Raw genomic sequence first — 144,179 nt, forward strand, 5'->3', positions numbered from 1 at the left:
AATGAGATGAGATTGGAGGTGTTCGTTACAGCTGCCCTGCCCTATAAAAAACACACACCAGTTCTTGGTTTGCTTTTCACAAGAAGCATTGCCTGATGTGAATGATGCCTCGCACAAAAGAGCTCTCAGAAGACCTACGATTAAGAATTGTTGACATGCATAAAGCTGGAAAGGGTTATAAAAGTATCTCCAAAAGCCTGGCTGTTCATCAGTCCACAGTAAGACAAATTGTCTATAAATGGAGAAAGTTCAGCACTGCTGCTACTCTCCCTAGGAGTGGCCGTCCTGTAAAGATGATTGCAAGAGCACAGTGCAGACTGCTCAATGAGGTGAAGAAGAATCCTAGAGTGTCAGCTAAAGACTTACAAAAGTCTCTGGCATATGCTAACATCCCTGTTAGCGAATCTACGATACGTAAAACACTAAACAAGAATGGATTTCATGGGAGGATACCACAGAGGAAGCCACTGCTGTCCAAAAAAAACATTGCTGCACGTTTACAGTTTGCACAAGAGCACCTGGATCTTCCACAGCAGTACTGGCAAAATATTCTGTGGACAGATGAAACCAAAGTTGAGTTGTTTGGAAGAAAAACACAACACTATGTGTGGAGAAAAAGAGGCACAGCACACCAACATCAAAACCTCATCCCAACTGTGAAGTATGGTGGTGGGGGCATCATGGTTTGGGGCTGCTTTGCTGCGTCAGGGCCTGGACGGATTGCTATCATCGAAGGAAAAATTAATTCCCAAGTTTATCAAGACATTTTGCAGGAGAACTTAAGGCTATCTGTCCACCAGCTAAAGCTCAACAAAAGATGGGTGTTGAAACAGGACAACGACCCAAAGCATAGAAGTAAATCAACAACATAATGGCTTAAACAGAAGAAAATACGCCTTCTGGAGTGGCCCAGTCAGAGTCCTGACCTCAACCCGATTGAGATGCTGTGGCATGACCTCAAGAATGCGATTCACACCAGACAGCCCAAGAATATTGCTGAACTGAAACAGTTCTGTAAAGAGGAATGGTCAAGAATTACTCCTGACCTTTGTGCACGTCTGATCTGCAACTACAGGAAACGTTTGGTTGAAGTTATTGCTGCCAAAGGAGGTTCAACCAGTTATTAAATCCAAGGGTTCACATACTTTTTCCACCTGCACTGTAAATGTTTACATAGGGTGTTCAATAAAAACATGGTAACATTTAATTCTGTGTGTGTTATTAGTTTAAGCAGACTGTGATTGTCTATTGTTGTGACTTTGATGAAGATCAAATCACATTTTATGACCAATTTGTGCAGAAGTCGATATCATTCCAAAGGGTTCACATACTTTTTCTTGCAACTGTATGTGTGTGTGGGTGTGGTTGCTATTTAGTCTCTGCTGGATGCTTGTAGCCCAGTGTTCCTCCAGCCTTAGTGTATGCTGGTGGTTCTCTGTTCCATCTGTCCAGTGAGAGCCACCCTTGTGGTCATCAATGTTATCACGGTGTCTCCTTCCCTTCCTGTCCCTTTGTGAATGGAGTGGGTTTTGATCAGGGTGTTGGTATGTCTATTTTTGGTGTTACATGTCTGGTAGTGTTTGGTGTCCACCATGTTTATTACACATTCCCCTGTTTCACATTTATTGCAGCTATGAGTGTCCTGGGTCCCTGTGTGGTTTTGTGGTTTGTGCTGTGTCCTTTGATGTTGGTGTGGACACTAGCACTTGTGCATGGGTTCCAGTCAGTGTGTCGCTGGTTTCACTTACCTGCCATCTCCATAGCTGTATGTGTTCCCCTCTGCTTGCAGCCTGGCCTTAGTTAGAGACTCCTCTTCCTCTGTGTTGAGGATGAACAGGTAGTCTCTCCCCTGCTCCTTGGTGAGGGATTACCAGGGCGACTTAGGGTCTTTAGGTATCCTGAATATGAGTTGTCCTACCATCGGGGTCCGCTCATATGGGGAGGAGTCAGGGAGAGGATTAGGGATGCAGTAGGAGGTGACCTGCTCCCTTATTACTCCTTTTGGCCAGGCTGATCCCCTTTACCCTTTGACACCGCACGGCGGGGGGGTTTCCCCCACTCCCCGTCGTGACACTGTGTCAGTACCGATGCTCAGTATGAGCATACTGAGCGGGAAAAATGCAGGGGGACACATCGGGGTGCAGGAGTGATATTTTAAAAAATCAGGCAGGGTGGCAGCATCAGGGGGGGGGGGGGCGGGGGTACCCTGCAAGTAAAGGAATTTATCTCAATTAAAACAAAACCATGAAAGGTCCTTTTTAAGAGTACTCATTTGGGTGGGGAGGCATGCCTTTTTACTATGGGTTTCTACATACAGTATGTGTATGTCTGGTTAAATTGCCCAGAAAACCAGTGCCTGACTATAAGAAATAAAAGCAATATTGGTATGACAAGGTTACATAATATAATAACATGATAATGTCCAAATGGTGTACTGTGTGTTCACCTATGACAGCAAATTCATGCTCTCATTACCAGCATGTGGCAAAGAGCACAGAATTACACACATGTCGGCATTTACCGACTGCTATGCAGAGGTAATTAGAGCATGAATATACTGAGTTACAACTGTATGATAGTATTCTGAGAACTCATACATAAGATGAGATGGTAGTTTTAGGCTGAATGCAGTACAGTCATATTGAACTCTTCCATTAGTCTTATTATACACCCATGCCTGTGCTGTAGATCTTCTAGAAATGTGCACATTAATGAAATGTTGGAAATATTGCACCCGTTTGATAACAGAATATTTAGAAAAATGGGCATCTGGTTACATATTATTTAAGTTTGACAATAATTACGGTACTTTAGTAGTAATAAATAATAAGCTCGCTTTCATGATGTGGCCTCATAACAAAGTGGGGAGGAGGGTCAGCAGCAGTGGCAGTAACAGTGAGATTAGTGGCCCCATGACAGAGTGGGGAGGGGGGAAGCAGCAGTGGCATACAGTACAAAATGGTGGCAGATCACAGTAGTGGTAGAACCCAATAACAGCAGTAGGCAGCAACCAACTGAAGTCGTGTGCCGTGCAGGGTGCATGGGTCAGCCCTCCCTGATGCAAAGCAAAAAAAGTTTCTTCCTCTTATCAGTAACCATGGTTCCTACCTCCAGTTGTTGGGGGAGACAGCCAGTGATCAAATTCTTTATTGGTGCGTCAAGTAGTTCCTCCCTGGTGTGGCTCAGTTCGCCAAGGCTGGCAAGATGCAGAACCACGTGATAACATCTAGCTTTGCATTGATGTTGGAGGACCACTGTGAGCACTGTCTAGAGGAGAGGATGAGAACAAGGTGGAGGGTGAGGAGACAGATGAGAACATTGACATCGAAATCACAGCATGAAAATGCGGAGGCAGCACTGCTATCACCTGACCAAGTTAGTTGGAATTATAGGCAACTTACCGTCTCTTAATATAGCTGTCGCTAGCTACGGATAGAGCGATTGGGTACCTACTATTATGACATCATTAAGTTAGTAATTAAAGGGTGGTTCACACCTCCTTAAACATATGCTGTCTACTCTCCTGAATACGCTGGTGCTCTGGCTAAACATGTCGGGAGGCAGAGTTTTAGCTTAGTATAGGAGTGCAGTATTGATGCATACTCTAAGCAAAGATAAGTTAGAAGAGCAACTGCGACTGTAGGGAAGCAGAGCGGGAGGGAGCACTTACCCCTGGCTGCATATACAGTGGATATAAAAAGTCTACACACCCCTGTTAAAATGTCAGGTTTCTGTGCTGTAAAAAAATAAGACAAAGATAAATCATTACAGAACTTTTTCCACCTTTAATGTGACGTATAAACTGTACAACTCAATTGAAAAATAAACTAAAATCTTTTAGGTGGAGGGAAGAAAACAAAAACAAAAAACTAAAATAATGTGGTTGCATAAGTGTGCACACCCTCTTATAACTGGGGATGTAGCTGTGTTCAGAATTAAGCAATCACATTCAAAATCATGTTAAATAGGAGTCAGCATACACCTGCCATCATTTAAAGTGCCTCTGATTAACCCCAAATAAAGTTCTGCTGCTCTAGTTGGTCTTTCCTGAAATGTTCTTAGACGCATCCCACAGCAAAAGCCATGGACCACAGAGAGCTTCCAAAGCATCAGAGGAATCTCATTGTTAACAGGTATCAGTCAGGAGAAGGGTACAAAAGAATTTCCAAGGCATTATATTATATATACCATGGAACACAGTGAAGACAGTCATCATCAAGTGGAGAAAATATGGCACAGTGACATTACCAAGAACTGGACGTCCCTCGAAAATTAATGAAAAGACGACAAAACTGGTCTGGGAGGCTACCAGGAGGCCTACAGCAACATTAATGGAGCTGCAGGAATACTGCATATGGCAAGTACTGGCTGTGTGGTACATGTGACAACAATCTCCCGTATTCTTCATATGTCTGGGCTATGGGGTAGAGTGGCAAGACAAAAGCCTTTTCTTACAAAATCCAAGCCCGGCTACCGTTTGCAAAAACACATCTGAAGTCTCTCAAAAGCATGTGGGAAAAGGTGTTATGGTCTGATGAAACCAAGGTTGAACTTTTTGGCCATAATTCCAATAGATATGTTTGGCCCAAAAACAACACTGCACATCACCAAAAGAACACTATACCCACAGTGAAGCATGGTGGTGGCAGCATCATGCTTTGGGGCTGTTTTTATTCAGCTGGAACTGGGGCCTTAGTTAGGCTAGAGGGAATTATGAACAGTTCCAAATACCAGTGATAAATGATTTATCTTTGATTTATTTTTTTACATCACTGAAACCTGACATTATAACAGGGGTGTGTAGACCTTTTATATCCATTGTATACTGTAGTGCTATCACATTAGTTTACCGCTGCAGAGATATAGCAGTGGAATTTACACTGAAACTACAGTCTATGCTAACCATTGATACTTTTAACTGCCTCACAGATAGTCTCCTGAGTAGCAAATGGTCTATCCCCAGTCCCCCCCACGTTTAGCTACAGATATCCCACTGCTTTCACCCTGCTGTCTCACAGGCACCCTTTCACGCTGCTTATTCACAGGCACGCTGCCACCCTTACCCCCTGATGATGATGGTGCTCTCTCTTCACCCGGCTCCTAAGTGCTATCAGTTAAATCATCATCTACAAATGTATGGTTGGCACTTGTGTCACCCTCACCTGTCTCTTGCATACATTTTTGACTTCTCGCAAAATGAGCTCCCACCTGTCTATCTTCTATAGCTGCACACCTGAAGGAGTCCACAGCGGACCTCTCCTCCAAGTCCAGGCTGGCCTGGAACTGCTGACTGTACTCACAAAGCTCATTATCGCTGAAAAGCGGAACAGAACCGGTGGCTACTACTATTTGGCTAACAGTTGGAGCAGCAAATGCAAGAGGCAGGTTCAGCACATGTAGGTATTTCCTGACCATGCCAACTAAGCGTGTTGCCAGAGGAACTCACCAATTCCTGGCTGTGTGTATCTGTTGTCACTTGAAATAATTGTGCAGAGCGAGTCAACCATTCCAGTACAGCTGGATTGTTGGTCCTGTTGGTGCAGCTGCTACCAATCCCCCTTCTTCTTCTGCTACTTCTGCCAGCCACAGCAACATTTTTGCCACTGCCCATTCTTTTGGAGGGCCCAGGCAACTGTCTGTTGGCCATAGTGTATAACAACTGTATCGCTAACAGAAGGGATTAGCTATGATAAATGTTATGTACAGGGCGATAAATTACACCTGACCATAATACAGACGTAACGGAATTCTACAACTAACATAATGGATTAGATATGATAAATTTCACTCCACCGCACAGTTATGTACAGGGTAATATATTACACCTGCCCGTAATACGGACACAAATTAATGCTACAGCTAACAGAAGGGATTCGCTATGATAAATTTTGCTCCACTGCACACTTATGTACAGGGTGAAAAATTACACCTGCCCAAAATTTGCATGTAATGTAATGCTACAGCTAATAGAATGGATTAGATATGAATGTTGGTGCACAGTGATGCACACACCTGCCTTTAATACTGAGGCACAGTAACTATATCACGAAAATAACAGATTAAGGCCTCATGCACACGACCGTTTTTTTTGCGGTCCGCAAAAACGGGTTCTGTTTTTCCATGATCTGTGACCGTTTTTTCGTCCGTGGGTCTTCCTTGATTTTTGGAGGATCCACGGACATGAAAAAAAAAGTCGTTTTGGTGTCCGCCTGGCCGTGCGGAGCCAAACGGATCCGTCTTGAATTACAATGCAAGTCAATGGGGACAGATCCGTTTGACGCTGACACAATATGGTGCAATTTCAAATGGATCCGTCCCCCATTGACTTTCAATGTAAAGTCAGGAGTTAATATACCATAGGATCGACGTTTTCTCCAATCCGATGGTATATTTTAACTTGAAGCGTCCCCATCACCATGGGAACTCCTCTATGTTAGAATATACCATCAGATTTGAGTTACATCGTGAAACTCAGATCCGACAGTATATTCTAACACAGAGGCGTTCCCATAGTGATGGGGACGCTTCTAGTTAGAATATACTAAGAACTGTGTACATGACTGCCCCCTGCTGCCTGGCAGCACCCGATCTTTTACAGGGATGTGATCAGCACAATTAACCCTTCAGGTGCCTCACCTGAAGGGGTTAATTGTGCGTATCATAGCCCCCTGTAAGAGATCAGGGGCTGCCAGGCAGCAGGGGGCAGACCCCCCTCCCTCCCCAGTTTGAATATCATTGATGGCCAGTGTGCGGCCCCCCCCGGCCGCCCCTCTATTGTAATATCATTGGTGGCCAGTGTGCGGCCTCCGTCGGCCCCCCTCCCCCCCTCTATTGTAATTTCATTGGTGGCCAGTGTGCGGCCTCCCCTCTCCCCCCCCCCGCCCGATCATTGGTGGCAGCGGAGATTCCGATCGGAGTCCCAGTTTAATCACTCTGGGGCTCCGATCGGTAACAATGGCAACCAGGATGCTACTGCATGCCTGGTTGCCATGGTTACTTTGCAATATTACAATATTAGAAGCATCATACTTACCTGCTGGCTGCTGCGCTGTCTGTGTCCGGCCGGGAGCTCCTCCTACTGGTAAGTGACAGATCATTAAGCAATGCGCCGCACAGACCTGTCACTTACCAGTAGGAGGAGCTCCCGGCTGGACACAGACAGCGCAGCAGCCAGCAGGTAAGTATGATTCTTCTAATATTGTAATATTGCCTGCAGTAGCGTCCTGGTTGCCATGGTTACCGATTGGAGCCCCAGAGCGATTAAACTGGGACTCCGATCGGAATCTCCGCTGCCACCAATAGAGGCGGGGCCGCACACTGATATTACAATAGAGGGAGGGGGGGTGGCCGGTGGAGGCCGCACACTGGCCACCAATGATATTACAATAGGGGGGGGCCGCACACTGGCCACCAATGATATTCAAACTGGGGAGGGAGGGGGGTCTTCCCCCTGCTGCCTGGCAGCCCCTGATCTCTTATAGGGGGCTATGATATGCACAATTAACCCCTCAGGTGCAGCACCTGAGGGGTTAATTGTGTGGATGACAGCCCCCTGTAAGAGATCGGGTGCTGCCAGGCAGCAGGGAGCAGTCATGTACACAGTTCGTAGTATATTCTAACTAGAAGCGTCCCCATCACTATGGGAACGCCTCTGTGTTAGAATATACTGTCGGATATGAGTTTTCTCAAACTCATCTCTGAAAAAGCTTTTATGCAGACGGATCTTCGGATCCGTCTGTATGAAAGTAACCTACGGCCACGGATCACGGACGCGGATGCCAATCTTGTGTGCATCCGTGTTCTTTCACGAACCCATTGACTTGAATGGGTCCGTGAACCGTTGTCCGTCAAAAAAATAGGACAGGTCATATTTTTTTGACGGACAGGAAACACGGATCACGGATGCGGCTGCAAAACGGTGCATTTTCCGATTTTTCCACTGACCCATTGAAAGTCAGAGGGTCCGCGAAAAAAAAATGGAAAAAGGCACAACGGCCACGGATGCACACAACGGTCGTGTGCATGAGGCCTAACTCTGAATGTTGAAGCACTAGAAGGTGATGCACATGGCTATATATTATACCTGCTTTTAATTCTGAGGCACAGTAACTGTATCACTAAAATAACAGATTAACTCTGAATGTCAGTGCACAAGACCGTGATGCACACAGCGATAGACTCTCCCTGCACTCTCCAATAATGTTCTTTCCAAATGTTTTCAGCAACAAAGGGCATAAGTGCTTGTGATGTCTCTCCCTATGCTTAGCTCACAGGACAATGGTGGGGACCGTGCAGGATGAGGCTTTTATAGGGCTTTGATATCACAGGGAATGGCTACCTGCGGATTGGCTGGTATTATGGGTGATCTCACGTTCCTGGGCTTTTAACTTTGGGACATGTTCACCTGCCATTTTTGGAAAAACTGATTTGCTACCACTAGTGTTGAGCGAATCGAAAACAAATTCACTTCGATCCGAATTTTAGGAAAATTTTGATTTGCTGCAAAGCCAAATTTCTTTGCACTTAGTAACATAGTACATAAGGCCGAAAAAAGACATTTGTCCATCCAGTTCGGCCTGTTATCCTGCAAGTTGATCCAGAGGAAAGCAAAAAAACCCTGTGAGGTAGAAGCAAATTTTCCTCACTTTAGGGGAATAAAAAATTCCTTCCCAACTCCAATCAGGCAATCAGAATAACTCCCTGGATCAACGACCCCTCTCTAGTAGCTAATATTATTACGCTCCAGAAACACATCCAGGCCCCTCTTGAATTCCTTTATTGTACTCACCATCACCACCTCCTCAGGCAGAGAGTTCCATAGTCTCACTGCTCTTACCGTAAAGAATCCTTTTCTATGTTTGTGTACAAACCTTCTTTCCTCCAAACGCAGAGGATGTCTCCTCGTCACAGTCACAGTCCTGGGGATAAATAGATGATGGGATAGATCTCTGTACTGACCCCTGATATATTTATACATAGTAATTAGATCTCCCCTCAGTCGTCTTTTTTCTAACGTGAATAACCCTAATTTTGATAATCTTTCAGGGTACTGTAGTTGCCCCATTCCAGTTATTACTTTAGTTGCCCTCCTCTGGACCCTCTCCAGCTCTGCTATGTCTGCCTTGTTCACTGGAGCCCAGAACTGTACACAGTACTCCATGTGTGGTCTGACTAATGATTTGTAAAGTAGTAGGAATATGTTCTCATCACGGGCATCTATGCCCCTTTTGATGCAACCCATTATCTTATTGGCCTTGGCAGCAGCTGCCTGACACTGTTTTTTGCAGCTTAGTTTGCTGTTTATTAAAATTCCTAGATCCTTTTCCTTGTCAGTGTTACCCAGTGTTTTACCATTTAGTATGTACGGGTGACTTGCATGATTCCTTCCCATGTGCATAACTTTACATTTGACAGTGTTAAACCTCATCTGCCACTTAACTGCCCAAGCCTCCAATCTATCCAGATCCCTCTGTAGCAGTATACTGTCCTCTTCAGTGTTAATTACTTTACACAGTTTAGTGTCATCTGCAAAAAATTATATTTTACTATGCAAGCCTTCTACAAGATCATTAATAAATATATTGAAGAGAATAGGGTCCAATACTGACACCTGAGGTACTCCACTAGTGACAGTGACCCAATCTGAGTATGTACCGTTAATAACCACCCTCTGTTTTTTATCATTGAGCCAGTTACTTACCCACTTACAGACGTTTTCTCCCAGTCCGAGCATTCTCATTTTATATACTAACCTTTGATGTGGTACAGTGTCAAATGCTTTGGAGAAGTCCAGATATACGACATCCATTGATTCGCCGCTGTCAAGTTTAGAACTTACCTCCTCATAGAAACTGATTAAATTAGTTTGACATGACCGATCCCTCACGAAGCCATGCTTATATGGCGTTATTTGCTTATTTCCGTTAAGATGTTCTAAGATAGCATCTCTCAGAAAACCTTCAAACAGTTTACCCACAACAGATGTTAAACTTACCGGCCTATAGTTTCCAGGCTCTGTTTTTGGACCCTTTTTGAATATTGGCACCACATTTGCCATGCGCCAATCCTGTGGGACATTCCTTGTCAGTATAGAGTCCGTAAATATCAGAAATAAGGGTCTGGCTATGACATTACATAATTCCCTTAGGATACGGGGGTGTATGCCACCCGGTCCTGGCGATTTGTCTATTTTGATCTTTTTAAGTCGCTGTTGTACTTCTTCCTGGGTCAGACAGGACACTTTTAATGGCAAATTTATTTCAACATTCAGCATTTCATCTGACAGTTTATTTCCCTCAGTGAATACATTGGAGAAAAAAATATTTAACAACTTTGCTTTCTCCTCGTCGCTCTCTGCGACTCCCCCCTCATTACTCTTTAAAGGGCCGACACCTTCAGATTTATACTTTTTAACATTTATATAATTGAAGAACATTTTAGGGTTAGTTTTACTTTCTTTGGCAATTAATCTCTCGGTCTCTAGTTTGGCCGCTTTTATTTGTTTTTTACATGTTCTGTTTTTTTCCTTATAGTTTTTCAGTGCTTCCGTGCTACCCTCCTGTTTTAGTGTTTTATTCTTTCTTTTTGTCATTTATTGCTTTCTTTACAGTTCTGTTTATCCACATTGGTTTCTTTTTGTTCCTTAACCTTTTATTCCCATACGGTATGTACCTCTCACAATGAGATTTTAGGATGTTTTTAAAGATATCCCATTTTGTGGCTGTATTTTTATTTTTGAGGACTTTGTCCCAGTTAGTTAGGCCTATGGCCTCTCTTAGTTGGCTTAATTTAGCTTTTTTGAAGTTTGGTATTTTTGTTCCTCCCTGTAGAAACGCTCTTTTGAATGATAATTGGAAGGTTATTACTTTATGGTCACTATTTCCCAGGTGTCCCCCAACCTGCACATCTGTTGTTCTGTCAGGTCTATTGGTAAATACTAAGTCCAGTATGGCCGTCCCTCTAGTCGGGTCCTGAACCAGTTGGGAGAGATAATTGTCTTTGGTTATTGCCAAGAATCTGTTTCCTTTATGAGATATACAAGTTTCAGTTTCCCAGTGTATATCTGGGTAGTTGAAGTCCCCCATAATAACCACCTCATTATGATTTGCCGCCTTGTCTATCTCGTTTAGTAGTAGATTTTCTGTGGACTCTGGTATATTAGGTGGTTTATAGTAAACTCCTATTAGTAATTTATTATTGTTTTTAGCTCCATGTATCTCTACCCACAGTGACTCCACATGTTCATGTCCCTCACTTATATCTTCACGGAGTGTGGGCTTTAGACAGGACTTTACATAAAGGCAGACCCCTCCCCCTCTCCGGTTTTGACGATCCTTTCTAAACAGACTGTAACCTTGTACATTAACTGCCCAGTCATAGCTATCATCCAGCCATGTCTCAGTTATTCCCACTATGTCATAGTCCTCCTCACACATCACTAATTCCAGCTCACCAGTTTTATTAGTCAGGATTCTGGCATTAGTATACATACATTTGAGAGGTTTATGTATATTTTTTACCCTACACCTTTCCTTCTGAACTGTTCTAGTCCTTCCTTCCATATCTCCCCCAGTCCCACTACCTTGCCCCCGGTCTCTATCTGCACTATCTTCCCCTTCTATAATTACCCTCCCCCCCAGTCCCTAGTTTAAACACTCCTCCAACCTTCTAGCCATCTTCTTCCCCAACACAGCTGCCCCTTCCCCATTGAGGTGCAGCCCGTCCCTACGATAGAGCCTGTAGTCGACAGAGAAGTCGGCCCAGTTCTCCAGGAACCCAAACCCCACTTAGTGGTAACAAATATATTTTTCCTGAAATGGCGGTAAAAAATAAATAAAAAAATACATACCTCATCCTCATCTTGCACACGGTCACATATAATGTCATCACGCTGGCGCGCTGGCCAAGTGAGTCACTGCGCGAGTTTTTGCACGGTGTCTTCAACCAAAATGGCTGAGAGGGCCTCTATATGAGCAAATGGATAAGGTGAGTATTTTTTTGTTTTTTCTTACCCTGATTAACCTGTGAAATTCCCAAATGGAAATTCCTCAGAGCAGAATGTATGCTATTGATGCTGGAGGTGCTGACAATAAGCCTATGAACTGTAAAACATCTGGTTTAAAAGCTGTATGAAAAACAACACATGATTTTAAGTCACCAGTTTCTCACTCTCTAAGTATCTATGTCAGGGGTAGGCAACCTTCGGCACTCCAGCTGTTGTGAAACTACAACTCCCAGCATGCATACTTGCTCTGCTCTTCTCAGAACTCTCAAAGAAATGAATGGAGTATGCTGGGAATTGTAGTTTCACAACAGCTGGAGTGCCGAAGGTTGCTGATACCTGCTCTATGTGTTCCCTGATAAAATCCTAAATATAACTAATTATATTACTGTGCTCAGTTTTCCTTTACTCTCCCTATCACACTTACAGTCAGGTCCATAAATATTGGGACATGGACACAATTCTAACATTTTTGGCTCTATATACCACCACATTGGATTTGAAATGAAACTAACAAGATGTGCTTTACCTGCCGACTGTCAGCTTTAATTTGAGGGTATTTACATCCAAATCAGGTGAACGGTCCAGGAATTATAGCAGTTTGCATATGTGCCTCTCAATTGTTAAGGGACCAAAAGTAATGGGACAATTGTCTTCTCAGCTGTTCCATGGCCAGGGGTGTGTTATTCCCTCATTATCCCAATTACAATGAGCAGATAAAAGGTCCAGAGTTCATTTCCAGTGTGCTATTTGCATTTGGAATCTGTTGCTGTCAACTCTCAAGATGAGATCCAAACAGCTGTCACTATCAGTGAAGCAAGCCATCATTAGGCTGAAAAAACACAACAAACCCATCAGAGAGATAGCAAAAACATTAGGCCTGGCCAAAACAACTGTTTGGAACATTCTTAAAAAGAAGGAACGCACCGGTGAGCTCGGCAACACCAAAAGATCCAGAAGACCACGGAAAACAACTGTGGTGGATGAGCGAAGAATTCTTTCCCTGGTGAAGAAAACACCCTTCACAACAGTTGGCCAGATCAAGAACACTCTCTAGGAGGTAGGTGTATATGTGTCAAAGTCAACAATCAGGAGAAGACTTCACCAGAGTGAATACAGAGGGTTCACCACAAGATGAAAACCATTGGTGAGCCTCAAAAACAGGAAGGCCAGATTAGAGTTTGCCAAACGACATCTAAAAAAGCCTTCACAGTTCTGGAACAACATCCTATGGACAGATGAGACCAAGATCAACTTGTACCAGAGTGATGGGAAGAGAAGAGTATGGAGAAGGAAATGAACTGCTCATGATCCTAAGCATACCACCTCATCAGTGAAGCATGGTGGTGGTAGTGTCATGGCGTGGGCATGTATGGCTGCCAATGGAACTGCTTCACTTGTATTTATTGATGATGTAACTGCTGACAAAAGCAGCAGGATGAATTCTGAAGTGTTTCGGGCAATATTATCTGCTCATATTCAGCCAAATGCTTCAGAACTCATTGGACGACTCTTCACAGTGCAGATGGACAATGACCCAAAGCATACTGCAAAAGCAACCAAAGAGTTTTTTTAAGAGAAAGAAGTAGAATGTTATGCAATGGCCAAGTCAGTCACCTGACCTGAATCTGATTGAGCATGCATTTCACTTGCTGAAGACAAAACTGAAGGGAATATGCCCCAAGAACAAGTAGGAACTGAAGACAGTTGCAGTAGAGGCCTGGCAGAGCATCAACAGGGATGAAACCCAGCGTCTGATGATGTCTATGTGTTCCAGACTTCAGGCTGTAATTGACTGCAAAGGATTTGCAACCAAGTTTTAAAAAGTGAAAGTTTGATTTATGATTACTATTCTGTCCCATTACTTTTGGTTCCTTAACAAGTAGGAGGCACGTATGCAAACTGTTCTAATTCCTGCACCGTTCGCCTGATTTGGATGTAAATACCCTCAAATTAAAGCTGACAGTCTGCAGTTAAAGCACATCTTGTTCGTTTCATTTCAAATCCATTGTGGTGGTGTATAGAGCCAAAAATGTTAGAATTGTGTCCATCAGGGCCGGCTCCAGGTTCATGTGGGCCCTTGGGCGATAAATCCCAGTGGGCCCCCATGAGGCATTTTTTTACATTGACATGTCCCCCTGTGGCTCCTACACGGTATAATAACCCCAGTGGCCCCTATACAGTATAATGACTACTAGTGGCCCTTCACACAGTATAATGAACCCCCAATTCCCCCCCCCCCCACTGTATAATGACCACCTGTGGCCCTGCATTCAGAATAATAACCCCCAGTCGCCCCCATTTAGAATATTGACCCCCAGTAGCCCCCACACTGGGGGAATACTGTATGGAGGGGGCTCTGGGGGTATTTATACTGAATGGAGGGTCATTGGTGATCATTACTAAATGGGGGACACTGGGGGTCATTATACTATGTAAAGGGCCCTCACAGTATAATGACCCCACAGTGGCCCTCCATTCAGAATAATGACCCCCAGTCGCCCCCACACTGGGGGTTATACTGTATGGAGGGGGCACGAGGGGTTATTATATTTAATGGGGGATCTGGTGGTCATTATGCTAAATGGAGGGTCAATGGGGATCATTATACTAAATGGGGGGCACTGGGAGTCATTATACTGTGTAAGGGACCCTCACAGTGTGATGAATGACCCCCCAGTGGCCCCCTCACATACCTATCATTGCAGGGGAGCTGGTGGTCCTGTCATTCACTAACCGCAGCTCCCAGCTCCCCACATGAACCTGGAGCCGGCCCTGAATGACCCCCAGTAGCCCCCACACGGGGGGAATACTGTATGGAGGGGGCTCTGGGGGTCATTATACTGAATGGAGGGTCATTGGTGATCATTATACTAAATGGGGGACACTGGGGGTCATTATACTATGTAAAGGGCCCTCACAGTATAATGACCCCACAGTGACCCTCCATTCAGAATAATGACCCCCAGTCGCCCCCACACTGGGGGTTATACTGTATGGAGGGGGCACGAGGGGTTATTATATTTAATGGGGGATCTGGTGGTCATTATGCAAAATGGAGGGTCAATGGGGATCATTATACTAAATGGGGGGCACTGGGAGTCATTATACTGTGTAAGGGACCCTCACAGTGTGATGAATGACCCCTCAGTGGCCCCCTCACATACCTATCATTGCAGGGGAGCTGGTGGTCCTGTCATTCACTAACCGCAGCTCCCTGCGCTCCTTTTCTACGGCGGCCCGCTGCAGCAGTGAGCCAGGCCTGGAGGAGAGAAGGAGATGTGCAGTGATGGAGCTAGAACTGACTGGGCCCCACAGCGAAATTTAGTACGCCCCCCTCCCCCCCAATGTGTGTTCACATTACGTTTTTCCTATCGGTTTGATGTATACACATGTGCAGCACTCCACGTTTTTGTATTCTGCAGAGTCAAGTAAAAAATGCATACGTTAACGTATATGTTTTTTTACCATGGAACTGTATGGTGAACGGACGCCACTGTACGGCATCAGTCTGAGGCATCTGTCAATGCATACATTTTCAGTATGCATTAAATGGATGGCAAAAATGTGATGTGAACCCAGCCCTAGTGTCAGAATAAGCCCCAGTACACATCGGAGCAGTGTGGCGGAGAGGGGAGGCCATGTACTGACAGAGCGCTACCTGGTCCTGGTGGTCAGGGATGAGGACTGTGCTTCCCAAGGATCATTTTCTACGGGAAAATACAGGGCACAGTATAATACACTAGAATCTATATAATATAAAGATATTAGCCCCACCCCCCGAATAATCATACGATTAGGGGGTCATTTATTATATAGAAATACGTCTATATTAGGCGTATTTCTGACACAGATGTGGCGCAAAGGTCCTTAACACCGCAATCTGTATCTTTTCCCGCTCATGCCAGGTCTAAAAAAAGTGGTGTGGGCAGAAAGGGATACAGTTATGGCCATCCAGTTATTGGATACCACCGCCATATAGTGATAACACCGCCATATAGTGATAACACCGCCATATAGTGATAACACCGCCATACAAGGATAAAACCACCATACAGTGACCGGATAAAAGGGTATAAGAGGGCATAGTACAGGGAATGACTATGGGTACTGCACAGAGTGTGGTAAGAGGGCACAATGCAGGGTATAAAGGGGCACAGTACGGGGTGGGGGGCACAGTCACATGACCCTGTGATGTTAGAAGGTCCTTATGGTGAATGCGGTTCAGATGCCACCATAATGAGAGGCAGAGGAGTGAGACAGGGGCCCGGGGCCCTGGATGGACAGGAGGGGTGGACACAGCAAGTAGGTTGAAGGGGCTCTGAGGGGGATTCATACAAGTAGTGGCAGGAGGTCTGTGCAGGGCAGCAATAGGAGATAGGATGGTGGGACAGGAGCCCTGGATACATGAGGGAGGAAAGGAGACAGCAGGGGCTCCATAAGGGTGATATAGGACAGGATATGGGGGGGGGGGGGGGGGGCAGGTGTCATGGAGACAATCAGCTTAATAAAACAGTAAGGCTAGTTTCACACTTGCGGCAGGACGGATCCGACATGCTGTTTAGCATGTCGGATCCGTCCTGTGGCTGTTCGCCGTGCCCCCGCTCCGTCCCCATTGACTATAATGGGGATGGGGGCGGAGCTCCGGCGCAGCACGGCAGTGCACGGAGAAAGCCGCCGGACTAAAAAACCTGACATGCAGTAATTTTAGTCCGGCGGCCTTAAGCCGTGCACCGCCGTGCTGCGCCGGAGCTCCGCCCCCATCCCCATTATAGTCAATGGGGACGGAGCGGCGGCCCGAGGGCACGGCGAAACAGCCGCAGGACGGATCCGACATGGTGAACAGCCTGTCGGATCCGTCCTGCCGCAAGTGTGAAAATACCCTAACACAACTAAATAGAATGAAGCAGCAGTGTCCCCCCCCCCTTTCCTTCTGTCCCACAGAGAAGAGACAGTCACAGTGCAGACTCACAGACTGTCTCCACACTTCTCTGCTCCAGCTCCAGCCGTGCGGTCTCTCTCCAGTCTCCTCAGGCAGCGTGTGTCCTGTGTAGAGGGGGCGTGTCCTGAGTCTCTGCAGCTCAGAGGGCCCACCAGAGGGGTACTGCGTATGTGAAAGGACAGCAGTGAGAGCTCCCATCTGTATTGATGGAAGTGCTCATAGCAGCTCAGTGGGCCCCCCCAGGAGCATTGGGCCCCGGCACTTGCCCGGGGATGCCGGGTTATGACGCCGGCCCTGGTGTCCATGTTCCAATATTTATGGACCTGACTGTATATTGCTAGCTTGTGTCTGCAATTGTGTTTTGGCAGACATAACCCAAAACGTGCTTTCAAATAGCTAGCTGCTAGTGTTTAGTGAATCGAGTTTCGGATCATAGATCCACAGTCATTTTGTTCTAACACTTCATTTTAATGCTGTACGGAGCCTCCATGGAGGCAAAATTTGTTTCACCCAAAGTCGCACGAGACTTTGGTGAATTAATTCAGTATTGAGTTCTACATCTTTAAAAACATTTCCAGAATCCAGAGTTGGGATTGGTAGGTACGAGGTTTAAATTGGCTCAAAACTACAACAGTAGCTGCACACAGAATGCTGTTTCTTCCTTCTGAGCAAAAGAACCTACCAGAATCCTGCCCCCTGATTGGCTTATCAGGCTGTCTGTCAACCTTTGAGCCATTCAGGGCAAGCCCCCCTCCCTCCCAGTGTCATTAGATCCTTCATCTTCAGCCTCCCTCCTGCTTCAGATGGATTGTGCAAAATGGTGCCATGCCATTTTACTGTGAAAATTAGCAGGAAAAAGGCAAGGAGGATGTAGATAGATGATCACATTTGCCTGGCAGAGGGGCTTGCACTGATTGCGTGTTTGGCTCAGAGGCTGACAGACAGACTATGCGCCAACCAGGGGACAGGATTTTGGCAAGTCGTTATGTCTCTGGGTTTGCTCAGAAGTCACAGACTCCATTCTTAGTGCAGCCTGTGATGTGAGAGGATGTGTGTTGGATGTGTCTGGCAAAAAGAAATTACAGACATAGGCCAGCAAAGTTAGGACATTGTAGGGACAGTTTAGGGACATAGTTAAGACAATAAACACGTCCAGCACTTTTGAGTTAGAAAATTTTTCTTTGGTTTCTTTATTGAATACGGTACAAAAAATTTGTTTGTGCAGCAAGAGATTCCCAACCTCCTAACGTGGGTCTGCAGAGGATCCTCTACGCGTTTCGAGCACACCTGCTCTTAATCATGACTCCATGTTGGACCCTGAGTCTCTCAGTTTTAAATGCTCTCAGAGTTCGGACTCCACCCTCAAAGTAGTTTACCATTGTTAACTGTTCAGAAAAATTTAACCCCAAAAATTAATTTTCATAAGTGGGTGTCAATTCAATGTTTTTCAATTCCTCCCCGACCTCAAAAAAATGTTTTTTAACTGTAATATCTCTAACAAATTTGTTAATATCAATTAAGGTCGAGAAGAGGTTGAAATCATTGGAGGGCGCAAAATTTAAACCCAGTTTTAACACCTCTATTTGATGGTCCGTAAGAATTACGGTAGACAAGTTTATCACGTCATTAATATTTTTAGGGTTCATTTGTGATGGTGGGTCGTCATTGGTTGCTGTTTTCCTGTGTTTCCGACCTCCGCTTGCGCAGTTTTTTGTTTTATTTGTGACACCCATTAATTTCTTAGGTTTTTTATAATAGGAAATTTTTCCTGGTGCTGGGTTTGGTTCTTCCTCAGAAGACGATTTGGTCTGAACAATGTCCTGTGATTCTATAGAGGTTTGAAGACAATCCCAGCTGAGTGAATCAAAAGGAATTAAATTTTGCGCCCTCCAATGATTTCAGCCTCTTCTCGACCTTAATTGATATTAACAAATTTGTTAGAGATATTACAGTTAAAAAACATTTTTTTGAGGTCGGGGAGGAATTGAAAAACATTGAATTGACACCTACTTATGAAAATGAATATTTGGGGTTTACTTTTTCTGAACAGTTAACAATGGTAAACTTACTTGATTTGCAGGCGGAGTCATCGGGTCGGACTGTCGTTTCCGATGCGAACAAGTTCACAGTTTAGAACCCACAGTTCTATCCGATCAAGTCCCGTATGGCAGGTATGGACACATTTCAGGAGATTGTGGAGAGGCAACTGTTAGAGTCACAAAATCCCATAAAATGGCAATTGATTCTCTGAACAATAGGGAGGACATAGTCGTCAAAATGGCGGATTAGGGGGGCACAGTGGTGGTGATGGACTCGGCAGTGTATAAAGAACAGGTGCTGGATATGGTCACTGACAGGTCCACCTATGTTAAATTAGACAAAAATCCTTTGGAAGGCTATCAAGAACAGTATTCACTAATTGTTAACAGAGGCAGAGATCTAGGTGTATTCAGCCAAGAATGGGTTTACTTGTCGATCAGCAATCCAGTCACCCCAATAATGCAAGCACTGCCGAAAGTCCATAAAGGCTGGAGCCACCACCACTGCGCCCCATAGTCTCCGGAATAGGGTCACTACTGGAAAGATTGGGGAGTGGCTGGACTCGGTTTTACAACCTTTGGTAGTTAGAATACCAGGATAAAAGGCAAATTGGAAGAGCGAGCACTCACACTATGGCATCTGCTAATATTTATTAGAATAAAATAGGATAAAAATAGTTCTGTCTATTGGCTAAAATAGACTAGCACATGAAAACATATAATATCATAGAATAAAATGTATAAGATTTGATCAAATCAAGGCTAAAATACAAGCAATAATAATATACAATAGACCGCAACAATATAAGCAATAGGAGTATGCAATGGACCGCAACAAATTAGCAGCAAGTAGCAACAAAATAACTTCTGATGAATGGAAACAATTGATGGTATAATAGTAACCAGTGGTGTGCGCCACCAATAGAGACTGTATCTATTATGGTGCAATGTGCTGTTGAATAAAGATATAAATATAAAGATAAAAATATAAAGTGCCCAAAGTGTAAAAATAATGATGGTGTCACTCGGTCCTGGAATCCAAATCAGATGAAAGTGTCTCGATAATAATAAAGAAATAATGAAAAAAGTTTTTTTCTGTGAAACTTTGTGTCACTGTGATTTAACCAGTGATAAAAACCACATAAATAAGTGTAAAAACAGCCTCTTTTGCGGCTATAAAGGATTATCACACCACTTGAATTGTCCCGTTTTATCAACTCATCCACACAGGATGATGAATAAGCGCTGCTTAAAGGACTCGTGGTTTTTTTAGACAAGATCCCAATCAGCAGTCCATATCGGACAGTCGAGCTGAATACGTGGATTATATAGAGTCCTTGAATAGGAGAAAATTCTTACCTCCTTCCACGTTTGGTTCAGGGTAAAGCTTCTGGCTATATGCCGATAGTACTCTGGAGACGCCAATACGGCCTCGTTGTTCGTGTTGTACACTGCTCTCACCTGGATCTCGCGGTGATACAAGCAGGATTTCCGTCCGGTAAGCCGAATCACTTGGCTCAATTTAATCAGTTGATTATATCCAGAATGTTCCGATTTAGTATATCCCAAATGTGGAGTCTAGCATGGCCATGCAAAAACTGGTTGTAGTGGAGGTTTTACCAGAGAGTCCAATGTCCCAGACGCGTTTCGGGATGATTCCACATCCCTTCCTCAGTGGAATCATCCCGAAACGCGTCTGGGACATTTGAATCTCTGGTAAAACCTCCACTACAACCAGTTTTTGCATGGCCATGCTAGACTCCACATTTGGGATATACTAAATCGGAACATTCTGGATATAATCAACTGATTAAATTGAGCCAAGTGATTCGGCTTACCGGACGGAAATCCTGCTTGTATCACCGCGAGATCCAGGTGAGAGCAGTGTACAACACGAACAACGAGGCCGTATTGGCGTCTCCAGAGTACTATCGGCATATAGCCAGAAGCTTTACCCTGAACCAAACGTGGAAGGAGGTAAGAATTTTCTCCTATTCAAGGACTCTATATAATCCACGTATTCAGCTCGACTGTCCGATATGGACTGCTGATTGGGATCTTGTCTAAAAAAACCACGAGTCCTTTAAGCAGCGCTTATTCATCATCCTGTGTGGATGAGTTGATAAAACGGGACAATTCAAGTGGTGTGATAATCCTTTATAGCCGCAAAAGAGGCTGTTTTTACACTTATTTATGTGGTTTTTATCACTGGTTAAATCACAGTGACACAAAGTTTCACAGAAAAAAACTTTTTTCATTATTTCTTTATTATTATCGAGACACTTTCATCTGATTTGGATTCCAGGACCGAGTGACACCATCATTATTTTTACACTTTGGGCACTTTATATTTTTATCTTTATATTTATATCTTTATTCAACAGCACATTGCACCATAATAGATACAGTCTCTATTGGTGGCGCACACCACTGGTTACTATTATACCATCAATTGTTTCCATTCATCAGAAGTTATTTTGTTGCTACTTGCTGCTAATTTGTTGCGGTCCATTGCATACTCCTATTGCTTATATTGTTGCGGTCTATTGTATATTATTATTGCTTGTATTTTAGCCTTGATTTGATCAAATCTTATACATTTTATTCTATGATATTATATGTTTTCATGTGCTAGTCTATTTTAGCCAATAGACAGAACTATTTTTATCCTATTTTATTCTAATAAATATTAGCAGATGCCATAGTGTGAGTGCTCGCTCTTCCAATTTGCCTTTTATTTAACTTCATTAATTGAGGTTGGGTGTCCTCAATCTGAGTTTGCAGCACCTTACCACCCACAATCAGCAGTGAGCCACTCCATTCTATTGATTAGAATACCAGGATATTTGCAGGACACCAATGCAGAATTAAAAAGTTTTTTCCAGAGAAAATGGCAACCGGGTTTTGTCTGGGTTTCCACAGATGTCATCTCTCTTTACCCCTCGATCCCGCATACGGTGACGCTGCTTTCATTAGAATATCATTTACATGAATATAGCAAGCATAAGGGGGAGGAGATTGAATTCATCTTGGAGGTCACGCAATACCTACTGTCACATAATTATTTTTCCTTTGATGGTAGTTATTATTTGCAGGTGCAAGGGGTGTCAATGGGGGAGAAATTCTCCCCCTCCTTGGCCAATTTAGTCATGGCATACTGGGAGGAACATTTTATTTTCGCCCCCTCGAACCCATTTGCTGCACAGATTGAGTGGTATGGCAGGTACATCGATGATCTGCTCTTTATTTGGAGCGGCGATGTGCCTGCCATACCCTCTTTCATGGACAGTAATCCATATAATTTGAAATGTACCTATTACTCAGACCCCAGTACTGTTAATTTCTTGGATCTAACCCTAACGGGAATTGCATGTCAAGTTATTGAGACATCCACCTACCGTAAACCCATCACAGGTAACACGATCTTAAGGGTGAATAGTCATCACCCAGCCCATGTAAATAAATCAATTCCAGTTGGAGAATTCATCAGGGCAAGAAGGAACTGTAGTTCTGAAAGTACCTTTGCCCAAGAATGTGATATTATTTCCTCTAGATTATGGGATCGGAGTTACCCTAGGTGGATGATCTCACGCGGCAAAAATATAGCTACTAGAAAAAATCGCAAAGATTTGCTCTGGAAAAAGAAAGAGTCCAATAAGGTTGAAAACATTCCCACCATGGTTTTGACGTACAGCCGGCAATATGATAGAATTAAACATATTATAATGCAGAGTATTCCTACCTTATATGAAAATGAACAGATGTATAAGATATTGAAAGGAGGTATAAGAATAGTTCCAAGGAAAGCGTCTACGTTGTCGTCTATTATGTCCCCCTCCCTGTTTAGTTTAAAACCAGCGAACAATAGCAGCACATGGTTAAACCATGTGGGCTTTGTCCACTGTGGAGGACATCCATGCAAGACATGCAGGTATGTCACTCCCACTAAGGTTTTTCAGGACACTGACCATAGTTCTAGTTATGCTGTCAAATCTTATATTAATTGCAATAGCACAAATGTGTGTCACGGAACCATGAACCAGACGTACAACAAGAGATAAGTGAAAATAAGAAGGCTTTATTGAAAATAAAGCTGTAAAGCAAAAGTCCAAACGAATGGTGAAACCGAAGCAGAGTCTTTGAGAGGCCAGAGATCAGGAACCAGAAGGGTAGTCAGACGAAGCCAGGATCAGGAACCAGCAGGGTAGTCAGATGAAGCCAGGATCAGGAACCAGCAGGGTAGTCAGACGAAGCCAGGATCAGGAACCAGAAGCAGCAGCAGTCTTAGAAGCATGTGAACACAGGAGGACCAAGCAAGGAACTGAAGCCACAGACCTCCTATATATATGAGCAGGCATCCAGCTCCTCCCAGTGGGAAGGAGGAGCCGCAGGGTGGAAGGCTACAAGAAACCCAGAAACCAAGATGGCCGCCAGCACATGTCAAACGAAGAAGAACAGCAAGAAGGTAAGACCATGACAGTACCTCCCCCTCAAAGGCCCCTCCTCCGCGGAGCAAAAAACGGTTTCTATAGGGAAGCGTGCGTGGAAGGCTCGGAGCAAGGCAGGAGCATGGACATCTGCGGAGGAAACCCAGGAACGCTCCTCTGGACCATAACCACGCCAATGGACCAAAAACTGCACCCGACCGCGGACCAGGCGTGAGTCCAGGATATTGCTCACCTCATACTCCTCATGATTGCCCACTCGGACCGGACGAGGCCGAGGAACCGAGGAAGTGAAACGATTACACACCAGTGGCTTCAACAGGGAGACATGAAACACGTTAGAGATCCGCATGCCAGGAGGAAGCGCAAGGGCATAGGCTACCGGGTTTACCCTGCGAAGCACTCGGAAGGGACCAACAAAGCGAGGTGCCAGCTTGGGAGTGGGCACTCGAAGGTTGAGGTTGTGGGTGGACAACCATACACGGTCTCCGACCTGGTAGGAAGGAGCAGGCGCTCGTCTGCGATCAGCCTGGAGTCTCTGGCGCTGCGCAGAGGCCTCAAGGGACTTCTGGATCTGTACCCAAGAAGCACGTAGGACGGAAAGGTGATCCTCCACAGCCGGAATATCCTGGGGAGAGAATACCTCCGGTAACACGGCAGGTTGGAACCCATAATTGGCCATGAAGGGAGACGTCCCAGAGGAAGAGTTCACCGCCGTGTTCCTGGCAAACTCAGCCCAAGGCAGAAGGTCAACCCAATTGTCTTGGTGATCGGAGACATAGCAACGAAGGAATTGCTCCAAGGCCTGATTGGATCGTTCTGCGGCCCCATTGGACTGAGGGTGGTAGGCCGAGGAGAAGGAGAGATGAATCCCCAACTGGGAGCAAAAGGCGCGCCAGAACCTGGACACAAACTGACTCCCCCGATCCGACACAATCTCCTTGGGCAAACCGTGCAACCGGAAGACCTCCCTGGCAAAAATCGTGGCCAACTCTTGTGCAGAGGGTAACTTCTTGAGAGGAACACAGTGGCACATTTTGGAAAACCGATCCACAATCATGAGAATGACCGTATGGCCTCGGGATGCAGGGAGGTCCACAATGAAATCCATCCCCAGGTGTGACCATGGGCGCTCCCCGGTGGCTATGGGTTGCAGAAGGCCCAACGGAAGGTGCCGAGGGGACTTACTCTAGGCACAAACGGAGCATGCCGCTACATATGCGGCGATGTCGGAACGTAGGGAAGGCCACCAGAACAGACGTGAAACAGCCCAGGACAGCTGATTCTTTCCAGGATGCCCCGCGGTCTTGGAGTTATGGTAGGTTCGCAACAACCTAGTGCGCAACTCCTCAGGCACAAAACATCTGCCGTTGGGTCTCCCAGAGGGAGCACCAGATTGAGCCGCCAAAATCAGCTCACCCAGGGGAGAGGTCAGGCTGGTGCGAATGGCGGCCAGGATCTGATTCGGAGGTATGACCGAAGTCGGAATCGACTCCTCCCTGGACAGCTCGGAGTACTGCCGTGATAGGGCATCCGCCCTGATGTTCTTGGAACCGGGTAGGTAGGAGACCACGTAATTAAAACGTGACAAGAACAGAGCCCATCTGGCCTGACGTGGTGTCAATCTCTTGGCCTCAGAAAGGTAGGTCAGATTCTTATGGTCCGTCAGGATGAGAACCGGAACCACCGAACCCTCGAGCAAGTGCCTCCATTCTTTAAGGGCCTGCACGATGGCCAATAACTCCCTGTCACCAATCTGATAGTTGCACTCCGCGGAAGACAGTTTCCGGGAGTAAAACCCACAAGGAAGCAGAGGACCCTCTGGTGTTCTACGCTGAGACAGAAGGGCGCCTACTCCCGTCTCAGACGCGTCCACCTCGAGGACAAAGGGCAACCCAGGGTTGGGATGCGACAGAATCGGAGCCGACACAAAAGCGGACTTTAGGGCCTCAAAAGCTCGGATGGCCTCGAGCGGCCAGACCTGGGAATTACTGCCCTTCCTGGTCAGATCCGTGAGAGGCTTGGCCAGCATGGAAAAGTCCCTGATGAACTTCCGATAATAATTGGCGAAGCCCAAAAAACGCTGTAGGGAACGAAGACCACTGGGCTGGGGCCACTGTAAGACAGCCGAAACCTTCTCAGGATCCATGGAGAACCCCTCAGCGGAAATGATGTAACCTAAGAAGGTTACCTGGGATCGGTGAAATTCGCATTTCTCAAGCTTACCGAACAGCTTGTTCTCTCGTAACCGTTGCAACACTCGTCTGACATCCAGAATGTGGGCCTCCATGGATTCAGAATATACCAAGATGTCATCCAAATAGACCACCACACACTGCTGCAACAGGTCACGGAAAACATCGTTGATGAATTCCTGAAAGACTGCGGGCGCATTGCACAACCCAAAGGGCATAACCAAGGATTCATAATGACCGGTCCTGGTGTTAAACGCGGTCTTCCACTCATCGCCCGCCTTGATCCTTACCAGGTTATATGCCGCCCTCAGGTCGAGTTTGGTAAAGACCGTGGCCCCTTTAAGGCGATCGAACAGCTCGGAAATCAAGGGTATCGGGTAAGCGTTCTTGATCGTGATGCGATTGAGACCCCTGTAATCGATGCAAGGCCTCAACTCACCGCCCTTCTTTTTCACAAAGAAAAATCCAGCCCCTGCCGGGGACGAGGATTTGCGAATGTGTCCGCGTGAAAGCGCCTCCCTCACGTACTCCTCCATGGCCTCATTCTCCGCTACCGACAGTGGATAGACTTTGCCACGAGGAGGAACGGCACCAGGTTGTAACTCTATGGCACAATCGTATGGGCGGTGCGGAGGTAGGGCAACCGCGCGCACCTTATCGAATACATCCTGGTACTCCTCGTATTCAGGAGGCAACAGAGAGTCCGAGGAAGTACACAGCAACTTGACAGACCCATGGATGCAACTAGCCCCACACTGCGGTGACCACGAGAGGATCTCGGCCGATCTCCAATCGAAAGTCGGATTATGCTTCTGGAGCCAGGGGTACCCCAAGACCACCGAGTAGTGTGGAGACGAAATAACCTGGAGGCAGACCGACTCTCTGTGAACGGCACCAATGGCTATCCCCACTGGAAGGGTCTCATGAGTCACGTGTGACGACAGAAGGGGTCTGCCGTCTATAGCCTCAAGAGCCAGTGGGGAACCTCGAGCCTGCAGAGGAATGGAATTGGCGGCAGCGAACACACTATCAATGAACAAACCACCAGCACCAGAGTCCACCAACGCCTGGGTCGTCACCGAGCCCCCGACCCAGGAGAGGACAACAGTGATCAGTGGTTTGTCAACACGGGAAACCGGGGACGAGGAGACTCCACCCAAGATCTGCCCCCGACAGGATCTCAGGTACGAGCGTTTCCCGGACGGTTCGGACATGCCAACCGAAAATGCCCACCGAGACCACAGTACATGCATCGGCCCTCGCGTCTCCGGAGTACCCTCTCCCCCTCGGACAGGCGAGCAAACCCCAGCTGCATGGGTTCACCCCCAGACAAGTCATCCCCAGGAGGCGTGGGAGGAGAGGGAGGCACGGGTGGGACAGCAAACGTAGGCGCCAATCTGTTAGAAGACCTCCGCAGGCTCTCCTTAAAGGAAGGTCTCTCCCTGAGTCTGGTGTCAATCAAAATCAGGAAAGAAATAAGAGACTCGAGCTCCACTGGTAGGTCCTTAGCTGCAACCTCATCCTTCAAGGCATCCGAGAGACCATGAGAGAAAGCAGCGACCAGAGCCTCATTATTCCAGCCCACCTCTGCTGCCAGGGTACGAAACTCAATGGCGTATTCAGCTACGGATCGTGAACCCTGTCTGATGGACATAAGGAGCTTCGCGGCAGAGGCAGCACGAGCCGGCACATCGAATACCTTCCGAAGAGAAGCAACAAAACCGGAAAACTCGGCAACCACCGGATTGTTGTTCTCCCATAAAGGGCTGGCCCAGGCCAAGGCCTTGTCCGAGAGCAGCGAGATCAAGAAGCCCACCTTTGATCTCTCAGTAGGAAAGGCATGTGGCAGCAACTCGAAATAAATGCCCACCTGGTTAAGGAAACCTCGGCACTGAGTTGGCTCTCCCCCAAAGCGCTGTGGAAGAGGGGCAGAACCGGTCATACCCCGAAACACCGCAGGCGCAACAACAGGTGTCGGGGTAGACTCTGGCGCAACAACCGGAGCGGCAGTAGGAGCGACAACCGACCCATCGGCAACGGGAGCGAAATGAGCCGTGCGTTCAAGCAGGGTTTGCAACGCCACAGCGAACCGACCCAACAGGTGATCCTGCTGATCAAGTCTGTCAACCAGCATGGGTAGCGAGGATGGCCCTGTACCGTCAGAACTCATGGCTTGGTCCTAATGTCACGGAACCATGAACCAGACGTACAACAAGAGATAAGTGAAAATAAGAAGGCTTTATTGAAAATAAAGCTGTAAAGCAAAAGTCCAAACGAATGGTGAAACCGAAGCAGAGTCTTTGAGAGGCCAGAGATCAGGAACCAGAAGGGTAGTCAGACGAAGCCAGGATCAGGAACCAGCAGGGTAGTCAGACGAAGCCAGGATCAGGAACCAGCAGGGTAGTCAGACGAAGCCAGGATCAGGAACCAGAAGCAGCAGCAGTCTTAGAAGCATGTGAACACAGGAGGACCAAGCAAGGAACTGAAGCCACAGACCTCCTATATATATGAGCAGGCATCCAGCTCCTCCCAGTGGGAAGGAGGAGCCGCAGGGTGGAAGGCTACAAGAAACCCAGAAACCAAGATGGCCGCCAGCACATGTCAAACGAAGGAGAACAGCAAGAAGGTAAGACCATGACAATGTGGTATATATTATTAAGTGCACACAATGTGATTTACTATACGTAGGAAGCACAACTAGAAAACTGAAAAATAGAATTTTAGAACATCTCAACTATGTCAGCAATGAATCCAGCAAAAACGTATCAGGAGCAGCTAAACATTTCATAGAAAAGCACAATAGGAATGTCAGTATGTTTCAAGCTTTTGGCATTGAAAGGGTAAAAACTCCACCCAGAGGGGGAGATACAGAACGCAAAGTCTGACAAAGGGAAGCGTATTGGACCTTTTGCCTAAAAACATGTTTCACAAAAGGGATGAATTACAAAAAAAGAGCTCATGTATTTTTATTAGCGGGATTCATGTCAACTGAAAATATAAAGCCGTGGTTTTTTTTTTTTCTCTGTAGGCCTCTCCACACTCTCCTGAAGTTAGTGCATTTGGCTATGTTTGGCATGGAAACAACACATTGTGTTTTTTTTCTTTTATTACTAGATATTTTGTATATGTCAAAAAAGTTACCAATAAGACGTTTGTTAGTCTATTGTATATATTTATACATGTATTTGTCACTTGGGTGGCGCACTATTCATTGAACACTGCAGATAATATGCTGGTCCCTGGCTGAGCCCAGTAGTACTAACTAATTATTCTACACCTAAGTTCTCTCTCATCCTTTGAGGGTGGAGTCCGAACTCTGGGAGCATTTAAAACTGAGCGAGTCAGGGTCCAACATGGAGTCATGATTAAGAGCAGGTGTGCTCGAGACGCGTAGACGATCCTCTGCAGACCCACATTAGAAGGTTGGGATTTTCTTGCTGCACAAACAAATTTTTTGTACCGTATTCAATAAAGGAACCAAAGAAAAATTTTCTAACTGAAAATTGCTGGACGTGTTTATTGTCTTGGATATGCCTGGGATCTCATCTCACCAGTGTGTGCACTGACCTTCATGGGATAATGCTATTTCACATGCGTACAAAGGTGAGCTGGATAATCTAATATTGCCACAAATGTAGGGACATAGTTATTTTTTAAGGGGGATCTCATGCATAGCTGTGTATGTGGTGATGGTAGAAGTAGTAGTGGCATATGTGGCCATCGTGGAGGCAATAGGGGCAGTGGTAGCTGTGGTGACAGCTGCAATTGAGGCAAATACAGAGGAGGGAATCAGGAGAGGGGCAAGGACCCACCGATGACATATCACATTTTGATAAAAGTGAGGTGGAGAACTATGATGATGATTGTGTGCTGGACAGAACTTGGGAGCCAAATTGGGGTGCTGAGGAAGAGGTAACATCAGAGGAGGAAGGTGGTGACCACAGCAGCAATGAAGAGCTAATGTAATGTATTGCCAACCTCCAAAACAACTGCCAGGGCCAGATTTGTTTCTATTGTAGTCAGCTTGGAAACTGGTGATGCTGATATACTGTGGAAGAGGGCTCAAAACATGCCAGACTTAGGCCTCATGCACACGAACGTTTTTTTTTCCGTTTTGCGGTTCGTTTTTCTTGTTCCGTATACGGTCCGTATACGGAACCATTCATTTCAATGGGCCCGCAAAAAAAACGGAATGTACTCCGTATGCATTCCGTTTCCGTATTTCCGTTTTTCCGTTCCGTTTTAACATAGAACATGTCCTATTATTGCCCGCAAATCACAGTCCGTGGCTCCATTCAAGTCAATGGGTCCGTTTAAAAACGGAACACATACGGAATGCATACGGAGCACATCCGTATGTCATCCGTTTTTTGCGGATCAATAGTTAGGAGATGCTAGGCCCTGCCCACTGTGGCCATGTGTTCTGTGTTTACAATCCAGGAAGTGAGCACATGTGCACTTAAATAACCCACCCCCACGCTGTCTGACTTGCCTGCAAAGCCAAAAGATGGATGTTGCCAAGCTCATCACCCTCATACAGGAGCGTCCCCAGCTGTGGGACAGCAGACAAGATCAGTACCATGATCGCATTGTGAAGGAGCGTGCCTGGGAGGAGATTACAAAGGAGATGCTGGCGAGAGAATGGGAGAAGGGCAATTCGTCGAAAAGGCGCAGATTAGGTAAGCCTACCCATGCGGGCATGTGTGCTTCTTTATCAAATGTTTATTGGAATTATGTCAAAACTGTGATGCACTGGTGGGTTTATATGTGAATACAGGAAAATAGGCCATGTTGTAATGAAGGTGCACTTTTGTAAAACTCTTTTTTTTTAAGTAACTATCCCCTTCCATAGCACTAGATAGTTTTGGATGTCAGCAACCTTGTCCGCCGGTGTCTCTCGTGCTTTTCTCAAAATACATATATGCTAAAGTGTTTAGGCCTCATGTATTGACATTTATATCATGTAAATATATGGCAATTGTGTTTACAGGCCCATTAAATGTATGTGGGCAAAAAACTGAATATAGAACCTGTCTATAGATGACCCAGATTTTTATGTCAATGCACGTAACTAGTTTAGAAACTACAATGTTATAGCATGTGGTAGAAAGCCTTGGTTAACATGTACATTGATAAGTTTGTATGGATATATTCTGATAGAATTTTTGTTCGGTTATTTTTCTACAGTACTACGTGTCAAAACCCGCTGGCAATCGTGCCGGGACCAATACCGGCGTGAACGTGTCCAGGGACTTGGGAAAAGTGGAGATGGTGGTCCCCGTAAAAAACCGTATCTGTATACGAAACAATTGCACTTTCTCAAACCCGTGTTGGATCTTAGGGCGTGAGTAACCACTGTAATTATTTTATCTCTTGTAATGTTTGGCCAAAATAAAATATTCGTACTGTTGTTTTTTTGTAATTATTTATACCAGCATAGAAGTAATGGTTTGTGCTATGCTATGCTGTAAACTTATTTTTGGTTTGCACCTGCATGGTACACTTAGTTCTCTGCGGGTAAAAATCTGCCCTTCTACACACCCTGCTAGAAGAATACTTCCATCTCTTTGTTTTTTCTCTTGACATTACCAGCACAAATCAGTGCTGGTCCTTTTTGGAAAAAAAGGTCGGCCATATTGCTATGCAGAAGTCAGGGTGTAGCATATAGTGTGGACAAGGACATTACATCACTGGCAGGAATGAAACAGACCTTGGCCTCTGCAATGCTTCACATGGCTCATGTCAACCATAGACGAAAAATACTATTTCAAATTGTTGGAATGTCTTTTTCCCATACTTGAAACATGAATATGAACAATGAGAAGATAAAGGCCAGCTTCAAAAAATTTTTAAGTGGTGTCTTTAATAATTTAGTGCAAACAAAAACAAAGGCAATCCAAGTCTACGCGTTTCGGATACTACAATATTGAGTATAAAAGAATCAATATTGTATGATCCGAAACGCGTAGACTTTGATTGGCTTAGGTTTTTATTGCAGTGAATTATTAAAGATACCACTTATTAATTTAGAAGCTGTCAACATTAATAATAATTATCATGGTAGACTCTGTTCCAGTGTGTATAGTAAATGTTTTATTTTCGGTCTATACCCTTCATATATACACTTTCCTTGATTGCAATTATCTCTCATTCCACAGGACCGTTGACAGCCTAGAGCAAGAGGGAGATCATAGCAGCACCAACAGTGATGAAGATGCTGGTGCGCAGCCCCTAGACTCCACACTTACTGCGGATGACGACCCCCAACCAGTGCTGCAGGAAGAGAGGGACGAGTCTTCAGCTTTGGAGGGTCCTTCGGCTGCAATTCAGTCAAGCCCTGAGACAAGAAGAAGGCAGCCACGGGGGAGAAGGGGGGCAACTAACACTGCCGTCTCTGCCTCAAATACTCAAGCCCTGGTTCAAAATCAGGTGCTTGACTATTTGAGGCAGAGACGGGCGGAAGGAAAGGAGGAGCGGATGCTCTGTGGTCTTGCTCCTCTTATTGAAGATCTGGATTCATACAAGCAAACCATATTTATTGACATCATGGGGTCAGTGGCGACAATTTTAAAAACGCCACTTGATCCCCATGAACTGGTGAGTTGGGTGGAAAACCTGAAGCAACGGGCATTTAGGTTAGCAAAAGAAACCCAACCTGGGCCCAGTATGATCCAACCACCTCCTAGGCCACCCTCCTATTCACAGCCTCTTTATTCCCAAGAGTCTCAGTTCATGCCACGGCCACAATATCCAGGGCCCACAATGAGTAACACCGGTGCAAGTAATGTTGCTGGCCCTCGTCAAACTGGTCCGGGGTTATATTTGCGGGAGCTAATGGATCTTTAATGTTATGTTAACGTTTGAGTAATAACTAATTTGGGCTGATTGTTAAGCCTTTTGTGTAAATTTAATTTATATTTTTATTTAATAATATACTTTATGAATCAAAAATCTATGTGTCGACTTTTATTTCATATTGCACATACATACCAATATTACAACATTACAAACTTTATTGACATATAAGAAGAATAGGAATAGAATACACAGATATAGTATTTATTTGGTACATTAAGGAGAAATAGGGAAGTATGTATACTTTTAGCCAGCTATGCTCAACCTGTCACACTACAGCTATTAAAAAACTAGAGCTCCCTGCATGTCTGAATAGCTGTGGTATGTCCACACATGCAGGAAAATAACTTTTTCCCCAGCTTGAGTGCTGCGGTGTGGACATTCCTGTAGTAAACCACAAACATATATATGCAAATTGTATTACAAAGGCAAATCTTCAAAGTGCTGGGATAACCTCCAATGGCAGGACAATGGACAGCGTCTTTAAAGCGCTCTGCAGGGATAAAGAATGTTAAAAAAATGTTAAATGTCGATAAAGACTAGGCAATCTCAACACACAATACATATGTAATAAATATATAAGGATAATGAGGTATTAGAGGGTTAATGTAGACCAAAAAAAAAACATTTTTACAAATAAAAATGTTCACAGCGAACATGATTTACTACATAGTGTTATTTTTTTTAGTGTCTACATTGGAACCCCAGCCCACAAGCCCACGTCAAGGGTCCTCTTGGTCTTGTGAGTCCTACACTATCTCCATAAACCCCCCCCCCCCACCCACACAAGAAATTACACTGGAAAATAATAAATACTAAGATGCCCAGAGTCCAGACAATTCATTATCTGCCATGCACTACGTCCATCTGCCACGGCAATGCTCCCTCAGGACTTGAAAAATATTGCTCATAGAGAGCCCGAACTGCAATCCCTGCAGTTCCAGGTCGTCCATGAAGGGTTTGGTCCAATCCTCCGGATGAAGAAGACGTACCAGGTTCCAATTCATCAACTTCTGAGTGACCATCATGAATCCTTACAAAGTTATGCAGGATCACACACGCTTGAATAACCTTGGTGGCATTCTCCGGTGCCATCTGTAAGGATGACAGTAATACTCTCCACTTCTGTGAGAGTATTCCAAACGCACACTCTACATACCGACGGGCTCGAGTCAGCCGATAGTTAAATATACGTCTGCTGTCATCCAGGTTGCGTCTGGGGAAGGGCCGCATGACATGGGGTGTCAAAGCAAACCCTTCATCAGCCACAATAACAAATGGAGCCGGTGGTCCCGCAGAACCTGGCAGCTGTCTGGGCTCTGGGAGTGAAAGCTGGTTGGCTTGAAGCCGATCACCCATTCTAGAAGAACTGAAAATGCGCGCATCTGCAGTGCTCTCATAGGCCCCAATATCCACAATTAAAAACTTGTAATTACTGTCAGCCAAGGCCATTAGCACAACAGAAAAATACTGTTTATAATTGTAGTACCGGGACCCTGAGTGAGGCGGCTTCTTAACACGTATGTGTTTGCCATCCAGTGCCCCAATGCAGTTCGGAAACTGCGCATCAACATAAAAACCCTCAGCAATTCGTATCCAATCCTCAGCCTTGGGCACTGGCATCACCACTCCCCGGAGTTGCTGCCAAATCAAATCACTGGTTTGACGAACTATCCGAGAAATAGTTGAGACTCCCAGCAGGAACTCAAAATGCAGAGATACAAATGAATTCCCAGTAGCCAAAAATCTGGAAGACACAAACATAAAAACAGTCATGCAACACATACAGTATATACTATAACAGCCATGCTCAACCTACGGCCCTCCAGCTGTTGTAAAACTACAACTCCCACCATACCCTACTGTAGGCTGATAGCTGTAGGCTGTTCGGCCATGCTGGGAGTTGTCGTTTTGCCACAGCTGGAGGGCTGCAGGTTGAGCATGGCTGGTCTTTAACAACCACAATTTTAGACTAATATATATACTCATAATCACATTGCATCTAAACTATGACACAAACATATAAATCATATGAAATATCCATACCTCAACGTGACGATGAGCCGTTCCTCAGGAGAAATGCAGCGCCTCATATTAGTGTCCTGGTAAGTGAGGCCAGGACGCAGAGACGCCAACAACAAATCAAAGCTGCTCACAGACATACGACAATACCCATGAAATTTCTCAGGATGCTGTCGCAGATCCATGTACAGCGTGTGGAAATGACCCTTCCTGCGCCGCTGACAGAGAATTGGGTGAACCCAATGCCTCCTCCTCCTCGGTTCCACGTTCAGCATAGTTGGCTGCTGTTCCTGTTCCCGAGAAATCAGCCAGCACAAGAGAACCAGTTCCTCCTCAGCCATGATACAACAGAAAATTGTAGCCACAATCCAATGTCTGCCAAACACAGGATTCCAAGTACGCTCTCAATGCTGCAACAAGCTGATAAAATTGGAGTAACAAGTTGCACATGACCAAGTTAAATAGGGGGAGTGAAAAAGGGGATGTGTTCAAGAAAGATGTTCACACCTTTTTTTTGTTCCGTTTGCGATCCGCAAAAAACGGATCGTGTACTGAAACCATACGGATATTGTTTTTTAAAATAAGGAACGGAAACGGAACGGAAACGGAACGGAAACGGAAGCAAAACGGAAACAAAAAACGGAACAACGGATCCGTTTAAAACGGACCCCAAAAACATACGGTCGTGTGCAATAAGCCTTAGGCTGAGCTCGGCTGCCACTAGCTCTGTGTCTCTCATATGGCAGTTTTTCTCCACAAAACCAGCACACAAAACCACAGTCAAGTGCAAGATATGCAGGATTAAAAGCCATGGTTGCTCAAAAACAAACATAGGTACCAGACTGCAGCACATGATGCAGCATGCAGCATCACCGGCTCCAATGGGAAAACAGAACTGGCCAGCATTTGGAAGAAGTCTGTCTTCCTTCTCCCAATCTTGTTTTTGTCAGCCAGTACAATGTTCTTGTCATCATAAACACCTGCTTCTCCTCTGGCTAAGACTCCTCTTCCTTGTTCTCTGCTTCATCATGAGACATCCATAATGCAATGTCTGGCCATGAGAAAACTATTCGTAAACAGCAATTATCTTGTGCAAGCTTAACTCCCACCTGGCCAAGCTTCTGGTGGTGCAGTTGCTGTCATATCACATAGTTTTGGTAAATATGGAGCAGTTCTGTGCCTTCACCAAAAGTTAATTCAGCAGGCAGGCATTATTACTTTTTGCCAGCTGTCCTTAAAACATGTCTTCATTCTCCAAATGTGGTGCAGTTCTGTGCCTTCGCCAAAATTTTATTCTTCACTATGCCACTCATACTTTTGGCCAACTGCAGCTGTCCATAAAACATGTCCTTTTCCAAATGTGGTGCAGTTCCCCCTTGACCAAAATTTAAGTCACCACTCTCCCACTGTCTCTGCAGCAGCCATTTCAGTTTGCTGCATGATGGAACCGTTTTTTCCACTGCCACGCCAACCTGACACACATCAGCAAATGGACATGCACCACCTAAACCCTGACCCCATGGACTTCTTAGCAGGCAGATTGGAACAGTGGTCAGAACTGACTCATTTTGCTCTCTCTGTACTGTCATTTCAGAGAGGGTTTTCAGTGCAGCAGGTAGTGTCATCACACCCAAACACACAAATTTGTCCTTCGCAAGTGTGCAAAACAGCACATTTGTGAAAATGAAGAATAGTGGGAGTAGTGGGAGTATGCGTGGTGGTCAGGGAAAGGAAAGCCCAAAGCGTATCGCCAGGCTCTGCTGGCTTCCTCAGGGCTGCCTGTTTCGGTGTCGCATATGAGCTCGTATATATATACATAGTAATGAAGTAATGCTGATCATCACCTGTTGTATGGGCGTACATGTGGTGTATTAGAGGAATCACCGCCCCCCACACTCGGGGGGAGGGGAGGAGGTACTGGTCTTCAATATAGATTCAGCGCAGAGGCAGATGCGCACCAAGGCAAACGGCGGGCGGAAATGCCGCCAGCGCATGCGTGCAGTTGAACCAGCGTGCGCTGCGTTCCAAGAGGCTGAAGCAGCAAGTCACGCTGGATCAAGGAGCACACGCTGCGTACCATGAACCGGAGGTAGCGTCACATAATGAAGGCGCAGCCTGCACGCATAAAGAACCATGTGGGCGAGAGGACAAAACTGGAGAGGAAACAAGCAAAAAAAGAATAGGACATAAATGTTAACATAAATAGATATCTTATAGCAGGGCAAGTGATAAGCATGAACCCATATACAGGTGCATATTAAGTTGTGCTCGTGAAACATCAAAAATGAAAAGAAAAACTAAAGATTAAAAGTGCATACAAAATCCACATAATATGTAATATATAACACAGTGACCATAATTAGTGTATATTATTAGTGACCATGATTAGTGTGTATGAAGAGAAAAAACCCTTATATTAACCCATCACTTTAGATTCACTATTAATTGTGTCCATTATTTAATATTACTCGTATTAACTAATCTATACAATATTTAATAAGCTACATAATTTATAATTTTTATTTCTTGTGTTAAATTGATTATATTCCCTTAGTTTTCTATTTATTTTTTATTTTTTCTATTTATTTATTATTTTATTAAAAAGGGGGAAAAGGGAGAAAAGATTCCTGGAATGAAAATGTTTTGTCCTGTCGCCCAAAGAGTAAAAGTTCTCAGCTGAGAACCAAAGAAGGATACTTCACATAATAAGGCATAAAAGAGACAAGTCCTTCATCAAAATAATACAGTCCAAGAGATGTATATAGAACGAACAAGGGATGTTCTCCACTATCTATCCAAGCAGAGGGTCGGTGGACGATCCAGAAAGTAGTCGATACGGAGATGTTTCAGGGAAGGAAAGGAGAAAATATTCTAAGGACACCAAGTGAGACTATCCAATCAATTCACGTGAAAGAAGGAATCATCTCCATGGTGGTCCAGAAAATGTGTAGCCACAGAAGTAAGTGGTTTCTCCTTTTCAACCCTGTCCCGAGCAGCCAAAGCAATATTTGACATATGTTGTTGGATCCGTTTCCGCAATTCCTGTGAAGTCTGTCGCACATACAATTTCTTGCATGGGCAAATGATTGCATAGACAACATTTCTGGTACGGCAGTTGACATATTGTTTGAGGTGTATACACTCCTTATCATTTTAAAAATTGTCCTTGCCCAGCATAAATGGACAAACATTACATTGGCCACACGGATGTGTGCCCTTTAGTTTAACGCCTCTATTCAACCCCCGTGAAGGGTGCTGGAAATGACTCCATACAAGTTGATCCTTAAGGGAAGGTGCCTTGCGTGCAATAATCTTCGGTTTATTATCCACATAAGGTGTCAATTTTTGATCAGACGTGAGCAAGAACCAATGATTCTCCAAAATCCTGTAAAGTGCTGTCCACTGATTATTGTAGCGGGTGATAAGATGTATCTTACCATCCCTAATTTTGTGCTTGGGGATAAACAACTTTGTTCGATCCAAGCCCTTAGCCTCCTGGTAGGCACGGGATATGAGCTTCTTGGGGTAACCCCTGTTCCAAAACCGTGATGACAAATCTGCTGAAGCTGACCCGAAATCGGTCACCTGGGTACAATTACATCGTAATCTAAGAAATTGACCTTTTAGTATTCCATTTTTCATATGTGCCGGATGAAAACTCCGGTAATGCAGCAGACTGTTGGTAGCGGTGCTCTTTCGAAATAAAGAAGTGACAATCCGTTCACCCTCTTTGCATAATTTTTAATCAAAAAATCCACTGCATCCTCCGACATAGTATATGTTAAACCAGTGGTGGGCAACCTTTTTTGTCAACTGAGCCAAATATCGCCAAAACCACGATTGGAATTTCTTTCGAGAGCCACATTTTTAAAACCTAAAATATTGCATCAACAGAACCAGTGAGGACTATTAGGCTTATGCACACGACCGTGTGCCCGCAAAAAAGTAGCGCATGCTGAAGTGAATGGGTCCATGATGCGTGCTGCACACGGCCATGTGCAGCCCGCATCATGGACCCATTCACTTCAATGGGTCCAGGATCCCGGCGCATGCACTACTTTTTCGCGGAGCAGAGGCACAGCCAGAAGCACCATGGAAGCACACTGTAGCACTCATATCCCGGATACTGGACCCATTGAAGTGAATGGGTCCATGATGCGGGCTGCACACGGCCGTGTGCAGCACGCATCATGGACCCATTCACTTCAGCATGCGCTATTTTTTTGCGGTGCGGGCAGTCGGATGCGGATCGCGAACCCCATTCAAGTGAATGGGTCCGCGATCCTCATGCAGCTGCCCCATGGTCTGTGTTCGTGCATTGCGGACCGCTATTTGCAGTCCGCAGCACAGGCACGGCGCCCTTACATTCGTGGGCATGAGCCCAGAGTGTGTTTTTGAATACTTTTATATGTACTTTTTTTTATTTGGATCTTGATTATTATTTCATTTTATCTTTATCATTTTTTACTTTTCTTAAACTTGTCTGCAGATGTGGATGTAATGTGGATGACGCACTTATGGGGGATATCTGTGGATGACGCACTTATGGGGGATATCTGTGGATGACGCACTTATGGGGGATATCTGTGGATGACGCACTTATGGGGAATATCTGTGGATGACGCACTTATGGGGGATATCTGTGGATGACGCACTTATGGGGGATATTTGTGGATGACGCACTTATGGGGGATATGTGTCCTCCACAGATATCCCCCATAAGTGAGCCCTCCACAGATATCCCCCATAAGTGAGCCCTCCACAGATATCCCCCATAAGTGAGCCTTCCACAGATATCCCCCATAAGTGAGCCCTCCACAGATATCCCCCATAAGTGAGCCCTCCACAGATATCCCCCATAAGTGAGCCCTCCAGTAAGTAATGTATTAGTGGGGGGAAGGAAGGGGGCAGGGACACTTGCGGTGGGGCCGGTGCACACACCGGGGGCAGCTCCTACCTTTCTGCTGCAGGACATTTCGTTCCTCCTGAGCGGCGGCCTCTTCACCACTCCACCCCTACTCATAGTGGGCAGCCGAACTAGAGCCGCGCTGCCCGCCCTTCTGCTGCTGTGCGCAGCGTGACATCTCCCTCCGTCATGCGCCTCCTGCCCCGCCTGCCTGCTTCATTCATAAAGTGGAAGGAGCAGACAGATGGGGCAGGAGGCGCATAACGGACAATTTGCAAGCAGCTTGAGCGGCGCGATATGGCTGCGCGGCTGCCCACCCGCCAGCCCGCACCAAAGAGCCGCAGTGAAGGATCAAAAGAGCCGCATGTGGCTCGCGAGCCGCGGCTTGCCGACCACTGTGTTAAACGGATATTTAGATTGTTCTCATTTAATGCATCAATAAATTGTACACAGGCATCCTTGGAACCCAAGAATGCGTGGTGGGCTGGCTCCCCATTTCTCCAAGAAATAGGTAGTAGCTCTAATGCCATCTTTGTGCGCGATGCTGGTATACACTTCGTGCAGAATTATTAGGCAAATGAGTATTTTGACCACATCATCCTCTTTATGCATGTTGTCTTACTCCAAGCTGTATAGGCTCGAAAGCCTACTACCAATTAAGCATATTAGGTGATGTGCATCTCTGTAATGAGAAGGGGTGTGGTCTAATGACATCAACACCCTATATCAGGTGTGCATAATTATTAGGCAACTTCCTTTCCTTTGGCAAAATGGGTCAAAAGAAGGACTTGACAGGCTCAGAAAAGTCAAAAATAGTGAGATATCTTGCAGAGGGATGCAGCACTCTTAAAATTGCAAAGCTTCTGAAGCGTGATCATCGAACAATCAAGCGTTTCATTCAAAATAGTCAACAGGGTCGCAAGAAGCGTGTGGAAAAACCAAGGCGCAAAATAACTGCCCATGAACTGAGAAAAGTCAAGCGTGCAGCTGCCAAGATGCCACTTGCCACCAGTTTGGCCATATTTCAGAGCTGCAACATCACTGGAGTGCCCAAAAGCACAAGGTGTGCAATACTCAGAGACATGGCCAAGGTAAGAAAGGCTGAAAGACGACCACCACTGAACAAGACACACAAGCTGAAACGTCAAGACTGGGCCAAGAAATATCTCAAGACTGATTTTTCTAAGGTTTTATGGACTGATGAAATGAGAGTGAGTCTTGATGGGCCAGATGGATGGGCCCGTGGCTGGATTGGTAAAGGGCAGAGATCTCAAGTCCGACTCAGACGCCAGCAAGGTGGAGGTGGAGTACTGGTTTGGGCTGGTATCATCAAAGATGAGCTTGTGGGGCCTTTTCGGGTTGAGGATGGAGTCAAGCTCAACTCCCAGTCCTACTGCCAGTTTCTGGAAGACACCTTCTTCAAGCAGTGGTACAGGAAGAAGTCTGCATCCTTCAAGAAAAACATGATTTTCATGCAGGACAATGCTCCATCACACGCGTCCAAGTACTCCACAGCGTGGCTGGCAAGAAAGGGTATAAAAGAAGAAAATCTAATGACATGGCCTCCTTGTTCACCTGATCTGAACCCCATTGAGAACCTGTGGTCCATCATCAAATGTAAGATTTACAAGGAGGGAAAACAGTACACCTCTCTGAACAGTGTCTGGGAGGCTGTGGTTGCTGCTGCACGCAATGTTGATGGTGAACAGATCAAAACACTGACAGAATCCATGGATGGCAGGCTTTTGAGTGTCCTTGCAAAGAAAGGTGGCTATATTGGTCACTGATTTGTTTTTGTTTTGTTTTTGAATGTCAGAAATGTATATTTGTGAATGTTGAGATGTTATATTGGTTTCACTCGTAAAAATAAATAATTGAAATGGGTATATATTTGTTTTTTGTTAAGTTGCCTAATAATTATGCACAGTAATAGTCACCTGCACACACAGATATCCCCCTAAAATAGCTAAAACTAAAAACAAACTAAAAACTACTTCCAAAAATATTCAGCTTTGATATTAATGAGTTTTTTGGGTTCATTGAGAACATGGTTGTTGTTCAATAATAAAATTAATCCTCAAAAATACAACTTGACTAATAATTCTGCACTCCCTGTATAAAGATTCGATGTCACAGGTCACTAATAATACGTCAGGTGTAATTACAATATGTTCCAGCATCTCAATCAGAGGAAGAGAATCCCGTACATAGGATGATAATCCTCTAAAAATTGATGTTCCTTTTTGGTAATAATAAACATCTCCCGAGCTGTCTTCAATAACTGATCCAATTTCTTTTTAAAGACCAAAGTAGAGTCAGAGGGCAGAGATTAAGTTGTCGATTAGCTTCCTGTATGTATAAGTTCATATCCCATAGGACCACGTTCCCACCTTTGTCGGATTCTTTGATAACAAAGGTGGGATTCACCTGTAATTTTCGTATGGTATCGGATTCCATCTTGTCCAAGTTTCTGTTTCTGAATCATTTTCCCGTGGAATATCCATTAGATCCATAAATACACTGCATTCATCCACAGCCAGATTATGTAGTATCGACGGTTGATTGTATAGAAGTTTGAAGCACAGTTGTCATTTAATATTGTTGTAGTCGTCTCTTCTGAAAGAGTGGATAATTGTTGCTCCTGCGATGTTGGGGTCCTCTTTTTCTTGGATTTGCGTAGTCCCCTCCTTGTCCTCCATCGTCGCTGGCCTCTGATAAAAAAATCGCCCTCACTCAGGCTCTGATCAATTGGCTCAGAGTGACCCCCCACATTCTTTGTTGATGGATTTATAGCATTGTCCCTACTCTGACTCCACATATTACCTTCATGTTTCCACTTGAAAGCCTGTTTATTCTCAAATTCAGTTTTATCACGTTGGAATTTAGATTTCTTCCCCAACATAATTTCTTTGTCATACTTATCCAGTATCTCCCTTAATTTGGTGTAATAGTTCTCCACTTTCGTTTTGTCATGTAATGCCAATTTTGTCTCCAAACCAACTAGTCTCTGTTTTGTGTGACGTAACAAACAACTCCTTGTCATGCTCAATGAGCATTCCCATGAGGATTCTAGAACATTGGGATAATCCCTGTTCCCAAGTACTCTTAAATTCAGGGGAAACCTCCTAGGCTAGGGAACTTCTGCACCCTCAGGCCCCTAGGAATTATGGAACATCTTACATATTCCTCTAAACTCTTGATGTTCCACCAAACTCTAGAAAATAATTTGTGGGCATCAGTGAGTTCGCTGGTTAATGCCCTAAAATCACCACCATCCTCCAAATCACCACTCTCCTGGAAAACAGCAGATACCTGAGAGTTCCAGGTGGCCTCCCTCTCCTCTACATGTACCGCCATGATAATGATATACCACAAAAAATAAAAAAACCTATATGGGAGTGCCACACCCAAGAAAATAGTGTAAGAACACACTGCTAAATAACAAACAAGTAATCCAAATTACCTCCACACAGCCACACATCTACTGCCTTGCCAATTCTACTACAACTACTATTACTCCTACACAAACATCCATCTACTGCCTTGTTTGTTCCTTGTTGTGCTGCTTTTTTTTCCACTGACAATGTATGTGTTTAAACACCACGCAATGTGCTTTTAAACATGCTGTTTGTTAACACCGCCAAACATGCATTTACCCATAGCTATATATATATATCAGTGTCACTCTGAAATTATTAACTATTGCTCGGGAGGAAAGAAAGAGCAAAAATTTGAAAAATAGAGAGAAAGAAAATAAATAAAATATGAATCATATGAGACCTCAGAGTATCGGACCTGAAATAAATTTCAAAAATGTACTCATCTTATACATATACTTTCTGAGGCAGTTCTAAACTGTATAGTGATAATGCAATATACATAGGATAATCAATTTTTTACACATGCTTCAGCATTCAGTGGCCCTATTCTGTAAGGGTACGGCTACAAGGGTAAGGGTACGGCTTTTCTGAATGCAGTTTTGGAAGCCAAAACCAGGAGTGAATTCAACAAAGAGTGGAGGACATATTTGTGCTTTATACTTTCTAACCTCTTATGATCCACTTGTGATCTTAGCTTCCAAAATTGCATGCAGAATCCTGACCGTGTGACCCTACCCTAACTGTGTGGTCTATCACTTCATGGCTTAGCTGTAGGGATGAGCGAACCCGAACTGTATAGTTCGGGTTCGTACCGAATTTTGGAGTGTCCGTGACACGGACCCGAACCCGAACATTTTCGTAAAAGTCCGGGTTCGGTGTTCGGCGCTTTCTTGGCGCTTTTTGAAAGGCTGCAAAGCAGCCAATCAACAAGCATCATACTACTTGGCCCAAAGGGCCATCACAGCCATGCCTACTATTGGCATGGCTGTGATTGGCCAGTGCACCATGTGACCCAGCCTCTATTTAAGCTGGAGTCACGTAGCGCCGCACGTCACTCTGCTATGATCAGTATAGGGAGAGGTTGCAGCTGCGACGTTAGGGCGAGATTAGGCAGATTAACTCCTCCAAAAGACTTCATTCTGTGATCGATCTGCAGCTGTGGATCATTGAAGTGCTATTATTGACTTGCTCACTTTTTGAGGCTGCCCAGAGCGTTTTTAGATCACTTTTTTTCTGGGGTGATCGGCGGCCATTTTGTGACTTGTGGTGCGCCAGCACGAGCTATCACCAAGTGTATTTAACCATCGATAGTGTGGTTATTTTGTGCTATATACTACATCAGCTGCAGGCTGAGCCTGTGTCACCCAAGTGCATTTAACCATCAACAGTCTGATTATTTTTTGCCCATATACTACATCAGCTGCAGGCTGAGCCTGTGTCACCCAAGTGTATTTAACCATCGATAGTGTGTTTATTTTGTGCTATATCCTACATCAGCTGCAGGCTGATCCTGTGTCACCCAAGTGCATTTAACCATCAACAGTCTGATTATTTTTTGGCCATATACTACATCTGGTGCAGGCTGAGCCTGTGTCACCCAAGTGCATTTAACCATCAACAGTGTGGTTATTTTTTGGCCATATATTACATCAGGGGCAAGTTGAGCCTGTCACCCAGCGCCTAAAAAATAGACCTGACATTTCTATTCAACCAAATCTGTACTGTTTTAGCTGGTCAAGTTATTTGTATTGACCGTAAAAGCACACTTTTTTTCTGGGTTGAAAAAGCATTCCCAAATTTGCCATTCTCAAAATAACTAGTTTCTGGTATTTGAGGCCTACTTGAAATCTATCCCAAAAAGAAAATCTTACATTGAAGGTATTGATAGTGTCATTCAGAAAAACCTAAGACACACGCTAGCGTGCTGATATAAGTGTGATTCTGTGATTAAACCTATACCTGTCACACAGCGCAAAAAAAAACAGGTCTCACATCACTATTCAACCAAATCTGCAGTGTTTTAGCTGGTCAAGTTATTTGTAGTGACCGTAAAAGCAGACTTTTTGTTCTGGGTTGAAAAAGCATTCCCAAATTTGCCATTCTCAAAATAACTAGTTTCTGGTATTTGAGGCCTACTTGAAATCTATCTCAAAAAGAAAATCTTACATTGAAGGTATTGATAAGATCATTCAGAAAAACCTAAGACACACGCTAGCGTGCTGATAGAAGTGTGATTCTGTGATTAAACCTATACCTGTCACACAGCGCAAAAAAAAACAGGTCTCACATCTCTATTCAACCAAATCTGCAGTGTTTTATCTGGTCAAGTTATTTGTAGTGACCGTAAAAGCAGACTTTTTGTTCTGGGTTAAAAAACTATTCCCAAATTTGCCATTCTCAAAATAACTAGTTTCTGGTATTTGAGGCCTACTTGAAATCTATCCCAAAAAGAAAATCTTACATTGAAGGTATTGATAGTGTCATTCAGAAAAACCTAAGACACACGCTAGCGTGCTGATAGAAGTGTGATTCTGTGATTAAACCTATACATGTCACACAGCGCAAAAAAAAAAAACAGGTCTCACATCTCTATTCAACCAAATCTGCAGTGTTTTATCTGGTCAAGTTATTTGTAGTGACCGTAAAAGCAGACTTTTTGTTCTGGGTTGAAAAAGCATTCCCAAATTTGCCATTCTCAAAATAACTAGTTTCTGGTATTTGAGGCCTACTTGAAATCTATCCCAAAAAGAAAATCTTACATTGAAGGTATTGATAGTGTCATTCAGAAAAACCTAAGACACACGCTAGCGTGCTGATAGAAGTGTGATTCTGTGATTAAACCTATACCTGTCACACAGCGCAAAATAAAACAGGTCTCACATCTCTATTCAACCAAATCTGCAGTGTTTTATCTGGTCAAGTTATTTGTAGTGACCGTAAAAGCAGACTTTTTGTTCTGGGTTGAAAAAGCATTCCCAAATTTGCCATTCTCAAAATAACTAGTTTCTGGTATTTGAGGCCTACTTGAAATCTATCCCAAAAGAAAATCTTACATTGAAGGTATTGATAGTGTCATTCAGAAAAACCTAAGACACACGCTAGCGTGCTGATATAAGTGTGATTCTGTGATTAAACCTATACCTGTCACACAGCGCAAAAAAAAACAGGTCTCACATCTCTATTCAACCAAATCTGCAGTGTTTTATCTGGTCAAGTTATTTGTAGTGACCGTAAAAGCAGACTTTTTGTTCTGGGTTGAAAAAGCATTCCCAAATTTGCCATTCTCAAAATAACTAGTTTCTGGTATTTGAGGCCTACTTGAAATCTATCCCAAAAAGAAAATCTTACATTGAAGGTATTGATAGTGTCATTCAGAAAAACCTAAGACACACGCTAGCGTGCTGATAGAAGTGTGATTCTGTGATTAAACCTATACCTGTCACACAGCGCAAAAAAAAACAGGTCTCACATCTCTATTCAACCAAATCTGCAGTGTTTTAGCTGGTCAAGTTATTTGTAGTGACCGTAAAAGCAGACTTTTTGTTCTTGGTTGAAAAAGCATTCCCAAATTTGCCATTCTCAAAATAACTAGTTTCTGGTATTTGAGGCCTACTTGAAATCTATCCCAAAAAAGAAAATCTTACATTGAAGGTATTGATAGTGTCATTCAGAAAAACCTAAGACACACGCTAGCGTGCTGATATAAGTGTGATTCTGTGATTAAACCTATACCTGTCACACAGCGCAAAAAAAAACAGGTCTCACATCACTATTCAACCAAATCTGCAGTGTTTTAGCTGGTCAAGTTATTTGTAGTGACCGTAAAAGCAGACTTTTTGTTCTGGGTTGAAAAAGCATTCCCAAATTTGCCATTCTCAAAATAACTAGTTTCTGGTATTTGAGGCCTACTTGAAATCTATCTCAAAAAGAAAATCTTACATTGAAGGTATTGATAAGATCATTCAGAAAAACCTAAGACACACGCTAGCGTGCTGATAGAAGTGTGATTCTGTGATTAAACCTATACCTGTCACACAGCGCAAAAAAAAACAGGTCTCACATCTCTATTCAACCAAATCTGCAGTGTTTTATCTGGTCAAGTTATTTGTAGTGACCGTAAAAGCAGACTTTTTGTTCTGGGTTAAAAAACTATTCCCAAATTTGCCATTCTCAAAATAACTAGTTTCTGGTATTTGAGGCCTACTTGAAATCTATCCCAAAAAGAAAATCTTACATTGAAGGTATTGATAGTGTCATTCAGAAAAACCTAAGACACACGCTAGCGTGCTGATAGAAGTGTGATTCTGTGATTAAACCTATACCTGTCACACAGCGCAAAAAAAAAAACAGGTCTCACATCTCTATTCAACCAAATCTGCAGTGTTTTATCTGGTCAAGTTATTTGTAGTGACCGTAAAAGCAGACTTTTTGTTCTGGGTTGAAAAAGCATTCCCAAATTTGCCATTCTCAAAATAACTAGTTTCTGGTATTTGAGGCCTACTTGAAATCTATCCCAAAAAGAAAATCTTACATTGAAGGTATTGATAGTGTCATTCAGAAAAACCTAAGACACACGCTAGCGTGCTGATAGAAGTGTGATTCTGTGATTAAACCTATACCTGTCACACAGCGCAAAATAAAACAGGTCTCACATCTCTATTCAACCAAATCTGCAGTGTTTTATCTGGTCAAGTTATTTGTAGTGACCGTAAAAGCAGACTTTTTGTTCTGGGTTGAAAAAGCATTCCCAAATTTGCCATTCTCAAAATAACTAGTTTCTGGTATTTGAGGCCTACTTGAAATCTATCCCAAAAAGAAAATCTTACATTGAAGGTATTGATAGTGTCATTCAGAAAAACCTAAGACACACGCTAGCGTGCTGATATAAGTGTGATTCTGTGATTAAACCTATACCTGTCACACAGCGCAAAAAAAAACAGGTCTCACATCTCTATTCAACCAAATCTGCAGTGTTTTATCTGGTCAAGTTATTTGTAGTGACCGTAAAAGCAGACTTTTTGTTCTGGGTTGAAAAAGCATTCCCAAATTTGCCATTCTCAAAATAACTAGTTTCTGGTATTTGAGGCCTACTTGAAATCTATCCCAAAAAGAAAATCTTACATTGAAGGTATTGATAGTGTCATTCAGAAAAACCTAAGACACACGCTAGCGTGCTGATAGAAGTGTGATTCTGTGATTAAACCTATACCTGTCACACAGCGCAAAAAAAAACAGGTCTCACGTCTCTATTCAACCAAATCTGCAGTGTTTTAGCTGGTCAAGTTATTTGTAGTGACCGTAAAAGCAGACTTTTTGTTCTGGTTGAAAAAGCATTCCCAAATTTGCCATTCTCAAAATAACTAGTTTCTGGTATTTGAGGCCTACTTGAAATCTATCCCAAAAAAGAAAATCTTACATTGAAGGTATTGATAGTGTCATTCAGAAAAACCTAAGACACACGCTAGCGTGCGGATAAAAGTGTGAATCTGTGATTAAACCTATACCTGTCACACAGCGCAAAAAAAACAGGTCTCACATCTCTATTCAATCAAATCTGCACTGTTTTAGCTGGTCAAGTTATTTGTAGTGACCGTTAAAGCAGACTTTTTGTTCTGGGTTGAAAAAGCATTCCCAAATTTGCCATTCTCAAAATTGTGGTGAACGAGAACAATGAGGAAAACATCTAATAAGGGACGCGGACGTGGACATGGTCGTGGTGGTGTTAGTGGACCCTCTGGTGCTGGGAGAGGACGTGGCCGTTCTGCCACAGCCACACGTCCTAGTGAACCAACTACCTCAGGTCCCAGTAGCCAGCAGAATTTACAGCGATATTTGGTGGGGCCCAATGCCGTTCTAAGGATGGTAAGGCCTGAGCAGGTACAGGCATTAGTCAATTGGGTGGCCGACAGTGGATCCAGCACGTTCACATTATCTCCCACCCAGTCTTCTGCAGAAAGCGCACAGATGGCGCATGCAAACCAAGCCCATCGGTCTGTCACATCACCCCCATGCATATCAGGGAAACTGTCTGAGCCTCAAGTTATGCAGCAGTCTCTTATGCTGTTTGAAGACTCTGCTGCCAGGGTTTCCCAAGGGCATCCACCTAGCCCTTCCCCAGGGGTGGAAGAGATAGAATGCACTAACGCACAACCACTTATTTTTCCTGATGATGAGGACATGGGAATACCACCTCAGCACGTCTCTGATGATGACGAAACACAGGTGCCAACTGCTGCGTCTTTCTGCAGTGTGCAGACTGAACAGGAGGTCAGGGATCAAGACTGGGTGGAAGACGATGCAGGGGACGATGAGGTCCTAGACCCCACATGGAATGAAGGTCGTGCCACTGACTTTCACAGTTCGGAGGAAGAGGCAGTGGTGAGACCGAGCCAACAGCGTAGCAAAAGAGGGAGCAGTGGGCAAAATCAGAACACCCGCCGCCAAGAGACTCCGCCTGCTACTGACCGCCGCCATCTGGGACCGAGCACCCCAAAGGCAGCTTCAAGGAGTTCCCTGGCATGGCACCTTCTTCAAACAATGTGCTGACGACAAGACCCGAGTGGTTTGCACGCTGTGCCATCAGAGCCTGAAGCGAGGCATTAACGTTCTGAACCTTAGCACAACCTGCATGACCAGGCACCTGCATGCAAAACATGAACTGCAGTGGAGTAAACACCTTAAAAACAAGGAAGTCACTCAGGCTCCCCCTGCTACCTCTTCTGCTGCTGCCGCCTCGGCCTCTTCTGCTGCTGCCGCCTCGGCCTCTTCCTCCGCCTCTGGAGGAACGTTGGCACCTGCCGCCCAGCAAAAATGGGATGTACCACCAACACCACCACCTGCGTCACCAAGCATCTCAACCATGTCACAAGGCAGCGTTCAGCTCTCCATCTCACAAACATTTGAGAGAAAGCGTAAATTCCCACCTAGCCACCCTCGATCCCTGGCCCTGAATGCCAGCATTTCTAAACTACTATCCTATGAAATGCTGTCATTTAGGCTGGTGGACACACACAGCTTCAAACAGCTCATGTCACTTGCTGTCCCACAGTATGTTGTTCCCAGCCGCCACTACTTCTCCAAGAGAGCCGTGCCTTCCCTGCACAAACAAGTGTCCGATAAAATCAAGTGTGCACTGCGCAACGCCATCTGTGGCAAGGTCCACCTAACCACAGATACGTGGACCAGTAAGCACGGCCAGGGACGCTATATCTCCCTAACTGCACACTGGGTAAATGTAGTGGCGGCTGGGCCCCAGGCGGAGAGCCGTTTGGCGCACGTCCTTCCGCCGCCAAGGATCGCAGGGCAACATTCTTTGCCTCCTGTCTCCTCCTCCTCCTACTCAGCTTCCTCCTCCTCTTCTTCCACCTGCTCATCCAGTCAGCCACACACCTTCACCACCAACTTCAGCACAGCCCGGGGTAAACGTCAGCAGGCCATTCTGAAACTCATATGTTTGGGGGACAGGCCCCACACCGCACAGGAGTTGTGGCGGGGTATAGAACAACAGACCGACGAGTGGTTGCTGCCGGTGAGCCTCAAGCCCGGCCTGGTGGTGTGCGATAATGGGCGAAATCTCGTTGCAGCTCTAGGACTAGCCGGTTTGACGCACATCCCTTGCCTGGCGCATGTGCTGAATTTGGTGGTGCAGAAGTTCATTCGCAACTACCCCGACATGTCAGAGCTGCTGCATAAAGTGCGGGCCGTCTGTTCGAGCTTCTGGCGTTCACACCCTGCCGCTGCTCGCCTGTCTGCGCTACAGCGTAACTTCGGCCTTCCCGCTCACCGCCTCATATGCGACGTACCCACCAGGTGGAACTCCACCTTGCATATGCTGGACAGACTGTGCGAGCAGCAGCAGGTCATAGTGGAGTTTCAGCTGCAGCACGCACGGGTCAGTCGCACTGCGGATCAGACACACTTCACCACCAATGACTGGGCCTCCATGCGAGACCTGTGTGCCCTGTTGCGTTGTTTCGAGTACTCCACCAACATGGCCAGTGGCGATGACGCCGTTATCAGCGTTACAATACCACTTCTATGTCTCCTTGAGAAAACACTTAGGGCGATGATGGAAGAGGAGGTGGCCCAGGAGGAAGAGGAGGAAGAGGGGTCATTTTTAGCACTTTCAGGCCAGTCTCTTCGAAGTGACTCAGAGGGAGGTTTTTTGCAACATGAGCGACTACATGCTGCAGTGCCTGCGCAACGACAGCAGAGTTGCCCACATTTTAACGTGTGCGGACTACTGGGTTGCCACCCTGCTGGATCCCCGGTACAAAGACAATGTGCCCACCTTACTTCCTACACTGGAGCGTGATAGGAAGATGCGCGAGTACAAGCGCACGTTGGTAGACGCGCTACTGAGAGCATTCCCAAATGTCACAGGGGAACCAGTGGAAGCCCAAGGCGAAGGCAGAGGAGGAGCAAGAGGTCGCCAACGCAGCTGTGTCACGGCCAGCTCCTCTGAGGGCAGGGTTAGCATGGCAGAGATGTGGAAAAGTTTTGTCACCATGCCACAACTAACTGCACCACCACCTGATATGGAACGTGTTAGCAGGAGTCAACATTTCACTAACATGGTGGAACAGTACCTGTGCACACCCCTCCACGTACTGACTGATGGTTCAGCCCCATTCAACTTCTGGGTCTCCAAATTGTCCACGTGGCCAGAGCTAGCCTTTTATGCCTTGGAGGTGCTGGCCTGCCCGGCGGCCAGCGTTTTGTCTGAACGTGTATTCAGCACGGCAGGGGGCGTCATTACAGACAAACGCAGCCGCCTGTCTACAGCCAATGTGGACAAGCTGACGTTCATAAAAATGAACCAGGCATGGATCCCACAGGACCTGTCCATCCCTTGTGCAGATTATATATTAACTACCTCCCTTTAACAATATATTATTCTACTCCAGGGCACTTCCTCATTCAATATTAATTTTAATTTCATTTTACCATTATATTGCGGGGCAACCCAAAGTTGAATGAACCTCTCCTCTGTCTGGGTGCCGGGGCCTAAATGTGTGACAGTGGCCTGTTCCAGTGGTGGGTGACGTGAAGCCTGATTCTCTGCTATGACATGAAGACTTATTCTGTGCTGACATGAAGCCAGATTCTCTGTTACGCGACCTCTCTCCTCTGCCTGGGTGCCTGGGCCTAAATATGTGACAGTGGCCTGTTCCAGTGGTGGATGACGTGAAGACTGATTCTCTGCTATGACATGAAGACAGATTCTGCGCTGACATAAGGCCAGATTCTCTGTTACGGGACCTCTCTCCTCTGCCTGGGTGCCTGGATCTAAATATGTGACAGTGGCCTGTTCCAGTGGTGGGTGACGTGAAGCCTGATTCTCTGCTATGACATGAAGACTGATTCTGCGCTGACATAAGGCCAGATCTCTGTTATGGGACCTCTCTCCTCTGCCTGGGTGCCTGGGCCTAAATATGTGACAGTGGCCTGTTCCAGTGGTGGGTGACGTGAAGCCTGATTCTCTGCTATGACATGAAGACAGATTCTGCGCTGACATAAGGCCAGATTCTCTGTTACGGGACCTCTCTCCTCTGCCTGGGTGCCTGGGCCTAAATGTGTGACAGTGGCCCTGTTCCAGTGGTGGGTGACGTGAAGCCTGATTCTCTGCTATGACATGAAGACAGATTCTGCGCTGACATAAGGCCAGATTCTCTGTTACGGGACCTCTCTCCTCTGCCTGGGCCTAAATGTGTGACAGTGGCCTGTTCCAGTGGTGGGTGACGTGAAGCCTGATTCTCTGCTATGACATGAAGACAGATTCTGCGCTGACATAAGGCCAGATTCTCTGTTACGGGACCTCTCTCCTCTGCTGGGTACCTGGGCCTAAATATGTGACAGTGGCCTGTTCAGTGGTGGGTGACGTGAAGCCTGATTCTCTGCTATGACATGAAGACAGATTCTGCGCTGACATAAGGCCAGATTCTCTGTTACGGGACCTCTCTCCTCTGCCTGGGTGCCTGGGCCTAAATGTGTGACAGTGGCCTGTTCCAGTGGTGGGTGACGTGAAGCCTGATTCTCTGCTATGACATGAAGACAGATTCTGCGCTGACATAAGGCCAGATTCTCTGTTACGGGACCTCTCTCCTCTGCCTGGGCCTAAATGTGTGACAGTGGCCCTGTTCCAGTGGTGGGTGACGTGAAGCCTGATTCTCTGCTATGACATGAAGACAGATTCTGCGCTGACATAAGGCCAGATTCTCTGTTACAGGACCTCTCTCCTCTGCCTTGGTGCCTGGGCCTAAATATGTGACAGTGGCCTGTTCCAGTGGTGGGTGACGTGAAGCCTGATCTCTGCTATGACATGAAGACAGATTCTGCGCTGACATAAGGCCAGATTCTCTGTTACGGGACCGCTCTCCTCTGCCTGGGTGCCTGGGCCTAAATGTGTGACAGTGGCCTGTTCCAGTGGTGGGTGACGTGAAAGCCTGATTCTCTGCTATGACATGAAGACAGATTCTGCGCTGACATAAGGGCCAGATTCTCTGTTACGGGACCGCTCTCCTCTGTCTGGGTGCCGGGGCCTAAATATGTGACAGTGGCCTGTTCCAGTGGTGGGTAACGTGAAGCCTGATTCTCTGCTATGACATGAAGACTGATTCTGCGCTGACATAAGGCCAGATTCTCTGTTACGGGGACCGCTCTCTCTGTCTGGGTGCCGGGGGCCTAAATATGTGACAGTGGCCTGTTTCAGTGGTGGGTGACGTTCAAGCCTGATTCTCTGCTATGACATGAAGACAGATTCTGTGCTGACATAAGGCCAGATTCTCTGTTACGGGACCCTCTCTCCTCTGCCTGTGTGCCTGGGCCTAAATGTGTGACAGTGGCCTGTTCCAGTGGTGGGTGACGTGAAGCCTGATTCTCTGCTATGACATGAAGACAGATTCTGCGCTGACATAAGGCCAGATTCTCTGTTACGGGACCTCTCTCCTCTGGCCTGGGCCTTAATGTGTGACAGTGGCCTGTTCCAGTGGTGGGTGACGTGAAGCCTGATTCTCTGCTATGACATGAAGACAGATTCTGCGCTGACATAAGGCAAGATTCTCTGTTATGGAACCTCTCTCCTCTGCCTGGGTGCCTGGGCCTAAATATGTGACAGTGGCCTGTTCCAGTGGTGGGTGACGTGAAGCCTGATTCTCTGCTATGACATGAAGACAGATTCTGCGCTGACATAAGGCCAGATTCTCTGTTACGGGACCTCTCTCCTCTGCCTGGGCCTAAATGTTGTGAAAGTGGCCTGTTCCAGTGGTGGGTGACGTGAAGCCCTGATTCTCTGCTATGACATGAAGACAGATTCTGCGCTGACATAAGGCCAGATTCTCTGTTACGGGACCTCTCTCCTCTGCTGGGTGCCTGGCCTAAATGTGTGACAGTGGCCTGTTCCAGTGGTGGGGTGACGTGAAGCCTGATTCTCTGCTATGACATGAAGACAGATTCTGTGCTGACATAAGGCCAGATTCTCTGTTACGGGACCTCTCTCCTCTGCCTGGGTGCCTGGGCCTAAATGTGTGACAATGGCCTGTTCCAGTGGTGGGTGACGTGAAGCCTGATTCTCTGCTATGACATGAAGACAGATTCTGCGCTGACATAAGGCGAGATTCTCTGTTACGGGGACCGCTCTCCTCTGTCTGGGTGCGGGGCCTAAATATGTGACAGTGGCCTGTTCCAGTGGTGGGTGACGTTGAAGCCTGATTCTCTGCTATGACATGAAGACTGATTCTGCGCTGACATAAGGCCAGATTCTCTGTTACGGGACCGCTCTCCTCTGTCTGGGTGCCGGGGCCTAAATATGTGACAGTGGCCTCTTCCAGTGGTGTGGTGACATGAAGCCAGATTCTCTGCTATGGCATGAAGAGACTGATTCTCTGCTGACATGAAGCCAGATTCTTTGCTATGGCATGAAGAGACTGATTCTCTGTTGACGTGAAGCCAGATTCTCTGCTATGGGACCTCTCTCCAATTGATATTGGGTCATTTTTATTTTTTTTTATTTAATTTTAATTCATTTGCAGGGGATTTGCCCTACACGTTGCTGCCTTTTGCAGCCTCTAGCTCTTTCCTGGGCTGTTTTACAGCCTTTTTAGGTGCCCAAAAGTTCGGGTCCCCATTGACTTTAATGGGGTTCGGGTTCGGGACGAAGTTCGGTTCGGGTTCGGATCCCGAACCCGAACATTTCCGGGAAGTTCGGCGAACTTCTCGAACCCGAACATCCAGGTGTTCGCTCAACTCTACTTAGCTGTTATTACTCCTAGACATTTGACTGTAAGTGGCACTGATAGTTGACTGCAATAGACTTAGGAAGTCAGTAATTTCTCTAACTGACTTGTGACAAAGGTGGCATCCTACGACAGTGTCACATTTAAAGTCAATTGACCACTTTCATTATGACTAGGGATGAATGAACCCGAACTGCAAAATTCAGGTTCGTACCGAACTTTGTGAGTTCAGGTACCCGGACGTGAACCCTGATTTTTCCCCGGGTTTGGGTTCGGTGTTCGAGTGATTTTATTATTTTCCATTATAACATGGTTATATCAGAAAAATAATAGCATTCTTAAGACAGAATGCAAAACAATATAGCCATTTAGGGGTTAAAAAAAAACCTCACCTCGTCCACTTGATCGCGCTGCAGCAGCTTCTTCCATCATTACTGAACAGGACATGCGTGATATGCTTGATGACGTCCCGCACTCTCCCACGTGGTGACGTAATCGTGCACATCGCAGGTCCTTTGGTCCCTAATGGCTATTTTGTTTTGAATCCTGTCTTAAGAATGCTATTATTTTCCCGATTAACCATGTTATAATGGAAAATAATAAAGTCAATATCTGGTCCCTATTGACTGGTTCGGTTTCGAGGTCAAAATTGGGTCCAAAACCTGAACTTTAAACCTGAAGTTCGGCCGAACCCCACGAACCCAAACTTCCCACGGGGTTCACTCCATCCTTAATTATAACCAATACTACTACCAATGTTTGTCTGTAAAATAGTGTATGGTTGTGTGCTTAGTAAACATAGTAACATAGTACATAAGGCCGAAAAAAAAACATTTGTCCATCCAGTTCCACCTGTCCATACTGCAAGTTGATCCATAGGAAGGCAAAAAAAAACCCTGTGAGGTAGAAAGCCAATTTTCCCTCACTTTAGGGGAATAAAAAATTCCTTCCGACTCCAATCAGGCAATCCGAATAACTCCTGGATCAACGACCCCTCTCTAGTAGCTATAGCCTCGTAATATTTATAAACCAGTGTGCAATGGATATTTAACTTATTATCCACCAAATTCAAAATACTTTTGCCTCACATACTGCATATACTCTACATATTTGACACATTTCTTTATCTAGCCCTTCTCCCAAATAAATTTTTAGCTATAAAATAAGTTTAAGTAAAATATGTAAAAATTCCAGTACAACTAGCAATTAATTTGTAGCACATGTTACGTTCCGGGAAAGCATTTTGCATTTTAAATATTGACCACCCACTAACAAAGGCAAATAAAGATATCTGATTGCCTGATTTGCATTCCTTGGATTTGAAAAATGAAGATGACAAGTCGGAGAAGACGTTTGGTAAGAGTTATGATCCCCTTATGTCCTGGCTAGGTTTAAATTGTAGTTCAATTGAATGTTTCCCTAGCTTCTGAATGTCAGCAAATGCTACTCTAAATTGTAATAAATCTACAGGTGCTTGCTGGGAAAGCATTGTCAACCTTATTAAACTTGGTAATCACTGACCCGGACAGTTAAGAAAAGATTGGTTAATCAATCTCGTATCCGGGGCTATTAAGGTAGCATGCCTGTTACATAGTTGGTTATTTATTGTTCAGTGCTTGCTGGCCTACCATTAATAATCATTTCCTATTTTATAATGCATAGATTTATGAAGCATATTATTTACAGTGTGGCATACAGACAAACATTTGTAAAGTGCCATGGTCTAGTGGGAACACCTTTCTCTCTGCTTAGAAAAAGAGGACTTGGGCACCTTCAGATGTCATTCATTTATCAGCAGTCATCTACTTATATCATCAGGAAATGTCAGGGAAAGTTGCTTCTATGCCCTTGACCCCCATGGACACGAGCGTACATGACCAAATTGCTGATCCGCAAAAACACGGGATTACCACCCATCTGCATTCCACATTTTGCGGATTGGTATGTCCTGCCTATTTTAGAAATGCCTATTCTTGTCCGCAACACAGACAAGATTAGGACATGTTAAATTTTTGGAATGGAAATACAAAATGCGGGACAGCACATGGTGTGCGCATCTTTTGCAGCCTCATAGAAATGAATGGCACTGCATCCAATCCGCAAAAAATGTGGAATGGATGCAGATCAAAACTACAATCATGTGCATGAGGCCTTTGTGCTGATATTGATCCTTCTTTTGATTGATAGGCTTTAGTTTAATTTTTGCTTCGATTCCCAAACATAAGAAAAACTGCATACCTGACTTGATTCTTGGAGGTCTGGGTCTTGTAAATGCAGTATGGATATAAAAATTTGGCCAAATTATGGCAGTTAGGCCTCTTGCACACTACTGTATGTATTTTGCCGTCCGTATTTTGCGGAATGGAACAGCTGGCCCCTAATAGAACAGTACTATCCTTGTCTGAAAAGCAGAAAATAATAGGACATGTTCTATATTTTTGCGGAACGGAAATACGGAAATACAGAAACGGAATGCACACAGAGTATCTTCCGTTTTTTTTGCGGACCCATTGAAATGAATGGTTCCGTATATGGTCCACAAAACAAAAACGGAACGGAAATGGAATGAAAATACGTTCATGTGCAAGAGGCCTTATACAGTAATATTATATGACTTAACAGCCAGTAGCTGCTGAGGGACACTACAAGTGTCCACCCTTTCCTTTTGGCAAATTAATTAACGGGTGTCACTTCCCAAAAATCAGATTTCAAATCCCCTGAAGTTCCCTGAAAATAAGCATACCTTTCTTTTGAAAAGCACCCCTCCTTAAATCCTGAGAAAATACTTCCTTTTACTTTAATTCAAATAAAGTTTTCTGGATTGCACCAACTGGGCAGGACGGCTTTCTTTGGTTTGCTCTTCCAATAACGCCACCAGAACCCCTTTAGTTTTATTTGACAGACCCTTGAGAGCCATAGAGATGACACAGAATACAACCAGCAGCACTGAATGGGACTGTCCCTTCTCACAGTGCACTGAAAGCCTTACTTGTATAAAATAAAAGGTTAATTTCTCAGAATAGAGGACTGGGGCATGTACCTTACATAGCGGTATACTGACTTTGAAAATGATTTTGGTGGTGACAGACTTCACTAATCATAGCAACTGGGTGCTTCAACCAGACAATATACCATAAATTCCAACAAAGTATTGTAAATCATGCTTTTGGTAAGCGCCCCCCGACAGGATTGGGAGGGTGTTTAGGGACTGGTGGGTTCCCCCTTCCCTTTCCTGAGCATGGTTCATTATTCTGATATGGCCCCAAATGGTATTTGGATGCAGCATTTTGGGCACTGTTGGGGTTAATTATGGCAGCATCGTTCGGCCCAGCCTAATGGGGGTGGCTTAATAAATCCTCCTATCTAGAGAGCATATATACCCCTTCCTCTCTGCTGGACTTCCTCTGTCCGTGGAAGCTGATTTGGTATGTTGCTTGTTAGCTCTGTCCACTCCCAGGATGTCCGCAGGAGATGCATCTTGAGGGATTCACACCTGGCGAGCTTTAATGAGGAAGGTGAGGGATGGCTGCAGGCTTTTTTGTAAAGCCTCAGCTCCTCTCCTTTATCTTCCTGTCCTGCTGCTGCTGGCGCTATGGGGCCACCCGTCCGGAGCTGGCTCAGTCAGTGGACAGCTCTGGTCTCCCTGCATGGGGGCCGGCGGTCCGCGCGTTGCACCCGCCCCCTGTTCGCCTGGGTCATAGCCCCCCTTCTGTGCGCCCCTCAGGCCTCCCAAAGATCCAGTTCTTACCTGGTTTCCCCTGGGGTGTACCAATCTGAGCTTCCTTGCCGGCCTGCTCGGGGTGTCCCAAGATGGTGCCGTGGCTCCGCCCCTTCCGCCTGTGTCACTTCCGGTTTCAGCTGCTCCGTTCGGCGCCTGGCAGGCAGTTAGTTAGTGCCAGTATGGGAGCGCAGGAGAGCGCTGCTCTTAGGGACCCCCCGCTTACTCCCCCTCCGTCTCAGCTCCTAGATAGCGATGTGGTGGCCCCAGTGTTGGCTGACCACCCTCCTTCCCCCGCAGTAATGTTGGCCCATTCCGGAGCGCCCCCCCCCCCCTGCTTTTTTTCCCCCCCAGTGGCATCAGGTTCCTTCCCTGCACCTGCTGCTCATTATCCTGTATTGCTGCCTGCTCCCTCCTCTGTACCTATTGCCTATTGGGACAGGCTGACTTAGTCAATTCACATGCGGTTCCTCCCAGTAGGGCTCCATTGCTGTCTTCTCCTCCACTAGTGGCCTATCGTAGCCATTCCAGGGCTTCGGGGAGCAGCAGGCGATCCAGGTCCTCTAGATGGCGCTCTTCGTCTTCTGATGGATCGACGAGCGGGTCAGGGTCCCAGCATAAAAGGCAGGTGCCTTCTCGTCCTTCCAGGGCTCCTAGTGTGGTTGCCGCTGCGGTACAGCATGAGATCGTCCCGGTACCCGGTCCTTCTCTGTAAGCTGAGCCATCAGCAATTGGTGAGTACCAATATACTGGGGCTTAGGGAGCGGGAGGGTTGGGGTCAAACGTAGAGTCGTTATTGAAAGCGCTGTTAGAGAAGATGCCCCATCTTATCAGCCTCCTCCCCCTCCTTCACAGAAGCTCGCGCCTGTTTTAGCGGGGGTACATAAGGATTCCTTTTTCTGTGGCGTCAGTCCCCTAGTATGTCATGTAGAAGAATCAATTAGGGACAAGATTTGGGGTAACCAGTATATTGATATTTGATCCTTGGTATCCGTGGACCAGCATACCATTGATAGGGAGCGGCGGGTATCTGAAAAGCCCTTTGAGCATAGGCCAAAGGTGGCTAAGACCATGAATAATTGGTTACAAGCCTTTTCGGTTTTGGGATGTATCATAGGTCAGAAGCACCCTAAGCGTTCTTCTGAGCTTTTCGTCTACCAGGATACGATTTACAGCGTCTATAAGGCCCATGGCAGTAGCGCATGGTGGCGGTATGAAGAAGAATTCCGCAGACGCTTGGCGTTGCACCCGGAAATTGGTTGGGGGAGCTACTAAACTAGTACATGGATTGCAGGATAAAACTTACCAGGAAAGGTTAAAGGACCTTAATATGTATAGCTTGGAAGAAAGAAGAGACAGAGGGGATATGCTAGAAACTTTTAAATACATAAAGGGAATCAACTCGGTAAAGGAAGAGAGCATATTTAAAAGAAGAAAAACTACCACAAGAGGACACAGTTTTAAATTAGAGGGGCAAAGGTTTAAAAGTAATATAAGGAAGTATTACTTTTCTGAGAGAGTAGTGGATGCATGGAATAGCCTTCCTGCAGAAGTGGTAGCTGCAAATACAGTGAAGGGGTTTAAGCATGCATGGGATAGGCATAAGGCCATCCTTCGTATAAGATAGGGCCGGGGGCTATCCATAGTATTCAGTATATTGGGCAGACTAGATGGGCCAAATGGTTCTTATCTGCCGACACATTCTATGTTTCTATGTTAAGGCTACTGATGTTTGGCTTCGCCTCATGATGTCTCAGCGACAGCCTCCCTTTCCCGGAGCGGCCACTAGTGCCGGAGAAATCCCCCAAGGACCAATGGCCATTCGCCGACCTGGAGCGTATTGGTTATTCAACGAAGGGCATCGCAAATATGCCGGTTTATGTAAATACAAGCACGAATGCTCGGCTTGCGGTGGCTCCCATGCGGCGAACCGATGTCCCCGACCCCCCGTTAAATTCACCAAGGACTCCAGTGGGCATAGCCCCAATAAAATGGCGGCTGCCCAGCTTCGCTCTGGTTTTACTGAGGGTTTTTTTATTCCGTTTGTGCTGTATAGGTTTCCTATTTTTTCCTTGAATCTACGGTCTGCTAGAGACCTCCCGGGGGTCCCTAGGGAGAAATTGGATAAAGAGGTGTCCTTGGGCAGAATTAAGGGTCCGTTTCCATCCATCCCCTTTTCCAATCTTAGGGTGTCTCCCTTGGGGGTGGTTCCCAAGAAGGAGCCTGGTAAATTTTGCCTTATTCATCATCTATCTCACCCTAAAGGGGCATCGGTCAATGATGCCATCCTTCCTGCTAATGCTTCCGTGTCCTATGTCTCCTTTAACAGGACGGTCGCATTGGTCAGGGAGGCTGGTAGGGGTGCACTCCTTGCGAAATCTGACATTGAGTCTGCCTTTAGGCTCTCCCTGTTCATCCTGACTGTTTTCACTTGTTGGGTTGCTCCGTTGAAAGTAAATTTTACTACGACACGTGCTTCATTTCTTGTCATTATTTTGAGATGTTTGGTTGTTTTCTGGAATGGGTCGTGCGGTATGAGTCGTCTTCAGTGATACATTATCTGTTTGTTTCCCCAGGGACGGGTGATGGTTGTCTTTCCCTTCTGAACACGTTCCTGTCGCGTATGGCCCAGTTTGGTGTTCCTATATCGGCGGACAAAACGGAGGACCCGGTCACACGACTTTTGCTTTTGGGTATCGAGATAGATTCTATGGATATGGTTTTCCGCCTCCCAGCGGATAAATTGTGTAAGACGGTTGAGTTAGTTGATGGTTTTTTGGTGGTTCGCAAGGTTACTCTTAGGCAATTACAGTCGTTGTTGGGTATGCTCTGTTTCGCATGTAGGGTCATGCCCATGGGGTGGGTTTTTTCCAGACGGATGTCCTTAGCTACCCAGGGTATACGGTCTCCGCATCACCGCATCCGTCTCACTAAGTCCCTAAAAGCTGATTTGGTTGTTTGGAGGACCTTTCTTAGATCATACAATGGACATACATTTTTTTTATGTCAAAGGAGGTCCCGAATGTTGTTCTTGCATTGTTCTCGGACGCATCCGGTTCATGTGGTTTTGGAGTTGTCCTGGGCAACAGATGGTGTGAGTCCCCCTGGCCTGAATCCTGGCACTCCATGGGTTTGTGTAGGAATCTGACTTTTCTTGAACTCTTTCCTATTATAGTGGCGGTTGAGATTTGGGGCTCCATTCTCGCTAATCGCCACGTTTGCTTCTGGTCGGATAATATGGGGGCCGTTAAATGCATAAATAGCCTGTCTTCTTTGTCTTTGCCTGGTGCGTCATCTGGTTTTGTGTTGCCTGGAACATAATATTAATTTCAGGGCTCGACACGTTCCGGGTGTGGACAACAGTATTGCTGATGCTCTTTCACGCTTTCATTGGCAGGTTTTTCGGGAGTTGCATCCGGAAGCAGAGCAGTTCGGGGTGGAATGCCCGCCCCACCTGTGGCGGTTGGTGGACACCAGCAACTGATGTCTCTCATCAGCTCATCTGTCTCCCCGTCGACATGGCAAGCTCACGGTAAGGCCTGGGCCGAGTGGCAGTCCGGGGTGGGTATGAGGGACATGTCCTCTCGTGATGATCTTCGGTTAGAGGTAACGATAGAGTGGCTGCTTAAGTTACGATCCCAGGGTGTGTCTGCTCTCGTGGCGCAGCGTAGGTTGTCCGGTGTAGCTTTCCACTTCCAGTTGTGTCGATGGCCTGATGTGACGAAGCATTTCATTGTGCGACAGGCTTTGAAGGGTTGGAGAAAAGAACATGTATCCAGGGACTCGCACAGACCTGTCTCGTTCATTTTGTTAAATAGATTAGTAGCTGCTTGTTTGTCTGTGTGTGTCTCCTCTTTTGAGTCTGTCATGTTTTCTGCCTGCTTTAGTTTGGCCTTTTTTGCCGCTCTTCGAATCAGCAAATTGCTTCCCCATCCAGTTGTAGGTCTGGTGGTTTATTATTTCAGGATGTAGTGGTGGCCAAAAACTCAGTCCGGGTCTTGGTCCGCAGGTCCAAGACAGATCAGTGGGGCAGTGGGGTTTGGATCCCTCTGCATCAGGTGGGGGGGGGGTCGGTTTGCCCGGTTCGTCTGATTTCAGACTATGTGGGTATTCGTACGGGGGGAGCTAGTTTCTTTTCACACCTGGATGGTTCCCCCCTTACGAAGTTTCAGTTTACTGCGGTATTTCGCTCTTGTTTGGTACGGGTTGGGTTAGAGCCGAAGGAGTTTGGTACCCTCTCCTTTTGGATTGGCGCCGCTACTGAAGCGGCCAGGGCAGGCCTGTGGGAGCTGAGGTGATGCGCATTGGCAGGTGGCAGTCTGCTTGCTATGCTAGGTATATTAGACATGACTTGTTGAACTAAAAAAAATAAAAAAAGAGAGGATGATATATAAAGAGATACAGGTATGGCAGTGCCAATTATCAGTTGTTATTCTTTGTCACGTTTAAGTTCTGAGATGAGTTTGTGGCTCTAGTGCGAGTTATCTTCTTCAGACTTTCTAACCGTTTTTCCTTGCAGGTGCAACACGCCCGGCGGTATGGCTATTGGGACACTCATATGTATTCTGGGCAGCACAGCGTGCGGACTGCAGACCTGGTGGAAGAACTCTAGGGTTTCGAGAGGAGGACGTGTTCTGGAGAGGAATCAGAGGGCTCCGGTGGTCTCAAGTCCTTACGGAGGTGGTGGATATGGAGGCGCAGTCCAGAGGTCCTGTAATACTGGTCGTTAACGCTTGTGCTGGTATGGTCCGAGGTGATACCCCAGATGGTTTGGCACGGTGCCAGGGTGGCTGAAGCAGTGGAGAAGTGCAGGAGGACAGTAAACTCTTGCATTTCACGTTTCGTGAGGTCCCGAGGGGGAATTGTGGTGTGACACCATCAATTGGAAGGGGACAATAGGTCCTTGATGAGACCAGATGGGGTCCACCTGACGGACATCAGGATTGACATTTTTCTTTCAGGTTTACAAGATGGTATCGAGCAAGCTATGTTTCTGCTGGGTGGTGGTCGGAGTCCTGTTTGAGGTGACAGGCCTCCTTCGTGGCAGAATTTGAAATGGCTTTTGGTGGAAATTGAAAATGCAAATGTGATCGCACACTGCATCCAGCACTCTGCCCTCCATGCTGGATGAGACATTGGTTTATATTTTGGCCAAAGCATAGTAAGCCACTCACCGCGTCAAGGTTTGAGTCCGCACAACCTGCCTGCAGGTGCACATCACTGTCATGGCCCATGAACAGGTAGGAACAAGAGTTAGGGACCACTCAATTGAGACGACCTTGACGCGGTGAGTGGCTTACTATGCTTTGGCCAAAATATAAACCAATGTCTCATCCAGCATGGAGGGCAGAGTGCTGGATGCAGTGTGCGATCACATTTGCATTTTCCGTTTGTGTATGTATTTCGCCATAGTGATGTGCACCTGCAGGCAGGTTGTGCGGACTCAAACCCCTATATTTTTTTCTCTGCAGCATATATTGGAGGCGTGGCGATCTCCTTTGAGTCATGCACACCTGACCAGTTAATCTGTCCTGGAGGCTGGTTTTAAAGTCAGTATAAAACTGAGTCTGCTTATATAGAACCTACCATTAGCCATCTGGCTCCAGGAGAAGTATATGGTGGGTTCAGTATGCATGTTGGTACTTGCATCCCTGGATCCGATGAAAGCTGTAATGGCACCGGACGGGGTTACAAGCAAAGTGTACTTGGCTTGCATGCTGACCTGCATTCCCTGGATTTTGTGTGGCTGTCATGGCCCATGAACAGATAGGAACAAGAGTTAGGGACCACTCAATTGAGACGACCTTGACGCGGTGAGTGGCTTACTATGCTTTGGCCAAAATATAAACCAATGTCTCATCCAGCATGGAGGGCAGAGTGCTGGATGCAGTGTGCGATCACATTTGCATTTTCCGTTTGTGTATGTATTTCGCCATAGTGATGTGCACCTGCAGGCAGGTTGTGCGGACTCAAACCCCTATATTTTTTTCTCTGTAGCATATATTGGAGGCGTGGCGATCTCCTTTGAGTCAAGCACACCTGACCAGTTAATCTGTCCTGGAGGCTGGTTTTAAAGTCAGTATAAAACTGAGTCTGCTTATATAGAACCTACCATTAGCCATCTGGCTCCAGGAGAAGTATATGGTGGGTTCAGTATGCATGTTGGTACTTGCATCCCTGGATCCGATGAAAGCTGTAATGGCACCGGACGGGGTTACAAGCAAAGTGTACTTGGCTTGCATGCTGACCTGCATTCCCTGGATTTTGTGTGGCTGTCATGGCCCATGAACAGGTAGGAACAAGAGTTAGGGACCACTCAATTGAGACGACCTTGACGCGGTGAGTGGCTTACTATACTTTGGCCAAAATATAAACCAATGTCTCATCCAGCATGGAGGGCAGAGTGCTGGATGCAGTGTGCGATCACATTTGCATTTTCCGTTTGTGTATGTATTTCGCCATAGTGATGTGCACCTGCAGGCAGGTTGTGCGGACTCAAACCCCTATATTTTTTTCTCTGTAGCATATATTGGAGGCGTGGCGATCTCCTTTGAGTCAAGCACACCTGACCAGTTAATCTGTCCTGGAGGCTGGTTTTAAAGTCAGTATAAAACTGAGTCTGCTTATATAGAACCTACCATTAGCCATCTGGCTCCAGGAGAAGTATATGGTGGGTTCAGTATGCATGTTGGTACTTGCATCCCTGGATCCGATGAAAGCTGTAATGGCACCGGACGGGGTTACAAGCAAAGTGTACTTGGCTTGCATGCTGACCTGCATTCCCTGGATTTTGTGTGGCTGTCATGGCCCATGAACAGGTAGGAACAAGAGTTAGGGACCACTCAATTGAGACGACCTTGACGCGGTGAGTGGCTTACTATACTTTGGCCAAAATATAAACCAATGTCTCATCCAGCATGGAGGGCAGAGTGCTGGATGCAGTGTGCGATCACATTTGCATTTTCCGTTTGTGTATGTATTTCGCCATAGTGATGTGCACCTGCAGGCAGGTTGTGCGGACTCAAACCCCTATATTTTTTGGTGGAAATTGTTGCTGTACTTGCCCGCCAGGTTGGCATTACCGCCCGTTGTTATATTTATATATATTTTCAACAGTTACATATTGATAATAAAATCTGTGGCCGATCACCTCCCAGCAAAAAGGTTGACAAGTTGTTAGTGTTTTTATTATAGAATATAGGTATGGAAAATGGGGGCCCTTGGTGAAGAAGAGGAGGCTTTCCCCCTGCCCTCCCCTGATTTGCCAACAGTCTGGTAAGCGCCCGACAGGTTAGGGAGGGTGCTTAGGGACTGGTGGTTCCCCTTCCCTTTCCTGAGCATGGTTCATTATCTGATATGGCCCCCAAATGGTATTTGGATGCAGCATTTTGGGCATGTTGGGGTTAATTATGGCAGCATCATTCGGGCCCTGCCTAATGGGGGTGGCTTAATAACTCCTCCTATCTAGAGAGCATATATACCCCTTCCTCTCTGCTGGACTTCCTCTTGTCCGTGGAAGCTGATTTGCCCGCCCTGCCTCCCTTAAGTGGTCTATTTAGGCTTATTGTTGTTTTCACGATAATTATGGATATATTTCTGATATGTTTTCTCTTTTCTCTTCCCTTCAAGTGCGGTTCGATTGGTTTCTCTGATTGCAAAGTCACAGCTGGCGGAATTTGAAATGGCAGAGTTTTGGTGGAAATTGTTGGCGTACTTGCCCGCCGATGTTATATTTATATATATTTTCAACAGTTACATATTGATAATAAAACCTGTGGCCGATCACCTCCCAGCAAAAAGGTTAACAAGTTGCTAGTGTTTTTATTATAGAATATAGGTACGGAAAATGGGGGCCCTTGGTGAAGAAGAGGAGGCTCTTCCCCCTGCCCTCCCCTGATTTGCCACCAGTCTAAAGGCTTGTCATCTTGCATCACACACCTTGGGATGTGTCAAGCAAAGAAGATAGTGAAGGAAGGACACATCTACTCATACAAAATACAGAAAAATAAAATCACAGTGTCTGGGGGAGATTACTGTAAATATGGACAACATGGATGACACGGCTTTTCAAAATTGTGTTCCATTGTTTACTTAATGGCATGATGCTGTATCATTCACATTGATGTTGCTTTACATGGCTTTAGTGACATTACGCTCCCCTTTTACTCTGTTTTTCTTTACTCCCCACTTCCTGGGAAGCTCTGGGGTGGGGATTTAGGAGTATTTAGGAGTTAAGTGAATTCCCAAATATTTGATGTAGCGGGTACGCCAGGTATAGTTAAACAGGGCTTGGAGGAGATGAAGTCTGTCAGGGGGGAATATTAACTGGTAGCGCCTTGGATTTAGTGGTATTAAATTTATAACCAGATAACTTGCCATATCTGTTCAGAACCGCATGCAGATTAGGGAAGGAGAGGAAAGGGTTAGTAAAGGCAAGCAGAACATCATCTACAAAGAGAGAGATGGAAAATGATTTATCCCTGACCGGGATTCCCTGGATGTCTGGGCTGTTGCGTATTAAAGCAGCCAAGGGTTCGATACTGAGTATATACAGGAGGGGAGAAAGAGGGTACCCTTGCCGTGTCCCATTATAGATCGAGAGAGGGGGAGAGTGGGCATGCGGCAGCCTGACCACTGCTGTCGGAGAGGAGTACAGGTTCCTCAATGCATTCACAAATGGACTTCTAAAGCCAAAATGGTGTAGTGTACGAAACATAAAGTCCCAGTTTAAGTGGCAAAGGACTTTTCCGCATCTAAGCTGAGTAGAAGGGCCTCCACTCCTCCTCTGTCCACCACGTCTATCAAATCAATGGCCTTTCTGGTGCTATCTCCTGCCTGGCGAAACCAAATGAAACCCACCTGATCTTAATGGATCAGATGGTGAAGCCAGAAATTCGCTAAAAACTTTGTAAATATTTTCAAGTCTGAATTTAGCAGACTAATTGGCCGGTAGCTCGAGCAGTCAGTGGGATCTTTGACAGGTTTGGGGAAGACGGGTATGTACCGTAGGAACCGAGCATAGTGTTAGGGATTCTGTCTCCTCACAGAAATACATTAAACAGCATGGTCATGTGGTGAATTAGCAATTCTCCAAATGTTTTAAAGTAATTATATGAAAGTCCATCAGGTCTAGGCGACTTTCCACTGGGCATTTCCGCTATAGTTTCTTTAATCTAATCTATTGTAACAACTTGATTTAAGTGGGAAAGGGTTTTCGGGATAACAAGGCGAGATGGCATTCTGAGAAGAAGTCATCCAGAAGTGTGTTTGGTTGTGTTTCCTTGGCTGGAAGGGTAGAGGGAAGGGAATATAGAGTCGTATAATACGTGTGGAACAGTTTAGCAATAGAATTGGCGTGATATTGGAGTGTACCTTGTTGGTCTTTAATAGTGTGAGGGGTACAGGCCGCTGAACGCTCTTGTAACTTCTGGGTCAGCAGGGTGTGCAGTTTGTTCCCATAGGCAAAAAAACATCTAGTGTAGCGGATTAACTGTTCAGTGGTGGACAGGGCTAGGGACCAGAGGGGGGGCGCGCAGATCGATTATTTGTCTCAATACCCATGTTGTTGGGTGGGAGGCAAGAGTAATTTCCGAGGTTCGGAGAGAGCTGATACACTCCCGATATTGAGCCTCTCTATCTTTTTTTCACCTGGAGGAGAGAGAGATGCACACCCATGAAACTCTGCTTTATGTGCTTCCCACAAGATACCTGCAGATGGCACAGTGGGGGCATTTTCCACAAAGTATTGAGACAAAGAAGAGCGCAGCTACTCACAAGTCACCAGGTTAGTTAGCAGAGTATCATTTAGTCTCCAGTGGGTGTGTTTTAGAGGGACAGAAGGAAGGGATAGTACTAAAAATATTGGGGCATGATCTGACCATGCGATTGGGCCAATAGATGCATCAGTTAAGGTCCTGAGGGACATAACATTGCCAAAAAAATAATCGATCCTAGAGTTTGTAAAATGAGGATGGGAGTAAAAACTTATATTGGCGGGCGGAAGGGTTGTCCATAGAAAGAGTGCAGATGGATAAGCTTATGGAAGCCTCTAGAAAGGCATTCATACTGACTGGACAGAGGCATCGGGGGTGTAGTGAGCCTATCAGAGCATTCTGAAAAAAAAGAGCGTTGAAGTCTCTCCCTATTAGCTGAACTGCCCCTCGGTCTGAGGAGAGAAAGGAGAAAAGAGAGGAAAGGAAGGTAAGCTGACCTGAGTTAGGAGCGTAGACCGTGCAGAGCTGCAGTCGGACACCATACAGAGTACCTTGTAGGATGAGGTGTCAACCTAAAGGGTCAGTGTCTACCTTGTCGACCTCAAGTGGGCAGGATCTGGAGATCAAAATTGCAATTACCGCGGACTTGGAACAAGCCGTTGCCGTGTAAGTTCTGGGGAACCAGTGCTTGGCAAAAGAGAAGGAGCCCTGTAAAAGAACAATGTCAGCTTAGGATCTACGGAGTTCCAGCAAGGTAATGCGTCTCTTAAGATTCAAGTTCAGACCTTTGATATTTAAAGACATAATCCTAGCCATGGAAACGTATTAAAAAGGCGGGCATGTTAAGTTAATGTAAACTAGAGAATGCCTTTACAGATCTAATATTTTCCATTACAAATTATAGTTAAATTTAACTTGCAATACCATGCCTGACCATACTGTGTGCTGTTGAGTAGAAATGTTTATGACCAGCATTATTCAATAAGCAATTCCACTGAGACAAGCTATTTGCAATACAGTAAAACACCACCTAGTGGTAGAAATGCATATTGTAGTCACTTCTATATTTCCATTGTGCAAAACATCTTCATGCTCATTTCCTTAGGCCACAGTAAAGAATATAAATGTTGGCACTATGCTGGATGACAATTTGATGCATGTTGCATCTTTATATTGAATTCATCTATATGAATTTCTGCTTTTAAGTTGTTCTTTCTCTAACCTTAAGCAACGCAGAAACAGTAATAATAAATCTAATAATGATAGAGTTAAAACGTCTCTTAGTACAGTCTCTAACTTTTTTCCAAAGGAAGAAAAATGCTGAAAAGAAATAACAAAGCATGATACACAATTATAGGTGCCTATACAGGAGTCACAGCTGCAATATCCTGGTTTTATTTTTGACAACCTCTGTAGGCCAAGTAACAGAAGGCTACTAATCTGGATTTAAATTAATAACCCTAGGGGTACAATAAGCTATAGCTATAGAGAGATTGGGCTAGGCGCGCATGTAGCTGGTGATTGCAGAGTCTGACAGCTGGCCTTTATCCATCAATTTACAACTACCAGATTGAGGATTTCATATTGGTAAGCAGCGGAGCATCCGAACGCTAACCAAAATAATCTCTTTGTCTTGTACTTGGCATTTTGTTCAGCACTAAATTTTAATGCGCAACATAGCCCCCAGACACGAGATACATTGTCACAATCTCTTCCCTTTCTGGACAGGGAGAAAATTTATGTTTTACATAAGGTCCTGGAAAATGGATTAAGCTCAGGCGACATATATAAAAGTAATTGGCTGATAAACCAATATACATGAGAAAGATCTATGCAGGATAAAAATTACATTTGCAGTTTACTTCAGAAAAATTAATGTCTTTGAAGCAGATGAGGTTATATTTTGTGCACACTTTTTGAAAAAAATATGACACAAAAATTTATTTTCATGCGGCTAATGTAGAGCTAACATGTTCTGCTGCACTATGCACATAGAGCTCACAATTTAAAGGGCTTGTCCCATGAATAATATTCTACAGTTTTCAAACCAGCACCTGGATCCTAATACTTTTGTAATTGCATGTAATTAAAAATGTAGTATAGCCCCTGCCCTGAGTCATTTACTGAAATCTCTCCGTAGAGCGCCACCTGCTGTTTGTTCTTTTTCAAAATTCTTTTTCCAGCTCACTGAGATGGGAGAAAATATTCCAGTTCCATCCTTCAATTGTCACCAGCTGCAGCACAAAGTACACATCATTGAGAAAAGACATGCTCCCTGATCTATCAGAGCAATTGGAGCAATAAATGGGGAGATTTCTGGATCCATGTGAGGTACAGGGCTGGTTCTAAATGTGTTAGAGACTGTTATGCACAGTTTATTGAAAAGCTAATTAAAATATTAGTAGGATTTGAAGTGTGAGAGGAAACTGAACCTGGCGAAACCTATGGGAAACATGCGAAGAACATACAATCTCCATGTAAACATAGTAAATACAATTTCCTGAAATATGATAAAGATCTGATTTTGCCGATCCAGTTGTCAGGTTCGATTTAGGTCTGAACTATTTCAACCCAAATCAAAAGCAGACAGCTACCAATGTGATTTCATCCACTTTCTTCATCTTTCCTTGCGCCATTTTGAGGAATTTGCAAGAATCGAAACACCAAATAGTCCAATATGGTTTCAACCTGAATTTCTGGAAAATTTGAGTTGAACTCAAACAGAATGGAATTGCTCATCTCTACCAGCATCTCTTTTCTTAATTTATTTTCATTTCATCCTATTTTGTCTCATTTTTTAATGTCTAACTGATAAGTATATGAATGCACCTTTTGTATTTTTCCCATGAGATCCCTCTGCTACTCCTTCTCACATTTTGGGAGATTTGTCAAAACTAGTAGAAAGAAAAACGGGCTTAGATGCTCAAAGCAACCAATCAGATTCCACCTTTCATTTTTCACTTATCCTTTTGAAAATAAAAGGATCAATCTGATTGGTTGCTATGGGCAACTAAGATTGCTTTTCTTTGCACTAGTTTTGATAAATCTTCCCCAATGTGTCTGCCTGTAAGACAACTAGCTGCAGCAGGAGACTCTCCCCTCTGCTCTGTCTAATGCCCCATTCACACGTCAGTGCTTTGGTCAGTGATTTCCATCAGTGATTGTGAGCCAAGACCAGGACTGGAGCCTCCATAGACAGAAAGGTGTAAGGGAAAGATCTTTACCTGTTCTGTGTTTAGAGCTGCACCTGGTTTTGGCTCAAAATTACTGATGGAAATCACTGACCGAACACTGACTATGTGAATAAGGCCTCATGCACACGACCATTCCGTTTTTGCGGACCTCAAACCGCGGATCCGCAAAAAATGGAAGCCGCCCGTGTGCCTTCCGCAATTTGCGGAACGGAATAGGTGGACCATTGTAGAAATGCCTATTCTTGTCCGCAAAACGGACAAGAATAGGACATGATATATATTTTTTGCGGGGCCACGGAACAGAGCAAAGGATGCAGACAGCACCCGGAGTGCTGTCCGCATCTTTTGCGGCCCCATTGAAGTGAATGGGTCTGCACCCGAGCCGCAAAAACTGCGGCTCGGATGCGGACCCGAAAAACGGTCGTGTGCATAAGGCCTAAGTCATAAAATAGGAGACAAAAAGTCATCTTAGCTACTGTATTTATCAGCAAAATAAAAATAAAAATATATAAATCTGAGGGAAATCAACCCCTGTGTTCAGGAACACATTGACAGTACTGGAAACTAACAAGCAGGGCTGTCAAGTTTATCTGCTGTTTATTTTTAATTAATTTATAGATTAAGACTATCAAATTCATGAAATTAAAATGTATGTGCAGCGTACTCAAGTTGTGTGTAATAGAGTTTCTGGGTGTAGTAGTGCAATAGACACTAACCTGAGACGGCTGACTCTCTGCATAGGCAGGTGATGGTAGAAATTGTTCGTGACGCCAGTGCCAATTAAACGGTGGCACGCCGTTTGCGGATAGCAGGAATAAATTGAGGAACACGTGGTATTAAAACAGAACTCCAACTTTAGTAGTTTTCATGCAGAGACAATATTGGAATCGCAGTTCCTTGGCATACAGTCGATTTTGCAATACGGTTGATGCAGGCAATTACAGATTTAGCAAGGTGATTACAGAGTGTTGAACACAGGACTTACAGTACAGGAGCTTGCACTCTATTTCTGTCTGATCCTGGAATATAGCAATTCTTCACCAAGGCCCAATAACCTAGTTCTGGCTTTATATCCTTGGCTATAGCTTTAGAAAGTACCTCCTCTGTTATTTTTAGTACCTCTTGCTTCTCTGCACTCTGCCTCGGTCTCTCTCAGCTGCTTCCTCAGGCTCTTTAGCTAAGATATTCCTGTTTCTGCATATGGGAATTCAGGAGGGAATCTTCTCCTGGACAGCAGGCTTCAGGCCTGGACTTGTCTCTGACATTGTCTAATCTCCAACTGTAGATTACAGACACTAGACTCCGTCTCTCTTTCCCTTCCCTGACTGGGCCTTATATAGACTAGGGCTCCCTAGCTCCCTCTAGTGACTAGAAGCTGGAATGACACCCCTAGCAGGCCTGTACATGCAAGTGTCATAGTAACAGGGAAACACATAGCATTGCATTACATGACATTTTATAAAACTGACATATACCAACTTCTCCATAACTAAGGAGGGACGACAGCACACCAAGTGACACTTTGGTAGTGACGGGTATTACAGTCCCCGTACACTACATACCCCACTGCTTTAAGCTGAGTACGACCTCGTACTCCATCATGGGTCGCCCAACTGGAATCTCCACCTGAAATAGAAAATAGAGACATGCAGGCATACATACATGTAATTCATCTGCATTTACATTTACAACAGGTCCAATTGGCAAAGGTGAAGGGTAGTGACAAGGGGCGTCGTTCTCTTCTCTCAGGATAATGAATGGAACGGGGGCGCTGACCTGGCACAGCGTAACATTATAACCAGGATAGTCCATGACAATGAATAAGTCCATGATAGAACAGCAAAATAGATAAAACAGTATAAAAGTTCTTGGAGGCTCAAAGAACAAACATGAGTCCGTACCCAGGTTATTTTTCTATTAAATCACAGAGGCTCTCATGCGGTGGAGTCCATCTCTGGGCACATTTCCTTTAAAAGAGCAAAAATCTCAGAGGCTCAGGTTCTTTTGAGTCTGTCTCCGGGCACGGTTCCTTAGTATGAAGTTGCACAATAAAAGGACAGCAAAGACAAGTGCTGTAAGACCCCTGATCAACCTGAAAAGGGGGTGAAGGGTAAAAGGTGCAACTAAAGGAACAGGCACAACTTGGCGTGGGGTAGCAAAAGCAGGCAGGAGGTCCTGGAAACAAACGTGGCCTTGCTGACTTTGTGATTTCAGTGGTCAACACCTACCACTGAGCCGTGGACAAACTGGCAGCCGCAACAAAGGACCAGAAACATAGGACTCCTGTCCTGGAAGGGTTAACATCAAACTTCTGCAGTGAAATAAATCAAAGGCCTAGCAGGCTGATTCACAGTGGCATATCATAACCACTTGGTTCTGCTGGCAAGTATGGCCTGTAGTAGTCCTCTACAGGAGGATGGGCCCACATAACTGTATTGGGGGGCAGCTGTAGGGTGAAAGGGCCCCTAATAGGTATTGGCCCCATGGGCCTAGGGGTAAACCCTTGGGTGGACTGCATAAGGATTGTGGGATGGAATGGCGTGGTTACCGCCGCCTCAAGCGGTCCGGTGGGCTCGGCGCGGCTATTCACAGCAACCGGGGGTCTCCCTTGGGGCACTGACGGAGCGGTGGCAGCAGAAGGTGGTCTACGGGTGGTGACAGGCACCCTTACCTCGTCCTTCTTTGGTGGCGTCTGGATCCTGGCGGTCGCGATCTTGCGCAGCTCCCGCAACTTCTCCTCCAGCCGGACAATCTGCTCACCGATGCTCTCTGTGTCGGAGTCACTGTCATCTGCTGGCGCCGCCGGCGCAGGTACAGTCACCGATGGCGCGGACTCGGCCTCTGCAGGTACTAGCGATGCGTCTGGTCTCCGACCCCTCCGGATGTTCTCCAAGGTAGCATGAAGTCCTTTCAAGTTTTCCATATCTTGTATGGTCTTCTCCCGACGAGGCAGCTCGGGGGAAGGATAGGGGCTCACCCATTTCTCCAACACGGTTGGCTGCCAGAAGACGTTAGGCCCAATGAAGGAGCTCCGCTCCTGAAAGGCGTGATGGGCCGGCTCTGGAGAGCGTTCAGGTTCCCGCTCGCAGCCAGAGTAGTCTTCTCCTTCTTCTGCCTCCCAGTCCTCAGGTGCTCGTTTGGGACGGGTCACGGCAGTGGCATAAGGGCCTCGCAGGCTCTCGGCAGGGGTGTACTCCACTTCCTCTCCCTCACGGAGGCTGTGCTGATAAGAAGGGAGGTAGTCTCTTTTGACAGACCTTCGATTCACATAGAGGTCTCTGCCAGTTAGATAGTCCTGGATGAACCCGTAGCCACGGGTTTTGTCGAATGACAGCACCACTCCCTTTCTCCTTTCCAGGCGGGGTTGGGTGTTAGCATGCTTTTCATGGATTGTTTTAGTCAATTCTTCATAAACGATTTTGGTCTTCGTATTCCGCTTTATAGCGGCCTCCCGGATCTACGCCATAAGTGATGACCACTTGAACGAGGGCTGAAAAAAGTCTCTCCACGAGCCATAGTAGGGCTCTGGTTCTTTCTCCCTTGGGCGGCAGGCGGGTGTCTCCGGTCCCGGAGAGTAGGCCGGTGGAGCCTCCTCTGGCTCTACACCAACATCAGGCACTTGCGGTATTTTAGGCGTAGACATTGAAGCACAATGATGCTCACTTTCCAACATGCTCGATCCTTCTGAGGAGAGCGATAGGGTTGCGTCAATTACAGCAGCCAGCTCCTCCCACTGCACTGGGAGGCCGCCCCCCAGGTATTCCAGTATATGGAAGGCGGTGTCCATGCTGGTAGACATGCAAATGTCCAGATAAGCAGTGGCGCCTGACCTTGAACTCCTTCCCGCTCTTTTCTCGGAAAGGCGCCAATTTTTCCCGCCTTTTCGGGATGAAGGTGACGCAGCAGTAAATTCAGCAAGCCCAGCAGCCATCTTTGGGTATAAACGCTGTCTATTCACTGACAGCAAGCAGGATTGTTAAAAGTCCACAAAACCACACTCCAATGCGGCGATTTTCTTCCTCTTGGTAGCGCAACACTGCACAGCGCTTTTTAGAAGTTTTAGGTACACTTTGGGTATGTTTTTCAGTCCACAAAGTCCACTTTCAATAAACAGGTAATTTTGTCACTTTGGTCACAGGGCAACGGTATAAGGCACAAAGTTCACGCTTCTTGCACTAGAAAGCGTGCGTATCCTGTTCGTGACGCCAAAAGAGAGGTGCAGCGTACTCAAGTTGTGTGTAATAGCGTTTCTGGGTGTAGTAGTGCAATAGACACTAACCTGAGACGGCTGACTCTCTGCATAGGCAGGTGATGGTAGAAATTGTTCGTGACGCCAGTGCCAATTAAACGGTGGCACGCCGTTTGCGGATAGCAGGAATAAATTGAGGAACACGTGGTATTAAAACAGAACTCCAACTTTAGTAGTTTTCATGCAGAGACAATATTGGAATCGCAGTTCCTTGGCATACAGTCGATTTTGCAATACGGTTGATGCAGGCAATTACAGATTTAGCAAGGTGATTACAGAGTGTTGAACACAGGACTTACAGTACAGGACCTTGCACTCTATTTCTGTCTGATCCTGGAATATAGCAATTCTTCACCAAGGCCCAATAACCTAGTTCTGGCTTTATATCCTTGGCTATAGCTTTAGAAAGTACCTCCTCTGTTATTTTTAGTACCTCTTGCTTCTCTGCACTCTGCCTCGGTCTCTCTCAGCTGCTTCCTCAGGCTCTTTAGCTAAGATATTCCTGTTTCTGCATATGGGAATTCAGGAGGGAATCTTCTCCTGGACAGCAGGCTTCAGGCCTGGACTTGTCTCTGACATTGTCTAATCTCCAACTGTAGATTACAGACACTAGACTCCGTCTCTCTTTCCCTTCCCTGACTGGGCCTTATATAGACTAGGGCTCCCTAGCTCCCTCTAGTGACTAGAAGCTGGAATGACACCCCTAGCAGGCCTGTACATGCAAGTGTCATAGTAACAGGGAAACACATAGCATTGCATTACATGACATTTTATAAAACTGACATATACCAACTTCTCCATAACTAAGGAGGGACGACAGCACACCAAGTGACACTTTGGTAGTGACGGGTATTACAGTCCCCGTACACTACATATGGAATCAACTATATCTTCACATGTATATTTGTATATGCATTAAGGAATAACTTTTTTATGGGGAGTGGGACTGTGTGAAATTGGGCAGCTCACATTAGTCTTTGACAATATGAAAGAGGTGTCAAGGATTGGTTATGATTAGAGTTGAGCGGACACCTGGATGTTCGGGTTCGACAAGTTTGGCCGAACTTGAAAAAAAAGTTTGGGTTTGGGACCCGAACTTGACCCGAACTTGACCCCGAACCCGAACCCCATTGAAGTCAATGGGGACCCGAACTTTTGGGCACTAAAATGGAAAGGGCTAGAGGGCTGCAAAGGGCATCAAAATGTGCTTAAGAGAATGGCAACTGTTCTGCAAACAAATGTGGATAGGGAAATGACTTAAAATAACATAAAATACAGAAAAATTTAAAATAACAATCTGGATCTAGGAGTAGGAGGTTGAGGAGGCAGTGGATGGGTGGATGTGGAGGTGTAGGTTGGCGTGGCGGTGTAGGTGGAAGCGGCGGTGAAGGAGGAATAGGTAGCCAACACTGATTTGTGTTATTTTTTATTTTTAAATATATTGGGACATATAACAAAATAAAACAAAGAATAAGTGCACTTGAGTACAAGAATGGATGGTTGAGGCTGGTATAAATGTCTATTCTGCACAAGGTACGGACAAGTCCTGTGGGAACCATGCCTGGTTCATTTTAATAAACGTAAGCTTGTCCACATTGGCTGCGGCCTATGATAATGCTCTCTGCCGTGCTAAACACACGTTCACACTATACACTGGCTGCAGAGCAGGTCAGCACCTCCAAGGCTGACAAAGCTTTTCCACATTTTGGCCATGCTAACCCTGCCTTCTCAGGTGCTGGCGGTGCCCCAGCTGCGTTGGCGACCTATTCCTCCTCCTGCAGCCAGCCAGTGTCTGTAGCCCTCAATAATGGCTGTTATCACCGATGATTCCTTAGGAAGATTGTTTCTATTCCAGGGAGGCAAACTCTCTCCTACTGGTCAGGGATGCAAGTGTATAGTCCGGCCATAGAAAGAAAACGCTCTTCTGCACCTCACATCTTAGTACTACCTCATAGCGAAGTTGGTTCCACTCACTAATCTGTGTCATGGAGTCTTCACTCATTTTCCCCCACTAATCTAATCTGATCTCCTCAGATCTGCTCTAATCTCTAACTCCTTCTCACTACTCTGATCTCAGCTGAACTTTTATCTGCCTCACTAGGCCTGACCTAGGTATATATACACTGCTCAAAAAAATAAAGAGAACACAAAAATAACACATCCTAGATCTGAATTAATTAAATATTCTTCTGAAATACTTTGTTCTTTACATAGTTGAATGTGCTGACAACAAAATCACACAAAAATTAAAAAATGGAAATCAAATTTTTCAACCCATGGAGGTCTGGATTTGGAGTCACCCTCAAAATTAAAGTGGAAAAACACACTACAGGCTGATCCAACTTTGATGTAATGTCCTTAAAACAAGTCAAAATGAGGCTCAGTAGTGTGTGTGGCCTCCACGTGCCTGTATGACCTCCCTACAACGCCTGTGCATGCTCCTGATGAGGTGGCGGACGGTCTCCTGAGGGATCTCTTCCCAGACCTGGACTAAAGCATCTGCCAACTCCTGGACAGTCTGTGGTGCAACGTGACGTTGGTGGATAGAGCGAGACATGATGTCCCAGATGTGCTGAATTGGATTCAGGTCTGGGGAATGGGCGGGCCAGTACATAGCATCAATGCCTTCGTCTTGCAGGAACTGCTGATACACTCCAGCCACATGAGGTCTAGCATTGTCTTGCATTAGGAAGAACCCAGGGCCAACCGCACCAGCATATGGTCTCACAAGGGGTCTGAGGATCTCATCTCGGTACCTAATGGCAGTCAGGCTACCTCTGGCGAGCACATGGAGGGCTGTGCGGCCCTCCAAAGAAATGCCACCCCACACCATTACTGACCCAATGCCAAACCGGTCATGTTGGAGGATGTTGCAGGCAGCAGAACGTTCTCCACGGCGTCTCAAGACTCTGTCACGTCTGTCACATGTGCTCAGTGTGAACCTGCTTTCATCTGTGAAGAGCACAGGGCGCCAGTGACGAATTTGCCAATATTGGTGTTCTCTGGAAAATGCCAAACGTCCTGCACGGTGTTGGGCTGTAAGCACAACCCCCACCTGTGGACGTCGGGCCCTCATATCACCCTCATGGAGTCTGTTTCTGACCGTTTGAGCAGACACATGCACATTTGTGGCCTGCTGGAGGTCATTTTGCAGGGCTCTGGCAGTGCTCCTCCTGTTCCTCCTTGCACAAAGGCGGAGGTAGCGGTCCTGCTGATGGGTTGTTGCCCTCCTACGGCCTCCTCCACGTCTCCTGATGTACTGGTCTGTTTCCTGGTAGCGCCTCCATGCTCTGGACACTACGCTGACAGACACAGCAAACCTTCTTGCCACAGCTCGCATTGATGTGCCTTCCTGGATAAGCTGCACTACCTGAGCCACTTGTGTGGGTTGTAGACTCCGTCTCATGCTACCACTAGAGTAAAAGCACCACCAGCATTCAAAAGTGACCAAAACATCAGCCAGGAAGCATAGGAACTGAGAAGTGATCTGTGGTCACCAGCTGCAGAACCACTCCTTTATTGGGGGTGTCTTGCTAATTGCCTATAATTTCCACCTGTTGTCTATCCCATTTGCACAACAGCATGTGAAATTGATTGTCACTCAGTGTTGCTTCCTAAGTGGACAGTTTGATTTCACAGAAGTGCGATTGACTTGGAGTTACATTGTGTTGTTTAAGTGTTCCCTTTATTTTTTTGAGCAGTGTATAAGACCTAAGCTTTATCCCATCTAGTGGTGGAATGTATAAATTATTCCTAATCCGCCTTGGTACATGGATTTTGCAGACTACATTAATACAAAGTCATACAATACCGCACAATACAATTGTTAAGATAAAAAAGTGCTTTTAAGCAGCTGCCCACACACACGTAGTGGGACGCTGCACTCCTCTGCCTTCGCCTTGTGCTTCCACTGTGCCCCCGCTGTCAGGTGGGAATGCCCATCAGCAGCGTGCGCTTGTAGTCGCGCATCTTCCGATCAGTAACAAATGTTTTCAATAAATTTAGTTCCCTGTCAGCAATACAGAGCAGGGGCTTCATTCACGGCAAAAGGGGGTTTATGTCACCCTAGCAATAGAACAGATGATTTTGAGAGATTTAGGCCCCTGTCACCACAAGCACAGCAGGGGTTTCATTCACGGAAAAAAGGGGGTTTCATGTCACCCAGCAATAGAACAGACGATTTTTGAGAGATTTAGGCCCTTGTCACCAGGCACAGCAGGGGTTTCCATTCACGGCAAAAGGGGGTTCATGTCACCCAGCAATAGAACAGAGGATTTTGAGAGATTTAGGCCCCTGTCACCCAGGCACAGCAGGGGTTTGTATACGACAAAAATTGTAAAATGTCACCCGACAATTGAAAATAAGAATTCTTTCAATTTAGGGCACTCAAATTGGCACTTTTTTGCATTAAAATGGCTCTAAAATAGTCCTTAAAAAGGCTAGAGGGATGTTAAAGGCAGTAAAATGTGCTTAAGAGCATGGCAACTGCTCTGAAAACAAATGTGGATAGGGAAATAACAAAATAAAATAACTAAAAATTACAAATTATTAACCTGCAACTCAGAGAAGGAGGTGGATGTGGAGTCGGAGGTTGAGGAGGCAGTGAATGTGGTGTTGTAGGTGGAGGCAGCAATGGAGGAGGAGGAGGTAGCCAACAATGTTTTTTTTTTTCATTTTTTTTTTTTTTTTTTTTTCATCAACAAAACATACAAAACATTCAGAGTATACATCTCTGAACACAAACTGACAATATGAGAGCAAAAGAAAATTTTTAAAAGCAAACATAAGGGCATATAGTCTACACTGATATAGTGCAGATCAAATTCACAATCAATATACAATGACTATATTAAAGCACCACTCCCACGTAAAGTTATGAAGAGTTCCCAGACCTGAGCGGACAGACGACCTAGTGTTCCCTTCAATTGCTCCACTAGATACCATTCTGTAAGTGGTGAACGTTTTATAATCAGCTGAATTTCTGCACTAGACCTACAATGTTTCAATAAACGGTTTCCATTTCTGAAATAGCCCTTTAGCCTGTTTTTCCTTTGTCGCAAGAGAGTTCAGTCTTTCCAGAAAAAGACACGTTTTAATGTTCTATTATAACCTGTACCCTGGAGTGTCAACTTGAAGCCAATGCTGCAGGAGACTACGTTTCCACTAACATACATATCGTATGAAACAACCGGGGTAACTGTCCTACCTCTCCCTCCTCATAATGGAATAAATATAATTTCGCAGACAATGGAAACTCCCTTCCCCAGATTCCCCCAGATCAAGCTCCCTACGTCCTTCCACAACCTTTTTACTCATGGGACTGACCAAATTCCATTGAATTAGATCCGAGAAACTTAGTCCACATTTAGGGCAATTTGTAATCCTGTCTGGTTTAGCTGGATGAGGGGGGATATTAAAGCCATAAGCCCTATACATAAGTCTAACCTGAGTGTCCCTCCAAGACTCATTACCTACATGTCTCCTAACCACCTCCCATCCTTTTATTATCTTCTGCTCAATATCCCTATATTCTAGTTTCTCCGCCCATTAACTAATGAATTATTCCTATCCCTATTCCCATCCTCTCTCCTCATGTCAGCATAAATTGTAGAAATCGAGATCTTCCCACCTCCCAAGTCTAAAATCTTATCCAAAATATTTTTGCGAACTTCCTTCTGCACCAACACCAACTGATTTATTACTGACACCTTCACTTGAGACCACTGAATAGTTTGAAAGGAAGACAAAGAGAACTTAGTAATCAATTCCTCTCCAGATAGCCACCTTAGGCTCCGATTCATGTAATAGATGCTTCACATACAGAATCCCTTTCCGTCTCCATTCTTCAAACAGTTTATTTCTATAACCCTGCGGGAATTCAGGATTATTCCATAATGGAAGATGCTTGGAAATTCTGTACGACAACCAGTACTTTTTCCTAAGAATCCTCCATGTAGCTATTGTGTCCTTAAACAATAAAGATTGCTTAATCCATGTAGGAATCACCTGCAACCTTGAATGCAGCAGCGCCACCGGAGACCAGGGAGCACAGAATTCCTTTTCCAATATTGAAGCTGAATAAAAGTTAGAGCCATTTATCCAGTCACATATAAGCCTTGCCATGCAGGCCAGATTGTAATTCCTGATGTCAGGAAAACGCAATCCCTCCGTGTTCAATACCCTTCGCTTAGGGATCGCATTGAAATTCTGGGCCTCTTACCGTGCCACAAGAAATGCTTGAACGCTTTTACTAATTTAGAGACATCTTTATGTTTTAACAGAACAGGGATGGTCTGCATAGGGTAGAGTAATTTGGAGACTGACATCATCTTGATAAGATGATTCCGCCCCAACAACGACAGCGGAAGATCCCTCCATCTCTGCAACTCCTGAACTATTTGTTTATCAGCGGATCATAATTAAGTCTATATATGGACTCAGAAGTAGTTCCGACTTTAATACTAGGTACGTTATGTAAGAACGGGCAATTGGGATACCCCCTAGATCACTTCCCGCCACCCTTTGCCTCCTCCTTTTAAAATAAAACCTCACTCTTGATCTATTTATCTTCAAACCCAGAAAGAAGACTAAACTCTTCTAACGCTCCCATAATCTCCCAATATCTCTTACAGGATTAGACAGGAAAAGCAGGATATCATCAGCAACAGTGCGAGCGCAGCTGTTTCTTACCCACCCTTAGGCCCTCAAATAACTCTTCCCGACTCTAACCACCTTGACAATGGCTCTATCGCTAAGTCAAACAGGAGAGGAGACAGGGAGCAACCTGCCTTGTTCCCCTTTGTAACACGAAACAAATTAGATACGTATCCTCCTGTGCAAACCCTTGCCCGCCGGACCCAAGTATAACCCATCTAATAAGAGTACGAAACAACCCTTAATACCCACCGAATCCATGGGCGAGACCTAGCCACTTCCAGTTAATGCTATCGAAAGCCTTTTCCGCGTCTAAAGTAAGAATGGCCGGATCCCGCCCTCGATACTCACCTTTCCGGACACTGAAAGGGCTAATAATACTTTCCGCAAATTGGGTGACAGCTGCCCTGCCTTAACAAAACCTACCTGCGCAAGGGGAAAATCAAAGAGGGCAAGACAAACGGCCAGCCTATTAGCCAGTAACTTTGATAAAATTTTAAGATCATGGTTTATTAAGGATATGGGCCTATGGATGTCAAGTTTTCCAGATCTTTACCAGCATTATGAAGCATTATAATATGAGCTGTATTCATTTGCTCCGGCAATATAGACCCCTCAATTATGGAAAGAATAGAGAGACATCAAATATGGCACCACTGAGCATCCAATACTTTGAAAAAATCTGCCGTTGTACCCATCCGGGCCTGGGGCTTTACCAGAGGGAAAGGATTTATAATTGTTTGCCACCTCCGCTGCCGTCAATGGGGCGTTCAAAACATCTACCTGCTCCGTTGTCAGAGTTGGCAAGGAATACGCTCCAAGAAAGCCCTCCCTCCTCTACTCTGTCCCCAACATTCTGGTAAAATACCTCCATATAATGTTCAAAACACCTTATTAATCTGTTGTGGTCTGTGCTCCCTGGTTCCATCTCCTCTCCTCACCACCTGGATATGATTCAAGGGACGCCTACCTTTAGCCAGAGCGGCCAGCAACTTCCTGATTTGTTACCAAACCTATGCAAACGAGCTTCTAGTTGGGGATCTTTTCGAAATCTCCAATTTTTCCGCCCACTCATCAAAGTCTCTCTTAGCCGAGATCCAGTGTTCCTTGGCCACCTGGGTCTGGGTCAAGAGAAAGTTACTATAAGCAGCTCTTAAACATGCACTAGCTTTTTCGTACTGTTTCCTAGCTAGCCTCTTAATATTGGAGACATAAGCCATCAACCGCCCTCTCAAAACGACTTTGGCCGTTTCCCAAAATAATGCCGGATCATTCACGTGCTGCCCATTGTCATCAACAAATTCCATCCACCATCCCTTCAAGAGTTTCACAAATTCGTCATCCTTCACCAGGTAGTCAGGGAACCTCCATATAAACTCACTACCCCCACTGTACACCTCCCTGATATCCAATAAGAGCGGAGAATGATCCAAAATTACCATTTCACCTATAGCAATGTCAGTCACTCTATGCAAAATTGAAGCTGAAACAAACAAATAATCTATTCTGGACCAACTCTTGTGCACATGTGAATAGTGAGTGAATTCCCGCCCTTGAGGATTAGAGACCCTCCACGTATCCCTGAGAGACAACGACTCAGCAAAGTCTCCCATAGAATGATGACGACTAAGGTCACTAGTTGATCTCCTATCCTCTAATTGATTCATCACCGCATTAAAGTCCCCCCCCCCCCCACCACTTTAGCACTATGTGTATCCTTCAGCATTCTAGTACATAACGAATCAAAAAATGCTTTCTGGCCTTGGTTTGTTGCATAAATGTTATATAAACTAAGATCCCCAAAAGGGCCTGAAATATGCAGCTGAATCACCCTTCCTATGTCATCCGCTGTTTCAGAATGAACCGTATGTGACAAGTGGCGACCTATTAAGATTAAGACTCCTGCTTTTCTGTCCACAGCCGCAGAGCTGTACACCTCTCCCACCCATAACTTCCTCATCCTATGGAAGTCCGCTGTCGACAGATGGGTCTCCTGCAACAAGGCAATATCCGCCTTCAATCTACACAAGTGCCTGAGAACTTTCATTCGCTTGTTGGGAGATTTCAACCCCTTCACATTCCACGAGATTATCCGCATAAAATGGTTAGCAACGTAAGACCCACCTGTCGACAGAGAACCCCTCCCCACCTCTCCATCGTGGCTTGCAAAGTATCTATTGAAGTACTGCCTCCCAGCCCGACAGCACTCCATGATTCATCATACATCGATTGTTCACATAATGCCCTTGAACATAAAAAAAAATTATTACCAAGCCATATTAGAACCATGACTAAAACTGTGAAAAAAACAAACAAAAATGCATAACATATAATAGACATTACAATCTACTTATGAACTCCCTTTTTTCAAGCAATAGACGCGATGCACCACCGCCTATTAGCCGTTATGAAACAAAAACCCCAGACATATTTGAATGTCCCTGTGAAAGTTCCTGACATGACAAAAAGAGTAATCCCCTCCCCCCTTCCCCCTGAATCAACAAAAAGCGTCCTTGAATACAGGACATAACTGAATACCGGTATCCAGTCCTCCCGTCTTTCTTGCAAATTTTGTTCCCGAAGATCTTGAGAACTTATTCATCCTCTGCGGAAGAGATGAAGAGAACTGATGAACGCGGTGCCAACCATTACCTCCTGACCGCATGGGGACATCTCGACGTTCCTCCTCCAAGTCGACAGTGCCCCGTCTACCTTCCTCTTGATTCCGCATAAATTCCTCCGCCTCCATTGGATCCATGAATTGCTTAGATCCCCCATCAGAAAGCTGTATTCGCAGTATAGCAGGGTAGGCCAATTGAAATCTGATTCCACCTTTGTAGAGCCCAGTGCAAACAGGCCCGAAGGCCCTCCTTTTTCGCGCCACTTCCGCGGAATAATCAGCAAAGAGCAAGACCTTGGTTCCTTTAAGAATTAATGGCTCCCTTCTCGCACGGTAGGCCCGCCGAATGTCCTCTTTATCAGAGTAGTCCAAATACTTGCATATCGCTTGTCTTGGCCTCTGGTCCACCTTTTTATTAGCAGACGGCACCTGATCCCTCCAGGGTCCCACTCTATGGGCCCTCTCCACCTTCCTTCTTCCGCCCTGGAGACCCAGAGCCTGCGGTAATTCAATTTCAAAAACATGGCGAAGTTCTGCCACCGGCACAGACTCCGGTACACCGACCAAGCGCAGATTGCTGCGCCTGGACCTATTCTCAAGGTCCTCCACTCGGTCATTCAGTTTTTCAGCCAGCTGGTACAACTCCCGCATCTTCTGTGCGGTGTCCGTCGCCTCCTCCTCCATACACGCCACCCGCTGTTCCACCTCAGAAACCCTGTGATCTTGTAAGTCCACCTCCTCCTTTAATTTGTTAAGCGCTGCATGCAGGGTAGTAGATAAAGAGGCTATTATATCGGGGGCTAGTTGTTTTGCCACTTCTATGGCTAGTGTCTTTACATCCACCACCTTACTAGATGTTTCAAACAGGTCTAGCTGTGTGTTGGTAAGTTGGGCGTCTTGTTCTTCGGCAGATGCAGCTCTCGGCGAGGGGGGAGGAAACGGCGCCATCTTAGGACTGGTCCTGTCCGCACTGTCAGTGCCCATTACGGTCTGGGAAGTAGATTTCTGCCCGCTCCTCAACAAATAACGCTCCATACAATCTCCGGGGCCCCACTTAACTAGCGGCGACCTTCCTGCAACTCTCAGAGAAGTGGACCAGCAGGTATATACGACGGTGAAGCGGAGCATCAGCCACCAGCGTCTCTACATGCTCGCGCCGGAACCAGAAGTTCCTTCATTTTTTATTGGGGTAGGTAGCCCCAAAATATTGGGACAAATAAAAAAAAAGAAGACAAAGAATGCACTTGACTTGAGTACAATAATGTATTTTTGATGGTGGTATAAATGTCTATTCTGCACAAGGTACAGACAAGTCTTGTGGGATCCAAGCCTGGTCCATTTTAATGAACGTGAGCTTGTCCACGTTGGCTGTGGACAGGCGGCTGTGCTTGTCTGTGATGACGCCCCCTGCCGTGCTAAACACACGTTCAGATAATACACTGGCTGCAGGGCAGGCCAGCACCTCCAAGGCGTAAAGGGCAAGCTCAGGCCATGTGCCCAATTTGGAGACCCAGAAGTTGAAGGGGGCAGACCCTTCATTCAGTATGTGTAGGCGTGTGCACACATACCGCTCCACCATGTTGGTAAAATGCTGCCTCCTGCTAAGTCGTTCCATATCAGCTGGTGGTGCTGGTTGTTGTGGCGTGCTGACAAAGCTTTTCCACATGTCGGCCATGCTAACCCTGCCTTCTGAGGTGCTGGCGGTGCCCCAGCTGCGTTGGCGAGCTCTTCCTCGTCCTCTGCCTTCGCCTTGTGCTTCCACTGTGCCCCCGCTGTCAGGTGGGAATGCCACCAGCAGCGCGTCTACCAGCGGAGTACTCGCGCATCTTACGATCACGCTCCAGTGACGGAATTAAGGACGGTACGTTGTCCTTGTAACGGGGATCCAGCAGCGTGGCCACCCAGTAATCAGCACAAGTTAGAATGTGGGCAACTCGGTGGTCCTTGCTGAGACACTGCAGCATGTAATCGCTCATGTGTGCAAGGCTGCCCAGAGGCAACGAAAAGCTGTCCTCTGTGGGAAGTGTATCGTCTTTGTCCTCTGTATCCCCCCATCCACGCACCAGTGATGGCCATGAGCTGGTCTGGGTGCCACCCTGCTGTGAGCATGTTTCCTCCTCTTGCATCTCCTCCTCCTCCACCTCCTCATCCTCTAGAACTGTGCCCTGGCTGGACAATTGTATACCTTGGGTTTGTGGGTGCAGGAACCCACCCTCGGAGCCACTTGGGAATAACTGGCCGGAAACCCTATGAAATGATCCCTCTTCCTCCTCCTCCTCCTGTGCCACATCCTCTTCCATCATCGCCATAAGCATTTTTTCAAGGAGGCATAGAAGTGGGATAGTAACGCTGAGAATGGCGTTATCGGCACTGGCCATGTTGGTGGAGTACTCGAAACAGCGCAACAAGGAGCAGAGGTCTCGCATGGAGGCCCAGTCATTGGTGGTGAAGTGGTGCTGTTCCGCCGAGCGACTCACCCGTGCGTGCTGCAGCTGAAACTCCACTATCGCCTGCTGCTGCTCGCACAGTCTGGCCAGCATGTGCAAGGTGGAGTTCCACCTTGTGGGAACATCGCATATGAGGCGGTGAGCGGGAAGGCCGAAGTTACGCTGCAGCGCTAACAGGCGAGCAGCAGCAGGGTGAGAACGCCGAAAGCGCGCACAGACGGCCCGCACTTTATGTAGCAGCTCTGACATGTCGGGGTAATTTTTGAGAAATCTCTGCACCACCAAATTCAGCACATGCGCCAGGCAAGGGATGTGCGTCAAACCGGCCAGTCCCTGAGCTGCTACGAGATTTCGCCCATTATCGTACACCACCAGGCCGGGCTTGAGGCTAACTGGCACCAACCACTCATCAGTCTGTTGTTCAAGGCCCGTCCACAACTGCCTGCTGTCGTTTACCCCTGGCTATGCTGATGTTGGTGGTGAAGGTGTTACGCTGACTGGATGAGGAGCTGGTATAGGATGAGGATATGTATGGGGGGGGATCACACACGCCCTGAATCAGTGTAGGCCTGAAGTAAATATTCTTTGCACAAAAAGGCTGTATTTCAAATGGATGTATTTCAAATGGTAATTCAAACCCCTGTATGTATAGGGGGGATCACACACGCCCTTGAATCAGTGTAGTCCTGAAGTAAAGATTTCTTTGCACAAAATGGCTGTATTTCAAATGACTGAATCAAACCCCTGTATGTATAGGGGGGATCACACACGCCCTGAATCGGTGTAGGCCTGAAAGTAAATATATCTTTGCACAAAATGGCTGTATTTAAAATGGCTGTATTTAAAATGGCTGTATTTCAAATGCCTAATTCAAACCCCTGTATGTATAGGGGGATCACACACGCCCTAAACCAGTGTAGGCCTGAAGAAAATAATCTTTGCACAAATGGCTGTATTTCAAATGGCTGTATTTCAAATGCCAAAATTCAAACCCCTGTATGTATAGGGGGATCACACACGCCCGACCAAATTACCGCTGCAGGTTTTGTCGCCTACTCGCACCTGAGGAAGGGTTTTCACTTGTGCGTATAGTGGCACAGATCGACCACGTCCTCTCCCTGCAACAGGAGCTTCACCTGCACACTACGACCTGGGCCACGTCCCTTATTTGACGCTCTCCTCATATTTTTTTAATTTAGAATCTTGCCCTAAGTGGTGGTTTAAATTAATAGTAGAATAGAACGACAGTATGTAAAGGGTGTATCTCACACGGCCTGAACCAGACTAGGCCTCAATAAAAGATATTTTTTGTACAAAATGGCTGTATTACAAATGTCTGTATTTCAAATGCCTAATTCAAACCCCTGTATGTATAGGGGGGGATCACACACGCCCTGAATCAGTGTAGGCCTGAAGTAAAGATTTCTTTGCACAAAATGGCTGTATTTCAAATGGTTGAATCAAACCCCTGTATGTATAGGGGGGATCACACACACCCTGAATCAGTGTAGGCCTGAAGTAAATATATATTTGCACAAAATGGCTGTATTTCAAATGGCTGTATTTCAAATGCCTAATTCAAACCCCTGTATGTATAGCGGGATCACACACGCCCTAAACCAGTGTAGGCCTGAAGAAAAAATATCTTTGCACAAAATGGCTGTATTCCAAATGGCTGTATTTCAAATGCCTAATTCAAAACCCTGTATGTAGAGGTGGTATATCAGAGGGCCTGAACCTCTGTAGGCCTGAAGTAAAGATATCTTTGCACAACATGGCTGCATTTCAAATGGCTGTATTTCAAATGCCAAATTCAAACTCCTGTATGTAGAGGTGGTATCTCAGAGGGCCTGAACCTCTGTAGGCCTGAAGTAAATATTTCTTTGCACAAAATGGCTGTATTTCAAATGGCTGTATTTCAAATGCCTAATTCAAACCCCTGTATGTATAGAGGGGATCACACACACCCTGAATCAGTGTAGGCCTGCAGTAAATATATCTTGCACAAAAAGGCTGTATTTCAAATGGCTGTATTTCAAATGCCTAATTCAAACCCCTGTATGTATAGGGGGATCACACACGCCCTGAACCAGTGTAGGCCTGAAGAAAATATATCTTGCACAAAAAGGCTGTATTTCAAATGGCTGTATTTCAAATGCCTAATTCAAACCCCTGTATGTATAGAGGGGATCACATGTAGTGTCCCACTAGGTAAAGGTGGGCACTACACAAGGGTTAATGTGTTTATTGTATTTACTGCCATGTGTTGTATTTCCCTGTGTTATCTGGGTGTCAGGCCTGTCAGGGTGCAGTTTAGCCTCCCAGGCGTTAGAGGGAGCTAGAGAGCCCTAATTATATATAGGTAGGCCCAGACAGGGGAGTGTTAGTGTATTCCAGGGGACTAGAGGAGTCACTTAGTCGACCTGAAGCTCCTGAGGCTAGGAATAGCTCAGTTGAGATTACCCCAGTAGCAGGAATGGACCCTCCTGGGAGAAACCTGCAGCTTCCCTATCAAGCAAGGATAATACAAGTCAGATAAGTAACCTGATGGGCACAGGTTCTATAAAGTAAAGAGCAAGGGTCTATACTGGAGGAAGGATTTATATACCAAGGATTAAAGCCAGCAATTAGGCATTCGGGCCTTGGGATCCAGCCAGCTAGAATAGCTGAAGGGGATAGAGCAGCATTGCACTGCAAAGCATTAACTGTTTGCCCTCCAAGTATCTTGCATGATTAATACCTGCCACTATTGAAAGTCAACCTGCTTGTGAAGTATTGTTCAAGGGACTGCATTATCATCATTATCAACTGTAACTGTCTGTACAAAGTTGGACTGTTTTTCCACCAAGTAAAGCAACGTTTAGTTTACCAACTGTGTACTCATTTTACTACTCCTACAAATCGGTGTGCCACCGTTACAGGCACTGGCGTCACGAACCTTAAAGGGACCTTACCTAAGGCACTCAAAACACCCACAACATCCAGGGCACCTCACATACCATGAGGCCTGGTCCCTAACTACAGAGTGTGCCCCAGAGGAACTAGTGTCTGCCTCTCCTTCACTGTTGCATGCCTGCCCAGGGTCCTCCTCAGAAAAGTGACTAACCCTCGATTGCCCATACCGTGACCTCACTGTCGCTATACCCTGCAGGTCTGGCGTGCTGCATAAATTGGCGTCACGAACAGGATACGATCATTCCTGCGCCATTGCGGATATAAGAACTGTGTGCTATTATATGCCTTAAAGTGACCAAGCCCTAATTGCTTTATTGAAAATTGCTGGGCCAAAGAACTGTAATAATTCGCGGTGTGAAACTGTGCTTTTTGTCTGGACTGTTTGCCGTTTGCAAAAGCCACCGCTTGCTGTCAGTGAATCAACAGCGATTTTGCCCACTTCATCTGAGTTGGATTACAAGTGCGCCTTGTGGAACCGTTTGGCGCGAAAAAGAGGACTTTGGCGCGGAAAAAGAACAAGGAAGAGGAACGCCGCCCTGTCTGGAAGAAAAGGTGCCGCCTACCGGAGTCCCGGAGCTACGAGAGACCGCGCCCATCTGCTGACGCTGTACGCAGAACGCTCGGCGCTTGTAGCCACGCATCTCGCGAGATCTGGAGCGAGCATCACCGGAGTAAGTAAAAACTTTAAACTTTTGCCGGCTCTTCCAATTACCTTACCGGAGCATTCCCGACCCCTGCCAGGGCACCAGAGAGGATCCCTTTAGTGACCAAAGACTATACTTAGAAAAAGTTATTACCATTGCCGCTCCGGTCCACTCCGAACATTTAAAGGGCCATACCCACATATTAACGCCATGTCCGCACCTGAGGAAATCGGGCAGGCGGACCCAGTCGTGCCTTCTGAAGTACCCACAGCCGACTCTAGGGCCCCTGCCGCTGCGGCACCGCCAAGCCTAATGCCGTTAACCATGCCATATTATTTTGGGGCCCCCTGGTTCCCCCGTTATTCAGGGGAAGCCCACAAGTTAAAGGACTTTAGGGAGCAGATACTGGCCTTGTTCCGGCTTTATCCCATAACTGCCGAACAGCAAATGGAGATCCTCTTAGCTCAGTTAGAAGGGGCCGCCCGCAGGGAAGTCATGTCGTGGCCCCGCTCTGAGAAGAGTAGCCTGGAACAGATCTTTGATCGCTTGGGCACCACATTTGAGGCCAGAACGGTGTCAGAAGTTAAAATGCGTTTCTTCAGTAGAAAGCAGCAACCTGGAGAGTCGCTCCGCGATTTTGCCCTGTCCTTACAAGAGACACTGAGAGCTGTAGTCCAAGTGGATCCCAAAGAAGCTGAGGATCAGGACCAGACTCTTAGAGAGCAGTTTGTTGCGGGCATAAGTACCGAGCATTTAAAGGGCCAGCTACGGATGTTGTCAGCTCAACACCCCACTGTACATTTTTGGATTTTAAGGAATTGGCCATCAGCATACTAGGCCAGAACCCTGCTCCAGGGCCATCAGCCTTCCCAGAACCTCAGGCTTGCCAGCCAAAGACTGTTAATGTGGGACCTGCAGGAGTCAGTCAGGCCACCCAAGCTCCAGTCACAGATGTAGTGGCAGCATTAATGGAGCAAGTGAACCATCTTACTCTAAGCTTAGAGAAGGTGTGTAAGAAGATAGAGGAGTGGGAGAGACCATTGTTACTGGAGGATGAAGGCCCTTTTCCTCCAAGGCTCCCACCTGCCTATAGGGATGTATATCCAAAAGAACCTGATGGGCGACCGAGTTACCGGCCCAGAAGTAGAAAACAGCCTGTCTGCCACCACTGTAGGAAATATGGACATACTGAATCAATGTGCTGGCAGTTACAACGGGCAACCCCTGAGGCACAGGACCGCCCCTTGGGAGGTAGAACAGTAGGTCCAAAGGATCCAAGCTGGATGCCTAAGTATGTAGGATCCCGTCCAAAAATTAATATCTGTATCAACGGGATACCCTTTGAAGCCCTGTTGGACACTGGGTCACAGGTCACCACCATTCAACGGCCTGCCTTTGACAAGTTCTGGGATCCAAGTCTCCTCACCCAGCCACCAGAGTCCTGGCTAGATATCATTGCCAGCAACGGTAAGCCAGTGAAAGTCCATGGGTATTGGGAACCTACCCTTCAGGTGGGAGAAGCCACCCTGCCACAGCAAGGCGTGATTGTGGTACAAGCAGGAGATAAAGGAGGACACCCTGTGATCCTAGGGACTAATGTTCTTAAAAATTGTTACTCCGAAGTGCTTGACGCATTGAGTCAAACTATATCTTCAGCCTCGCCTGCTTCCAGAAGAGTTATTCAAAAGACTATCAGCGTGCTGTGTGCTCAACAAAGGTTCGCCAACAAAAGAGGAGAAATTTGTACTGTCCGGATCCGGGATAACCGGCCGGTAATACTACCTCCAAATTCCCAGATCATCCTGTGGTGCCGTGCTGTGTTAGGGATCCAGGGCCAGGACTATCAAGCCCTAGTGGAACCTATTCCCATTGAGAATCATCCCTTCATACGGACAGCCAAGAGTCTGGTGACCGTGTCTCAAGGTAAAGTGCCTGTCCGTTTAATTAACTTTGGTGATCATCCCGTTACCCTCCTTAAAGACTGCCCCGTTGCTCAGCTTTTCCAAGTGTCTTTCCAGGATGTGATCCGTCTGCCTGCCACGAAGGCGTTCCAGACCACACAGAGCAGCAGCCTCCCTACGACATCCTGGTGGGAAGAACTACATGTGGGGAACGAATCCACCCCAAAAGAGCAAATAGAGGGAGTCCTGAAGCTGGTGAAGGAGCACCACCAGGCCTTCAGCAAACACTCCACGGACTACGGAGAGGTCAGTGTAATCAAACACACCATACCCACTGGCTCTCATCCTCCTATTAAGGAGAGATACAGACCCATACCACCTACTACCTATCAGTCTGTGAAAGAGATGATACAAGAGATGAAAGACTCTAATATAATCTGGGACAGTCATAGTCCCTGGGCTGCGCCCCTAGTTCTTGTCCGAAAAAAAGATGGCAGCATAAGGTTCTGCGTGGATTACAGAAAAATTAATCAAATCACCCACAAAGATGCATATCCATTGCCACACATTGAAGAGTCCTTGACTGCCCTGGGGTCATCAGCCTATTTCTCTACCTTGGACTTAATCAGTGGGTACTGGCAAGTACCCATGGCCCCAGAAGATCGAGAAAAGACTGCTTTCACTACACCTATGGGCCTGTTTGAATTCAATTATATGCCGTTTGGACTGTAACGCTCCAGGAACGTTCCAGAGGCTGATGGAACGTTGTTTAGGCCATAGGAATTTTGAGACTGTTCTATTATACCTGGATGACGTTATTATATACTCCAAGACGTATGAGGACCACCTAGAACACCTGGGTGAGGTGTTCCAAGTTCTTACTAAATATGGCCTCAAAATCAAGCCATCCAAGTGCCACCTGCTGAAACCAGCGGTCAAATACCTCGGGCACGTTGTCAGTGCCAAAGGAGTACAGCCTGATCCTGATAAACTGGCTGCTGTCCGCAACTGGCCTACTCCTACGACCGTGAAAGAGGTGAGAAGCTTTCTCAGTTTTGCAGGGTATTACAGGCGTTTCATCCCGCTTTTCGCACAAATTGCGGATCCCATCCAGGAACTCCTGAGGGGGCATCCAAAGAAGAGCCCAAAAACTCCTATTCCTGTTGAATGGAACAAAGAACGGGAAATTGCCTTTCAACTCCTAAAGAAGAAGTTGACTGAACCCCCTGTTCTGGGTTACCCAGATTATCAGAAGCCATTCCACCTCTACACAGATGCCAGTAAAAGAGGCCTGGGGGCCGTGTTGGCTCAAGTGCAAGATAACAAAGAAAGGGTAATTGCCTACGCCAGCAGATCCCTGAAGGGAGCTGAAAAGAACGACCAGAACTACAGTTCTTTCAAGCTGGAGTTTCTTGCCTTAGTGTGGGCTGTGACCGAAAAGTTCAAAGACTATCTCGCTGCCACACCATTTGTTGCCTTCACGGACAATAATCCCCTGGCGCATCTGAATACAGCTAAATTAGGGGCACTGGAGCAAAGATGGGCCTCCCGCCTTGCCAACTATGACTTTACTGTGAAATACCGGGCAGGCCGCTCCAATGATAACGCTGATGCTCTGTCGCGGCTTCCCACTACAGAGGCCCCAGATGAAATAAAAGATGCCTGGGAAGAAGTCGAAATGCCAGCGTTCTACAATAAATTTGGCCAGCAGGATAATATCCATACTGAAGATCTCCCTGCTGCTGATCCTCCCTCATCAGATGGTCCTGAGTCCAGAGGTGAGCAAGAAAGATGGATAAAGCTCCAGTCCGAAAGTAGAGTCCTCGGTGAACTGCTTGACTTCCCTACCAGTGGGAAAATCCCTGAGAGAATCCGCAGGAAGAATGCAGACCCAGAACTAGCGAGACTGTGGAGACATCGCCACCAACTATTCCTTCAAAGAGGCATGTTGCTCAAAAGGAGTCTGGATCCAGTGTCCTGTGATAGAGTGTATCAAATTCTCCTACCACGTCGGGATGCCAGCCTGGTGCTGGATATGTATGACAACCAGTCCGGACACTTCGGTGTGCAGAAGACTGAGGCCACCATTCGCAGAAGATTCTATTGGATTGGGATGAGAGAAGATATTGAGAAATGGTGCCGAGAATGCACTGCCTGTGCTGTGGGGCGAACTGAACGCCATGACCAGAGGGCGCCTCTCCATCCTATTGTAAGTAAAACTAGTTTAGAACTTGTTGCTATTGACCATGTGAAGTTGGAGCCGAGTCGCTCAGGGTATACTTATGCCATGACTATTATTGATTACTTCACCAAGTTTGTCGTAGCAGTGCCTGTGAAAGACCTGACAGCCAAGACTACAGCGGAGGCGTTCTGGAAGCATTTTCTACTGCCCTACGGCTGCCCAGAAAGGATCCTCACCGACCAAGGGTCTGCGTTTGAGTCACAGCTGTTCCATGAGATGTGCCGACTGCATAACTGCCAGAAAGTCCGGACCACTGCCTACCATCCGCAAGGTAACGGACTCTGCGAAAAAATGAATAAGACTCTCATTGAAATGCTAAGAGCAGTACCCCCCGAGACGAGGGGTGATTGGCCTACTCTGTTGCCGCAGCTCATGTACACTTACAACAACACCATTCATTGTTCCACCGGTTACACCCCGTTCTATTTGATGTTTGGCCGACAAGGGAGATTGCCTGCGGATCACTCCCTGGGTGTGCAAGTACCGGATGCGATCAACCCACTGCCAAGGACGGATTGGGTAGTGGAACACCAAAGACGTCTCCTCAATGCTAAGGAGATCGTCCAGGAACGCATGGAGAATGTTCGAGAAAGGCAGCAAAAAGACTATAACCAGGCTGCCAATGCGGAAACCCCTGGCTCTTGGAGACAAGGTGTGGTTGAAAAAACAACCACCGTACCAGCAAGTTGGACAGCAAATGGGAAAGGATTCCCTATATTATTTCTGCCATCCCCAATGCTGAAGCACATGTTTATCAAGTCTCCAGAGAAGGAAAAGGTTCCCAAATCGTTCATAGGAACCGTCTCAAGCATTGTATAGAAGGAGAACCAGCGGCAGAGGATATGGAGCCTGAGCCTTCTGAAGCGGAGTTGCCGGCTCCACCTATGGACCCTATGCAGGCTGTGGAGAACTTAATCCATGACAAAGAGCCGCTCCACTGGTTTCTCACACCCTGGTTGAACTTAATGGTTCCAGCTCCAGTTCCTGTTAGCCCTCAGCATCAGGACACCTTGCTCCAGGGAGCTCCTGAAGTAGTTCCAGAGGCGGCGGGCTCCTCTGACCTTCCTGAGTCCAGGCAGGAAGAACCCCTGCCGGTAAGGAGGTCCACCCGTTCTACCAGGGGACACCCACCTGTGAGGTTTGGAGACTACATTATGGGCCCAGGTAGCCCCTCACGGGAAACCCCTGTTTAACCCTTTGCCAACCTGGGTACGGACTCATTTATATCCTTTGAGCCTCCAAGGACTTATGTTTGTTTACATTTTTATGGACTATCCTGGTTTATTGATACGCTGCACCAGGTCAGCGCCCCTGTTCCCTTACATTATCCTGAGAGAAGAGAACGACGCCCCTTTTCACCATTCCTTTCAGTGACACTGTTTGTCAATTTTTATATTGTTACTGTGGTGATTGCTGTATGTGCATGTTCTCATTTGTCTTTCAGGTTGCCGCTTCCAGATGGGCGGACCCTCCATGTTGCGCCGAGGACGGGCAACGTCATAGCGTGGGGGTATGTAGTGTCCCACTAGGTAAAGGTGGGCACTACACAAGGGTTAATGTGTTTATTGCATTTACTGGCATGTGTTGTATTTCCCTGTGTTATCTGGGTGTCAGGCCTGTCAGGGTGCAGTTTAGCCTCCCAGGCGTTAGAGGGAGCTAGAGAGCCCTAGTTATATATAGGTAGGCCCAGACAGGGGAGTGTTAGTGTATTCCAGGGGACTAGAGGAGTCACTTAGTCGACCTGAAGCTCCTGAGGCTAGGAATAGCTCAGTTGAGATTACCCCAGTAGCAGGAATGGACCTCCTGGGAGAAACCTGCAGCTTCCCTATCAAGCAAGGATAATACAAGTCAGATAAGTAACCTGATGGGCACAGGTTCTATAAAGTAAAGAGCAAGGGTCTATACTGGAGGAAGGATTTATATACCAAGGATTAAAGCCAGCAATTAGGCATCCGGGCCTTGGGATCCAGCCAGCTAGAATAGCTGAAAGGGATAGAGCAGCATTGCACTGCAAAGCATTAACTGTTTGCCCTCCAAGTATCTTGCATGATTAATACCTGCTACTATTGAAAGTCAACCTGCTTGTGAAGTATTGTTCAAGGGACTGCATTATCATCATTATCAACTGTAACTGTCTGTACAAAGTTGGACTGTTTTTCCACCAAGTAAAGCAACGATTAGTTTACCAACTGTGTACTCATTTACTACTCCTACAAATCGGTGTGCCACTGTTACAGGCACTGGCGTCACGAACCTTAAAGGGACCTTACCTAAGGCACTCAAAACACCCACAACATCCAGGGTACCTCACATACCATGAGGCCTGGTCCCTAACTACAGAGTGTGCCCCAGAGGAACTAGTGTCTGCCTCTCTTTCACTGTTGCATGTCTGCCCAGGGTCCTCCTCAGAAAAGTGAGTAACCCTCGATTGCCCATACCGTGACCTCACTGTCGCTATACCCTGCAGGTCTGGCGTGCTGCACACACACGCCCTGAATCAGTGTAGGCCTGAAGTAAAGATTTATTTGCACAAAATGGCTGTATTTCAAAAGGCTGTATTTCAAATGCCTAATTCAAACCCCTGTATGTAGAGGGGGTATCTCACAGGGCCTGAACTAGTGTAGGCCTGAATTCAATATTGGTGCACCAAATGGCGGTATTTAACCACCTCAGGACCGCCGTACGCAGGATTGCGTCTTTGCGGCGGTCCTGTTGTTCTGGGTGGACGCGCCGGTGCGTCCTCTCGCGAGACGCGAGATTTCGTGCATTGCCGGCCCGCGCATGCGCATCGCGGGCCGGCAAAAGTTAAAGAAGTATTTCGTCACCAGCCTGCCAGCAACGATCATTGGCTGGCAGGCTGGCGATTTTCAAAAAATCGAATCAGAAGCCAGATAACAGATCATATTAGTAAATATGATCTGTTATATGGCTTGTCTGCTCCTGTGCTGGTCCTTTTCGTCGGTTGGATCCAGCACAGGAGCAGACTTCACAGTGAGTAGCACCAACACCACACTTTAGCCCCAGATTACCCCCCTGCACCCCAATTAACCCTTTGATCACCCCTTTGATCGCCCCTGTCAATCACTATTGAAAGGAAAAAAAGTGATCAGTGTAAACTGTCACTTTTTTTTTTTCACTAGTATTGGCTGTTAGGTTTTAGGGATAGTTTAGGCCCCTTGGTTAGGTAGTTAGCGTCAGTTAGCGCCCAGCCCACCGCACCGCAGTCACTTTTATTCGCTGATTAGCGTATCGCTAATCAGCATTTGTACTTTTATAGTATCTGTAAGTGATCAAAACTGATCACGGTCAGATCTATAATAGTATTAGTGTCACTTTAGTTCGCCCTCCACCCAAAACGCAGTGTTTGCCCTGATCGGTCGCCCACACGTGCGTTCACCCACGCCCGCCCCACCGCAGTGACAAAAAAATTTTGTTTTTTGATCACTGCACATTCACTTTACAAGCACTGCGGCGATAAAAAAATCAGTTTTGATATTTTTTATCAACCGCAGCAGCCTCCGGTACTTCGCTAGCCTCCCCTTTGTAAGACAGGTTTGCTTTTTTTCTTGGGTAGTCTCAGGGAATACCCCTAAATTTAGTAGTCCAAATGTCAAACAGGGGGTATTCTTCTGAAGAGGCCTACAGGATTCTGACCCAGTCGGATGAGGAGTGGGAACCCTCATCTGATGAATCTAGCGGGTCAGAATATGAACCTGTGGAAAGCAGTGGCTCTCTGACCCAAAGTTCGGACGAGGAGGTGGAGGTCCCTGGCAGCACCAGGCGTACCCGGCCCCGTGTCGCTAGACCACAGGTTACGCAGGATCCGTTTCAAGAGCAGCAGAGTGGGGCTGTCGCTGCCGGATCACGTGGTGAGGCACACACCAGCAGCGCAGCCCTTCCTGGACCTAGTACCAGCACTGCCGTACAACATGGTGACGTGGCGAGCACCAGAAGGGCAGTTGAAGCTGGTACGGTGGCACGTGCACTAGTTACCCCGTCGCAGCCACCGCGCAGACAGGCCCGTAGAGCCCCTAGAATCCCTGAGGTGCTGGCAAACCCTGATTGGCAGTCACCAACTTCAGCCGCACCTGTAGTTCCCCCTTTCACCGCCCAGTCTGGAGTTCGGGTTGAGACGGCTCAAATCGGTTCGGCCCTGGGATTTTTTGAGCTGTTCTTGACTGCGGAGCTCTTGGACTTAGTCGTGGCAGAAACAAATCGGTATGCCACACAATTTATATCCGCCAACCCGGGAAGATCTTATGCCCAGTCTTTCCGGTGGAAACCAGTCCAAGTTTCCGAAATTAAAATTTTTTTGGGCCTTCTCCTCAACATGGGTCTAACTAAAAAGCATGAATTGCGGTCATATTGGTCCACGAACCCAATTCATCACATGCCCATGTTCTCTGCTGCTATGTCCAGGACACGATTTGAGACCATCCTACGTTTTCTGCATTTTAGCGACAACACCACCTCCCGTCCCAGAGGCCACCCAGCTTTTGACCGGCTCCACAAAATTCGGCCCCTCATAGACCATTTCAACCAGAAATTTGCAGATTTGTATACCCCTGAGCAAAACATCTGCGTAGACGAGTCCCTAATACATTTTACCGGGCGCCTTGGCTTCAAACAATACATCCCAAGCAAGCGTGCCCGGTATGGGGTCAAATTGTATAAGCTCTGTGAAAGGGCCACAGGCTATACCCACAAATTTCGGATCTATGAGGGAAAAGATCAGACCCTGGAGCCGGTCGGTTGCCCTGACTACCTGGGGAGCAGTGGGAAGACAGTCTGGGACTTGGTGTCACCCTTATTCGGCAAGGGGGTACCATCTTTATGTGGACAATTTCTACACAAGTGTGGCCCTCTTTAGGCATTTGTTTCTAGAACGGATTTGCGCCTGTGGCACCGCGCGAACTAGTCGCGTGGGCTCCCCCAACGGCTTGTAACCACCCGTCTTGCAAGGGGGGAGAGGGCTGCCTTGTGTAACGAAGAACTGCTCGCGGTGAAATGGAGAGACAAGCGTGACGTTTACATGCTCTCCTCCATTCACGCAGACACGACAATCCAAATTGAAAGGGCAACCCGTGTCATTGAAAAGCCCCTCTCAGTCCACGACTATAATGCGCTCATGGGAGGGGTGGACTTCAATGACCAGATGTTGGCTCCCTATTTAGTTTCCCGCAGAACCAGACGCTGGTATAAGAAGGTGTCTGTATATTTAATTCAATTGGCGCTGTATAATAGTTTTGTTCTCTACAGTAAGGCTGGGAGAACACGATCCTTCCTCAAATTCCAGGAAGAGATCATCGAGAACCTCCTTTACCCAGGAGGTTCCGTGGCCCCATCCACCAGTGTAGTTAGCCGTCTACACGAGCGACATTTCCCCAGTGTCGTTGCTGGTACCTCAACCCAACCGCCACCCCGAAAAAAATGTCGTGTCTGTAGCAGGAGTGGAATAAGGCGTGACACCCGCTATTTCTGTCCTGACTGTCCTGACCACCCTGCCCTATGCTTTGGTGAGTGTTTCCGGAAGTACCACACACAGGTACACCTAGCATAGGGATTGCATCTCACAGGACAGGCACACAGGGCTATTAGGGCCCTTTTACTCACAGCTGCTGCAAACCTCTCCTTTCACCTGGGATAAAGTGCATAATGTACTTCGCCACATCTTTGGGCAATTTGCGCTTTGCACATTGTCCCATGGGGAAGGAGAGGTTTGTTCTATAAAGGTAAAAAAAACTAAACAAAAAAAAAAATTACCGGTAAGTAAAAAAGTTAAACGTTCAGTTAAAAAAGTTAAAAAAAAGTTTCTATGTTCTGTTCAACAGTTAATAAATTTATTGCGTTGCGGCCTGGTTTTTTCTTTTTTGTTTTGTTTTTTTTACCTTTCAGGTGGACCAACCGATCGACTAGCTGCAGCACTGATGTGCATTCTGACAGAAGCATTGCGCTGCTGTCAGATTACACGCAAGTCGGTGTATGCGGCGCTGCAAGACGAGATTTCTCCTCTGCAGTAAAAGATATGTTTGCCGAGGCATATGAGCTGAGGAGGTGGCGGTGTTCATATACTTTGGCAAACACTTTGTATATATAAAAAAAAAAATCCCGGCAATGATTTATTCATCCACATCGATTGATGTGAATGGAGAAATCTGGTTTGCCAGGGCATACGAGCTGAAGTGGGTATGGATGTTGGGCGGAGCTCCTATGTCCTGGCAGACGCCTTTCCCCTCCTTTTTTTTTTTTTGGCAGAGATTTTTTCATCCACATTGATCGATGCGAATGAAGAAATCTGTGCCGTTCATTTTTTTCTTTCAGCCCAGAGGCTGAACGGAAAAAAAAAATCTCATTACCCGTATGCTCAATATAAGGAGAATAGCAGAAACTCCTAATGCTGGGCATACATGTAATGATTGTGGAGACCCTCAAATGCCAGGGCAGTACAAACACCCCACAAATAACACCATTTTGGAAAGAAGACACCCCAAGGTATTCGCTGAGGGGCATATTGAGTCCATGAAAGATTGAAATTTTTGTCCCAAGTTAGCGGAAAGGGAGACTTTGTGAGAACAAAATCAAAAAAATCAATTTCCGCTAACTTGTGCCAAAATTATTTTTTTTCTATGAACTCGCCATGCCCCTCATTGAATACCTTGGGGTGTCTTCTTTCCAAAATGGGGTCACATGTGGGGTATTTATTACTGCCCTGGCATTTTAGGGGCCCCAAAGCGTGAGAAGAAGTCTGGTATCCAAATGTCTAAAAATGCCCTCCTAAAAGGAATTTGGGCCCCTTTGCCCACCTAGGCTGCAAAAAAGTGTCACACATGTGGTATCTCCGTATTCAGCAGAAGTTGGGGAATATGTTTTGGGGTGTCATTTTACATATACCCATGCTGGGTGAGATAAATATCTTGGTCAAATGCCAACTTTGTATAAAAAAAATGGGAAAAGTTGTGTTTTGCCAAGATATTTATCTCACCCAGCATGGGTATATGTAAAATGACACCCCAAAACACATTCCCCACCTTCTCCTGAGTACGGAGATACCAGATGTGTGACACTTTTTTGCAGCCTAGGTGGGCAAAGGGGCCCACATTCCAAAGAGCACCTTTCAGATTTCACAGGTCATTTACCTACTTACCAGACATTAGGGCCCCTGGAAAATGCCAGGGCAGTATAACTACCCCACAAGAAACCCCATTTTGGAAAGAAGACACCCCAAGGTATTCCGTGAGGGGCATGGCAAGTTCCTAGAATTTTTTATTTTTTGTCACAAGTTAGTGGAAAATGATGATTTTTTTTTTTTTTTTTTTTTCTTACAAAGTCTCATATTCCACTAACTTGTGACAAAAAATAAAAACTTCCATGAACTCACTATGCCCATCAGCGAATACCTTGGGGTCTCTTCTTTCCAAAATGGGGTCACTTGTGGGGTAGTTATACTGCCCTGGCATTCTAGGGGCCCAAATGTGTGGTAAGGAGTTTGAAATCAAATTCAGTAAAAATTGACCTGTGAAATCCGAAAGGTGCTCTTTGGAATATGGGCCCCTTTGCCCACCTAGGCTGCAAAAAAGTGTCACACATCTGGTATCCCCGTACTCAGGAGAAGTTGAGGAATGTGTTTTGGGGTGTCTTTTTACATATACCCATGCTGGGTGAGATAAATATCTTGGTCAAATGACAACTTTGTATAAAAAAATGGGAAAAGTTGTCTTTTGCCAAGATATTTCTCTCACCCAGCATGGGTATATATAAAATGACACCCCAAAACACATTCCCCACCTTCTCCTGAGTACGGAGATACCAGATGTGTGACACTTTTTTGCAGCCTAGGTGGGCAAAGGGGCCCATATTCCAAAGAGCACCTTTCGGATTTCACTCGTCATTTTTTACTGAATTTGATTTCAAACTCCTTACCACACATTTGGGCCCCTAAAATGCCAGGGCAGTATAACTACCCCACAAGTGACCCCATTTTGGAAAGAAGACACCCCAAGGTATTCCGTGAGGGGCATGGCGAGTTCCTAGAATTTTTTATTTTTTGTCACAAGTTAGTGGAAAATGATGATTTTTTTTTTTTTTTTTTTTTTCATACAAAGTCTCATATTCCACTAACTTGTGACAAAAAATAAAAACTTCCATGAACTCACTATGCCCATCAGCGAATACCTTGGGGTCTCTTCTTTCCAAAATGGGGTCACTTGTGGGGTAGTTATACTGCCCTGGCATTCTAGGGGCCCAAATGTGTGGTAAGGAGTTTGAAATCAAATTCAGTAAAAAATGACGAGTGAAATCCGAAAGGTGCTCTTTGGAATATGGGCCCCTTTGCCCACCTAGGCTGCAAAAAAGTGTCACACATCTGGTATCTCCGTACTCAGGAGAAGGTGGGGAATGTGTTTTGGGGTGTCATTTTATATATACCCATGCTGGGTGAGAGAAATATCTTGGCAAAAGACAACTTTTCCCATTTTTTTATACAAAGTTGTCATTTGACCAAGATATTTATCTCACCCAGCATGGGTATATGTAAAAAGACACCCCAAAACACATTCCTCAACTTCTCCTGAGTACGGGGATACCAGATGTGTGACACTTTTTTGCAGCCTAGGTGGGCAAAGGGGCCCATATTCCAAAGAGCACCTTTCGGATTTCACAGGTCAATTTTTACTGAATTTGATTTCAAACTCCTTACCACACATTTGGGCCCCTAGAATGCCAGGGCAGTATAACTACCCCACAAGTGACCCCATTTTGGAAAGAAGAGACCCCAAGGTATTCGCTGATGGGCATAGTGAGTTCATGGAAGTTTTTTTTTTTTGTCACAAGTTAGTGGAATATGAGACTTTGTATGAAAAAAAAAAAAAAAAAAAAAAAAATCATCATTTTCCACTAACTTGTGACAAAAAATAAAAAATTCTAGGAACTCGCCATGCCCCTCACGGAATACCTTGGGGTCTCTTCTTTCCAAAATGGGGTCACTTGTGGGGTAGTTATACTGCCCTGGCATTCTAGGGGCCCGAATGTGTGGTAAGGAGTTTGAAATCAAATTCAGTAAAAAATGACGAGTGAAATCCGAAAGGTGCTCTTTGGAATATGGGCCCCTTTGCCCACCTAGGCTGCAAAAAAGTGTCACACATCTGGTATCTCCGTACTCAGGAGAAGGTGGGGAATGTGTTTTGGGGTGTCATTTTATATATACCCATGCTGGGTGAGAGAAATATCTTGGCAAAAGACAACTTTTCCCATTTTTTTATACAAAGTTGTCATTTGACCAAGATATTTATCTCACCCAGCATGGGTATATGTAAAAAGACACCCCAAAACACATTCCTCAACTTCTCCTGAGTACGGGGATACCAGATGTGTGACACTTTTTTGCAGCCTAGGAGGGCAAAGGGGCCCATATTCCAAAGAGCACCTTTCGGATTTCACAGGTCATTTTTTACTGAATTTGATTTCAAACTCCTTACCACACATTTGGGCCCCTAGAATGCCAGGGCAGTATAACTACCCCACAAGTGACCCCATTTTGGAAAGAAGAGACCCCAAGGTATTCGCTGATGGGCATAGTGAGTTCATAGAACTTTTTATTTTTTGTCACAAGTTAGTGGAATATGAGACTTTGTAAGAAAAAAAAAAAAAAAAAAAATCATCATTTTCCGCTAACTTGTGACAAAAAATAAAAAGTTCTATGAACTCACTATGCCCATCAGCGAATACCTTAGGGTGTGTACTTTCAGAAATGGGGTCATTTGTGGGGTGTTTGTACTGTCTGGGCATTGTAGAACCTCAGGAAACATGACAGGTGCTCAGAAAGTCAGAGCTGCTTCAAAAAGCGGAAATTCACATTTTTGTACCATAGTTTGTAAACGCTATAACTTTTACCCAAACCATTTTTTTTCTACCCAAACATTTTTTTTTTATCAAAGACATGTAGAACTATAAATTTAGAGCAAAATTTCTATATGGATGTCGTTTTTTTTGCAAAATTTTACAACTGAAAGTGAAAAATGTCATTTTTTTGCAAAAAAATCGTTAAATTTCGATTAATAACAAAAAAAGTAAAAATGTCAGCAGCAATGAAATACCACCAAATGAAAGCTCTATTAGTGAGAAGAAAAGGAGGTAAAATTCATTTGGGTGGTAAGTTGCATGACCGAGCAATAAACGGTGAAAGTAGTGTAGGTCAGAAGTGTAAAAAGTGGCCTGGTCTTTCAGGGTGTTTAAGCACTGGGGGCTGAGGTGGTTAAAATCTCTGAATGTAAACCAAATGTATTAAGGGTGTATCTCACAATGACATCTGCATCAAAGCCTGCCAACTACATTTTTTGTGCCCAAATGAGTGTTTGTTTAAAAACTGAATTTGACAGCAGTATATAAGTCTGTAATTTCACACATGCTGATGCTGCAAGGCCTGAAAATAGTGTTTTTTTGTCAAAAGAGTGTGTTTTTTCAAACCTCGGAAAATGATGGGTGTATTTCTACCTTAAATTGCACACTGACTAATACAGATGTTGTAGATTGCCCAAAAAGTCTTTTTTTGCTAACAGAATATGAAAGCTGTAGATATTAAACTTGAATTTAACACTTGCAGATCTGGAAAATACTGTTTTTTGAAGAAAAAAAAAGTGTGTTTTTCAAAACCCAGAAAATAATGGGTGTATTTCTACCTTAAATTACACACTGACTAATACAGATGTTGTAGATTGCCCCAAAAAAGTCTTTTTTTGCTAACAGAATATGAAAGCTGTAAATATCAAACTTGAATTTAACACTTGCAGATCTGGAAAATACTGTTTTTTGAAAAAAATTGTGTTTTTAAAACCCCAGAAAATGATGGGTGTATTTCTAACTTAAATTGCACAATGACTAATACAGATGTTGTAATTTGCCCCCAAAAAATTGTGATTTGCAATGTCCCAAAAGCTCAGATGCAGTGCTGGTGCACTGAGCATGCATAAAACGGCCGCCGCCACCCACCCACCTAACAGAATTCTAAAAGTTAGTATTTTTTGGTCAATGAACTCAGGGCAGGGTAAAATGATAGTGCCCTGCACCCACACAACTATTTGTCTGTAGATCGCTGAGTTAGATTCTCTCATATGCTCTCCCTGAAATCACAAGTCCAGCAGCATCCTCTCCCTACACTTGTAACAGCAGAGTGACGTGCATCGCTACGTGACTCAAGCTTATATTGAGCCTGGGTCACATGCTGCTCTGGCTAATCACAGCCATGCCATTAGTAGGCATGGCTGTGATGGCCTCTTGGGGCAAGTAGTATGACGCTTGTTGATTGGCTGCTGTGCAGCCTTTCAAAAAGCGCCAAGAAAGCGCCGAACACCGAACCCGAAACCGAACTTTTACGGAAATGTTTGGGTTCGGTCCCGGGGTCCCAAAATCCTAAAGTTCGGTACGAACCCGAACTTTACAGTTCGGGTTCGCTTAACCCTAGTTATGATGTGATTGGTTTATTCAATGGTAACAAAAACCATACAAGAAGTATCTTTATTTATTATTATTTTTCACCTTAAGTATCAGGCCATTTTTAGCAAATCTGACATATGTCACTTTATGTGGTAACTTTAAAACGCTTTTACTTATCCAGGCCATTCTGAAATTGTTTTCTCGTCACATGTTGTACTTCATGACAGTGGTAAAAGTGAGTCAAAAAATGTCATTTTTATTTATAAAAAAAATACCAAATTTACAAAAAAAATTGAAAAATTCACAAATTTCCAAATTTCTCTACTTTTATAATGGATAGTAATACCGCCAAAAATAGTTATTACTTTACATTCCACATATGTCTACTTCATGTTTGGATCATTTTGAAAATTACATTTATTTTTTTCGGACGTTAGAAGCAAATCTTAAACTTTTTAAGAAAATTTCCAACCCCAATTTTTTTAGGACCAGTTCAGTTATGGAGTCAATTTCTGGGGCTTGCATATTAGGAACCACCCATACATCACCCCATTTTAGAAATGACACCCCTCAAGCTATTCAAAACTTATTTTACAAACTTTGTTAACCTTTTTAGGTGCCCTTTAGGTGCCCCACGAGAATTAAATAAAAATGGTAATGAAATTTCCAAATTTCACTTTTTTTACAGATTTAAAATTGTAATCTATTTTTTCTGCAACACATCAAGGGTTAACAGCTAAACAAAACTCAAAATCTATTACCCTGAGGTGGCCCTACAGTGGTAACCCCCAAAAAGTGACCGGAAACTACATCCATCAAGGAATATTTCAAGGTGTGTAGTGAGCACTTTGACCCATCATGCGTTTCACAGAATTAGGAAATGCTTGGCTGTGAAAATGAAAAATTAAATTTTTTATTTAGAAAAAGTTGCTTTACACCCACATTTTTCACTTTCACAAGGGGAAACAGGACAAAATGCACTGCAGATTTTCCCCCAAATACTCCAAAACCTCATATGTGCTCAAAAAATTATGTATGGGTGCATGGCATGGTTCAAAAGGTAAGTAGCGCCATAGGACTTTTGGAGGACAGATTTTGCAGGATTAGCTTTTGGGAGCTATGTCGCATATGAAGACACCCTGAGGTACCTCTAGAGTGGAAACCCCCAAAAAGTGACCCCATTCTGGAAACTACACCCCTCAAGGAATATTTTAAGATGTGTAGTGAGAACTTTGTCCTCAAAAGGTGATTCATGGAATTGGCTATGAAAATTAAAAATTTAATTTTTTTCCAGAAAAATAGATTTTAGGCCCAAATTTTTCACTTTCAGAAGGGGGAACTGGAGAAAATGCACCCCTAACTTATTTCTCCTGATTACAGCAATACTCCATATATGTTTGTATACTGCTATATGGGCATACCACAGGGGTCAGAAGGAAAGTAGCACAAATGGATTCTGTAAGGCAGATTTCACCGGAAAACTTGACAGGCGCCATCTTGCAATTGAACACACCCTGAGGTACCCCTAGAGTGGAAACCCCCAAAAAGTGACCCATTCTGGAAACTACACCCCTCAAGGAATATTTCAAGTTGTGTAGTGAGCACTTTGACCCATCAGGCGTTTCACAGAATTAGGAAACGCTTGGCTGTGAAAATAAACAATTACAATTTTTTCCAGAAAAAGTTGCTTTACATCCACATTTTTCACTTTCACAATGGGTAACAGGACAAAGTGCACCTCACATTTTTTCCCCATTTCGCCCCGAATACGACAACACCCCATATGCGCTCAAAAAATGATGTATGGCAGGGCTTTAGAGTCAATGCGCCAGGACACTAGAGTCAAACAGCTAAATATGGATTTTGCTCACCTGAATTGGCAGACATAAAAAAAATCCCAACAAGTGACCCTATTTCGGAAAGAGCACACCCGTATGAACATTTAAAGAGGTAGAAAGGGTACTTTTCAGCAAATTGGTGTCTCACATAAGACAGAAACACTTGTGAAAGCATTTAAAAGCACACTTTAGTGGGGAAAAAAATTACTAGCAGACCCCAATTTTTTTTCACAAGGGGTTAAAGGAGAAAATACACCGCAGGATGTGTTCCCCATTTTCTCCCCTTTTTGCAAACACCCCATATGTGCTGGTAGCCTGCTGTATGGGTGCACAGCAGGGCTCTAGAGGCAAGGTGCAAAATATGTTTTTTGCAGGCCTGAATAAGCAGACATGGACTTTAGCTGCCATGTCGCATTTAAAAATTTTCCTGAGGTCCCCAGAAATGTAAAAAGCTAAGAAGTGACCCCATTTTGGAAAGAGCACCCCCGTATGAACATTTTAAGTGGTTGAAAGGGTACTTTTTATCAAACAGGTGTCTCACAGAAGACAGAAACATTTGTGAAAACATTTCAAAACACACATTTGTAAAAATGAAAAAATTAATTGCAGACCCCAATTTTTCACATTCACAAGGGGTTAAAGGAGAAAATGCACCCCAGCATATGTTCCCCATTTTATCCCCTTTTTGTAAACACTCCATATGTGCTTGTAGCCTGCTGTATGGGTGCACAGCAAGGCTTTAGAGGCAAGGTGCAAAATATGTTTTTTGCAGGCCTGAATGAACAGACATGGATTTTAGCTTTCATGTCGCATTCAATACATTTCCTGAGGTCCCCAGAAATGAAAAACCCCAAGAAGTGACCCCATTTTGGAAAGAGCACCCCTGTATAAACATTTTAAGTGGTGAAAAGGGTACTTTTCAGCAAACAGGTGTCTCACAAAAGACAGAAACACTTGTGAAAACATTTCAAAGCACACATTTGTAAAAATGAAAAATTACTAGCAGACCTTAATTTTTCACTTTCCCAAGGCGTTAAAGGAGAAAATGCACCCCAGTATATTTTCCAAATTTTCTCCCCTTTTTACAAACACCCCATATGTGCTTGTAGCCTGCTGTACGGGCGCACAGCAGGGCACTAGAGACAAGGTACAAAATATGTTTTTTAGAAAATAGGAAATCAGAGACGTATTGGAATAGGCGGCTCTACCTGTATCCCAATGGATGGATTGGTGCTCACCTCTCGATACCCCCAATACTGTGAATCATAAATTGCAGCAAAATATAAAGATGAGGGGCACTCTACACCCAGAAGTGCATGGACAGTGATAGATAAAAAATACACCTTTATTTAGTGATAACAATATTAAAATGCCTATTTTGAAGCAGATCAAAACTTTATAGCCTCCCAAATTAAACACTTTTTTAATGAAAACAAATTCACAGAGGTTAACTGGGCTACACTGTGGGAAGCCCACAAGGCGGTAATTAGAGGGCACCTAATGCAACTAGGGTCCAGGAAATAAAGAGAAAGAAACATTAAAGTGGATAATATTATGGCCAGAATACGATCACTTGAAAAAGAACATAAAATATCATGTTTTAGAGAGAAAGAAAAATAATTAATTATGCTCAGAAATGAGCTGAGAGATACAATTAATCATACCTCAGAGAGATATCTCTACTTTAGTAAATACAGACACTTTTTAAATGCAAACAAATGTGGTAAGGATCTAGCTAGATTAGTTCAAAAGCAGAGAAATAAAACAATAGTCCACAAAATCAAGAATGACAAAGGAAATATGGAGTTTATTCCCAAAAACATTGCTGAAACATTCTACGATTACTACAAGAAACTCTATAATATTGATGCAGAATCTAGTTCCCCAATCCCATCTTCCCAAGAAATCAAGGAATACCTAGATAATATAGAACTCCCTAAATTAGACAATTCTCAGAAGGCATTTCTCTCTGAACCTCTGAATTAGAAAATTGAAGAAATTATTAGCTCCATACCTAATGGTAAAAGCCCAGGCCCAGACAGCTTTAGCATAGTCTATTATAAACAATTTAAATCGATCTTATCACCACACCTAACTAAATATTTTAACTGCATTGGACAAGATCTGGAATTCAGGCCAGAAACACTCACAGCAAACATTATCGTAATACCAAAAGAAGAGAAAGATCCCTCCCTTTGCCAAAACTACAGGCCTATTACCCTCTTAAATAACGACTTAAAATTTTTCACAAAAGCCCTTGCTAATAGACTTAAAAAAGTTATACCGGATATTATAAATTATGACCAGGTGGGATTCACATCGGGAAGAGAGGCCAAAGATAACATCATGAAGACGTTGTTTGCTATGGAATATAGTAAAAACAGCTCGATACTAGGGATGAGCGAACCCGAACTGTATAGTTCGGGTTCGTACCGAATTTTGGGGTGTCCGTGACACGGACCCGAACCCGAACATTTTCGTAAAAGTCTGGGTTCGGGATCGGTGTTCGGCGCTTTCTTGGCGCTTTTTGAAAGGCTGCAAAGCAGCCAATCAACAAGCGTCATACTACTTTCCCCAAGAGGCCATCACAGCCATGACTACTATTGGCATGGCTATGATTGGCCAGTGCAGCATGTGACCCAGCCTCTATTTAAGCTAGAGTCACGTAGCGCCGCACGTCACTCTGCTCTGATCAGTGTAGGGAGAGGTTGCAGCTGCTGCTGTTAGGGCGAGATTAGGCAGGGGTTTACTTACTGAAGTGATCGATATACAGCTGTGTATCATACAACCTCTTCTATTCAATTGCTCACTGTTTTAAGGCTGCCCAGAGCGTTTTTCAGTCACTTTTTTCTGGGGTGATCGGAGGCCATTTTGTGTCTTGTGGTGCGCCAGCACAAGCTGCCACCAAGTCCATTTTTAACCATCAATAGTGTGTTGTTTTTTTTTGCTATATCCTACATCAGGGGCTTGGCTGTGCTTGCTATTTTATTGAGGGGTAAAATACAATTGCCAAAATAGCAGTACCCTAAATCTGGTGTTTCAGCTGTGGCTAGCCAATTGTAATACTGTCTGCTGTCTGCCGAAGCACAGTTTTTGTTCTGGGTTGAAATACAATTCCCAACTTAGCAATTCCCTAAATAATTGTTTTCTGCTGTATCAGGCCAAGTTTAAATCTATCCATAAAAGGGTATATTAGATTGAAGGTGCTGATAGGGTCATCCTCAATAACTTCACACGCTACCGTGCATTTCCAAGTCTAATTCTGTCCGTAAAAGGGATACCTGTCATCCAGGGCCTAAATACTAGGCCTACAATATATATTCAGCTAAATCTGTCGTTACTGCTGTGCCTGTATTAGTGTAATACGGTACCTAAATAGATAGCCAGATAGTGTTAGGTGCCTGTAAAAAAAAGGCCTGAATTTGAATTCAATACATTGGGCCAAATAATTTTTTTCTTATTGTGGTGAACGGTAACAATGAGGAAAACATCTAGTAAGGTACGCGGACGTGGACATGGTCGTGGTGGTGTTAGTAGACCCTCTGGTGCTGTCAGAGGACGTGGCCGTTCGGCCACAGCCACACGTCCTAGTGAACCAACTACCTCAGGTCCCAGTAGCCGCCAGAATTTACAGCCATATTTGGTGGGGCCCAATGCCGTTCTAAGGATGGTAAGGCCTGAGCAGGAACAGGCATTAGTCAATTGGGTGGCCGACAGTGGATCCAGCACGTTCACATTATCTCCCACCCAGTCTTCTGCAGAAAGCGCACAGATGGCGCCTGAAAACCAAGCCCATCAGTCTGTCACATCACCCCCATGCATATCAGGGAAACTGTCTGAGCCTCAAGTTATGCAGCAGTCTCTTATGCTGTTTGAAAACTCTGCTGGCAGGGTTTCCCAAGGGCATCCACACTTAGGACGATGATGGAAGAGGAGGTGGCCCAGGAGGAGGAGGAGGAAAAGGGGTCATTTTTAACACTTTCAGGCCAGTCTCTTCGAAGTGACTCAGAGGGAGGTTTTTTTGTAACAGCAGAGGCCAGGTACAAATATGGCCAGCCAGGGCCCACTACTGGAGGACGAGGAGGACGAGGATGAGGAGGAGGTGGAGGAGGATGAGGATGAAGCATGTTCACAGCGGGGTGGCACCCAACGCAGCTCGGGCCCATCACTGGTGTGTGGCTGGGGGGAAACGCAGGACGATGACGATACACCTCCCACAGAGGACAGCTTGTCCTTACCTCTGGGCAGCCTGGCACACATGAGCGACTACATGCTGCAGTGCCTGCGCAACGACAGCAGAGTTGCCGACATTTTAACGTGTGTGGACTACTGGGTTGCCACCCTGCTGGATGCCCGGTACAAAGACAATGTGCCCACCTTACTTCCTGCTTTAAAGCGTCATAGGAAGATGCGCGAGTACAAGCGCATGTTGGTAGACGCGCTACTGAGAGCATTCCCAAATGTCACAGGGGAACAAGTGGAAGCCCAAGGCGAAGGCAGAGGAGGAGCAAGAGGTCGCCAACGCAGCTGTGTCACGGCCAGCTCCTCTGAGGGCAGGGTTAGCATGGCAGAGATGTGGAAAAGTTTTGTCACCACGCCACAGCTAACTGCACCACCACCTGATACGGAACGTGTTAGCAGGAGGCAACATTTCACTAACATGGTGGAACAGTAGGTGGGCACGCCCCTCCACGTACTGACTGATGGTTCGGCCCCATTCAACTTCTGGGTCTCCAAATTGTCCACGTGGCCAGATCTAGCCTTTTATGCCTTGGAGGTGCTGGCCTGCCCGGCCGCCAGCGTTTTGTCTGAACGTGTATTCAGCACGGCAGGGGGCGTCATTACAGACAAACGCAGCCGCCTGTCTACAGCAAATGTGGACAAGCTGACGTTCATAAAAATGAACAAAGCATGGATCCCACAGGACCTGTCCATCCCTTGTGCAGATTAGACATTTATAACTACCTCCCCTTAACCATATATTATTGTACTCCAGGGCACTTCCTCATTCAATCCTTTTTTTATTTTCATTTTACCATTATATTGCGGGGCAACCCAGAGTTGAATGAACCTCTCCTCTGTCTGGGTGCCGGGGCCTAAAAATATCTGACAGTGGCCTAATCCAGTGTTGGGTGACATGAAGCATGATTCTCTGCTATGATATGAAGCCTGATTCTCTGCTATGACTTGAAGCCTGATTCTCTGCTATGACATGAAGCCTGATTCTCTGCTATGGGACCTCTCTCCTCTGTCTGGGTGCCGGGGCCTAAAAATATCTGACAGTGGCCTGTTCCAGTGGTGGGTGACTTGAAGCCTGATTCTCTGCTATGCCATTGTAATGGTCGAGTACACACACACACAGGGGGAAGGGAAGTGACCACTGCGCTCCACCCTTACCCCTGGCCCTGCCTACTTGCCTTGCGAGTTCTAATGACAGGGAACAACTGGACGGCAATCCCTAACTTGGAATAAGTGCAGGGATGACAGACAGACAAAAAACAGGACGTGAACGGACCGAGTCATTACCAGGAAAGCTACAAAGTACAAAGGGAGCAAGCAGAGAATTGTCAGGAGAAGACGGGGTCATAAATACCAGGAGAGCAGCAAAGTACACAAGGAGCAGGCAGAGGATCGTCAGGAATTCAGCAGGAGGTAAGTACGCCAGGAAAGACCAAATCACAGGTGGAACCTAAATTAACAGGCAACCTGTGGCCAGCAGGCTGCCTGTATTTATAGTGGGGAGTGATGGTCATGTGACGTGGCCAGCATCACATGACCGACAGACCAACCAGTCGAGCACCGAGTGATCAGCTCGGCGCTCAAGGCAGACTTAGGAGCAGGGAGCCACCCAGCTAGTAACGCCGCCCTGGGAATGACGTCAAACACAGATCCTCATTCCCAAAGCTAAGCAACAGGTCTGCGGGTAATGGGGGACCGAGTGCACCTTCGGAACCCCGTTACAGTACCCCGCCTTTTACGAGGGGCCACCGGACCCAAGACTTCAGGCGATGGCTTTTCAGGGTGTTCTAAATTAAATTTTCAAACAAGTCTAGGAGAATGAACCTCCCTGGCAGGTACCCAAGATCTCTCTTCAGGTCCATACCCCTTCCAGTGAATCAGGTACTGCAAGGAATTACGCACCTTCCTGACATCCACTATTTTATACACCACATACTCGACAGCATCATTAACAAGAATCGGCGGAGGCGAGGCTTTCGATGGTACTACCGGTTCAAAATATTTTTTAAGTAGAGACTTATGGAACACATTATGAATGTGGAATGACTCGGGCAGCTCCAACCTAAAAGATACCGGGTTAATCACTTCCGTGATCTTATATGGTCCAATAAAACGAGGAGCAAACTTTTTAGAATCTACCTTAAGAGAGAGATTCTTGGAGGACAACCATACCTTAACCCCAACCTGAAAATTCACCCCCTTGAACGTCTCCTATCGGCCTTGAGTTTCTGAGAACTTTGAGCCTTTTCTAAGTTCGATTCAACCCGGCCCAAACTGTGCACAGTTCAGAGGAGAGCCTATCTGCCTCAGGGTTAGAGGATGACCCAGAATGAAAACGGGGATTGAAAACATGGTTACAAAAGAAAGGTGAAACCCCAGCAGAAGAATTGACACGGTTATTCAAAGGCAATTCAGCCAATGGAAGAAATTTCACCCATAATTGCTGGTCATCAGCAACATACGACCTCAAGAATTGTTCGACAGACTGATTAAGGCATTCAGTCTGCCCATTACTCTCAGGGTGGTAGGCAGAGGAAAAAGACAATGAAATTTTCCATTTTTGACAGAAGGCCCTCCAGAATTTGGACACAAACTGCACGCCCCTGTCAGAAACAATATTTTCCGGGATACCATGCAATCGAACAATTTCTTTCACAAAAATAGACGCCAAGGTTTTGGCATTCGGGAGTTTAGACAGGGGAATGAAATGGACCATCTTGCTAAACCTATCGACCACTACCCAAACTACAGTCTTACCCTCCGCCGGCGGTAGGTCAGTTATAAAGTCCATCGAGATATGGGACCAGGGTCTACTGGGAATGGGTAGGGGTCGTAGGTTACCAGCAGGGCGAGTCCTAGGTGTCTTGGACCTGGCACAAACCTCACAGGCTGACACGTAGGACTTGACATCCCTAGTTAGAGTGGGCCACCAATAAGATCTAGAAACCAGATCCTTAGTGCCCTCAACACCCGGATGTCCACAAAAGGCAGAATCGTGACACTCACCCAACAGCTTGAGACAAAATTGTACGGGAACAAACAACTTATCTGTTGGGGTGGATACCGGTGCCAGATGTTGTTCAGACCTAATGCGAGCTGAGATATCCTGGGTAAGAGCTGCTAAAAAGATTTTTGCTGGTAGGATGGATTCAGGTGGTACCTCAGTAGGTTGAAAAGCCTGGAAGCTCCGAGATAATGCGTCCGCCTTCACATTTTTACTTCCCGGCCTGAACGTAATGGAAAAATCAAAACGAGTAAAAAACAGAGCCCATCTGGCTTGACGGGGATTCAACCTCTTAGCAGACTCGAGAAACATAAGGTTTTTATGGTCAGTGACAACAGTTACACAATGCCTTGCCCCCTCCAGAAAATGCCTCCACTCCTCAAATGCCTATTTAATGGCCAGCAGCTCCCTATTCCCTATGTCGTAGTTTCTCTCCGTGGGAGAGAATTTCCTGAAGAAGAAGGCACATGGTCTCAGATTAGTGAGGCTAGCAGGACCTTGTGAAAGGACTGCTCCTGCGCCGTCCTCGGACGCATCCACCTCCACAATAAAAGGTTTCTCCTGATCAGGCTGGATCAGAATGGGAGCGCTACTGAATGCCTTTTTTAATTTTTCAAATGAAGAAATGGCCTCAGTAGACCAATTCTCCAAATACGCCCCTTTCTTAGTAAGGTCGGTCAACGTTTTAGCAATTACGGAAAAATTCATAATAAATTTACGATAGTAATTGGCGAAACCTAAGAAACGTTGTAAGGCCTTTAAGGATGAAGGTCTTACCCATTCCTTAATTGATAGTACCTTACTAGGATCCATCTTGAAGGCGTGAGGAGTCAGAACATGCCCTAGAAACAGAATCTCTTGTACACCAAAGACACATTTCTCTTGTTTAGCAGATAGCTGATTCTCCCTCAACACCTCTAATACTTGTTTAACATGAGACTGTCACGAGGGTGTCGAGGACCACGCCTGACTCCGTTATACCCGGGGTCAGGAAGTCGCAGCGGTTGGCTGCACGCTCTATTTAAGATAGGGCTGTTTTCCTTATGGTAGCTTTCTGGGTTTGCCTAGCAAACCCTTTTGGCTCACTCAGGGATCCGTAGCTCCTTCTCCTCAGCTGTTCCTTGTCCAGCACTCCCAGACCTCCTTATATTTCTCTCTCACACTTCTCTGGTTGCCAGAGATAGAGCTTCCTGCCTGGACATCTATTGTGACCTTCTGGAGCTGTGTTGCTGCGTTCGCTGGTAGTTGGTCCAGTACGCTACCCTCCAGATCCCTGTTGGACCTTTTTGGTTTATTGTGGTCGCCCACCTGGGTGTATGTGTTTGTATGTTTTGTCTGTCCTCTCCCTGGTGTTTCCCTCTTAGTGATAGTGGTGTGGACTAGCGATCCCACCGGCCTGTTCACTATCCAGGGCTCATATTAGGGAAAGCCAGGGTTTAGGCACGCGATCGCCGCACGGGTGAGGAACCCGTCTAGGGACGTCAGGGCAGTCAGGTGCCAGCCGCAAGGTGAGTTAGGGGTCACCACCTTTCCCTCTCCCTTGGGCAGGGCTTTCCCTGTTTTCCTCCCTGTGCGTGTCGTCGGTCATTACATTATCTCTGGCCATTATTTTGTGTAGGTAAAAAAAAAAAAAAAAAAAAAAAAAATTTTTTTTTACCTACTTAGAATCCAGTATGGATCAAATTGCTGCTCTGTCCAAACAATTTCATGGCCTGTCTTTGGAGGTGGTAGGATTGAAGGCGTCGGTCCTCCAGCAACAGCAGCAATTACAACTGACTGCAAGCCCAGCGGTTGCTACTGGTAACCAGGTTGTTGCGGAACCCAAGGTCCCTCTCCCTGACAGATTTTCTGGGGGAAGGGACAAGTTTTTGACATTCCGTGAGGCCTGTAAGTTATATTTTAATCTGCGCCCTTACTCCTCTGGTAATAAAGATCAGCGGGTGGGGGTTGTTATTTCTCTGCTGCAGGGGGATCCGCAGTCCTGGGCATTCTCTTTACCTACTGATTCCCAGGCTCTTCGGTCAGTGGATAAGTTTTTTGGGGCCTTGGGTCTCATATATGATGACCCTGACCGAGTCGCCCTGGCTGAATCAAGATTACGGAGACTCTTACAAGGAGAGCGGCCAGTAGAGGAGTATTGCTCTGAATTCCGTAGGTGGGCTACGGATACCCAATAGAACGACCCGGCTCTCAGGAGTCAGTTCTGCTCTGGGTTATCCGAAAGGGTTAAGGATGCGCTTGCATTATATGAGACCCCCTTTTCCCTTGATGCGGTTATGTCCCTTTCTATCCGAATAGATAGACGCCTTAGGGTCAGGTTGAAAAAACCAGAGCAATTGGTAACCCCTCCCAAGCAGCAGTTAGTCTGTACGGACTTAGACGAGCCTATGCAGCTAGGAGGAACTACTCGTCAGGTCCGTCCTCCTGAGGCTCGCCGTAGGCGTGGGGTTTGTTTTTTTTGTGGGGAGAGGGGTCATTTCATTAATGTCTGTCCTTCTTTCCTCAGAAACAAAAGACCGTCGGAAAAACTACTAACCCCAGGCTGTGTGGAGGATGTCAGCCGGGGGGTATACGTTTCCTCCATACGTACATCGCAATTTGTGTTGCCAGCGGTTATTATTTTTGGTGATAAGACGGAGACTATTTCTTTCTTTCTAGACAGTGGAGCAGGGGTAAATTTGATAGATGCCCATTTTGCCCGCACTTTGGGTTTGTCTCTCTGTACTTTACAGAGACCCATTCCCATATTCGCTATTGATTCTGCTCCCCTGTCTCAGAGAAACCTCACGCACATGGTTCATAATTTACACCTTCGGGTAGGGGACCACCATAACGAGATGCTTTCAGGTTATGTTCTGGAGGGGCTTCCCACTCCGGTAGTGCTGGGTCTTCCCTGGTTGGTAGCGCACAATCCAGTGGTGGATTGGCAGGCCAGGGAGATATTGGAGTGGAGTGAGCAGTGCAGAGAAAATTGCTTAAATAGCAATTGCTTAGTCGCCTCCATAACTACCCTACCTACATTTATTTCGGACTTTGAGGATGTTTTTTCTGAAAAGGGTTGTCAGAAGTTACCACCTCATCGTCCTTATGATTGCCCGGTTAACCTTATTCCCGGCGCAAAATTACCCAAGACCAGGTTATATAATCTTTCGGGTCCAGAGAGACAAGCCATGAAAGATTATATCTCAGAGAGCTTGGCTAAGGGACACATCAGACCCTCTTCTTCACCCGTGGCTGCAGGGTTTTTCTTCGTTAAAAAGAAAGATGGGGGCCTGCGTCCTTGCTTAGATTTTCGCGAATTAAATCAGATAACCACCTGAGACCCATACCCTCTTCCTCTCATTCCTGACCTGTTTAATCAGATTGCGGGTGCTAGGTGGTTCTCCAAACTTGATCTTAGGGGTGCCTACAATCTGATTCGTATTAAGGAGGGGGATGAGTGGAAGACAGCGTTTAACACCCCTGAGGGGCATTATGAAAATCTAGTTATGCCTTTCGGTCTGACCAATGCTCCTGCCGTCTTTCAACATTTCGTTAATGACATTTTTAGTCATCTAATCGGCAGGTTTGTGGTAATATACCTAGATGATATTTTAAGTTATTCGTCCGATCTGAAAACACATGAGGTGCATGTCAGACAAGTACTGCAGGTCCTACGGACGAAAGAATTATATGCTAAAATTGAAAAATGTGTCTTCGCCGTTCAGGAGATACAATTCCTGGGTTATTTTTTATCTGCGTCAGGTTTCCGTATGGATCCTTGGAAGGTCCAGGCAATTTTAGATTGGGATCTTCCTGAGAACCTCAAAGCACTACAACGGTTCTTGGGCTTCGCGAATTTCTATATGAAATTCATTAAAAATTATTCACTTATTGTAAAACCGCTTACTGACATGACTAGGAAGGGGACTGATTTTTCTAAATGGTCTGACGCCGCTAAAGTTGCTTTTTCCTCTCTAAAAGAGAGGTTTACCTCAGCACCTGTACTAGTCCAACCTGATGTCTCTCAGCCTTTTATTGTTGAAGTCGATGCGTCAGAGGTGGGAGTGGGGGCGGTGCTGTCTCAGGTTCCGTCTCCTGGCAAATGGCGTCCTTGTGCTTTCTTTTCTAAAAAACTATCTGCAGCAGAAAAGAACTACGATATTGGCAATAGGGAACTATTAGCTATTAAACTTGCGTTTGAGGAGTGGCGTCATTTCTTAGAGGGGGCAGTCCACCCCGTCACTGTAATTACGGACCACAAAAATCTTCTGTACCTCGAATCAGCTAAGCGTCTCACCCCTAGACAGGCTAGGTGGTCGCTATTTTTTACCAGGTTTAACTTTGTGATTACCTATCGTCCTGGGGCAAAGAACACCAAGGCTGATGCACTATCTCGTTGTTTCCCTGGAGGGGGTAATGTGAGTGATCTGGTACCCATTCTTCAAAGAGGAGTGGTTGTTTCTGCGGTACACTCTGTTTTGGAGGGGAAGGTGTTAGAGGCCCAGGGGGACGCCCCGGTCTCTTGCCCCTCAGAGAAATTGTTTGTACCGTTGAACTTACGTTTCGAATTATTAAAGGAACATCATAATTCGGCACTTGCTGGGCACCCGGGTAGTAAAGCAACCTTGGAACTATTGTCTCGTCGTTTTTGGTGGCCAAGGTTGCGTCAGGATGTATTGGATTTTGTGTCTTCTTGTTCTACCTGTGCACGCGCAAAAGTTTCACATACACGTCCTGCAGGGTCTCTATTACCACTCGTCATTCCCAATAGACCGTGGACACATCTGTCAATGGATTTTATCACTGACTTACCTTTGTCTGCGGGTAAAACAGTTATTTTGGTAGTAGTGGACAGGTTTAGCAAAATGGTACACTTCATTGCGTTACCCGCACTACCTAATGCTAAGACTCTTGCTCAGGTATTCGTCAGTGAAATCGTGAAGCTTCACGGGGTCCCCTCCGATGTTGTTTCGGATCGGGGTACCCAGTTTATTTCTAAATTTTGGAAAGCTTTTTGTTCTCGTTTGGGGGTACACTTGTCCTTTTCCTCTGCTTTCCATCCTCAGTCGAATGGACAGACTGAGCGTACCAACCAAAACCTTGAGACATATCTAAGATGTTTTGTGTCTGAAAACCAAGAGTTGTGGTCATCATATTTACCGTTAGCTGAGTTTGCCATAAATAATCGTCGTCAGGAATCCACTGGCAAGTCACCATTTCTTGGTGCATATGGTTTTCATCCCCAATTCTGTACTTTCAAAGAGGGGGGGTCTTCTTGGGTTCCCGAAGAGGAACGGTTTTCGCCATCTCTTTCATCGGTATGGCAGAAGGTGCAAGCTAACTTGAAAAATATGGGAGGTAAATACAAATGCATGGCTGATAAGAGACGGTCGCCAGGTCCGGACCTAGGAGTGAATGACTATGTGTGGTTGTCTACTAGGAATATTAAATTGAAGGTTCCCTCTTGGAAACTGGGTCCTAGGTTTATTGGCCCTTACAAAATTGTAGCCATCATCAACCCCGTGGCTTTTCGCCTGGAGTTACCTCAGACTTTTAAAATTCATAATGTTTTTCATAAGTCGTTACTCAAAAAATATGTTCCACCTCTAGAACCATCACCGCTGCCACCCCCTCCTGTTGTCGTGGATGGTAACCTAGAATTTCAGATAACCAAAATTGTTAATTCTCGTCGGGTCCGCCGCTCTCTTCAATATCTGGTGCATTGGAGAGGTTACGGTCCCGAGGAAAGAATGTGGGTTCCTGCGTCTGAGGTAAACGCCGACAGGTTAGTTCGGGTTTTTCATGCCTCTCATCCTGGGAGACCTGGTCCTGAGTGTCCGGAGGCCCCTCGTAGAGAGGGGGGTACTGTCACGAGGGTGTCGAGGACCACGCCTGACTCCGTTATACCCGGGGTCAGGAAGTCGCAGCGGTTGGCTGCACGCTCTATTTAAGATAGGGCTGTTTTCCTTATGGTAGCTTTCTGGGTTTGCTTAGCAAACCCTTTTGGCTCACTCAGGGATCCGTAGCTCCTTCTCCTCAGCTGTTCCTTGTCCAGCACTCCCAGACCTCCTTATATTTCTCTCTCACACTTCTCTGGTTGCCAGAGATAGAGCTTCCTGCCTGGACATCTATTGTGACCTTCTGGAGCTGTGTTGCTGCGTTCGCTGGTAGTTGGTCCAGTACGCTACCCTCCAGATCCCTGTTGGACCTTTTTGGTTTATTGTGGTCGCCCACCTGGGTGTATGTGTTTGTATGTTTTGTCTGTCCTCTCCCTGGTGTTTCCCTCTTAGTGATAGTGGTGTGGACTAGCGATCCCACCGGCCTGTTCACTATCCAGGGCTCATATTAGGGAAAGCCAGGGTTTAGGCACGCGATCGCCGCACGGGTGAGGAACCCGTCTAGGGACGTCAGGGCAGTCAGGTGCCAGCCGCAAGGTGAGTTAGGGGTCACCACCTTTCCCTCTCCCTTGGGCAGGGCTTTCCCTGTTTTCCTCCCTGTGCGTGTCGTCGGTCATTACAGAGACACATGGGATTCGAAGTCAGGAGAGAATATCAAAATGTCGTCAAGATAGACAATAACAAATTTACCTAAGAACTCCCTAAGAATGTCATTCATGAAGTTTTGGAACACAGCTGGGGCATTGCTGAGTCCAAAAGGCATCACCTGATATTTAAAGTGTCCTACCAGAGTATTGAACGCTGTCTTCCATTCGTCTCCCTCCTTAATTCGGATTAGATTGTATGCCCCTTTTCAGGTCAATTTTGGAAAACCAGGTTGCCCCCAGAACCTGGTTAAATAAATCCGGAATCAATCGGAGGGAGTATCTATTCTGGACAGTGATTTTATTTAATCTCCGGTAATCGATACATGGCCTAAGACCACCATCTTTTTTCTTAACGAAGAAAAACCCTGCCCCCATAGGAGAGACAGAAGGTCTAATATGCCCTTTACCAAGGCTCTCCTTAATATAATCTTCCATGGCCTTGCGTTCGGGCATAGAAAGATTATAAATTCGTCCTTTAGGAAACTTGGCCCCCTCTACTAGCTCTATGGTACAATCATAAGGTCTATGGGGGGGTAGAACCTCCAGGGTTGGTGATGAGAATACATCAGAATATTCCATAACAACAGTGGATAAAGTATCAGACTTTACTGAGACCCCAGCATGTACCACGGACAAGCACGAGTCACACTTAGGCCCCCATCTCACCAACTCCCCATTGGACCAATCTATAGTGGGGTTATGTAGTCGGAGCCAAGGCAACCCTAGTACCACCTCAGCCGGTAGGTTCTCCAGGACAAAAAGGGAACATCTCTCTGAGTGGCACACACCCACGGTTAGAGAAATCTCTGAGGTACATAAGCTCACCGTACCACCAATAAGAGGAGTAGCATCAATAGCCATGACATGGATAGGAGTTGGTAAGGCAAACATAGGCATACCCAATCTTACAGCATACTCAGAGTCAATAAAGCTAGCCGCTGAGCCAGAATCAATAAAGGCCTTACCCAGAGAAATCGTAATGGGTACCGAAAGCTTACATTTAGAAAATTCAGGGTGTACCTGGTCTTTAGATTGCCTTGCCTTAGGAGACTTGACAGAGAGGACCTTCTTAGGACACTGGTTGATCCAATGGTCAGGATCTCCACAGTAAAAGCATTCTCCACGTCTGCAGCGAAGATTCCCTCGGGTCATGCCAACCTGCATGGGTTCCTCGGTGGAGACCTCAGCATTGTCTCTGGGATAGGCCTCTGGCTGGACCACCATCTGGGAAGAGAACTGTTGTTCCTGTCGTCTCTCTCTAACCCGTCGGTCGAGTCGGACAACAAGGGTCATCATCTCCTCTAAGGTCTCTGGAAGTTGATAACTGACCAGAAGATCCTTTAATTTATCAGACAGACCTGACCTGAACTGACTCTTCAGGGCTGGTTCGTTCCATCTTGAGGGGACACACCACTTTCTAAATTGGGTGCAATAATCCTCCGCTGGTAGATTGCCCTGAACCAGTGCCTTTAGAGCCGTCTCGGCTACTAGAGCCCTGTCTGGTTCATCATAGAGGGTACCCAGGGCCTGAAAGAACCCCTCCACAGAATATAAAGAACTGGCGCCAGCAGGTAAAGAGAACGCCCAGTCCTGGGGATCACCCTGTAATCGGGAAATGATAATGCCCACGCTTTGACTCTCGGGGCCAGAGGACTGAGAAAGAGAGAAACTTCTTCCGGTCTCCAGAAAAGGGTTCTGGGAGCTTAATCTGGAGCTCAAAATGCGGACTGGAGGCCTGAGGAGTGGAAGAACCTTGCCCTAACTCAAAAGAACTGAGTTTTTCCCCTAACTCCTGCACCCTCTGCGTCAGATTAGAGACATGGTCAGTCAGGGTCACCAGAGGATTCATAATACAGTGGTTATTGGGCCTGTTAATCTGTAACGGTCGCGTACACACACACACAGGGGGAAGGGAAGTGACCACTGCACTCCACCCTTACCCCTAGCCTTGCCTACTTGCCTCGCGAGTCCTAATGACAGGGGACAACTGGACGGCAATTCCTAACTTGGAATAAGTGCAGGGATGACAGACAGACAAAAAACAGGACGTGAACGGACCGAGTCAATACCAGGAAAGCTACAAAGTACAAAGGGAGCAAGCAGAGAATTGTCAGGAGAAGCCGGGGTCATAAATACCGGGAGAGCAGCAAAGTACACAAGGAGCAGGCAGAGGATCGCCAGGAATTCAGCAGGAGGTAAGTACGCCAGGAAAGACCAAATCACAGGTGGAACTTAAATTAACAGGCAACCTGTGGCCAGCAGGCTTCCTGTATTTATAGTGGGGAGTGAGGGTCATGTGACGTGGCAAGCGTCACATGACCGACAGACCAACCAGTCGAGCACCGAGTGATCAGCTCGGCGCTCAAGGCAGACTTAGGAGCAGGGAGCCACCCAGCTAGTAACGCCGCCCTGGGAATGACGTCAAACACAGTTCCTCATTCCCAAAGCTAAGCAACAGGTCTGCGGGTAATGGGGGACCGAGTGCACCTTCGGAACCCCGTTACAGCCATGAAGCCTGATTCTCTGCTATGGGACCTCTCTCCTCTGTCTGGGTGCCGGGGCCTAAATATCTGACAATGGCCTGTTCCAGTGGTGGGTGACGTGAAGCCTGATTCTCTGCTATGACATGAAGCCTGATTCTCTGCTATGACTTGAAGCCTGATTCTCTGCTATGACATGAAGCCTGATTCTCTGCTATGGGACCTTTCTCCTCTGTCTGGGTGCCGGGGCCTAAAAATATCTGACAGTGGCCTGTTCCAGTGGTGGGTGACGTGAAGCCTGATTCTCTGCTATGCCATGAAGCCTGATTCTCTGCTATGGGACCTCTGGCCTCTGTCTGGGTGCCGGGGCCTAAATATCTGACAATGGCCTGTTCCAGTGGTGGGTGACGTGAAGCCTGATTCTCTGCTATGACATGAAGCCTGATTCTCTGCTATGACTTGAAGCCTGATTCTCTGCTATGACATGAAGCCTGATTCTCTGCTATGGGACCTCTCTCCTCTGTCTGGGTGCCGGGGCCTAAAAATATCTGACAGTGGCCTGTTCCAGAGGTGGGTGACATGAAGCCTGATTCTCTGCTATGCCATGAAGCCTGATTCTCTGCTATGGGACCTCTCTCCTCTGTCTGGGTGCCGGGGCCTAAATATGTGACAATGGCCTGTTCCAGTGGTGGGTGACAAGAAGCCTGATTCTCTGCTATGACATGAAGCCTGATTCTCTGCTATGAGACCTCTTTCCTCTGTCTGGGTGCCGGGGCCTAAAAATATCTGACAGTGGCCTGTTCCAGTGGTGGGTGACGTGAAGCCTGATTCTCTGCTATGCCATGAAACCTGATTCTCTGCTATGGGACCTCTCTCCTCTGTCTGGCTGCCGGGGCCTAAATATCTGACAATGGTCTGTTCCAGTGGTGGGTGACGTGAAGCCTGATTCTCTGCCATGAGACCTCTCTCCAATTGATATTAGTTAATTTTAATTTATTTTATTTTTATTTTAATTAATTTCCCTATCCACATTTGTTTGCAGGGAATTTACCTACATTTTGCTGCCTTTTGCAGCCCTCTAACCCTTTCCTGGGCTATTTTACAGCCTTTTTAGTGCCGAAAAGTTTGGGTCCCCATTGACTTCAATGGGGTTCGGGGCGAAGTTCGGGTCGAGTTCGGATCCCGAACCCGAACATTTCCGGGAAGTTCGGCCGAACTTCTCGAACCCGAACATCCAGGTGTTCGCTCAACTCTAGTCCAGACCTTTAGATGAAGTTCAAACTTTTCTTTACTGAAGATAACTTGTATCCAAACAGTATGCAGCTTTGGTCTTTGGTCCCAGTAGGTTTTGTCAATCATTGGCAGGAGTAAATGCTTCTGCTTTGAACTGTACCTTCTGCTTTGTGGGGACAGACTAGCTGAGGAGGAATGGATTCTCCTAGGTCTCTGGACTTGACTCACAGATATATTCTCAGGGGATGCTTTCTTCCTGAAACTGGTGGTTGTCTGCAACTTTCTGCTTCTTTTCATCCAGTTGAGCTGCAGGACTGGAAAGTTGATCAAGTCTCAGAACGAGACTTGGTCCTTGCTGTCTTCCCTATGCAGTGGAAACTAAAACTGGATCTAACTGTTTTTTTCTCCCTTGCTGCAAGAAGATGGAATCCTCCACTTCTCTTCAGCAGGGGGGCAGAATAGAACAGGATCGTTCCACTCTGAACGGCCATAACATTAAAACTATCTCTACCAATGATGCTGCCACCTGCTGGTGGACCTGTGAAATTACAAGGAAAAAATTACATTTAACACAGTTTTAGATGCACATTTGTGGAGACATAATACAAATTATATCTGATGACAATGTAAAAGCTCCTAAAGGGCAGTAGCGGGGTAGAGGCGTGTAGTAACACAACTCTGGGGTGTTACACATGTACAGTTGTGTTCAAAGTTATTCAACCCCCACTGAAATTGAGTGTTTTAGCCAGTTTGACATTGATTTTGATCATTTCAGTCATCTTGTTTACAATTAAATCCAAGAGGCACTTGTAAGTCAGACAAATATAACATAACATTTATAATGAAATAACCACAAATATCTTTTCTGTGCTCACTTCATTATCAGTTTTATTCAACCCCCAAGTGACATTCAATCTTAGTACTTAGTACAACATCCTTTTCCAGTTATAACAGCTTTTAAACGTGAAGCATAGCTTGACACAAGTGTCTTGCAGCGATCTACGGGTATCTTCGCCCATTCTTCATGGGCAAAAGCCTCCAGTTCAGTCACATTCTTAGGCTTGCACGCTGCAACTGCTTTCTTTAAGTCCCACCAGAGGTTCTCAATCGGATTTAAGTCTGGTGACTGCGATGGCCACTTCAAAATGTTCCAGCCTTTAATCTGCAACCATGCTCTAGTGGACTTGGAGGTATGCTTGGGATCATTGTCCTGTTGAAAGGTCCAACGTCTTCCAAGCCTCAGGTTTGTGACGGACTGCATCACATTTTCATCCAATATCTCCTGGTATTGAAGAGAATTCATGGTACCTTGCACACGCTGAAGCTTCCCTGTACCTGTAGAAGCAAAACAGCCACAAAGCATGATTGACCCCCCGCCATACTTCACAGTAGGCAAGGTGTTCTTTTCATCATAGGCCTTGTTCTTCCTCCTCCAAACATAGCGTTGATCCATGGGCCCAAACAGTTCTATTTTTGTTTCATCAGTCCACAGAAAACTTTTGTGGTTTGTCCACATGACTTTTGACATACTGCAGTCGACTCTTCTTATTCTTTGAAGACAGCAAGGGGGTGCGCCTGGGAGTTCTGGCATGGAGGCCTTCATTACGCAGTGTGCGCCTTATTGTCTGAGCTGAAACTTCAGTACCCACATCTGACAAATCTTTTTTCAGTTCCTCAGCAGTCACACGGGGACTTTTCTCCACTTTGCGCTTCAGGTAGCGCACAGCAGTCGAAGTCAGCATCTTCTTTCTGCCACGACCAGGTAGCGTTTCAACAGTGCCCTTTGCCTTGAATTTGCGAATGATGTTTCCTATGGTGTCTCTTGGTATGTTTAACATCTTTGCAATCTTCTTATAGCCATTGCCCTTCCTGTGAAGAGAAATCACCTCTTCTCTTGTCTTCCTGGACCATTCTCTTGACTTCACCATGTTTGTAAACACACCATAAATGTCTAGAAGGAGCTGAGTATCACAGTCCTTTTAAATCTGACTAATTTGTGCTTATTATGCTTGATTGCTGCTCCTTGACATCCACAGGTGTTTTCAATACCTGATCGAAAACACTTGAATGAACCTCTGTTCTTTAGAGTGGTAGTCTTTAAGGGGTTGAATTAATTGTGTCAATGAAGAAATCACAAAAAAAAACATTTAATACTGTATTACAAAAAAAATTGATGTAATTTTAGTTGCATTTGGTTCTTTAAAAAGTCCTTGTAAGATTTCATTCTGAACACAATTACAAATGTACACTAAATTCCCTAAAACCCTTTACAGCATTGGGGGTTGAATAATTTTGAACACAACTGTACGGCACTGGACGTTAAGTCACGTCCGGTTGCGGCGTACATGTACAGCGCAGGTCGTTAAGGGGTTAATATAATATTGAATAATAGTGACACCTAATACGCCTCTTTACTGATGTAAAAAAGGGGGTTTAAGCTAAATAGCTGGCTTTAATCAATCATTATATGTACCCAAAATGGTGCATTTAAAACCATGACTTGTCCTGCAAAAAAATACGCCCTCATACATTCAGGTATATTGATGAAAAAAAAAAAAAGTTATAGCCCTTGGAATTATTATATATATTTTTTTATTGTGTGGTTGCTAAGGTATTAAACTTTAGGTACGTATAAATTACAAGGGTCAGCAATCTCTAGCACTCCACAGCATGCACATTTGCACACTACAATCCACAGCATGCACACTTGCTCACCTAATCTTAGAACCCCCATATATGTTATACTGAGTAGATATTATTTTTTTTTTTTTGCCCTACTTGATATATGTGGTGCTTAGCTTGTTTTTACAGTGTTCTTTATACCCAAATCTCCATCAGCAAATCGTGAAACTAAACATCGCATGAGCAGAAGTTATGTCACATGACACAATTCTCATAATTCAGCACAGATGACGTGATGTGGCCAAAGACTGCATGGCTGTGCCTGCCCCAGCTGTTTAGGCATTGTTCATTAAAACTGATTGACAATGGATTGTTCATGGTTAGTAGTCACATCGCTGTGGGGAAAACTACAAATGTAAAAAAAAAAATGTAAAAAAAAAACATGTCACTAGTGTTCCAGGTCTTGTTTCCATCTCTGAGTTCAGTGGTGATATGCCATTCCTGCACAAGTCACTGCTGAGGCCACTGACTGGCCGGCAGTGGTGTCGTGTCACGGGCACATAGATGTCACATTGCACTTCTTGATCAGCACTGACTGGAAGTGCTCGGTGAGACAGGAGCTCGATGCTGGACCCGGAATACTTGAGACAGGTGTGTCTTTTTCTTTTATTCCACCATGCCTGGCCCCCTGACCATTGGTTCCTGGTCCACAGAACCCATTTAAGCTGTTTAGGCTTGACTTAGCAAAAACTTTCAATAACATTAGAATCAAACAAGTGGAAAAGGTCAGTAACATGCTGTTTCATCACATCCCAATAATTGTACTTCTGCTAGACACTGAACATCACGGTGTATGCCTTTTCTTTGAAACAATCCATGTGTTGTAAATTAGTTTAATTCGATAGTCATGGTGTTAAATTCCAATTGCAAACACAATTCCTATGGTGTATCAGATCAGTTGCGCTTTGGGACAACAAATCTTTCAAAGTAATTTAAAATTTCATCCTTGGGTGACACAATGGCGTTATCCGTGTCATGTTTAGAGATCGTTTCCTCTTTTTGTTTTCTGAAAAGATTCTAATTACTAATGCTTTAAAAAAATACTTTTCTTTTAACTCATTGATGCAGAAAGACAAATAGTCTATGGCTAAAAGGAATTAAACTATGTTTATGGAGGCTTGTACTATGAAATTACTTGTTTATGCTTTCTATGGACGATTTGTAGTGTTATTATATTTTTCACATAAACTGTAATGTGGAAATGTAGACTGACATTTACAAGGAAATAGCAAAAGTGAATCCACATCAGGCTTATGTATTGGTGTGGAAGATACTGAAAAATTCTTCATATTTTTCCTGAAAGTTTATGAGGACCTTTATAGACAATAATTAAAGATCATGAATTGGAACCCAATGTTAAATCCCATTAAACCATTAAAATCCAACTTTATAAGGTGCATCGCAGAATCTATGATGTGCAGCAAGCCCCTGAAGAGCCGGTGCAGAGGATGGGAGTGGTAGTGGCCCTGATGATATGCTGTGCCATGGTGTACTCCCTCAGGCTGTCGCTCCCTGGGGTTCAGTCCAGTGGAAAGGTGGTGTGAAGGAATCAGGCAGACTTAGACTTCCGGCACTTCCTTGGATATGATGCTCTTGGCATTGATCTCCTATGCCTGTGACGGCTAACCTCTGGCACTCCAACTGTCTTAAAACTACAACGCCCAAGATGCACACTTGCTTGGTTGTTCTCAGAACAGCATAGAAATTAATGGAGCATGCTGGGAGTCATAGTTTAACCAAAGCTGGAGTGCCGGAGGTTAGCCATCAATGTTAGGCCTCTTTCACACGACTGTATGGCTTTTTCAGTGTTTTGCGGTCCGTTTTTCACCGATCCGTTGTCCCGTTTTTTGTTTCCGTTGTGTTTCCGTTTCTGTTTTGTTTTTTCGTTCTGTTTTTCCGTATGGCATATACAGTATACAGTAATTACATTGACAAAATTGGGCTGGGCATAACATTTTCAATAGATGGTTCCGCAAAAACTGAATGGATACGGAAGAAATATGGATGCATTTACGTATGTGTTCCGTTTTTTTTTGCGTACCAATTGACTTGAATGGAGCGTGATTTGCGGGCAATAATAGGACATGTTCTATCTTGCAACGGAACCGAAAAACAGAAATACGGAAACGGAATGCATACATAGTACATTCCGTTTTTTTTGCGGAACCATTGAAATAAATGGTTCCGTATATGGACCGTATACGGAACGCAAAAATATGAAAGAGGCCTTATGCCATTTACTCAATGTTTCACCCAGGAGCGTAGCTATAATGGATGCAGGTGAAGTGGTTGCTATGGGGACAAAACTCAGAAAGGGCCCACCCAGTAGGAAGACTAAATTTTATAGATTTTATTGTCAAGGTCCCCTCAACAGTATTATACAAAGACATTATATAAAGTGACGGTATAAACAGTGACAAGACATAAAGTATATACAGTACAGACCAAAAGTTTGGACACACCTTCTCATTCAAAGAGTTTTCTTTATTTTCATGACTATGAAGGCATCAAAACTATGAATTAACACGTGGAATTATATACATAACAAACAACTGAAACAACTAAAAATATGTCATATTATAGGTTCTTCAAAGTAGCCACCTTTTGCTTTGATTACTGCTTTGCACACTCTTGGCATTCTCTTGATGAGCTTCAAGAGGTAGTCCCCTGAAATGGTTTTCACTTCACAGGTGTGCCCTGTCAGGTTTAATAAGTGGGATTTCTTGCCTTATAAATGGGGTTGGGACCATCAGTTGCGTTGAGGAGAAGTCAGGTGGATACACAGCTGATAGTCCTACTGAATAGACTGTTAGAATTTGTATTATGGCAAGAAAAAAGGAGCTAAGTAAAGAAAAACGAGTGGCCATCATTACTTTAAGAAATGAAGGTCAGTCAGTTAGCCGAAAAATTGGGAAAACTTTGAAAGTAAGGGCTATTTGACCATGAAGGAGAGTGATGGGGTGCTGCGCCAGATGACCTGGCCTCCACAGTCACCGGACCTGAATCCAATCGAGATGGCTTGGGGTTAGCTGGACCGCAGAGTGAAGACAAAAGGGCCAACAAGTGCTAAGCATCTCTGGGAATTCCTTCAAGACTGTTGGAAGACCATTTCAGGGGACTACCTCTGCATGTATCCCTAAAATAGCCCGGTATATGAGGTACAAGGGGTTGCAATAGCTGAATGCATAATGTTTGGGGCCTGTAGTCCACTGGCCTGCTGTAAAATTTATATCCAATGACTGTGTAATCTACCTCCAGCCAGCCACATACTTTTTCGTTTTATAAGACACACTTTTTTCCCCTCCAAAGTGGAGGGAAAAAATCAGTGCGTCTTATAAAACGAATGCGATGCAAAATGAGGTTGCCATTAAACTGTTGGGTGGGCTGGTGGCTTCACTGAAGGCTTCTGCCGCCAGCCCGCGCTTCCTTAACAAGACAGCACCAGGGATGGGCAGGCTGGTGGATTCACTTATTATGCTCCACTGCCGCCAGCGCCCGGGACCGGAGCCCACAGCTCCAGTAAGTGAAAGTGTTTTCCCCCTGTCCCCTCCTCCAGCCTTCACGTCTGGTGCGCACCTGGCACCGGAGTCCTCAGCTCCTGTAAGTGAAAATTTTTCCTCCTGTCCCCTCCTTCAGCCTGCGCGTCTGGTGCGCACCCGGGACTGGAGCCTGCAGCTCCAGTAAGTATAATCTTCTCCCCCGTGCCTCTGTTATTGTGCCTGCCAGCCCTACTGCTCATATACTCCCCATGTACTGCAGTGTATGAGTGGATTCCTATGGATGAGGGGGGTTATAGTATTTAATATAAACACTGTCCAGGGACTGTTCTGTAATTGGCATGTGTTTATATTAAATATGACTATAACCCCCCTTATCCATAGGAATCCACCCATGTACTGCAGTATATGAGTGGATTCCTATGGATGAGGGGGGTTATAGTCATATTTAATTTAAACACATGCCAATTACAGAACAGTCCCTGGATAGTGTTTATATTTAATCTGACTATAACTCCCCTCATCCTTGAGAATACACCAATGTACAGTACCTACAGTACATCAGTGTATTCTTTAGGATGATCAGTGTTATAATCACATAAGTGTCATCCACAGACCCCCCCCATGACAGTGGCATCCACAGATCCTCCCATAACAGTGTCATCCACAGATCCCCCATAAGTGTGTCATCCACAGATCCCCCATAACAGTGTCATCCACAGATCCCCCATAACAGTGTCATCCACAGATCCCCATAACAGTGTCATCCACAGATCTCCCATAAGTGTGTCATTCACAGATCCTCTCCATAACAGTGTCATCCACAGATCCCCTATAATAGTGTCATCCACAGACCACCAATAGTTCAAAACCCACCAAAAGCACACCTTTTGGTTCAAAATATATTTTTTCTTATTTTCCTCCTCAAAAACCTAGTTGCGTCTTATCATCATGTGCGTCTTATAAAGCGAAAAAAATACGGTACTTGTTCTTTTCTGTACGCTGAATGTATAATTTTTGGGGACTGTGTGATCTACCTCCAGCCAGCCACATACATATTTGTTCTTTTCTGTCCGCTGAATGCATAGTTTTTGGGGCCTGTAGTCCACTGGCCTGCTGTAAAATTGATATCCAATGACCGTGTAATCTACCTCCAGCCACATCCTTACTTGTTCTTTTCTGTCCGCTCAATGCATAGTTTTTGGGGCCTGTAGTCCACTGGCCTGCTGTAAAATTGATATCCAATGACCGTGTAATCTTCCTCCAGCCACATACTAACTTGTTCTTTTCTGCTCGGTGAATGAATAATTGTTGAGGCCTCTGAGGAATTCAACACCAGTGACGACCACGTGTTATCGAATCTCAATTATTATCATTAGTTTTTTTTGTTAGCTATGTTTTTAATCCAATTTTATATTTTTAGTTCTTTTAAACATATTATTTGACCTGTATTTGTACTGGCCTGCAGTAAAATTTATATCCATTGACCGTGTAATATACCCCTGGGCACATAATCACTTGATGTTTTCTGTCCGGTAAATGCCTAATGTTTGGGGCCTGTAGTCCAGTGGCCTACAGTAAAATTTGTATCAATTGACCACATAATGTACCTTGAGCCAGATAATCATAATTTCTTTTATGTCAGGTGAATGCCTAATTTTTTGTAAAAAAAAAAATTCTAGGCTCCCACTGGGCACATTTCTGAGAACTTCCCTTTAAGATGCATAAAAATGTCCCCAGATTAAGATACATATTTTTTGTTGGAATTTTTGTCATTGACCCCCCTCTAAACACATCATACCTCCAGCAGATCTCCCAAACCTTATTCATGCCTTCATCACATCACGGCTGGACTACTGCAATGTTCTCTATACAGGCAGGGGACGGCTGGGACAGGGGCAGGGAGGCAATTGCCCCCCAGGCCACCCTAAAAAAATGGCCGCTCGGCCGTCTGTAACAAATCATTTTTAATATTTTTTTAATTCCTCAGGGCCGCACCGCCGATCACCACAGGCGGCGCGGCTCTGGATGTAATTGCGGCGGCGGTGGTGGCGGCGGGCAGTAGGAGATGAGCATTTCCATTGTGGAAGCGCTCATCTCCATATTCATCTGTATCGCCGTCCTCAGGACAGCGATACAGATGCCTGTGCTGCGGCAGGGCAGGGGAGGGAGAGGCGTCTCCCTTCCCTGTTCTTCTGCTAGGCCGCAGGCACTAATACCTGCAGCATATCAGAGGCCGGCTCAGGCGGCGCGATTACGTCATTATCATTGCGCTGCCTGAGCTGGGCAGCACACAGCGGGGGGCACAGGCCAGAAGAGGCCTGCATCGCATCACTGCTGATGGAGGTAAGTATTAGTGTATTTTTATTTTTTTTTCTTTGCGGGGGGAGTTGGCACTATTTGGGGGGCTGGCACTATGGGGGGAGCTGGCATTTCTTACAGCCCCATTTTTTTGGGGTGGCATTATGGGGGCATTTATTTCTTGCCCATTTTGGGGGGGCACTATGGGGGCATTTCTTACTGGCACATCATAGGAGGGCACCATGGGGGAGAGGAGCACTATGGGGGAATCTGGGGGCTCTAAATGGGCTTTTTTTTTTATTATTGGCACATTATGTGGGCACTATAGGGGAGAGCGGCACTATGGGGCATCTGTTGGCACTATAGGGGCATTATTTGGGGGGCACTATGGGGAAGTGGGGTCTCTAAAGGGGCTTTTTTTATTGGCACATTATGGGGCACTATAGGGGAGAGCGGCACTATGGGGCATCTGTTGGCACTATGGGGCATTATTTGGGGGCACTATGAGGGAGTGGAGCACTATTGGGGCATCTGGTGACACTAAGAATGGGCATTTTTTTTACTGGCATATTATGGGGGATACTATGGGAAAGGGGGAGGGGAGCACTGTGAGGGCATTTACTGGGGCACTATATAGGGGTATTTTATACTGGCATACATTATGAGGACATTAGTTCAACTGCAGGCACTAAGCGGGGGTATTTCATGTACTGTCATATTATAAGGAGAATTATTACTACTAGGAGGTATTATGGGTAGCTTTACTACTACTGGGGGCTATGAGGAACATGATTACTAGTATGGGCACTATAGGGGCATTATTACTACTAAGTGTGCTCTGGCAGAGAATTATTTCTATTGGTGGGATTTTGGGGAGCACTGTTACTTTGGGGGGCACCCTGGCACAGTATCAGCTTAGCGCAATTATTTTTGGGGGACATTATCTTTATACTATTATTGTCTGGGTGCAGTTATTTTTTAGAGCACTGTGTGCCAATAAATGTTGAAGGGGGCACTATCTGTGTGGTAGTAGTATTTCCAGGGGGACTGTTGCTGCAGTATAGTATTGGGGGTGGCAGGAAAGGGTGTTCAGAAGATGCAGAGACGGGAGATGGCTGAAAAATCATCATGGCGGTCTGGTCTGAATGGAGAAGATAAAGAAAGAGAACGTCTAAAAGAAAGGTGACATCACTGGATGTAAGAGGTATGGGGCGCTATGTAGGAGAGGAGATGCTCCGGCTCCTCCCCCTGCCATTTGCAGAAGGCGGATTCAGAGCTGGGTGAGGACGGCAAAAGGGGGCAGCAGGCCACGGGCGGGTGGCAGATGGTGGGGGGGGGGAACCACAAGCCCTAAGCAGGATCTAGGGAGGGAGGAGAGCGGAGGAGCTTCCTGGCTGTAGCCTGCTGTTTATTGTATAATGTGAAGCAGGCAGTGCAGCCAGGACAGGCCTCCCCTCTCTGTATGATGTGTATAGACAGGCCTCAACAATAGAATTTCAGCTGTACAGTGTTTGTTGGGAGTGGCCTATTATATGTAGGAAGGGCTTTTAATAATAGGCAGGGCTAAAAATGGGCCACTTGACTGGATTTGCCCTCCAGGACTAAGGCTGCCATCCCTCCCCTGTTTACAGGCCTTCCAAACAAAGACCTGCATCACCTGCTATTAGTACAGAATGCCCCTGCAAGGCTGTCAACAAGCCAACCCCGCCATTGCCACATAACACCAACCCTTCGCTCACTACACTGTCTACCGATAAAATTGAGAATTCTGTTTAAGATTGGCTTATTGACATTCAAATCCTTGCACAATCAAGGCCCTGGATACCTAAAGGACGTGTTGCAACTGCATCATCCCCCCCCCCCCCCCCCCCCCACACACACACACACACACACACACACAATCTTAGATCAAAAGTATCTAATAACTTGATCACCCTCAGAGTCCACCTTAAAACCTTTGGAGACAGCCTTCTGTCATGCCGCCCCTACACTTTGGAACTCCCTGTCACGCCCAATTAGGACATCCCCATCCCTGGAAGCATTTAATTCCAAAATGAAAAGCCACCTGTTTAGTCTGGCATTTATGAACACTTGACTATTTCCTCTGTATTTCCTCCAGCCTGCAGCCCTGTATTGATACATAGAGACATATGTATGCGCTTTGAGTCCTATGGAAGAAAAGCGCTTTGCAAATGTTATTGTTATTATTGTTATTGTAGTATGTCACTGTCCATGTTGTGGGACTATTTGTGCACTACTTCTACTAAGTATTTGGTGGGTGCAAATATGAGCTGAAGGTTTTTCAGGTTTGCCTGCCATTAAAGTGAATGGGGCCCGCTGCGAACTTGCGGTTCACAAACATTTGATCGCGTTCGCGAACCGTCCCGGCCGATGTTCGTCCATCGCTTATGCACACCATGATCCAGCCGGACCAAAGAGAGTGGGGTACACTCCTGTGTACTGTAGTGGTGGTACAATCTCTCAGTGGGACCCCAGCTGGGAATTCCCAAATTTAGGTACTGTACTTTTAAGGTTTTGTAATTTGCCTAAATTCAGAATGATCACCTAACCCAGTGATGGGCAAACTGCAGCTCTCCAGCTGTTGTAAAACTACAAATCCCATCATCCCCTGCTGTAGGTTGATAGTTGTAGGCAGACTGGGCATACTGGGAGTTGCAGTTTTACAGCAGCTGGAGAGCTGCAGTTTGCACATCCCAGACCTAACCGAACACAGAGAACCAGAACCAATAGAAATCAACACCATATTTGGGGTCTGCATACATGGGATCTCAACTGAGGGACACTGTGGCTCACAGAGACTAGAGATGGCGTTGTGGTTCGCCCGGCGGTGGTTTTTCGGCGAACTATGCTCGTTCGCGATTCGCCGAGCATGCGAACATATGGCGATGTCCGCCGGCGCCATATTCTTTTGCATTGAGCCGAACTTTGACCCATGACACATCCATCAGGTGGGACAGGACAGCCAATTGAGACATTTTAGCACATGGACATACCCCCTACCCTATAAATAAACCCGATCTGGCTGCCATTCTACATTCAGTCTTTTGCCAGTGTAGGGAGAGGTTGCTGTGTGGAGCAGGGACAGGCTGTTAGGGACACCAAACGCTAGCTAATATGGCCACAAAAGTCCTTTTAAGGACTGGTATAGGTGTGCTATCGATAGGTGTGACATACTGAGGGGTGTAATATACTTATAATATACTTTCTAACATAGAAAGTATATTATAGTGCATTTGTATTGTGCAACAGTTGTGTGCGGTTCTGCTGCGATACTGCAGCTACACAGAGTGACAAACGCTATTGGAACAACTAATTGCAACTGGTGTGATATACCTGTTGCCTAAAAAAAACTGATTGAGGCAGGGCTGTGATATACCTATAATATACTTTCTATATAGTGCATTTGTATTGTGCAGGAGTTGTGTGCGGTTCTGCTGAGATACCGCAGCTATACAGAGGGACAAACGCTATTGGAACACCTAATTGCAACTGGTGTGATATATGGATGTAGTAGGGTTAAGACTAGAGTTGAGCGGACACAAAAAAGTTCGAGTTCGGGAATGGGGACCCGAACTTTGAGCACTAAAATGGCTGTAAAAATGTCATGGAAAGGGCTAGACGGCTGCAAATGGCATCAAAATGTGGTTAAGAGCATGGCAAGTGCTCTGCAAACAAACGTGGATAGGGAAATGACTTTAAATAACATAAAATACATAAAAATAAAAAATAATAATCTTGATCTAGGAGGACGAGGTCCATATGGAGTAGGAGGTTGAGGAGGCGGTGGATGTGGCGGTGTAGGTGGAAACGGCAGTGGAGAAGGAGGAGGAGGTGGCCTACACTGCTTTTTGGTTTTAAATTTATTTAAATTTTTTTAAATTAGGGTACACCCCAAAACATTTGGAAATATAACCTGTGATAACCCCCTCCAGTCATGCTAAACACACGTTCAGACAATACACTGGCTGCAGGGCAGACCAGCACCTCCAAGGGGTAAAGGGCAAGCTCAGGCCATGTGTCCAATTTGGAGACCTAGAAGTTGCAGGGGCTGAACCCTGTCAGTCAGTTCGTGTAGGCGTGTGCACACTTACTGCCCAACCATGTCGCACGTCCCCGTGATGTTCACAATCCAATTTGATATCTGCTCTATCAACTTTCGATTGTTCTTTTATGCGCCTGCCATGTTGATCACGGGTTGCGGGGAATTAGGGTTCCAGGCCAGAGAGGAAGCTGAGAAAATGATACCACAAGCAAGGGAGGTAAATGGATGAAATTAAATGTAATCGAGCGGAAATGTGGGACAAAGTATTGAAGCATAAGCTTCCAAGTTATGGAGGGGGCGCGCGGCAATTACCCACTCACGACTCGGGGAGGTAGTGACGATAAATAACAATACAGGACTCTTAAGATGCCCTGTTATTTGAATGATTAATAAAAAATTATAGGGAATGTCACTTTGGTATTTTGGATTTGGAAACGTTAGCCAGGAGAGGCCTTGCTGCCGCTTTGTTGACTCTAGATAACTTCTGCCTGATCGCACGTCCCTGTGACGTCAACCATCCATTTGGATATCTTTTTAACAGACAAATTAGTGAATTTTTTTTACCTGTCTACTAGGTATAGCAGTGGTATATCACACCCAAAAATTGGTGATTTTTACCTGAAAATGTAACAGACAAATTAGTGATTTTTTTTTACCTGTCTACTAGGTAAAGCAGTGGTATGTCACACCCAAAAATTGGTGAATTTCACCCAAAAATGTAACAGACAAATTAGTGAATTGTTTTAACTGTTTACTAGGTATAGCAGTGGTATATCACACCCAAAAATTTGTGAATTTCACCTGAAAATGGAACAGACAAATTAGTGAAAGTTTGTTTACCTTTCTAGTAGGTAAAGCAGTGATATATCACACCCAGAAATTGGTGAATTTCACTAAAAATGTAACAGACAAATTAGTGAATTGTTTTACCTATCTACTAGGTATAGCAGTGGTATATCACACCCAAAAATTGCTGAATTTCACCTGAAAATGTAACAGACAAATTCGTTTTTTTTTTTACCTGTCTACTAGGTATAGCAGTGGTGTATCACACCCAAAAATTGGTGAATTTCACCCAAAAATGTAAAAGACAAATTAGTGATTTTTTTTAACCTGTCTACTAGATATAGTAGTGGTATATCACACCCAAAAATTTGTGAATTTCACCCGAAAATGTAACAGTCAAATTAGTGAATTTTTTTAACCTGTCTACTAGGTATAGCAGTGGTATATCACACCCACAAATTGCTGAATTTCACCTGAAAATGTAACAGACAAATTTGTGAATTTTTTTAACCTGTCTACTAGATATAGCAGTGGTATATCACACCCAAAAATTGGCGAATTTCACCCTAAAATGTAACAGACCAATTAGTGAAATGAAATAAAATAAAATAAAATACGTACAAATAAAAAATAAATAAATTTGATTTATGAGGTAGAGGTCCATATGGAGTAGGAGTTTGAGGAGGCAGTGGACGTAGAGGTGTAGGTTGAAGCGGCGGTGGAGGAGGACGAGGTAGCCAACACTGGTTTTTGTTTTTAATTTTTTTAATTTTTTATTAGGGTACACCCCAAAAGAGTGGGAAATATCAAAAATACAACAAGAAGCAATTGCGCTGTAGTATAACAATGGCTGGGTAAGGCCGGTATACATGGCTATTCTGCACAAGGTACGGACAAGTCCTGTGGGTTCCATGCCTGGTTCATTTTAATGAACGTGAGTTTGTCCACATTGACTGTGGACCGGCGGCTGTGCTTGTCTGTGATAATGCCCCCTGCCGTGCTAAACACACGTTCAGATAATACATTGGCTGCAGGGCAGGCCAGCACCTCCAAGACTTAAAGGGCAAGCTCAAGCCATGTGCCCAATTTGGAGACCCAGAAGTTGAAGGGGGCAGACCCGTCATTCAGTACGTGTAGGCGTGTGCACACATACTGCTCCACCATGTTGATGAAATGCTGCCTCCTGCTAAGACGTTTCAAATCAGCTGATTGTTGTGGCGTGCTGACAAAGCTTTTCCACATTTCGGCCATGCTAACCCTGCCTTCTGAGGAGCTGGCCTCTTCCTCCTCCTCTGCCTTGGCCTTGTGCTTCCACTGTGCCCCCGCTGTCAGGTGGGAATGCCACCAGCAGCGTGTCTACCAGTGTGCGCTTGTACTCGCGCTTCTTACGATCACGCTCCAGTGACGGAATTAAGAACGGTATATTGTCCTTGTAACGGGGATCCAGCAGCGTGGCCACCCAGTAATCAGCACAAGATAGAATGTGGGCAACTCGGCGGTCATTGAGGAGACACTGAAGCATGTAATCGCTCATGTGTGCTACGCTGCCCAGAGGCAACGAAAAGCTGTCCTCTGTGGGGAAGTGTATCGTCTGTGTCCTCTGTATCCCCCCAGCCACGCACCAGTGATGGCCATGAGCTTGTCTGGGTGCCACCCTGCTGTGAACAAGGTTCCTCCTCCTCCATCTCCTCCTCCTCATCCTCCACCTGATCATCCTCCAGAACTGTGCCCTGACTGGACAATTGTGTACCTGGCGTTTGTGGGTGCAGTAACCCAACCTTGGAGCCACTTGTGAATGACTGGCCGGAAACCCTACGAAATGATCCCTCTTCCTCCTCCTCCTCCTCTTGTGCCACATCCTCTTCCATCATCGCCAGCAGCGTTTTTACAAGGAGGCATAGAAGTGGTATAGTAACGCTGAGAACGGCATTATCGGCACTGGTCTCGCATGGAGGCCCAGTCATTGGTGGTGAAGTGGTGCTGTTCCGCCGAGCGACTCACCCGTGCGTGCTGCAGCTGAAACTCCACTATCGCCTGCTGCTGTTCGCACAGTCTCTCCAGCATGTGCAAGGTGACAGGCGAGCAGCAGCAGGGTGAGAACGCCGAAAGCGTGCACAGACGGCCCGCACTTTATGCAGCAGCTCTGACATATCGGGGTAATTTTTAAGGAATCTCTGCACCACCAAATTCAGCACATGCGCCAGGCAAGGGATGTGCTTCAAAATGGCTAGTCCCTGAGTTGCTACAAGATTTCGCCCATTATCGCACACTACCAGGCCGGGCTTGAGGCTCACTGGCACAAACCACTCATCGGTCTGTTGTTCAAGCCGTGTCCACAGCTCCTGCGCGGTGTGTGGTTTGTCCCCCAAACAGATATGTTTTAAAACTAATGCAAAAAGGTAGTTAAGGAAGATATGGCACTCATATATCCTGAAGACTGCTCAAACATTTAATTTTATTATATTCAGATATTCTGCAGGTCACAAATTACAAAAAATCATACATCTAAAATCATCATACAAAATACGTAAATTGTACAAGAAATACACAATAAAACCATTAAAACATCACTAAAATGACGATTAGGTATGTTAAATAGCTGAGGAATAGGGTATTGGTTGAACCTATATGCCTAGCAGCAAATGTAATCAGGTCATCGAATAAGGTGATCGTTCAGGCTGGATGTCGATCAAACCATCACCATATATTCGATAACCACAAAAATTTGATAACCGCAATTTACAGTATGCTCTGGTTAACAGATATAATAGTCGTTCAAACCAGATTCTCGATTAGATGGTCGCCAGATATTCGGCATTAATGATCGCCATTAAACATTTTGGAATGCATTTGTATAATTTTCACAGATAGCAGGACGTGGTTTCAGTTCGATTATTGGCTGTGAGTTGCAGGTGTTGTATCGATCAAACACCATATATTCGGTCGGCTCACAAAGTCAATATTTCGTTATAGAAACACTGTGTCAAATTTCACAAATTAGCTTGAATAATTTGGGATTCCAGCTCTCTGGTGGCATCCCACCTCTTTATGAGCTGTACTACTCCCTTACCTCCAAAGCGAAATATAGCCTTTCCTCTGGTCTCCGCTGTTTCAGCGTTCCTCGTGCTCAGATCCTGGGTTGCTCCAATTAAGGTGGAATGGAACAATATGGCTCCAGGGAGTTCTTTAGCAGGCACTGGACAATCTGTTCTCAGCCAGCAGATGAGAGAGAGGTGCAGATCCTGGTAGTCTGTAGTGTACGCAGAAATTGTGGTATTAGAGGGTCCAAATTTCTCCCAGACGCGTTTCGAAGTCTTATGGGTTGTGACTTCTTCCTCAGTGGTAATCTGGAAACCACCTTACCACCTTTTTATATCCCATTTCCTGATTGAGATCCAGTAGAAACAAAATCCTGTCTTGGACCATGATAGCGGTTAGATAGAAAGTGTGGCCCGGATTTTGATGTACAAAGCCACTTTGATGTCATTAGTGTTGTTAATCAAAATTATTGCATCTGTCCATAGTTTTTAACTATCAGATCGATGTAATGTGTCAAAATATTGCTTTTGAACAAAAAAACGCATGGTGCGGTAGTGGTGCGGTTTTCATGCGTTTTTTTTGTCCAATGCTGCTGGAAAGACATTCCTAACAACTTGGATAAAGGATTTAAAGTTATCTCAATTCTTTCTCAAGATATACCCTTATTTCCTCTTTTTTAATTATTAGAATAATCTATCATCGTGTAAATAATCATCATATAACTAATTTTAAAAATACACATAAAACATTCGTAAAACATTAATAATTAAAACTTTCGGACATATATGTGATGCGAAGGTTTGTATTGATAAATATGAGAATATGGTTGATTACAAGGTGGGTGCCTTCCACCAAGGAACAGTCGGATGTACGTAATCAGTACGAACGACTATTATATCTGTTAACCAGAGCATACTGTGAATTGCGGTTATCGAATTTTTGTGGTTATCGAATATATGGTGAAGGTTTGATCGACATCCAGCCTGAACGATCACCTTATTCGATGACCTGATTACATTAACTGCTAGGCATATAGGTTCAACCAATACCCTATTCCTCAGCTATTTAACATACCTAATCGTCATTTTAGTGATGTTTTAATGGTTTTATTGTGTATTTCTTGTACAATTTACGTATTTTGTATGATGATTTTAGATGTATGATTTTTTGTAATTTGTGACCTGCAGAATATCTGAATATAATAAAATTAAATGTTTGAGCAGTCTTCCGGATATATGAGTGCCATATCTTCCTTAACTACCTTTTTGCATACATTTTTGGTGTGTGGAGTTCACACTGATATATTGAGCACCATCCCATCCCCATTGATTAGTAGAGCCACCCCATTCTGCCAATACGTTTTAAAAATGCCTGCTGTCATTTACCCCTGGCTGTTCTGAAGTTGGAGGGTGAAGGTGTTACGCTGACCGGATGAGGAGCCGGTAGAGGATGAGGAAGCGGAGTAGGAGGAGGAAGCAACAGGAGGCAAACTGAAGTGCCCTGCAATCCTCGGTGGTGGAAGGACATGCACCAAACTGCTAACCGCCTCAGGCCCAGCCGCCACTGCATTTACCCTGTGTGTTGTTATGGAGATATAACGTCCCTGACCTTGCTTACTGGTCCACGTATCCGTAGTGCAGTGCACACCTGATTTAGTCCCCCACTTGGTTGTGCAGGGAACGAATGGCTCGCCTAGAAAAGTAGTGGAG

This window comes from Bufo bufo, chromosome 3, assembly GCF_905171765.1.
Source record: "Bufo bufo chromosome 3, aBufBuf1.1, whole genome shotgun sequence".
Taxonomy (NCBI): domain Eukaryota; kingdom Metazoa; phylum Chordata; class Amphibia; order Anura; family Bufonidae; genus Bufo; species Bufo bufo.